Raw genomic sequence first — 144,179 nt, 5'->3', positions numbered from 1 at the left:
TCCATTTGGTAGTGCCACTATGGCTCCCTAACTCATCAGTTGCATCTGAAGGTCAGTCACCCTAACCAATGTGGAAGATGTAAACGACTGGGAAGCTCTTGAGTCAAATAAGGCACTTTTGAAAAACTGTGATACTCTAACTCTCAATGTGATGACTACCACTACTTACTACACGTAAAGGATTCCTAAGAAGGAAGTTCACTAAGAACACTCCCAATGGTTTATGTATCCTATCTTTTAAAATACATTATCAAAACCCTTTTTTTTTTTTTTACATACTAACTTTTACAATATATCATAAATCAGCTTATCTATTTTTTCTTCATATCATTTAAATATTATACTTTTTAATCTTTTTCTTCATTTCAAATATTTTCTCTAACTACCAATGATATCCTCATATCTTTTGATATTTGCAATATCTCCCATTTACAATGTCATATAATTATATTCTATTTTAAATTAATCTAAATTTATATACTGAACTAAAATATAGATTAATTCAAAAAATAAAAATAATAGATTATATAATGAAAATATTGTTAAAGTATATTAAAAGAACATCCATTCACGATAATTCTTGAAAATATTCTAAAAAATACCTGCCTTTATTATTAACAATATCAAAACTTTTACATGCATAAAAGTCGAAGGGACTATAAATAGAGTGCTAGAGATTAGATGAGAGATAAGAGGATGGGGATTGTGCAAAATTGATACAAGGGTTAAAATGAAAATAAGATAAAAAGGAAAGAGGTTGAAATAAGATAGAAATAATAATAATAAAATGTTTAGAGGAATGAACAGTAACCACTACACGTACAGGATTTACTGTAGCGAAATATAAAATAGAAATAGAATAGATGATCCAATGGAAGGGACTTTTGGCCATCTTTCTTTATATTTTACAGAAATTTGTATTTTACAAAATCCATTGTGAGTGCTCTATGGTGAGTTATCGCTCCATTCCTGGGATGACTCCTGTTTCCTATGTTTCTATGAAATCTTCGTCAACCTCTCCCTGGGTAAGTGCGTATACCCTTGCTTGCACTGGCTACCTTAGGCCTCCACATCCTCCTCCTGGCATTGTTTGATGCACTAGTAGTGCCTGGGGGCAATCTCGAGTGTAATGTCTCATCTGTCTACACTTGTTACACACATTTTGGGCTTATCAACAGTCCCCTTCATGAAATCTATGGCAAACATTACACACTAGCATTCTTCCACCCATTTGTGATCCTGAAATGATTAGCGGTTGCCCAGCAGTCCTTGACACAAATTTCTATAGGGCTCCCAAATTGATTCCTTTGTTTGCCACCATACAATTCTTTGGATTTGGGGATACAACTGACGAGTTTCACTTTTCTCATTCAATAATGGACAACTTATGGACTGATTTCTAGCAATCCATAATCTCTAGACATGCTACTTGTTTCTTAATATGGCTCACGATTTTTGTAGAGATAAGATTAGGGGTAAACCTATCCAATTCTATAAATTTGGCAGTATACTGCTCTAATGTCATATTCCCTTGGACCAAATTATCAAAGTCCTTTAAACCTCTCCCTTGAGATCCTCTGCAAGCCAACCAGTTCCATGGTAAGAAGTTGCCTCTGGGCATCCCACCATAGAGCTACCTCTCCCTAAAGTAGGTAGCTCGCGCCTAATGCCTTTTGGTCCTCAGTGCATCCACACACCTCAAAGGTCCTCTCAATGTTGGATATCCACCTTTCTTCTCATGCTAGTCCCTCGCTTCCAAAGAATTCCTTGTAGCATTAAGCAAAAGTTGCTTGTACATACATCCCCCTACTTCCTTTCTAGAGGATCTTAGTGACTAAACTTGCATGTGATGACAATAGATCTCGTATTGTTGTTCCAACACGTCCGATATCCTATCTACTACTCCTGTTAGTCCCTATCCAACACGTCTGAACGATCCTCCCTCATGACCACTAGGTGTTTGCTCTCATGTTGTTGACTTCACGAGCTCTTTAGTGAATAAAGTCTAAAAAGTCAGATCTCATGCCACATCTAGGTCTTTTAAATTGGGTGGGATTGTCAGATGTCCTTTTTGACTCCTTTCTTACTCTGGATTTGCGGTAAGGATTTTATTTGATCCTTCTCTATCACACTACAAGATGATCGAGATAGACTACCAAGCATGGTCCACATGCTTGGTCCTCTAACTTTCCTCGAAAGAGGGTTTGGTTGTGGCCTGAGTCATACTGTTACGTGTAGACAAACATTGCCCGTCGAGAATTTACCTTTCATTGCAGAACTACTCCAGATGTGATCTTTTGTATGGAGTGGGGTTTTTTTGTGTTAACTAGCACTTTTCTTAGCACTTCCATGTACTTCTAGAAAGTTTCCTCACTTACCCAATCTCTCCCAGGTAGCAACTCACCTTAGGGGGTAACTCTTTGTCTTGTCAGAGCTATTGACTTCCGTGGTTACTTGTTCTTGCCTTCTTGGTAAGGTATCCTTTTCATGCTCGCCTTTAGTGAAACAATACACTTCTCTCCACTTTGTTCTAGGATGTGTTTGTCAAGCATTTGCAAGGTGGTTGCTCAATCATGTGCCGAACTGGGTGCACTTTACAACATATGCTGCTAATTCCTTAGACCACTAAGTATTTTTCATCTTTTTCCTCCACTCAACTCCAAGAATGGTCTACCCTTTTTTGTATCATGCAGCTCCTCACAACTGGCTTGGTCTAAAGGCTACATCGGGCAAGTGTCAAAAACGAGGACTCGACTAGCTTCAGCAAGAGACGTTCTCGACCACTAGCTTTGCTTGGAGGCTGCATCGAGCGAGCGTTAGGAATGATCACTTAGCCAACTTTAGCGGGAGCCCTCTTGACTGCCGGTACAACTCTAAGGCCACATCCAGTGAGTGTCAACAATGAGCACTCAAATAGATTCAATAGGAGACATTCTCAGCTATTGGCTTGGCCAGGAGGCCAGAACATGCGAGTGTAGAAAATGAGCACTTGGCCTAATCTAGTGGGAACATTCTCAACCCCTGTCTAGGCACTAAGGTCACTTTGAATGCTAGCTTGGCCTAGAAGTAGCACCAGGTTAGTGTTAGCAACAAGCACTTGGAGGGCTTCAGCAGGAAACATTCTTGACTACTAGCTTAGCCTAGAGGACACATCGGGCGAGTTTAAGGAACGAGCACTCAGCTCACTTCAACGAGAGATGTTATCAAACATTGGCTTGGCCTAAAGGCTGCATCATGCGAGTGCTGCTCACTTTAGTAGGAGACAATCTCGATCGCTAGCTTGGACTATCGAGTTCGTGTCAGGACTAAGCACTCGACCTACTTCAGGGACAAACATTCTTGACCAAACACTCGGCCAGCTTGAGTGAGAGACATTCTCGACCACTGGATTGGCCCGAAGGTCATGTCAGGCGAGTTTCAGGAACAAGCACTCGACCGTTTTCAATGAGAGCATTCTCGAGTTCTGGCACTAAGAATTTTTCACCAAAATAATCCAAATCAATAGTCAGAGATTATATACTTGAGTCATGTTGCTAGGGTGTGGCAAGGGCTCAAGGTGCCAAGTGAGAATTGAGGGTGATATCTTGGTAATAATCAAGATATGTTACACCTAAGTAGGCACTCTAGGCCAACCTTTGTTGCTCAGAAGAGCCTTGTAACTCGGGAAGACCATTGTTCCTCTAGGAAGTTTTGTTGCTCAAAGAGTTCCCTTGTTGATAGGGATGAGCATTGTAGGTCCAGCTGGGTGTTGTATGTTTAGGGCAAGCATTGTTGCTTGATGGGTGCCTCAATCTAGTGAAGATAAGCAACTGAGGTGCTCGATTGGTGCTCGAGGGCATCCTCATAGCTGATGCTCTAGGTTAGGTGGATGGTTTTCAAGCTTTTTTTTTCTGGTGGGGGTTGAGCCCCATTTTCCATCCTCTTTGCTTCTTTTGTTCTTCTTGAGTCTCTTGTTTGGAATGTGGATTGTCTGGACTTAATTTTTGGTTTAGACTAGCAAGAAAATTATGTCCCTGCTTATTCATTTATTGGGATCTTCATGGGATTTTGAGGAGTTTTGTGGGGAAACCCCCCAAAACCAAATTTTTTAGTGAGAATTAAATCCAAATAACGAGTTCTAGAGAGACAAACCAGGGTCATTTGAATATTGCTTCCATTTTTTGCTTGATTAAGAGGGCTCATTCCTGAGTGATTTTTGCTTGATGGAGATTGTGGCACCTCGTTCCTCAGTAAAGCGTTTGGTTAGTATTTGTGGTGTCAAGGGTACTAGCTAGTAGGCAACACCCAAATTTCAGGTCGAAACTAGGCATGCAATGTTCATAAGGAAGTGCATGTGTGTGATGCCCCCAACCCCACTTGGGATTGGACTAAATCTAAAATGTTGGGACATGCAACACAAGATTACATACCCATCGTACATGACAATTAAGATGCAATGCACCAATATTCTAGCAATATGCAATAAATCACACCAAACTATGCTTACTTAAGGATGATGTGACTCACACCTAACTGTGCTTACTTCCCAAAGTGATTTTCAAAATTCTTAGCTTACTTAAGGATGATGGAAAAATGAATAAACATGCTACCAATGTTCAATCCCAAAAGATAGTACTTTCATAATAAGTTTCCAAAAGAGTTAATAGTTGAAACCTTTTTCCCCAAAACAAGGAACCATCCAAAATATCATCTTTATCAAAATACATTTAAGTTTCCATCACCAAAGGCATTACTCAAGCTCCAATTAGTAATAGAGGGGCCATAGGAACTTTCCCAAGTTCTCACTATGCAACTTCCCCAAAACCAAGGATCCATATGAGGATAAAATCCAATAGACTCCCTGCGATTTTTGTAACTTTGGGGATATAAGTCCAACATCATCAGCAAGCTTCTTTCCCTTAAGAGAGATCCAACTAGCTTCCTGGAGGACACAAGTCAAATGGCCCATATTCCAAGAAAACTTCAACACCCATAGGGGGTCCAAAACAGAGCATCAAACTTAATGTCGCTAAGTCCGTCTAACATTTCTTGAAAAAACAGGATAGTAGATTCCAAAACAACTGATACATAAAGTAGAGGAGCCTAGATATTGTACTCGTCCTCGATCATAGTGCCGTCTAGGTTCATAGTTCTACGAGGTCGGGAGTTCCTGTCGCAACTTCTACCATTCTGAGAAGGGAATGATAGTGGAATATACAATTGTGAGATTTTGAGAAATCCCAGCAAGTAAATAGTCAATATACAATAAATAACACATACATATATAAGCAAACCACAAACAAGTGTAGTTTATAACCAATGCATGAACATGAACTCTTACATAAAAACTTGACACATGTAACTTGACTTTACATAAACTTTCCTTTCTTCTTTTAATCTTCTTAACACGTGTTCATACAATTTGAGCTCTAAATCTTATACTTGGCACAACGTTCCTTGTCATAACATTTCATAACATATCATGTCTTATCATAGAGCTTAAATGCCTTGTTCTTTTAGTGCTTTATATGAATGTATACCTCATGGCTCCCCTAAGCACAGTGTGTTCTCTGCTAGTTACCGCATCATACATCAATCCCTTTGATTGAGAAGACTATGTCTTAATCATAACTTGGTCTTTATATACAGCAGTTCGCTTATTTCGCCTTCATTGTAACACTCACCCACTGGATTCAGGTAAAATCTCACTTCGGTATCCTTTCTTAGGAACCTTTCGAGGCCCATCAATTGTACTTCGTTGACCTAGGGGTCTCCACTCAACTTTAAACACTTATGAGTTGACAGGGAGTTCCGTTAGGGTATTTCCCCATCCTAGCATTAGGGTCGTGATAAAACATGCTTCGACTCTTTTCTATTCTGAAACATGGACCCCAATGAATGAAACATGACATAGCAACTTTTACACTCATGCAACCATGGACAATCCGAAACATAGATGAGCCAAATAACCCAATGTACGTTTCAAAATATGGCTTGAAAATATTAGAACTGCAGCAATCTTAGGATGAATATATGTAAACACATATGAATCACACTTCCACAACCCAAAACAGATTCGGTTTTCATTAAAATAGCTTTGGCCAAAATCTCCAAATCCTTTAAAAATGAGTTTCCCTCATCCCATTTCATATTCATATGCTTACACACATTCATGGATCAACAAGCATACATAGCAATGAAATAGGTTAAAGCCAAAACCCTAAATAGGTTGAGGCTGAAACCCTAAACATGGCATATTCAAGATATACAATGGCATATCATCATCCAACATGGCATTTGATTCTAATATCACAATCAAATAGGCAAGCTATCATACAACAAGATTTAATCCAAAGAAGTAACAAACAAAAGTTCACCATACATATACAAGAGTTATTCAATAATAAGTTGGAAGTTTACTTACAAAAAAATCCAATTCTAAAACTTAGCAAAAATCTGAAAAAGTACCTGCAATACATATTAGAAATCACTAGAGAAATCCTAATCTCAAAGCAAGGGTGGTGTACTCATATTTTCAGAAAAGCTTTGTAAACCAAACCCTAGCATCCAAAACCCTAGAGGATTGAACTCTAGCTTTTCCCTTGGTTTATGGTTGCGACCTTGCTCCCTCTTTCTCTTCCATGCATTTACAAGTTAAAACTTAAAACATCCATCTCGGGTTCTTCCTCTCAAGGAGTAAAACCCTTGTTTTTCTTTCTTAAATAAAACCAGAAACTTATCCGCTACAAATATCGGGTTTCTTTTTCTTAAAACATAAAAGGTATCTAGGGTTCGAAGAGGAAACCAAGTTACAAGACTGAAAATGTGTGGTTGTGAAGAAAAACTTAAAAACTGAATGGAAATGGTAGATTTCCTTCTTGGCCATGTGTGTGTGAAGAAAATGGTGGAATGGTTCTCACCTCCTTGAACTCTTTCCCACGCCGAATGGTGTAGAGTATCCTTCTTGTGATTCTCAACTTAGAAGAAAGTGCAAAGAACTTGAGAGAAATGGAGGGTGGTGAGATCCTTTGAAAGCAAGTGAAGAATGGAGCAAAAAGGCCTCCCTTATTTTTGGCTATCCCTCTATATAGGGAACCTTCTATTCCTCTAGAAAGAACCAAAGCCCTTTGCATGTATGCCACTTGGGAAAGCAACTTTTCCACTTTCCCTTAGATGGGATTGCATAGGAAACACAAAAGCCTCCTCTAAGGGTGGCGTGCAACACCAAAACGAAAACCCCCTCTTGCCTCACCTTCCCATTTTGCCCTTCTCTCCTTGTCTAGATATGTTGAACCTAATGGTTGAAAGGTAAAAATAAAATTCAAATCCTCCTTGGATTCCCTTATCGTGTGCATGGTTGTCATATGGCAAAGTAGAGTGTGGGTTGCTTGATTTGGCCTAAAACCTCTTGATCTCTCCTAGGTGATCCTTTGTCTTCCCAAGACAAAATCTCTTGGCCTTCCCCCATGCAAAACTGTCAGCCTCTCTCTCTCTCTCTCTCTCTCTCTCTCTCTCTGCTTTTTCCCAAATCCATCTAGAACATGTCCTTTCCTTTTCCCAACCAGATCTCTTGAAACCCTAAAATTTTTCCTCTTACTCCACACATGTGTGACAAGTGGCATAAACTAACATAACCTTACCAAGGGGCGTGTAAGCCCTAGCTAGCTAGAATGACATCACTCTCCACTCATTCCTTCTAGAAGCTTATGCATGCAAGACAAGTATCTCACTTTGCCTTCTCCCTAGGTTTCTTGCTATAAAAGACCAAATAGTCCCTTTTTGCCATCTGGCGCATTCCTATATCCTTAGAAAACATTTTGGGCCTTCTAATCCTAAGACTTCCCTTGATGGCTGAATCTCCTTATGGGCCTTAGTGGGCTTCCTTTCACTTTTCCTACATTAGAGCCTTCCAACTAAGGGTCCTTAAGATCCAAGAATAATGCCTACTAAAAGCTTTTATTCCCACACTTAGCTCTATTCATCTCTATCCCTAGAAGATTGATAGACCTTTTGATTACGCTCAAAAAATAATGCGGTAGTTGTAGCACAACTTTGGGGTGTCGATTCCACAGGGAGACAAATTAAAAGAATAGCAAGAGGAACAAAGAAACTAAAGAAAATATTAAATAAGTAATAGAGAACAAAGATTAATTTTAAATGTAAATTAAAGTGAATCAAAGTGATTAACGGAAAAAGTACTCAAATTTGACGAACAGTAGAGCGTTGGGAATCCCTCGACAAATCCGATATTTTAATTATTCTTAATTCATTGGATAACTCAATTAGGAACTCAATTTATAAAATTTCCAATCGGAAGGTATACATTTAAACCAAAATTAAATCAAATTTAACCCCTTGAAAAATCATTCACCACTTTTAAAATACGTAAATTACTACCCTTATTGAGAAAATCCAATGACAACAATATACTAAGGGAGTGATATTGCAACAAAAAACTAAATCAATATAAATCAATAATTGGTCCAAACATAATCAAAGAACTAATCCATTCATAGAAAAAGCATGATTGAATCCATAAACAGAATAAATTCTATGATTATTCGGAGGAGAAACATCAACGATGAATTGAGAATGATAAAACAAAAGAGTTTTAGCAATTGAAAATCAAATACATGAATTAAAAATAAATTAGAAATACCATCTAATGTGCAAGTTCATCCCTAACCCTACTTGAAAATTTAGTTACCCATAAATATACTGGATAACAAAAATCTCTAGAGAAAACTGAAGCGAACGGTATCCATGGAAGTGATTTTCTCCTCTCTTCAGATCTGCCTCTTGTGCCTCCTCATCCTCCTCTCTATTTCATGCTAATGATATGCTTATATAGGGTAGGAAAGAAATCCTAATGTCCTCTTAATTTCTGCATTAAAAAAAAATGCCTAAATTTTAGGACTTATCTTGGCAGCCATGTATGCCCTTCAGGATTTCTAATTTGGAAATCTTTATTAGATACAAAGTTATAGCCCTTTAAGATAGCTTTCTAATTCATCAAGAATCACATTAATCCGATATGTGAGTAAAGAGATACATTCAAAAGACTAAAGTATATCCAGACTGTCTCCTAGTGAATTTCAGACTTGGACTTCTTGTGGTTTCATTTTGTGATTTTTTTCTTTTTCTTTTCTTCCAAATTGCTCTCAAACCCCATGAATGTCCTCATTTGAATTTGACTGGGCTTGACTTGCTCTTTTATAAACTCTGAAATTAAACATAAAAAAAAAAAACTGCTTAGGAGTATCCCAACGTAAATAGAAATTCAATTTAAGAATACACATTAATTCCTATGATTTCTATTCACATTTTAGCATTTTAGTCCAATAATAGGGTATTTAGAGTGCACTTTCGCACACTCATCACACCCCCAACTTACTCATTGCTAGTCCCTAGCAATTTTCATGTCAAAACAACAAAAGAGACCAAAGAAAATCACACATAAAGGCCATCAAGTCAAACTTTCTAGATTCACATATCAAAACAATCTAAGGAATCCAATAACCCATCAAGATCAATCCACCTATAGCAATCCATAGGATGTGTGTGTGTTCTCCAAGCCACAACCACCAAGAAAGTACAACATCAAGAACGTCTCAAGCAAAAGGTTCAACTCCATAACTCACGGGTATAATAGTGTTTCCTGTAAGGGCTCTCTCTATGGAGTTGACAATGGGTGTATACACACTCTCATGGAAAATTAGGCATTTATGTACAAGCAACAAGCAAACATTGATATTATGATAGGAACACTAATAAATGAGACTTCCACCAGTCTTTCCAACAGCTTACTTAGGATCAGAACGGTCAACACAAAAGGTTGTAATGTGGCTTGGTTTCGGGGCTATATGAAAAAGAAAGGATGAAAGGGATTCAAAAACTTCCAAGTACATACAAAGGGAATTTTATTAAATATCTTAATAGACCACACTTCTCACTTGATGTACTCTCCAACTTTTCAGATCATCAAATAATAATGCTTCTCCTTCTTCTTCCTTTTCTTTTTTTTTTTTCAACAATTTGATGGACAAACACATGCCACTTTTGTATTCTTTCCATTTCTACCAACTTTTTTTTTTAGCTCACTCAATTTAACACTTTGCAACTTGTACTCTTCTCTTTTTTTATGTCGACTTCTTCTTCTTCTTCTTCCTTTTAATTGAAAATGATAAAATAAAAGAAAGAAAATACAAATTCCACACCTAGTATACACTTGAAGTAAAAAGGGTAAGAAAATCAATGTATAGGTTATACTCCAATATGAAGAGGCATGGCTGATATGGGCATATGAAAAGAAAAAAGCTACATGTGTTTATTGGCTCAAAGTTGGCTACTAGGGGTCTATGATGGAAAGGGATAGCTTGAAAGGCTCAAACGTTAATCCTAAGTTGACCTTCGTCATATCCCAAGTATATCCACCATCGTACCACAAACCATGTAATGATATTCTCAAAAGAAGTGCCCAATTCAATAGATCAATGAATGCTTATCACAATTTACTGCATTTGTATGCTCTCAATCCTCTCCAAACCCACATGAATACTTAAGCAAAAGAGTTCTCTAGCTACATGTGTCAAACCACCATCTTACCACAAAACTTGGATAAGTGCATTAAGGATTCTATGAATGCTTCAGCAAAAATGATTATGCTGGGTTTGGTGAATTCACGAAGATGGCTATGAATGAGAATGAGTACACATGTGATGCAAATTAAAAAAAAAATTGACACGTGAAAATATGCCACAGAGTTCCAACAAGCATTTTAAATACTGATTTGCACCACCACCCCCAACTTAAATAAAACATTGTCCTCAATGCTTAAGAATCAAAATTGAATGGGGAGTAACTGAAAATGGTAGAATACACCTGATGAGTGACGATGGTAGCTCGCTAAGCACCAAAGATGGTAACCTGAAATGACGAAATGAAATTATCATGCAATCAAAAATAAAGAAAACAACAACAAACAAAAAGGAAAAGAAAGAAAATAAGAGAAAACAAAAATAAAAAAAAGAAAAATAAAACAAATAAAGAAAAACATACCTAGGTGGTGTGGTCAAGGTTGATAGACTGGATCCACAAGTGGAATGTCTTCCACTTCCGGAACTTGCCTATCAATTAATACTTTAAGGCGTTGACCATTTACTTTAAAGATCCGACCATCCTTAGGATCCTCCATTTCTACTGCCCCATTCTCAAAAATATTTTTCACTACAAAAGGGTCAATCCACCTAAACCGAAGTTTTCCTTTGTGCTTGTAAAATCTAAAATCATATAAGTATATTCAGTGATTAGGTTTAAACATTTCCCTAAGAATATTTTTATCGTGAAACGTTTTCATTTAAACTTTATAGACTTTAGACTTAGGAAAAGGTTTTAATTTAACTTTTGGTGCTTTTATACTTACAAGAATCTGTTTTCCACCTTTCTTAGGCAACTCCTCAAATTTCTGTTGCCAAGCCTATGTGCCATAATCCTGAATTTCATAAAAAATAGCACAAATATCAATAACATCAAATGAATCACTAATAGTATCAAACTCAGAAGTTACAAGGGAATATTCAAGGGGATCAAAATCATGAGTTGTGTGAACTCTCTTGTCTATGAGTGCGTCAATCATGTACATTTGGTGGCACTCGTTATCTGTTGATTGTTTCTCAATATGGAAAATGTTTACCTCCATGGTCATGTTTCCAAAAGATAGCTTCACCAACCCATTTCTGCAATTTATAAGTGCATTAGTCGTAGCTAGGAAAGGTCTACCTAATATGAAAGGAACTTTAGAGTTAGACTCAATAATTGATTGAGTGTCCAAAATTAAGAAATCAATAGGATAATAAAACTTGTCAATTTGGACCAAAACATTCCAACTATCCCTCTCGGTTTCTTAACTGAACGATCAGCCAACTGAAGCACAATAGAAGTAGGCTTAATTTCACCCAAACCAAGCTGCAAATAAATGGAATAAGGCATGAAATTAACACTAGCTCCTAGATCTAGCAAGGTTTGCCCAAACTCATGATTCCCAATATTACATGCAATGGTTGGACAACCAGGATCCTTGTACTTAGGAGGAATTCACTGCTCAATTAGAGCACTAACTTGCTCTGTCAGAAATGTTGTCTTCTTAATATGGTGCTTCCTCTTAACTGTACACAAATCTTTAAGAACTTTTACATAAGTGAGAACTTGTTTAATAACATGCAAAAAAGGAAGGTTAATCTTTACCTACCTGAGGTTCTTCAAGATTTCATTACTTGGATCCAAAGTTCGCATACTAGATTTTAAAGCTTGAGGAAATGGTACATTAACTGGACTCTTGATTACCTCGGCATCCTTGGAGAACTCGGTACTATCATTGCTTTGTTCCTCTTCAACATCCTCTGGCTTATCAGTTGTTGGGATGTGTAGGGACTTACCACTTCTTGTCATAATGGCATTGACTTCTTTCAAATTTTTTTGTGCCATATGATGACCTTGGGGTGCAGATTGAGCTTGAGAAGGAAACTTGCCACGCTTATTCACACTCAAGGACCTCATCATCTTGGATATATGACTCTTTATCTCTTTGTTTTTTTCAACAACCTGCATAATCAAATATTCAAACTTTTGATTAGTTTTATTCTGCGCCTCAATAAAAATATGCAAAGTGTCTTCTAAAGGACTCCTAGAAGATGAAGGTGCATGATATGATCTAGAGGGTTGTGTAGGCTGTTGTGTTTCAGATTTCCAACTAAAATTGGGGTGATTACGCCACCCAGGATTGTAGGTATTAGAGAAAGGTGCAACAGGCTTCATGTACATACTTAAGGCATTACATTGTTCCTCATACATCCCTCTCATCTCAGCAAATGTGGGACACTCTTTGGCAAGATGATCTACTCCGCCACACACAAAACATGGTCCAAAAGACTCTACATGATTAGCCACGTGTGTTGGCTTTAAATTCTTAGTCTTCAACACCTCTAGTTCCCTAGTGAGAATCTCAACCTTAGCCTTTAGGTTATCCTCTTCCCTGAGATGGTAAATTCAACCATCATTTAGGTTTCCTGCAGGTCGTGACCTATTTGTGCTCTCAGTAGTACTAGGTCCAGTCCAAGTGTGAGCTTTTTCAACAAGCTCATTGAGGTATTCTATAGCCGCATCAGGATCTTTCTGTAAGAACTCACCATTACATATCATCTCCACAAATTGACGCTCTCTAGGTGTAATTCCCTCATAAAAACATCTCACTAAGTGCCAATTCTCATACCCATGGTGAGGACACATACTCAATAGCTTCTTAAATCTCACATACTCAATAGCTTCTTAAATCTCTCCCAAGATTGATACAAAGTCTCACTGTCCTTTTGTACAAAGGTGGAGATTTGCCTTTTTAAAGCATTGGTCTTAGGTTGGGGAAAGTATTTATTAAAGAAGACCTGAGTCATTTCATTCCATGACCCAATAGATCGTGGTCTCAATGAGTATAGCCAACTCTTAGCTCTATCCTTCAAAGAGAAAGGAAAGAACTTAAGTCTCACAATGCCATCAGTTGCATTTTGACTATGAAAATTCATAACTACTTCCTCAAAGTCCCTAATGTGCACATATGGATTTTCATTTTCCAAGCCATGAAAAGTAGGAAGTAACTGTATCATCCATGTTTTAAAATCCAATTGGCAAATATTAGCTGGAAACATAATGTATGATGGTGTGGCTGTGCGTGTAGGGTGGAGGTAATCCTGAAGGGTCCTAGTGGGTTGATCTTCGTGTTCACTCATTTTCTCAAAATTAGAAGAATTATCAAACAAATGATCAGAAAAATTAAACTCTAACTCTAACATAGGTCTACAAGCAAACCGACCCAACGCGTCTCTATACTTGTGCATGCAAGGTAGAGAAAAACGTAACACTAAAAAAACTACAAAAAGAAAAATAAAATAAAATGAAGATGCAGCAAGCTAAAAGAGGGAACGAAGTTACCACCTTTACAAACTGTTGAAAAGAAAAACTATCTCACAATTCTTCTACAATCTCCCCGACAACGGCCCCAAAATTTGATTACGCCCAAAGAATAACGTGGTAATTATAGCACAACTTTGGGGTGTCGATTCCATAGCGAGACAAATTAAAAAAATAGCAAGAGGAACAAAGAAACTAAAGAAAAAATTAAATAAGTAACGGAGAACAAAGATTAATTTTAAATGGAAATTAAAGTGAAGCAAAGTGATTAACGAAAAAAGTACTCAAATTTAACGAACAGTAGAGCGTCGGGAATCCCTTGTACAAATCCGGTATTTTAATTATTCTTAATTCATTAGATAACTCAATTAGGAACTCAATTTATGAAATTTCCAATCGGAAGGTATAGATTTATAAACCAAAATTAAATCAAATTTAACCCTTTGAAAAATCATTCACCACTTTTAAAATACGTAAATTACTACCCCTATTGAGAAAATCCAATGACGGCAATATACTCAGATAGCGATATTGTAGCAAAAAACTAAATCAATATAGATAAATAATTGATCCAAATGTAATCAAAGAACTAATCCATTCAATAGAAAAAGCATTACTAAATCCATAAACAGAATAACTTCTATGATTATTTGGAGAAAAAAACATTAACAATGAATTGAGAATGATAAAAGAAAAGAATTTTAGCAATTGAAAATTAAATACATGAATTAAAAATAAATTAGAAATACCATCTAATGTGCAAGTTCATCCCTAACCCTACTTGAGAATTTAGTTACCCATAAATATACTGGACAACAAAAATCTCTAGAGAAAACTGAAGCGAACGGTATCCATGAAAGTGATTTTCTCATCTCTTCAGATCTGCCTCTTGTGCCTCCTCCTCTTCCTCTCTATTTCGTGCTAATGATATGCTTATATAGGGTAGGAAAGAAACCCTAATGTCCTCTTAATTTCTGCATTAAAAAAAAATGCCTAAATTTTAGGACTTATCTTGGTAGCCACGTACGCCCTTCAAGAGTTCTAATTTGGAAATCCTTAGCGACAAAGTTATAAACCTTTAAGATAGATTTCTAATGCATCAAGAATCGTATTAATCTAATATGTGAGTAAAAAGATACAGTCAAAAGACTAAAGTATATCCAGACTGTCTCCAAGCGAATTTCAGACTTGGACTTCTTGTGTTTTCATTTTGTGATTTTTTTTCTTTTTCTTTTCTTCCAAATTGCTCTCAAACCCCATGAATGTCCTCCTTTGAATTTTGACTAGGCTTGACTTGCTCTTTTATAAACTCTGGAATTAAACATAAATAGAAATTCAATTTAAGAATACACATTAATTCCTATGATTTATATTCATATTTTAGCATTTTAGTCCAATAATAGGGTATCTAGAGTGCACTTTCGCACACTCATCACCCTTTTAATGATAAGATAAATAATAAAAGAAACAGGGACTTGGCAAAGTCTGGGTTCTCACAACGTGTAAGCAAATGGTTGTTAAATTACAGTAGAATAAATAAAGGTTTAAGTTTTATTTGCACCAAAGTTTAAATCATAAATAACTTCATTCAGATTTACTCTAAATATCTATATATAACTTCATCTCCCAATATAATACACAAAATCCTGTTGTTTGTTTCCTAAATTCAAAATACAGAAAACCAAACATAATTGGCCACCGGACCAAATAGTACAAATCCAAAGGAACAACAAAATCTCTATTCATGAGGACGTGCCTCTACTTTTATTGCTAGGGTGGGTTTGGTCCTTCTTCCTCGGGTATCTCCTCTAGATCTACCTCTGCATCAAAGTCTATGGTTCTAATAAATGAAACTATAAATAGGTTAAACTTATATGAAAAGACTACTAATGAGAAACAATGTACATGGTAATGTAATGAACAGTTTCATATAAAAACAACTATGATCACGTGCATGGTGCATGGCAAGGAATCATCCTTTAAGTAAAACATTGTATATAAGTAGGCGAGGAATCACCCTCTGAGGAGTTACCCTCTGTGTAAAACTCAAGTGTACATAAATTGGAATATCAACAAGGTGAGGAATCACCCTCTCATTTTCTCCAAGTGAAAAAAACTCGATCTAGGTGATTGTGAACCGATTAACTAAGAGTGCTCATTTTCTCCCTATTACTAACACAGATTCCATGGAGAGGTTGACTTGATTGTATGTAAAAGAGATAGCCAGATTGATTTGTTTACCTAAGACCACTATGACAGATCAGGACTTGAGGTTAACCTCCCATATTTCTGGAAGAGTTTGCAAACTGCAATGGACATAAGATTGAAGTTTAGTAGTGCATATCACCCACAAACAAATGGTCAATCCAAGAGGACCATACAAACTTTGGAAGACATGTCGAGGGTGTTTGTTTTGGAGTTTAGAGGAAGCTAGGAGAATCACTTACACTTATCAAGTTCACCTACAATAACAATTATCAAGCAACCATCCAAATGATACCTTTGGAAGCCCTTTACAAAAGAAGACGTGGATCACCCTTGTATTGGGATGAAGTTGGGGAAAGTAAACTGATTGATCTAAATTTAATTGAATAATTGACGGGTAAGGTTTGAATCATACTACATAAGATGGCAACAGCACAAAGTCGACAAAAGAGACACACAAAGAATAGATTTGACCTTTGAAGAATGAGACTGGGTGTACATCAAGGTGTCACCCATGAAGGTAGCAAACCACTTCAGGAAGAGATATGTTAGGCCCTTTGAAGTGATGGAAATGATGGGCCCAGTGGCCTATAGTGTAGCGATACCATTGTAATTTGGGGACATGCATGATGTGTTACATGTCCCACCTTGAGGAAGAGTTTCAAGGACTAGGAACCCCGGATAGTCGGCCCTAGAGATATCCAACTCTAGCCCAATTTGAGATATGAAGAGATCCCAATGCAAATACTGGATTGGAAGGAGCAAGTGCTAAGGTCAAAGAGAATGCCCCCAGTGAAGGTGTTATGGAGAAACCTAGAAGCTCAAGAAGCCTCCTGGGAAAGTGAAGAAGACATGAGAGAGAACTAACCTTATTTGTTTACGATTTTTTAAACTCAACAATTGTGTGAAATAACTTTGGGTCTTCTTTATTACAACTTCTAATTGTTTGATTGATGGATAAAAATGTTGTGATGTTTGGTCTGCTTTGATTACCTATGGTTTATATGTTTGTGCTTTCTTCCTTGTATTAGCATTCTTGAGAACTTATTAAACATGGTTAGAACTAGACATATTGTGTGCAAATCCATTCTACTGCCAGCGGTTGTTAACCAAATTATTCAAGAGAGGCATGAAATAGCCAATCAACAAGAAGAACTACGATAGGCTGAAGAAGAGCGCCAAAGAATTATGGCTTGGTTCACAAGATATTGCAAGGAGGTTCTAGACTATCATGACCAAGTCATATTTGCTCAACCAGCCATGCCACACAAGGAGAAGCTCAATGCGTGAGAGCGGAAGCTCATAAAGGAAAGGTTGATGACATGCATGCAAGACTCTAAGAGGGAGGCAGAATCCAGGAGAGCAGCTAAGGCCAAGGAAGGCACCTGAGAAGGAGGAACCAATCGCCGAAATCATCATCAACTTTAGCTTAGAGAGAGGGAGAACATTGGTAGAGAGGCCTCCAAACCCCCAGAAGAAGCAAGTAGATTTAGATATGGATAAGTTGGTAAGTGCCTACTATGACTGATGATGAGAAGTTTCACTATTACCTGTAGAGTACCACGTCCAAGGAGTCAAAGGTTCCCCCGCTATCTTCCTTGAAGTAAGCTACCAATTGTGACGAATTGGACTTAGCCAAGTCCTCACCTATCTTTTTTCACCATGTTATGTTTAATCTTTAGGCCAAGTAAGAGGAGTAGAATATTTAGAAGTATTGGGCTTCATCCATTTGATTATTTTGTTTTGGAGCATTGGGTATCCAAGCCCACAAGGAGGACCAAAAAGGCCCATAGAATTTGGCCACCACATTAGATTAGGGTTTGACTAGTTGAGAATGGGGCACACGCCCTCGTCACCAAATAGTTGCCACATGTGATACATGCTTATGTCACACACTAGACACATGGATCTAGACTAGATAATGGGTGGAGGGGGTGAGAGACTTTAGGGTTTCAGTAACCCAAAAGTCTCACATGCCTCCCACAAGATTTTGCCAATTATCAAAGTTTTGTGCAATGATTAGAGAAAGGGAAATGTCTTCTAGAGGCATGAAACCCTAAAAGTCCCTTAGGGTTTCGACCATGAGAGTTACACGCCAACCATGACAAGCTCACCTATCTCCTTGCCATTTGTCATGAATGTAGAAGAGTAGGCAGATTTCTAGAAGAACCTAATCATAAGAATGGGAAGAGGTGCCTAGGGCAAGACAAAAACCAATTTCCTAGGAGTCTTGGCCAACACCACCACCACTTTATCCCATGCCACTTGTCAAGCTTTGAGAGTTTCTAGAATATGACATGGGAACGTGGTGCATGGGGAATGCAAAAGGGTTAAGCACACATTTCCAAGAAGCTCCTAAGGTTCAACCAAGGGTGCTTCATGCCTACCTAAGGAAGAAAATTGCTCCCTATATTACTTAAATTTATTTCCACTACGATTTATTGTATACTGCTAGAAATACTTTAGGTGGGTTGCATCATAAATATTATGTACGGGGGTATGTAACCGTGAGTTAGATGTCCCGACGTTTCAGTCACTATCCAATCCCAAGCAGAGGCTAGGGGTGGCACAGAAACTCCTAAGCCTGAGACATAAGCGTCATCAATGTCATTGACTCATCGAGGACAATTACTCATTCAGAGTCACATACCTAACAACAATAATAAGGAGGTTGAGCCATTTTGGTAACATGGTTTATGATTATTCCAAGGACGACATGCTACTATCTGCCTTAGCATACCACATTTGTGGATGTCAACTCATCCCTGACTGCACCAACTAATGACGATACGTCCAGTGATGGACAATAAGCTTGATGAGTAGCATTTTCTCCTTTATCGGTTTGGTTGTTTTAGTTCTTGTGTCAATTTTCAATACGAATTTATTTAGACTTTAGGAATCTCGTGAAAATCTAAAAGTTTTCACAAATTGACTCAATCGAATAGGTTTTAACCTGTCAGCATAGTCAATATAGTCACTCACTATGGTGCCAGAAATGTGATTTTATTTATTTGAGGTAGTTAGAAGTGTCAGAATGAGATATGGTCTACCCCATTGGACTCAAAGGGAATGTGTCCTATGAAATCTGAGGTGTTAGATTTTGTAGATTTTAAGAATTGATTTCATGTCATTTGAGGTTATGGATTCAACATAAGAGATTATCCTTTCCAAATTTAAGGTTATTGATTGCAACTAAGAATGAAAGAGAGTATTTAAGAGTATAAGTGAGTATGCATGGATTTGGTAGGTGAGAAGTCAAGTCGCCATCAAAGTGTGGTATGAGTCATCTTGGTATATACTGAAATGGATTAGACTCCTAGTTTTAAACGTTTTGGCTAAGTTGTCAGAGTGTGCAACAAAAGTATGGTTTTCGGTAATATGACCATTTGAGGGTAAAACTTTGTGGGGGTTCAGAAATTAGTGACTTGAGATCACTTAGTACTTAACTTTAGAGAGTTTTATTTTACTATTCATATGAGGTTAATATTTATGTTGAGAGTTTTATTTACTATTTCATATGGGGTTAAGTTTAGAATTTGGGTGAAATTATTATTAAGTTTTTAATCGAGTCTGTTGTGGAGGATTTCATTTTTTTATATTGGATTGGACTCTTAAGTGTATGACGATCGACACTAGGTGCCTGAATGTGTATGCCAAAAGGACTAGGAGGTATTTCAGGCAATAGACAAAAAAAATAGATTATTACGTTTGACTTAATGATCGAGGATTAAAATAGCCATGGAATGGGTATGAAGGATTGGATTTAGTATTTTAGACTTTGCTTTAGATGCAACAAATGTAGAGGGCAAAATTTTTATAACGGGGGAGAATATAACACCCAGGCCCAGCACCAAGCCCAGACCAAGCTGGGTTCTATATATTTTTTTAAGGTTAATTTTTGTGGGAAGCTCACTTATTTTTTTATGAGAATTTTTGAAATAGGGTAGGGTCCCAAAATTTATTTTGGTGGAATTTGAATTTTCATTGAGCTTGATAATTAGGTTAAAATCATTTAATGGACCAAGTGAGAACTATTTATTTGGAAATTGACCAAAAAAATTTACGGGACGAGTTGGGCTATTTTAGCAGTTGAGTCGAGGCCCATATGTATTTATTAAATGCTCAACCCATAAAAATAAGGACAAACCAAAGAGATTATTTTAGACTACTCTAATCAACCCAACCCATTTGTCAGATTCATATGCTACCCAAGACATGGGTTCAAATATTTGAAATGAACCCTACCCGATCACCCCAAAGCCCACACCAGTTTGCTCTAAACCAGATCGAAAACCCAACATGCAGTTTTTTTTTTTTTTAATAAACTCCCCACCATGCACATCTGCTTCTGCTAGGGTTCATAGCAGCACTATATATATGTGTATGTGTGTGTGTGTGTGTTCGTGTTCATGGACACTTCCATTCCTATCAGACACAAGATCATATGGCAAGTTTCTTTCTCTGCCCTAGGGTACTACTTATATATTCATGGCATATATGTGTGGTTGCACAAGGAGTTCCTCCATTAAGCCCCTAAACTAACGCCATAGTAGCCCATTCTTTTTCCTCAACCCCACATTCACCACCCCAGTTGTGCCCAACCACCCTCTCCCAACACCAATGGAAACCATTGTACACGGCCCCAACTGATGCATGGAAGCCTTGTTTCCCTTCACCAAAAACAGAACACACAATGCACCAAGCACCACTGCTGGCTTTGTGTCACCCTTACAAAATGCTACCTCTAACTCTCCCGGTCCCTTCCTCCTTCTCGACGTAAACTCTCTCTCTCTCTCTCTCTCTCTCTCTCTCTCTCTCTCTCTCTCTCTCTCTCTCTCTCTCTCTCTCCAGAAGCTAAATCATGTTATCTCTCTCCCTGTTACCATATATGCTATGAATTATATTTGTAATGTTAATGGGTTATGGGTTTTGACTTATTTAGTGTTGGGAGTATGGGTTGCACCTATGAAACATATTTGGGTTCATGTTTTTGTTTTAGGAATTAATCGTGAAATTATTTGGAGAAGTTGTATGAAAATTTAAAGTACTTTGGGAGAGTCAAGGGTTTCGGGGATTTTTAGATATTAAGGAAAATATATTTTTTCATGTAACAGCCCACTAAAAATTCAATGGTGGAATTTCTTTAGGCTTTAGGAATCTCGTGAAAATTTCGTAAGTTTTCATGAATCGACTAATCGCATAGGTTTTAGTCTGTCAGCATAATCAGTGTTATCACTTGTTATGGTGCTAGAATTACGATTTTAATTATTTGAGGTAGTTAGAAGTGTCAGAATATGTTATGGTCTGCACCACTAGATTTAGTTGAATATTTTGGATTTTATGGAGCAATAACTCATTTTTATAATTTCGTACGAAGTGGCTGTTCGAAACTATGAATTTATTTTTAGGGGCACTTCGCGGTTGAGTTTTGGTAAATGGTTTTCAATGTAGGTTAATATGAATATTTAGGATTTTTTAATACTAACTTTATTATGCATTTTTGTGGAGTAAATAGTAACCTCGATGAGTGTACTAAGTGCAGTGTTTTCAAAATCACAGTGTGGAATGTCCAAATTAGGTTAGAGAAGTTTTATTTGGACACTTGTCAAGATCTTAACCACATATAGTGAATAGTATTAGACACTTGGCACAAAGAGGAACCATTAGAAGGATTTGTGAAGGAAATCAAGGTGTGAGATCATGCTATCTAAGCAAGACGTTTTTCATATGATCATCTAATTTAAGCCAGATCAAAGAGGGTTTCAACCCTAGTGAAACCCTAAATGGTTGGAATCCAATTGAAACCCCAAAAATGGTTGAAACCGAAACCCTAAACAGTTTCCCCAAACCCTAAAGATGGCCTTCAAACCCTTTTTCATCCAATTTTTAGCATTGTGTTTAATGACTTAATTAAATCACTTCCAGATGCTATTAATTTCTCAAATTCTTTTTATGAAATCATTATCCAACCTTTTAAACCTAGGTAATTTGATTGGGTTAAGAAAAATTATATTTGGGCTTGATAGCATCTCAAAATCTAACCAAACACCCATTAAACCCCAAATTGAAGCCCACTTGGTTGAGGCCCACGAATTTGGCCACCTTGGCAAATCTTCTTGAAGAATTTTCCTCCCTCACATGGCATGCCATCCACTGCCCTTGGATGCACCCAATAGTATCTTGATGGGAAGGAGAATCCACCTTATCAACATCCATACCTCATAGCTTCTGCAGGCAATGCCTTACCCCTCACTATTCTCCATTTTATGTCACTTATCTACCTCAAATCAAGGTTCATTCAACTGCATATGTCCTCCCTTCAGAATTCTTGAGTCTTGCAAGACACACTTCCTTCCCTTTCATCACTTCTTCACCCCGTTCTTAGAGAGAAACCCAAAAGAGCTCTCTCGGGCAGATTTCTGAGTTTTTTTATATGGAGATTCTCGACCCTTTGTAAGTATTTTAACATGATTACTCCTTCATAAAAAGTGTTCTTCTTTTAGTCTAGTTTTCGTAGATATATTATTATTATCATTACATCGTCATTTGGTTGGAAAATAGTATTTTTAACCATGGAAATGTCATTTTGGGCGTGAAACTGGAGAGTATGCTATGTTTTGGAATTTTTGACCAAGCTAATGGACATATCTTGGTCCGAAAATTTTATGGAGTGTTGTTAGATTATTTTTATGAGTTTAAATTGAGGTTTTGTTGAATAAATAAAGTTTTTGATGATAGCTTTTCTTAGATCTAGAAACTTCAAAAATGGAAGTGGAAAAACAGTTTTTGTTTAGAGAAAATTTGAATATTTCGTGGTTTGATCTTACTCAAAAGGCTTTGATATTTTTATATGATGATCATAAGTCTCTTATTTTCATGTTAGGATATTATTTTAAAGATATTTAGTATTAGTTTCAAAGATATGATTTTTCTATGCAAGAGGATTTTGGTTATGCCTAAGATTTGATGTTTTTGGATTAGATCCATGTTTTATTGATTTTTAGCCATGTGATTTTAAGTTTGATGGTTGGATATTCTTTAGGACACATTTTTAAACCATGTGATGCTTTATTTTGAAGATCTCACATTCTTAAGCTATTGATCAAGAGATTTATCAAAGCTAGTTGAGGAAAAAGTTTCTGTTTTTGGGCTAAGTGTAAAACCAAAAACTCCAAGTGTTATTTTTTGATTTTTGTTCTTTAGTTTGATGATTTAAAACATGGTTGATCTTAGGATGATGTTATGAATATGTTAGAAGTAAGATTTGACTTTTTGGGAATTCTTAGAGATGTTTTGATTTAGGGTCAAAGCTTGTGATTCAAGTGTTTGGATCTTTTCACAAAACGTTTGGTGTTGATTATTAGCTTTTTATAAATGGATGTTTTAAGTATGGTTTTAAACTTAGGATAGGAAGATATTTGTTTCAAAATTTTGGTTTAAGCATAAGTTTTGAAATTGGAAGGAATTGCAACAAAAATAAGAGAAATGGCCTATGGATGTTTCAATCATAGTGTGTTTTCCATAGTTGTAATTTGTTTTAAATTTTTCTGAATTGATATTTGAGTTTAGGACAAAATTGACATGAGGAATGTAAATTTTGAAAATTTTTAGAATTAAGATGTGAAATCTTTAAATTAGGGGTAAAATGGTCATTTTTCTACATGTAGAGAGTAAATGGTAATTTTACTCTAAGTTAGCTTTTTTTCACGTTTCTAATTGTTAATAATTAAATTTCTAACTTTTACTCTTACAGTTTCTCGTGTTTCGCATTTTATTTTGGTAGAATGCAACAATCGAGGTAAGTTAGCTTCGAACTTACTATTAGTTTACTGTGTATGTATGCCACGTCATTACATGTTTATCTGTTATACATAATTTATTCTGTCATAAATATTTATCTGTTACACAATCTATTCTGTCATGTAGTGCGATATGTTATAAGTATGTCATGTTAAGTATGCCACATGTTACATGTATGTCATATCATGTAATATTCACCATTACAAGTATGTCATGTTAAGTAAAGAAGTCAGATCAAGTTTATATTAAGTCAAGTTTCAGATCACGTTTATGTTAAGTTATTCATGTCAATCACGACCCTAAGTGCTAGGATGAGGTAATATCCTAGTGGAACTCCTTTGTTCAAGCTGGAGTGTCTAAATAGGTGTGAAATTCCCTGAGTTGACGAAATACAATCAACAGGTTGCGAATAAGGCCTAATTAGCTGGTCACCGGAGTGCGCCAGGCACTAACGCCGATGCTGCCATATTTTATTTTACGTGTGTTCACAACAAGTGTGGCACAAATAATTCATGGGGCCACAACAATTGTGGAGCATACACTACGTGAGATAAATCAATTGTGACATGTAGAATACGTGGGGCCACAACAACTGTGGAGTACGTATTAACACACTCACAGCTGGTGTAGATACCTGTGTTATCATGCGGTAATCGGCAGGGACACATGTCTCAAGAAGACCCTTGTAGCACCCATATGATCACGTTATTAATTAATTCTATTGAACAAGATTCCAAATTATGTCAAGAAGTTAAGAATAAGTAATATGTTACGGTCAAGGATGATATGCGCTACCTGGTACTGTTGTCAAGGCTATGCGCTGCAGAGTACTACAGTGAAGGAGTATAATCTATTGTCATGTTTTGTTCAAGTTCACGTTCATGTTATGTTATATCCATGTTCACGTTAAGTTTCAAGTTCATGGTCATATCATGTTATATTTATGTTTATGTTATGTTCAAGCTCACGTTCATGTTATGTTATGTTCATGTTCACGTTAAGTTTCAAGTTCATGGTCATATCATGTTATATTCATGTTTATGTTATGTTCAAGCTCACGTTCATATTATGTTATCTTCATGTTCACGTTAAGTTTCAAGTTCATGTTCATATCATGTTATGTTCACATTTATGTTATGTTCAAGTTTATGTTCATGTTCCTATTATGTTCATGTTCACGTTATGTTTTAAGTTCACGTTCATGCTATGCTTCAAGTCCATGTTATGTTTCAAGTTTACGTTTTTGTTATGTTACTAGCCCATGTTATATTATAAGTTCAAGTTCATGTCATGTCAAGTCAAGTTCAGTTCACGTTTCAGTTCAGGTTATGTCAGTTATGCCATGTTATATGTCAAGTTATGCTATGCTTACTTACGACTTTAATTATGCATTTATGCTTTTATTGCCATGCATGCATCATTAACCTGTGTGGGAGTTTCCTGTTAACTTACTGAGATTTGTAATCAAATCTCACTGTGGTAGTCCCAACTACCATTCCCCTCGAATGGTAGGCGATGTGTCAGGATTAGAGCAGGGAGCAAACACTGGTAGACTGGAGGAGGTTGACTAGACGCCGCAGACACGACGTGGAGCTTATAGCTTCCATAGGTAGTTTTTAGATAGTATTTTGGCCTCATTAGTCGAGTTACTCGACAAACTTCCTCAATAGTGTATTTTTGGTAATGTAAATATGGAGTCTGATCTCTCATGTTTTTGATATTATAGTATTCTAAGATTCGTACAGAAATTGTGGATGTTTATTTCGTTAAGTATGCTTAGATTACAATTAGACTATTTGGAATACTATAAGTTTGGTGCATAGTATTGCTCAAAAAAAATAATCTGCTACAAATATTACATAATGTTATATGCATGTTAGAAACATTATATCTTATATGTCATGAACAGGGGCAGGTAACCTTGTGTTGCATGTCCCGACACTTTGGTTGTCCGTCCGATCCCAAACGGAATCTGGGGGCATCACATTTCATATCTAGGTTTAAATTACAAAATATGTGTTCAATTGAAATCTTACAGAAGTTACGTGACTATTTTATAGGTGACAATTAATATTCGTTCAAAACTATTGTGGAAAAGTTTTGAAAAGCTAAAAAGTCCATATAAGCAGGTTCCTATGCTTGACTTTGAATAAAACAATTGGACTGAGGTTATTTTATGAAAAATATGCATATTTTGTTTTGAAGAGAAATTTGAAACAACCTCATTACTCATTAAATCTGTATAAAAGAGAAAATATTTTTTGTCATGACTGGTGTATACATGAGTTATTTTTGGCATTCTTTTTTTAACTATGCAAAAATAAGCAAATATGAAAATTTGTGCATGATTTGATTCTGTTGTATTTTGAATATGTTTTGTACTCTGATATAATATGATGTGACCACTGAAAATCTCTGGCATGACATTCTTTTTTTGTTCCATTCTGACCTTGCCACAAGTGTAAAATTGTGACCTCCATTTGGGTTGGTACCAATTTTCCGGTTTCCGGTGCACCCACTTTGGAAGTAAAGTGCTTTTCTGCATAGTCTTTCCTGTTTGTACACTTAGGGCTTCATGAATAATAAGGGAAATATTTCACATTATGTTTTTACTCTGTTGGCTGTCAGGTTTTGCACAACCCTACAACTGGGTTTAAACATGAAATTATGTTTTAATGTGATGTTTCAGTTATGATGTGCCAAATGAGTCTTGAATAAGGAATATTTCTAAACTTTCACTCTGATATTTTTGATAACATGTTTTTTATTTTGCATAATGAAAATAAAAATGTTTTGTTTTGCATTCTAAACTCTCTAAATGCTCATATTTACATACTAATATATGTTCTTTACTTACTGAGTTATTGATAACTCATCCCTTATCTCTATAATATTTTTTAGATAATTTGAATTATTTAGCTGATGATCAAGAATGGGGAGTATGGGTGAGATGATTTAAGCATGGTGGATTAAGCATAGAAGGGTTATATGATTATTGGAGAATTTTATTAGGTAATTTTTTTGTCGTGTTCTGTTAAATTGATATTTTGGGAGATTGATTATATTGAGGTAGTTGGTTTGTAACCATAAAATTTTTATGTGTAATTGAGAAATTGGAGTTTATATCTGTAGAATGAAATACGATTTTAAGTGACAAGAAGTAACTCTCAGACCCATCTAAGACCGGGCGTTACACATACAACATAAAGTCATGCATCTATAGCTCGAGATTCTTACGTCTTATACTTGTGTAACAACTATCAAGTATTCATATGACCTATAGGGACGAAATTGTAGACTTTATTGCAGACTTAGGTTATGCGTGTACCTATAAGCAGGACGACTCGAGGCAGCCCAAGGAGTGAGAAGGTCATGTACCCATTTTGGCCATCAATTTATTTGTTTTATCTTTGTATTGTTTTACCCTGGCCTTTCAAACGAGGGAGTGCCTTGGTAAACTATTTGGAACAATCTATGGCTTGGAACCATTTTTGGTTACTGTGGACATCGTACATTGGTGACTTATGGATGGCACTTGATGCCGTGTTTGGAGTTTAAATTTTTCTTTGGAATTGATAACTTGTTAGATCAAATACATATCTTTATTTCCTTTCCGCTGCGAATTCATACACCTGTTTGCATTCCACTCTCTGAAAATCCTTGCAATAATTTTATTTCACTTGTACGTTATAGCTTAAATATTGCAGTACTTCACGTAAATGACCATGAATATTAATATTAATTTTCACCAAGTAGATAGCACCTAGAAAGCATTATATTTTATGATGATGATTGGAAAATATATATATATATATTAAATTACCTAAAAAGGTTTTATGAGCCAAGTGTTGCCTTCAACAAAGTGAGTCCCAATAAAATATTTTTAGCAGGTCTACTCCAAATACCAAACAAAATATAATCCGGATTGCAGGGATCAAGTTCACTAGCTGCTATGAAAAGTACTTGGGTTTACCTGCTATGGTTGGTAGATAAAAACCTTAGCATTCCACTCTCTGGTTGATAAGGTTTGGGCTTGAGTTACTAACTGGAAGACAAAGTTCTTATCTTCAGATGGCAAAGAGATTCTGTTGAAATCAGTGCTTCAAGCAATCTCAACTTACACTATGGAGATTTTTCTTTTGCCTCTTACTATATTACTAAGAAGATTAACAGGATATTCAAGAAATTTTGATGGGGATACATTGAGGATCATTCAAAAACTCAATGGGTGAAATGAAGTCAATTGGGGCTTTCTAAGGAAATGGGAGGATTAGACTTCAGAGATATCATAAGTTTTAACCTGGCAATGCTTGCAAAACAAAGCTGGAGAATTCTTCAGAATCCTGATTCTCTTCCAGCACAGGTTTTTAAGCAAAACTATTTCTCATCTACTGATTTTTAAGTGCTAAAACAGGATGCAACCCTTTACTAGCATGGAGAAGTATAATAGCATGATAGAAACTTATGAAAGAGGGATTGATTTGGAGGATTGGCAATGGTGAAATTGTTAAAGAATGGAAAGACAGATGGATCCCAAGACCTTCTACATTTAAGATCCAGTCCCCAATTGCTGTGTTCGATGCTAATGCATAGTAGCTGAGTTGATTGATGCTGATCTTAAATGGTGGAAGGAAAATCAACTAAGTAGCTTGTTCTCTTCAGAAGAAGTAGACCTTATTAAAAGTATCCCAATCAACTTAGGTGGCGATAAGGAGGATAAACTGGTTTGGCACTTTTCAAAAAATGGATTATTTTCAATTAAGAGTGCCTACTATTTGCATAAGGAGATTTCTGCTAAATTTGAGGGAGGTTCTTCTGCTGGGCAGTACCTAAATGTGGTTTGGAAAGAAATTAATTTGGAAATTAAAGACTCCAAAGCAGTGAAGCTATTTATGTGGAGAGCTTGCAAGAATGCATTACCTACTCTAGAAAATTTCTGCAAGAGAAAAATACTTGAATATGATGCGTGCCCCATATTCAAATGTTTTTCTGAATCTGCGGGCCATCCTTTATGGAGTTGTGGTGCTTTAGTGAATGAATGTTTGGAGTAGCAGTTGCAATAAACTTCAGAAAATTAATGAATATACAATCTGAGTCATTTCTGGAGATATGGGCACTCTAAGTTCAAAAACTGACTACTGATGAGCTGGATGAGGTAGCTGTTACTGCAAGGTTGATTTGGTTGGGAAGGAATTCAATAATCCACGACAGGGTTTTCACCCATCCTAGTATTCTCACCAAAAAGGCAAGGGAGGAGGTTCAAGCTTTTAGGAATACCCAAGTCTCTTAGACAACCTCAACGCCAGTTTCCCCTCAAGTGGTTCAAGTATGGAATAAACCTCCCACAAGAGTTTACAAACTAAATTGGGGGATGCTGCAGTTGATAAGCCACAGAGCAAGATTGGCATAGGGCTATAGTCAGAGATTCTGAAGGTCAAGTTATTGGCACCTTACGAGCATTTAGAGAGATGCAAGCATCTGCTATGTTGGCTGAAACTTATGCACTGATGATGTCTACTAAATTTTATCAAGATTTTGGCTTAAGAAATCTCATTGTGGAAGGTGATGCACTCCAAATGGTCAATGCACTAAATAAGGGGCACGAGGCACTGGAGCCAATCTGGTTTTCTGCTAGAAGACATCAGAGTTTTGTTGGAATGCTTCTCAAGCTGGTCGATTCAACATGTTGGACGTGATGAAAACTATGATGCTCAAAATCTTACTAAAGATGCTTTTAAGCTTTTTGAAGATGTCATGGATGTTAAGGATATTCCATACCGTATTCATGATATTGTGTTAGGTGAGACGATGTAACCCATTTATGAGCAATAAAGGTTTTCCTTCGAAAAAAAATTATTGCCATGCCTTTTTTTTTTTTTTGTGAGATCATTTATTGGCATGCTTTTGTTAGAAGAAAAGTGGGTCACTTGAGTGCAGCTTTATGCCATATAAATGAAAACTACATCATGTATGGTCTCGAACCAAATGAAATTTAATGCCATAAAAAGAAACAGAAAGAAAGAAGGAAAAAAGAAAAAAAAGGCTATTTACCAACAAACTATGACAGCAATGCAAAAGGCAAAAGAAATAGCTATAATAATTCTATATTGTTTTTGTATGGGATGAGAATAATGAGAATCATGAGAAATCATGTTGTTTCTTTTTTTTCCCCTCAATCAGCACAACTTTTGAATGTCATTAAAGGTGGCTTGGCCAACATTAATATAATAATGCAGAAGGCATGGGCCCATGCATGCATGATTGCCGACTGAAATAGATGGGATGGTTGGTGGGGAGCTTGTTAAACTTTAAATCGATGATAGAACATCTTCAAACAAGTAGAAATGATTAAGGAAAGGCGACAAATCCTTTTCCTCTCTCACCCTTTTCTTCTTTTGGCATTTTATGAGGATGCCATCTTCAAACAATACTGTTAACTACATTAACAACGTGTCTTAAAATAGTTAAATGTTTGAACAAAAGCTTACCGACCATAAAATTCTACGTAGAGTTATTGACGTGCAATTTACTTGTCCCGACAGACAGAAGATTTCCTATCTATAGCATTTAATATTAGTATTTAAAAAGTATCATTTAATATTCCTTCCATCGCTAAAATTATGATTTCCTTAATAAAATTTTGAGAAGTAGTACTTAAACTGTGACCGGAATCGTATATCAAAACTTGCCATCAATGAATATATATATTCTACTCAGTAGTCATAAACAACATATCTACAGAGGGAAAAAGATATAAAGATAAAAATTAAAAACAAATGTATAGTATACGACTGTTAAGTAGAGTTTATATATATATATATATATATATAATGCACATCAGAATTAACTTGCCCTTGTGGGCTATTGTATGAGTGCGCCCTGTCGTGTTTGGCTAATCATTTAGCTCAATGGGTGGGCATGAACGCGTGCATTATAACTGGGGTCCGTTATCCGTATGTATGCGCCAACTAAAAAAAATGGGTGTTGCATCCAGTGATATAAATGAAGAGTAATGTTATATACAGTCACTTTTGCGTACTCCCTGCGTACTCCGCTAATATAATTGGCTGGATTAATATTTTTTTAATACACAATCAATCATATCACTGGAGTGCACAAAAGAGTACACAAAAGTGACTGCACATAGAATTTTCGATAAATGAATGATGTAGATTATGATATATCAATGACCTTCTAGTTATTGTTATTATGGATGAGCTTTTTTTTTTTTTCTTTTTCCTTTTCTCATTTTTCTTTTAGGTCTTTCCCATGCAAACCAATTGCGGGAAGTCAATTTCGAAGCATCCCTTCATGGGTGGATGCAAATACCATTCTAGGCGAAGTAGTAGTGGCTAACATTGATGAGCTTGTTAGAACATCATGTGTAAATTAATGTGACGCCCCGAGTCTTTTTTAGGTCTTTGGCTCCATACATCCATGACTGATGAGCAACTTCATAAAGCATGAGTAGTAGACTCTTTTTCCCTATAACAAATAGGACACAAAGAAAAATCTATTATCTGCTTCTTATACAGATTCAATCTTGTAGGAAGTGACTCAAGACATGCTCTCCACACGAAAATTTTAGTAACATTTCGAATCTAATAATTCCAACAGCAAGTCCAATCCTTAAGCCTTTGGCCTCGAGAGGAAGCCTGACCCTTATGCAATTCCAACAGCTCCTACTTGTGGTAAGCACTTTTCACTATGAACTGATGATTAGTCCTTAGCCAAATAAGTCTGTCACTAGCCCTAGAAACACTGATGGGAATTTTATGAACAATTTCAGCAACCTCATTTCCAAGAACAAATACAACTAGGCCTCTGTTCCATTGCTTAGTCTCCTCATTAATAAGCTCAGCAACTTGAGCTTCTTTATTCAAAATCTAGACAAGAGTTTGGACCTTATAACTTGAGGGTCGAGGCAGCTACCTGCAATTCCATATTTTTGCATCCTGCCCATTCCCTATCCTCCATAGAGAACCCTTCTCAAGTAGTCCTCTAGCAGCACAAAGATTCCTCCAAATAAAAGAAGGCCTAACACCCACTTTTGTTTGAAAGAAATCAGTGTTGGGAAAGTATTTCAGCTTAAGGACCTTGGATACCAGTGAATCAGGAAATTGGATGAGTCTCCATCATTGTTTTGCTAACAATGCCATATTAAAGCTCTCAAAGTCCCTAAATCCCAAGCCTCCTGCTCCCTTTGCTTTTCCCATATGCCCGCAAGAAACCGAATCCACCTTCTTTTCATTGTTCATATGGCCCCACCAAAACTGATGCATCACTCTATTTATTTCATTTAGCAAGGACTTAGGCAATCTGAACACCCCCATGCAGTAAGTAGGAAGGGATTGAATCATGACTTTCAATAAGATTTCCTTTCCTACCTGTGATAGGAATTTTTTTTTTTTCAATTGCTAATTCTACTCCTCATCCTATCTAAGGTTCCCTTCAAAGCAACATGCATTGATCTACCTATTAGAGCAGGTAAACCAAGATAGTTTTCATAGCAAGAGGTTGGTCAAGTTCCAGGAATGCTTAGAATGTACTCCTTGGTAGCTTTCCTTGTATTTGCACTAAAAAAGATTGAGGTCTTAGACTTGTTAAGTTGCTGTCTTGAGGCATCTTCATAGAAGACAAGTAACCTTTGAATGGAAGCCCACTCTCTAGTATTAGCTCTACAAAATAGCAAACTATCATCTGCTAAAAATATATGGTTAATACTTAGTTTGCCTCTACAAATAGGAAAGGCATGGATATCCTTGACAGCTTCAGCATGATTCAACAAAGTACTTAACACCTCAGCAACAATTATAAACAAATAGGGGGAGAGAGGATCCCCCTGTCTAATGCCTCTAGATGGAACAAAGCTTGCTTGAGGAGCCCCATTGATAAGGATTGAGTATGAAATTGAAGAGATACAATTCATGATCAGAGAAATCCACCTCGCATTAAAGCCCATCTTCTCCATAACCTTCGTTAAAAAAAACTCATTCCACTATCGTATGCCTTGCTCATATCCAACTTGATAACCATATAACCTTGTTGCCCTCTCCCATTGTCATTGAGTGCAAGGCCTCAAAAGCAACAATTACATTGTTAAGAATCATTCTCCCATAAACAAAGGCACTTTGGGTAGATCAAATAATCTGTAGAAGGATATTCTTGAGCCTATTGGATAGCACTTTTGAGACAATTTTATAGAGTACATTACAAAGGGAAATGGGCCTAAAATCTAGCACTATTTGGGGATTTTTCAGTTTGGTAATTAACACAATAAAAGTGTCATTAATGGAACTTATATCACCTCCATGATTCAAAACTTCCAACACAGCCTTTGTGACATCACCTCCTACCACTCCTTGGTGATTTTGATAGAAAACAGCTGAAAAATAGGTTCATTTGAAATAGTGCATTCTTGACTTCGTCAACTATGAATGGACTTGAGAGGTTGCTATTCATGTCCTCGGTTACTCTAGGCTGAATCTGGTTTAAACATGCTTTAGTTCGAAATGAAGAGAAAATGGCCTAGTAATGATGACAAAAAACCTCAGCAATACCATACATATCATTAATCATCATGCCATCATCGAGTACCAATTTTGTAATCTCATTTGTCTTCCTTCTTTGATTAGTAGACCTATGGAAATTTTTAGAATTCCTATCTCCATCTTTTAGCCATGTCTGTTTTGCCCTTTGCTACTATTTGATATTTTCTTCGTCAAGTAATCTATCAATATCCTTATGAAGAGCCTTGATTGCCACTGTGTTTGAGCCGTTATTAGAGTTTTGCAAATTAGATAGCTGGTGCAGCTTAGTCTGAGTATCCTTGCGTTGTTTTCGAAGAGAATGTTTGCTCCACTGAACTAGAGAAGCCCTACACTTGCCGAGGTTTCTCTTAAATGAGTTCAAGAAAAGAGCCTACTGAGAAGATTGAGTAGACCAACTAGATTGGATGAGACTGCAACATTCCTCTTTTAAGTTCCAACTAGCTTCAAATCTGAAAAGCTTCTCCCTGCCCATTTCCTCATGAGACAAACTCCTCCTCCCACTTCTCAAAGACATCACAATTGGGCTATGATCTGAAGTTTGAGCTGCAAGTGCCAGGATGCTACAATTATCAAACAATTTAGTACATAGTAGATTGCCAAAGACATGATTAAGTGTCTCCTTGGTGAACTGATCTCCCTCTCTATTATTACACTAGGTGAACTTAGGACCTTCAAAACCTAAGTCACTCAAGCCACAGAAATCCATGGTTGGTCTAAACAATTCCATTCGTTGGTAAGGGAAACTGATAAACATGAGGTTGGCATCACCGATGTTGGTTGCCTAACTTCATTCCTGCAATTAGTTACTTAGGTCTCGTTCGAAGCCTGTTGATGGTTTTTTGTCAACTCATGGAATTTCAAACTAGTTTAAACACTCCATCATGAACAATAGAGTTCCACTAGGATAATACATCATCCTGGCACTTAGGGTATGAATAAAGATAAAAGACTCTATTGATTTGAAAATACTATTTTTTGTGACATGACATGACATATTACATGGCATAACATGGCATGTAACAAATAAGCTTGTACTCGAAATATTTTACATGGCATGGCATATTAGAACATGTATAATAATTGTAAATTACAATAGTATGACAAATATGGCTTACTATCGTACATATAAAAATACACCAGAAAATAAGTTATGGGCTAACTTTCAGTGATGACAAGTGACGTAAAAGTAGCAAAAAATAGCGTGAGCTAAAATGAGATAATTCTAGGGGTTCAAATATCCCACAAAACATTTAAAACATAAAATTCACTAATGTATGGAAAAATTATCATTTTACCCATCTACTTGCAGAAAATGACTATTTTGCTCCTAAATTAAGGACTCTACATACAAACTCCAAATTCTACCAAAATTTACATTCCTTATGTAAACTATGTCCTAAACCCAATATTTCAATTAGAATAATTTAAATTAAAAAAAAAAAACATACAAACTATGCATTAGCCGATTTACATTAAGAAAGTCTTAGTTTTTGTTGCAATTCCTTCAAAATTCAAAACATATACTTAAACCGATTCATGCAACACTAAAAATCATATCCTATGTTCTAAATGTCATCCTAAGACATCAAAATAATCATTTTATGAAAACCAAGAATCCTCATATGAATAAAAATGCCTAAACACTTAATTTTTGTCAAATAGAACAAACCATTGATGTTCTTGATCTAATACTTTTCAAATCAACTCCAAGGACTCCAAAAGTTCATAAATACACTCTTAACATGTTCATAGATCAAACCCAAGTGATAATCATGCTGGAAAAACAACCAAAATGACAAAACTCATTTTCAAACCATTCGGCATGCATACTAAGTCTAAACCGTGTACCACACATGTTTTGTCTTAGAACAAACACACTAAATCTGAAACTTCCATGTAGTAAGCCTTCAAGAAATAAAATCATATACATCGTATTCAAGTTACAAACTTTAAGTTGAGCATTTAATATAGGATCACATGTCAAAATTCCATTAAAGCTCCAAGTAAACCTGAGAGCCTGGTGTTTGTGGCTTAACTGAACATTTTCATGCATAACCTGCTTCCAGTAAATATTTAAATCAACTTCTATTCAAAAAAAGCTTCTTAACACATAAATGAAGGTTTTAAGAAAATCATATATAATAATTTCATAGCCATTGGACAAAGTTTCAAGAACCAACTAATATCACAACCTCAAAACATAAGTTGTTCTGTGTTTTCCAGTTTCAACCTCAAAGAAAAATTGTATAACTCTTTAATAAAAATGATAACATGCTTTTATTAAACTCATAATATGTATAATAATGTGTTAGTATTTCATTATATCAATATATACCCCTAAAATTAACAAAAACTAAATCAAAACATCAAGATTTCACACCATCATCCAAATTATCACCCAATATGACCTTTACATTCTCAAACCCACTTTTCACCAATCAATACTCCATGAAAAATGACACAAAATATATCATTGGAAACTAGAATAAAACAGGAACAAATCCTATCAAGGAACTTTTGTGAGAAGCAACTTACAAAGGCTATTAAAAAATGGGTCAAGAACAGCAAAAAAAAAAAACTACTAGAAACCTCCCCTCAAGTTTTCTTCAAGTAAGTGACCAAATGGTAAATGGGCTAAAATGGACGTTCTATATAGGAGGAGAGGGATGATGGGGGATGGGTGAATAACCACTTGATGGAGGTTTTGCAGCCAATACAAAGGGCAAAACCATGGGCAACTAAGCCCATGGTATTCAGTTGTTTCTAACGAGAGGGGTGGTGGTTTGGCCTCCCATCCATGTACTGTTTGGGCTGACATGGCAACCATAGGACAGCCTAGGGAGGTGGACGAAACTTCCTCAAGAATTTTTGCATTGGTGGTGCTTTTTTATGGGCCTTAATGAACCTTAACCAATTAGGCCTCACTTTAGGGTTTAAAGAGAGTTTGTTTGGGATTTCGGTTTCTATGAAGTCCAATTCTAATTTTTCTTGACCCAATGAAATTACCAGGATATCAAAAAATAAATAAGGGTGTAAATAGCATGTACTTGAGTGGTTAATAGCATGTGAAAGTGATTTAAGCAAGTGATCAATGACTTAAGCTAAAATTGGCCATTTAGGGTTTGGGCTTCCACCATAGTTTTGGGGTTTAAATTGGATCTTAATCGTTTGAAGTTTCACTAAGATTGAAACCCTCATTTGATTGGCCACAAAGTGTTTGGTTGGATGGTATAGTGTTTGGCTTAGGTGGCATGATCAAAATGCTTGATTTTCCTTCCATTCCTAAACATTTCTATCTCATGATTCATCTTAGTTCCAAGGTTCCTACACTATTAACTAAATGTGACTAAGATCTTGCCAAGTATCCACTAAAAACTTCTCAAGATTGATTTGGATAAAATCACATAGCGATTTGACAATCATTTGAATTTGATGTCACATGTTGCTATCTTGGGTGTTACTATTCACTAGAAAAATGACGAAAACAAGCATTGCATCATAAAATTCTAAATAATCATACAAGTTTAGTGATGCAATTTGTTTAGTAAAATTCAACTCCTAAGTGCCCCGAATAATTAAAAAGGTATTTTCGAGCACTTTTCTTCCAAAAAATAAAAAAGGTATTATTGCACCGTAAAATTTTAAATATTCATTTAACTCTAAATATCTTAAACAATTAAAACCGCACTTCCGTCGCCATAGCTGATAGGAAACTAATTATGCTAATAGAGTAAAATCTAGAGTAAAATTTATGTAAAATTCTTTCATAATTTTACGATATTCATAGAGTCTAAATAAATTCATTCACTGAATTTCTAGTGGGTTATTATATAAAATATAGAATGTGATAAACTCAGCCCAACGGTGTATTAGAAGCCCATTGCAAAGAAAGAAAGTAAAGACAAAAGCAAGTGACCTGGCATGCTAGGCTTGAGGGGACATAAAGTGGCCTTGCAAATACAAAACTGAAAGGACCTAAAGAAATTGGATTGATAAAATGGAAAACGTTACTTAAGAATGACCTAGTTACCTTAACTATTTTATTTCATTTCATTTCATATAATTATTATAATTTTTTTAAATTTCTATATAAAATATAATAAATAGTTCAACTTTTTTAAATTTTAAATAAAAAATAATTAAAAAAATTATATTTTAATAATATTTTACTCAACTTTATAACTTTTATCTCCTCTTATCTTATCTATGTAATCAAATGAGATCTTAAAGTAGAAGTCTTGGCTCAAAGGGAATGAAAGAGATAGAGAAAAGGCATGACAAGGTATAGACTTCTTCAAAACTCTCTTACTTCCACACATCAGAGACGCCTTCTTCATTTCTAATATTTTCTCATTTCAATTTTCTCCACTATAACTGAGACTAAAATGAGTCAAGAGAGCCTGTAAAATTATCAAATATAGTAGATTTTACCTTCAAAATACTTGTGGACGTAGACCTTTCTGCCGAGCTACGTAAATCTCATTGTCTCTTGCTATTTACACTTTATTTAATATTTAAACCATGGATGAGTGCGTCCAACCATCACACCATTGTGGACATTCAACCATATATTTTGGCTTCTTGCCTAGATGGAAAAACGCATCCACATCATGTTTGTCGAATAGAAGTTGGTATATTTCACGACTACAATTGAGTCGTTTCAAAGAAACTTCACTCAAACGAGAAATTAAAATGAGATTTTCCATATTGCAATAAACATATTACATTATGTTGAAAGCATAATCTCTTCCTTTAAAAAAGCTTTACGTGTGAATAAATTAATTTGGGTTTAGATTTAAATTTAGTTTTGGATTCAAGGCAACCATGACTTTAAGGTCTCATTTGGATTGAGAAGTCATCTCTACTCATCCCATTTCATCTTATCATTACAACTTTTCTAAATTTTCATATAAAATATAATAAATAATTCAACATTTTCAAAATCAAAGACAATAATAATATGAAAAATTAATATTCTAAGAATATTTTATTTAACTTTCATCTCAACTCACTATCCAAACAGAGTCTATCTAAGATTTTGAAAAAGTTAAATTTTGTACGACTTTGGTGCAAACCCAAATCCAAGTTTTAAATATGATTCAAACAATAAACTTTTTTGAAACAAAGACTATATTGACAATGCTTAAATCAAGTCTTTAATACAGTGGGGAATGAAATCAAAAGATGTGGTGTAACTATTGATGCTTAACGCATCCTTACTTAAGGCATGAGCAACAGAATTATTTGCTCTCACAGTGTGCCTTGCTGACCAAGTGGAAAAAGAATTAAGGGTTGATCTTGTGTCTGCAATGAGCTGGCCTGTGTAGGTTTGGACTTCAGTTGATGAGTTGAGGCCTGACACAACCTGTAGTGAATCCCCTTCTATGATGATGTCTCTATAACCAATTGCCTTGCAAAATAAGGAGGCTTGGAATCCTGCATATGCTTCTACCATGAGGGGATCAGGGAATAGATCATGCTGCATTCTGAGTGGCCAAAACTTTTCCCTCCCAATCCCTTATGATTAGTCCCTTATGACTACTCCCACTCCCACTTTGCAGGTGGATTTAGAGAGTAATGCATCCCAATTCAGTTTAATTTTACCTTGGGGTGGTGCTTCCCAAAGTGTATGATGCTAACTGGAGGTTATCTGAGTCTTTCCTTACTAAGGTATCTACTGAAATTCCTCAATTAGATAAGATGATTGCTGGGACACCTTAGAAGGGTGTTGGAAGATTTCCTTAAACACCATATCATTTCTCCTCTTCCATATGAACCACGAGGTAACAGCAAATAGTTTCAGTTCCTCTGGGGCCAAATTCTCTATGAAGCCTTCTACTAGTTCTTGGAAGTGATGGAAAAGAGGGCTAGCTTTCTGAAGCTTCCTTGTGCTTAGTACCCACATGTCCCTAGCTGAAGGGCAGTTCCATAGGATGTGCCCTACAGTCTCTGGTTGTAGACTACAGATTGGACAGGCAGGATCCTCTATGCCATTTCTTTTCAGTAGGTTGTCTCGGGTAGGAAATCCATTAAGGCAGGCCCTCCAGATGAAGGTTTTGGTGGCATTTGGGATGTTCAGGTTCCAAACTTTGGTCCAAAGGGGCTGAGATGAACTTGAGGTTGTGCATCTCAGTTAGTGGATGGTAGGCACTTTTGACACTGAAATCTCCAGAGGTGGTGCATCTCCAAATTCTTCTGTCTGGTTTGGGGTATGAACTAAGGGGTATGGCATTGATACAATCAGCTTCTTCCTTTGAGAACATGGCATAGACCAGGTCTCTCTTCTATTGTTTAGTAGTTTCATTAATGAGATAAGAGACTTTGGTGTCAACCTGCAAGAACCTAATTGAGTTGGGGGATTTGAAGATCGATTGCCTTGGGAGCCATCTGTCATTCCAAATCTCAGTAGAAGCTCCATCTCCAATTCTCCAGATCAAACCTTCTTTGAGCAGAGATCTCACTGCTAGGAAGCTTTGCCAAAGATAAGAAGAATTCTGGCCTAACTTAGTGGAGACGAAGGAACTGTTATTGAAGTATTTTTCCTTAAGAACCTATGCAACAAGGGAGTCTGGGTTGATGACAATTCTCCAGCCTGGTTTGGCTAGAAGAGCTAAGTTGAAGTTGGAAAAAGCCCTTAGTCCCAGGCCTCTTTGGCTCTTTACTTTTTTCAGTTGATTCCAATGGATCTAGTGTATTTTGTGTTCCTGTGATTAATGGCCCCACCAGAAGCTCCTCACCAGCTTGTTAAGAACTCCTCATGCTCAAATCCATGAATGCATCCAAACGCACCATAAACTAACAAGAGATTCAAAGGTATAAAAACTTAGTCTAAGTCTTGGCATCCACTTTTGCTTACTCTTTGCAAATTCTAATGATGTAATTGGTCAAATCAATTATTTTATAATAAAAAGATGATGCAACCAATCACATTAATAGTATACAAAAAGTACATAAAAATGACTGGATACAAAATTTGTGTAATATAAAACAACCCTTTCTTCACCCTTACACCACACGATTCTCCTTCAACCTTGTAACCTTTTCTTTAGTTGGTGCTAAACCTTAAGCCTTAATTGAACAAGAAAGCTTTGAATCACTTGGCTGTGAAAGATTAGCAAGCATGGGTAAGCCAGGCCATCCGTGGGTTAAGGCCATTTTGGCAATTGTCTAAGGCTCCACCTTATTCAATGTTCTCAAAATTAAAAGTGAGATGTGTTTAATTTTTTTTTAAATATATATATATATATATAAACAATTTCATTAAATAAAAAATTAAATAAAATTTATGTTTTTTAATGTTCGCAATGCTCCGTCATACTAAATTTTATTTTTAATACAACGAATAACTTATATTTTTAAATAATTTGCTCTAAGGTTTTGCTAAATTGAGACACAAAAGTTACAATGAGGCCTTATTTAAAATTTTTGCATTAAATATAAAATTCCAAAAATTTATTTGAAAAGTTCAAATAAAGCCGCATTTTATAGTTTTAAAATTTGGAAAATGTTTAATATAATGATTGATATCTCCTTATATTATAACAAAAATGGACTAATTTAAATTTTGCTCTACATCTCGATTGGTATTAGGCCGTCCCTAGATATAGCCTAGACCAACAAAATAAATGACTGGTGGATTCTGACCAACATCACTAGGCATTAGACATTACATAACAAGTAACTTTACAGAGCGCAACCAGATCGCCTAAGCAGCTACCTAAAACCTTCATTTGAACCTTGACCATCTAATTTTCATGAGACAAAACAATTTCAATATAAGTTAACCTCACAAAGCGTTCTGGTAAAAGTGGCTTGGCATGCACCTAAATTACACCTTTTCTAATATTACTATTAGCAAAGAAGTTCAATCCTCACCTCTTAACAAGTTCAGAAAGGAAGTTCGAAAACCTGCAAAAGTCAAGTGAGGAGAACAAAGATTAACACAAATTATGCAAAAAACCAACCACATCACCACCTGCAGTGAACCTGAACCCAAGCAAGTGGAAAAGTTCTTATCTTTTTAGTTTGTACTTTTTGTAGCCAAGTGCATTCAAGGAGGTTTGGTAGGGAAGAATTCCATTATTGTTTTTAAAACTAACAAAAAAACAAAAAAGGCTACTTCTAATGGAACAAAAAGGGCAGTACAAAATGATTACTTTTTGAAATTCCATGACCAAGAAAGCAACCGACGGACACAGATTGTTGTGAAAAAATTATACAATCAATTTGCAACGTTAATTATACTAATGCAGCAACAGGATCAGTTTCCAAAATAATTAAAAAGAACAAAAAAGAACTCATTTTACAAATAAAAACAAAAGGCCACAGTGCCTATTTGATAGTAGTGAGTGTTAAACTGGATGTTTCACATAGAAAACTTCTTTTTTCTTTTTCTTTTTTTCTTTTTTTTAATTGAAAGGAAATTATATTACCAAGAATAATCACAACCCAAGTACACAGGATGTATACAAAGGCTAATACATCATCATCATTATTACCTACTACACTCTAGAAAGCAGGAAAAAGGCTAATACAAATTCAATACATTATCATCATTCCTTACAAAGAATTTAGCCCACAAAGTAGAAAAGAAAAAATTCCAAAGTTCACCCAAAGAACGCTCTCTCTTCAAAAACATCTACCATTCCTTTCCAGTTAAAGACACCATCTTAAACACAAAGAGATCATTTTCCATCTTGCAGCTATGCCTTCCCTCAAAACCTCACCAACATGCAAGAAGATGCACAACTTCCTTAGGCATCACCCAATATATACCAGTCCGACCAAAAACCTCATTCCACAAAGTTTGCCACCTCACAATGAAGAAAGAGATCATTTAGAGATTCACATCCCTTCTTGCACATGACACACTAGTCAGCTATATACAAACCAAGTTTTCTAAGGTTATCTGTAGTCAATACTTGTGATACCCCATATGATAAAGATAATGGTAGGTAGTGTATGGGATCCCACATTGCTTAGGAATAAGAAGTTCTTGCTCTTTATAAGGTTCCAATTGAGCTCCAAATTGTATCATTGACTAGTCCTTTTGGAGTATACGCTATGTGATTTAGGCCTTCCATTAGGGCGTTACAAATGGTATTAGAGCATATCTCAATCAGAAATGTGGGACTTGAGTCATGCCACCTACAACAGACAGGCCTGACGAGGGTGTCGGGAATTTAAAGGAGAGATTGTGATATCCCATATGATAAGGATAAGGGTAGGTGGTGAATGAGATTCCACATTGCTTAGGAATAAGGAGTTTTTGCTCTTTATAAGGTTCCAATGAGGCTCCAATTGTATCATTGACTGATTCTTTTGGAGTATAGGTCATGTGATTTGAGCCTTCTATTTGAGCGTTACAATACTCTTCCTAGAGCCACCACCCAGCTAAAGAACGCCACCTTAGTAGGTACTTTCACTCTCCAAATGCTTTTCCAAGGGAATGCACAGACAGACTGACATGTAAGCGCCTTATAAAAAGAACTAACTGAAAACCTAGAATTTCCAACATGGTCCCACATTATACTGTCCTCTCTTCCCTGCATCACTTTTAAACTATAAATTCATCCCAAAAAATCAGAAACAACATTCACTTCCCAATCATTTGCACCTCTAATAAAATCAAAATTCCACAAAATATTAAGAGCTGATTCCCCATACCAAATGTCATGCCAAAAAAGAATCTTCTTCCCTTCCCCCACCTTAAATGTCATATGATTCGAAAACTCCCCCCAACCATTCCTAATGAACCTCCATAAACTCACCTCATACACTCCTCTTAACTTCATTAGAACATTCCCCCCCCCCCCCCCCCCCAAAAAAAAAAAAACACCCAAAAACTCCGCCTAACCATTCCTAATGAATCTCCATAAACTCACCTCATACGCTCCTCTAACTTCATTAGAACATCCATCCCCCCCCCCCCCCCCCCCCCCCCCCCCGCCCCCCAAAAAAAAACAAAAACCCAAAAACTCCCATATTTCGCCCCAACAACATTCTTCCATAAAGCATCTCTCTCTACATGATATCTCCAAAGCCATTTTCCAAAAAGTGCTTTCTTAAACATCACTCCCAATCCCCCACAAGAGATCGGTTGACAAACCATGTTCCAACTCACCAAATGAAACCTTTTTTCCTCTCCTATACCTCCCCATAAGAAACTACGATAGAGTTTCTCAATTCTTTTTGCTATCCCTGCCGGCAAAGGGAAAAGTGAAAGCAAATACGTAGGGAGATCACACAATGTACTCTTTATCAAAGTAATTTGTCCCCCTTTAGACAAGTATAACTTTATAAGAAGCGCCCAATGGAAAACCAAGATACTTTCAGGGCAACGAAGATATCTTACACTTCAAAATATTAGCCAAATCTAAAATATTGGCTACTGCACCCACCGGAACAACTTCAAACTCGTTAAGGTTAATCCTGAGACCCGATACAGCTTCAAAACTTATAACAACAAGGCCCTCAAAGACTGAAGATGTTCGTTCTTGGTTGGGCTCACTAAAAATTAAAATGTCATCAGCAAAAAGAAGATGATATTTAATGTTATTCCGATCCTCATCACCCACCTCAAAACCCGGCAAGAACCTTCCTTCTATGGCTAATTCAATCATTCTACTCAACGCAACCATGACAAGAACAAAAAGAAAAGGAGATAGCAAATCTCCTTGTCTCAAACCATGTGAACTAATAAAAAATCCAACCAGGGTACCATTCACCATTATGGAAAATCTCAACGTTTAAATGCAGTGCTTGATCCACATACACCATTTCTCCCCAAAACCATATCTCCCAAGTAAGTACAAGAGGAAATCCCAACTCACCTAGTCATATGCCTTTTCCATGTCCAATTTTATCAAAATTCCAGATTCATTTAATTTAATTCTGCCATCCACAAATCATTAGCAATTAAAACCGAATCAAGAATTTGTCTCCCCCTTACAAAGGCATTTTGAGATTTCGATATAATTTTTCCCAACACCATACTCATACGATTAGCTAACACCTTAGAGATGATCTTGTATACCCCATTTACCAAACTAATCTGACGAGAATCACGCATCTCCACAGCCCCAACCTTTTTGGGAATAAGTGCGATAAATGTAGCATTGAAACTTTTCTCAAATTTCATAGATGTATAAAATTCAAGAAAAACCTTCATAATATCATCCTGCACTGTCCCAACAAACTTGAAAGAAAGCCATTGAGAAACCATCTAACCCCAGAGCCTTATCCCTTGCCATTCCTCTAGCCACATCAAGAACTTCATCCTCTTCGAAAGCTCACTCTAACCATTCTGCACTTACCTGGTCAATGGAGTCAAAAAACAGCCCATCAAGCTTTGGCCTCCACGAGTATTCTTCCCTAAACAACTTCTCATAAAAATTGACCATGTAATCCTTAATGACCTTGATCTGAAATGATGTATTCACCATCATGAAGAGCCTCAATAGCATTATTTCTTCGATGAAAGTTTGCCATACGGTGAAAAAATTTCGTACACTTATCACCTTCCTTCAGCCAAAGGACCCAAAATTTTTCCCTCCAAGAGATTTCCTACATTAAAGAGATCTCTAATTCATCCACCACTTTTTTTCTCTCCAATTCCTCACCTGAAATGTCCCCCAACAACTCCCTTTCCTCCAAACTCTGCAGCGGCTGCATCAAAAGTTTCCTTTTATTTTCCCTGTTCCCAAACACCTTCACATTCCATTTCTTCAGATCTAATTTTAATGCTTTAAGTTTACCAGCCAGTAGAGAGCTCAGGGTACCAAAAAAAGAGTATGAAGACCACCACACCCTCACCCTATCCACAAAACCCTCATCCTCCAACCACATATTTTCAAATTTAAAATGCCTATGCCCTCTGATAATGCTCCCACACTCCAACATAATAGGATAATGGTCAGAACACATTCTCGGTAACCTTTTCTGGCTCAAATCAGGAAAACAAACTTCCCAAGAAGCCAAAACCAGAAACCTGTCCAGCCTAGACCATGCCCTTCCATTGGACCACATAAAATCCCCACCAACCCATTGGTAAATCAATCAAATCAAGCTCAACAATCAGATCTGAAAAAGCATTCATGGCATTAGAGAAATAATTATCTCCCACTCGCTCAATAGGAAACCGAGTAATGTTGAAATCCTCTCTAAAACACCAAGGAACATTCCAACAGCAGCTAACAGCCGCCATTTCATCCCATAAAATTCTCCAACTAATATCCACATTAGGACCATATACCCCAGTGACAGCCCATTCAACTCCATCATCCATACTCTTGAATCAACAAGCCACCATAAATTTTCCCACATAATAATATACCATCTCCACCACCCTATTATCCCACATAACTGTAATACCACCCAAAGCCCCTTTCAAAACTAATTCAACCCATCCCACACATTGACAGCACCATTAACTGTTAACAATTGTTTGATTAACCAATTTCAGCTTGGATTCTTGGAAACAGAAAACATCAGCCCTCCATTTTCAAATCAAATTCTTCGCCCAAAGACATTTTCTATAGTCGTTCAGCCCCCTCACATTCCAAGAGATGATCATTGGTTTCATTGATGACCATAAACAACCCTCTCCTTGCCTTTATCTCTAAAGGCACATCCTCCCTTTGTATTATAATTTATTGGACATGATACTCCCTTCAATTCCCTCTCCTTCTTTGAGGCAGATCTAGCCAAAAAAGATTGACCAGCCTCAATAGCTATTAAAAGTGCTCTAAATTGCTCCTCAAAAACCAACACAAGAGATACCCACACATTCCTTAATTTCATCCACTTTCCTCAACACCCAATCAGATGAATTATTGGGTCAATCAATTTCAGGATGGAAAGAGTTCAACGGATCAAGATCCAATTCATCATCAGACTCACTCAAGCTAGATGTGTAACGGGTCTAGTTCAGTCAAGTTTTAGACATATATTAGAACTGAACCAGTATTCACTGGTTTTGAGATATGAAAAACTGATTCTGCATAGATTACACCCTTAAACCAATACTTCTGGTTTTACTGGTTCCGGTCTGGTTCGGTCCAGTTTTTCCGGTATATATATTATAGTATATAATAATATAGTGATATATTATAGTATATATTATAATTGTATTATAGACTATAGTGTTAATATATAGTTATTTATATACAGTCGATTACTAATAGTATACTTAGTATTAATTATAAAATTTAGGTTAATTCAGTTAGAAATTATTTAGTTATGTTATGATTATATTTATTCTTTTTATTAATTACTTATTTATTAAATTATCCCTATGGTAAGATTTTAAGTAATTAGGTTGCTACGACACGTTTTCTAGAAAGATTAGTAACGTCTAGTGCCTCGTATAGGTCACGAGCTACGACGTGAGATTTCGAAAGCAGCGCTAAGAGGTAAATAGTATGATCATATAAATGTACGCGCAATGTAAATATTATAATTGGGTATGATAATATGATATGGTTTTGATGGTTATCTACGTTGCGCTAAGAGCCAAGTCAAGGTTAGATCGCTTTCATGAACTTCTATGAATTACGATGATTTACATGAAAGTAAGCCTATATATATGTTATGCTTTTATGAATTGTTGATTGATGGATTGAATGTTACTAAAATCACATGGAAGTCATGATACGATCATATAATAATTTAAGATAGGTATTCTATGAATTAAAATAGCCAGATCATGCATGCTTCATTCATGTAGTACTTAGACCATATATGCCATGTATTGTTCATGCAATAACTTAAGTCAAGCATGCCATGTAATAAATAGCCAGATCATGTATGACATGTTCATTAGTTCTCAGATCATGCATGCCATGAAATGTCATAAAATGATTAAATCATGTTAGGCCATGTCATGCTATACTATACCATGTACAAGAATATATCATGTTATGCCATGCCATGTACAAGAATATGCCATGCTAGAAAAGTCTAAGAAGTCCAAGAAAATTATCATGCATCAAGAAAGATAAACATTTTAAGGTAACACGGACCCAAGCGTGTTTACCACAGTTATGCTAAGACGGTACCACAGACTCAAGCGTGGTTACCACAAGTTAAGTGAAACATGGACTTAAGCGTGTTTCACTCCATGTCATGCAAGTTAAGTGAACATGGACCCAAGCATGTTTCACTTCATGTCAAGCAAGCATGTTTCACTTCATGTCAAGCAAGATAAGTGAAACACGGACCCAAGCATGTTTCACTCCATGTCAAGCAAGATAAGTGAAACACGGACCCAAGCGTGTTTCACTCCACGTCAAGCAGGATAAGTGAAATACAGACTCAAGCATATTTCACTTCATGTTATGCAAGTTAAGTGAAACACGAACTCAAACGTGTTTCACTACATGACAAGTTATGTAGTGCCATGGACTCAAGTGTGGTTCACCATGAAATAAGTACAATTCAAGATAGACAAGTTACTCATGCATTCACGCTTCATGTTTGCCATGATTATGAATGTTTCCGCTCTTGTTAATCCATGAATGTTATATGAAAGTTATGATAAGGTTTTAAAAACCAAATTTATGTTAAGCTAGATAGTATTTTACGATATGATGTATTATTTACTGAGTATTCGACTCATTTTTGTTGTTTTTTTTTTGTTTTCTTCTATGTTGATTGCCACAGATGGTGATTATGATGATGCAGAGCTGGATGACCAGGAGTAGATTTAGTATAAGGATTTAGAGATGAATAAGTGTCATTTACACAAGGATTAAGTTTCTTTTTCAATAAATGAGATATTTCAGAGTAATGAGTCTCTTTACCAGGCATTTTATCATGTTTGTTAGTAACGTCTCTATCCTACGGGAACGGGGTGTTACATACTAATATTAGTATTAATACTAATATATACTATTAATATGCTAGTGATAATATGTTAGCGTCTAAATTATTTATATATTTGATTACATATGTTGGTGATAATATGCTCGGTTACATATATGTTAGTGATAATATGATGGTTACATACACTTTTTATATGAGCGCATATGATCAAATGTATAGAAATATGTTTATCAAAAAGAATATATATTATAATTTATTATGCTATGAAATGTATTTATCCTTAATATATATAGTTTATATTAATAACATATGATCAAATGTTAATGTTTAATATTAAAGTTTTATGTTATATTAATTTTATGTCAAAAATTAAAGTTTTTAATGATAATGTTATATCTAATGTTATATTGAGATTTATAAAATTAATTTTATGTTATATTCAATGTTTATGTTATTAGATTATTATTATACATTAATAATAGGATTATAAAATTTAATATTATATTAATTAACAATTTAGCATATAATATAAAATAATTTTATATATAATTATATATAAAAATTATATAGAATATATAAAATATTTTTTATATTATAAAATTAAAATATATATGAACCGGTCCGGTCTAATTCGGTCCAATGTTAGAAAAAGAAAAACCGAAATCGGACCGGCTTCGACCTGTTTTGAGAAAAATAAAACTGGTACCAGACGAAACCCACTGGTTCAGTCAGATCTTTTTTCACACCTACCCTAAGCTCCCTTAACTCACTAGCCTTAGCATCCTCCTCCGCACCAAGAACCATTTGCAGCTATAAATTATACATTTCGATGCAAGGGACCCCAAAAAACATACTTCTCAATAGACCCAAAGCCATTACCTCTCAATTCCCACATCTCCCGTTACATCCTCCACTTCCACCCCCTCTAACACCTACACAGAACCTTCAAAACCTTCAAAAAATGACTCCATAGGTGTCAATAATTGCTGAGATGAGAATTTCCCAACACCGACATAAGAATCTCCCCTCAAGACCTTGGCCTCAGAGGAAATCAACAAACCCCCCTTCGCTGGAGTTAAACTCGCCACATGAGAACCCCCAAAGGATTCGACAACCACCATCGTCTCTTTCTGTGATGAACACGCAACCATCTAAGCCATTGAGGATTTGTTCTGAGCCTCCTCAATTTTCCAATTCTCATATCCGTGTAAAAGGAGGTTCATCGTTGGATAAGCCACCGTCAAAGAGCCTCTCAAAGACTCGCTTGCCACCGAAGACTTTGTCTGTGATGTCAAAGGACCTATCGGAGCCACCGAGACCTTGGCCTGGGCCTCCACTCCACTCAAGACTTTTAGAGCCCTATTTCTCACGTAGGGGCTTAGCCCTCCATTGCCCAGGCCCAATTACTAGGCCTCGATCCAGCCCACACTTCATCCCATCAACTTTATTATTTTTAAGACGCTTAGGTCCACTCCTCAATTCCACCATCCCTTTTCCCTCTACCTTATCCACTACAGATAGGCCCAAGCCCATAAACACACCCAACCCTTCATCTACCTCCTTCAAAGATGACTCCAACCTCTCCTTCCAACCAATTAATTTTATTTCTGCCCTTACATGCCATAGTCCCTTCAACCTCTCCAACTTTTTGCAGCAACTCTGAAGGCCAGCCAATCTTCCTTCCATGAAACTGCTCCCTCCACAAAACGTCATTCCTTATGTTACCATCCAGCACAGACTCGTCCTTCCTGAAGTTACCATTGCCATAAATCTGTTGAGGACAAGAAACCTCCTGCCTAGAATTCATTAAGGCCAACAGGTAAGATGCTTCACAATGTAGATTAACAGCTTTTAAAGATGTCTCCGAAATCACCTTCTTACCTCAGGTATCCTTTTCACCACCACCATCCAAAGAAACAACACTGTTTTCAGGAACTAAAACAGAGTTTCTATAATCAACCATCTCTCTTATTATTCTTACAAAACCTGCCCACCCACCCCCTTTCCTCCCTTCTGGAATCACAATAATTCCATTTCCCATACCAGCGCCATACTCAACCAGCTTCACAAACCTCCCAAATGCAGTTTGACACTTTTGAACCACAAAAACTCTATTACCCTCACTTTTTGTCTGAAAAGATTTCTTATTGCCCGATAACCTCATACAATCCTCTATCACCTTTGCCATCCAAACAGCCATGCCTCCACTGAGATGAAGGACTTAGACAACATCCTGCTCCTCTCAGTAATACAGAAAGAATTTCTGCCTTTCCTACTAACCACAAACCTCTTAGCTTCAATCCAAAACTACGATCCATCTTCATTAACTAATGAAAAAACTAAAAAAAGAAAGAGGGAAACAAAGAAAGATTAAGGATCATCCCCGGCTAGAAGCGCCAGGTTTGAAAGATGAAAGAACATTCACATAGAAAACTTCTGTTAGGATCAACTGACCCCAGTCAAATTACACAAATATTCTAGATGTTTAATCAAACTTAAGTCAGACAAACAATTGCATAAACGAGATTACCTTTCTCATGAGAGCTTCATGCAGAAAATTTGCAATCTATCCTCGTCTAAACAACTGAGTAGACCTTGACCCAGGGCATGTGTGTATTTCACATCACAAATATGCTGCTTTTGTATTTTAAGATGCTGAAATACTGCAAACGATGGCAACTCTTGCAAGATCAACTCACATGTTACTTCATCCCCAGATGCAAACAACCGGTTTTGGCTTTCCATATCTATAATCACAGATTTTTTTGGTAGTCGAATGTCATTTACATTGGCAGATGCAGAACCCAACTTTTGAAAGCAGTTGCTTCCCACTCGGTTATAGAAAATGTGGGAGCCTTGTATTCCTTGACCAATAACTTGGGAAGGAGTTAGCGAAGGTTGAGTAAAAGCCATATTTGACATCTCAACTTTGGGACGATACGAAGCAACAATGTCATCGCTGCTGGGAGAATAAGCAAGGGATATACAAACTCCTTGATTGTCCGTTTGAGGAACCAAAAATGGCCTACACAGAAATCAAAGGAAAAATGTTAGAATGGCTATACAATAATATATGGCCTTCATCAGCCCTGAAGAAGTAAATAATAGACTAACATTAGGATTAGTTAAGGGGAAGACTGTACATATAATGCAATGATGCACTTACACCTCCTTTACTACTATTTTACTACTCAATTATTTTTTTCCCTTTTGCTCTTTGAATTTGGATTAAAAATCTCAGAACATAATATTCTTGCATAATCTAGAAGAAAATAAATTCAATTAACCAACATAATCGTGTAATTCAATTAAAAATAAATTCAATTTTATAAAAATTGACATTCTTTTGCTCTTTGATTCAATTTGTATAAAATTGAATTTATTTTTAATTGAATTACACGATTACGTTGGTTGATTGAATTTACTTTCTTCTAGATTATGCAAAAAGGTCATGTTCTGGAATTTTTAGTCTAGATTCAAATAGCAAAAGGGGGAAAAAAATTCCTAGGTAGTAAAGTAGTAGTAAAGTAAGGGTATCATTACCCATTTTTTATTACAAAGGCACTCAACCATAGATGAATTAAAAAAAATGCCAGAGGTGGTGATGACCATAAATTAAAGATTTATGGATGCTGCTGGGTTTTGGATGCATTTAGTCAAGGTTCAAAGTTGCTCAGTGAGTTCTGATCAAGCAAACAATTAAATATTTAAAACATGAATAATAAATAACCTGGAACTTAAGAAAAGAAATCTAAATTGATAGATAAAAACACTTCAAAATAAAAGAAAAAAATTATTATTGTATTAATGTAAGAAGAATACATTATGTATATTGAAAGTCTGACTGCCACTCACAAGGTTGAACGACAGCATGAAACCAAAGACAAAGTGCCCATATGAACCAACAAACATGGAAACACTGAAAGATATTTTGGAATTCGAAGAAACATTAACTACATGTACCATATGAGTAGAAATATAATGCCAATATAGACACCCATATTTTTCCAGGATCTATCTGAATTTGAACATAATCACTGATATGCAAAATACAACGTACAATAAACTTCATCACATCTACACTTAAATCTAAAGAATTTCGAACTAAACTATTGTATATGCTCAATTTATAGGTAGGATATATAAGCAAGACAGAACATTTAAGTTTCAAACTAAATAGAACTTCAATCATCACTACCTTCTCCAATATTGTCTCATAAAAGCTTTTAGATTCTTTTATATAGTCTCATAATATTGATCACCAATACCAGTTGGCAGCTCTAGATATTTCATTGATAAAAAGACTTTAAACCTGGGAATTCAAAAGGTAATCAGAGCTATTGGTGATCGATATTATAATAGATTCATTTAGAATTATAGCCACTCCTACCTAGGGAATTAAAGAAATTTAAGGGTGGATGAAAGTGCTTCCTAAATAAAGACGAAAAAAGCCAAAAAGATCATGAATAAACCATTATTGGATCTCAACACCTTTAAGACATTAAAAGTCATTAGAAGTATGACACAACAGACTGCATACAGAAAAACAGGGAAGAACAAAATTCTCAAGTGCATTGAAGAATCAAATACAGATGAAAGAAAGAACAAAATGATAATTAAGAAACAATCATTCTCGGATCTCTACAAATTTAAAACACGGAAAGTCATTGGAAGCGTGACAACAGACTGCTTTCAGAAAACATGGGAAGAAAAAATAGTTCTAGATTGCATCACGAGTAATCAGTTTGAACTAAACAAAGGTGAAATGTGAAATTTTCAATAAATTCAATGAATATCAGTTTATCCGTATGACTATATAACTGATCTAGAAAGATGAGAAAGCTCAAACATGCATACAATGATTACAACATACCCTTCTTCGGCACCGCCAAAGTTCCAGTGACACAGGCCAATTGCCGAAGCAGATAGGACAGATCTAACACCTGGCAGATGAGTTGAACTGTGTAAAAGTGAATGAATGGTATGCACAGGATTGCATGTCAGCCCCTTCAGGGAATTAACAGGCCGAACAGTTTGGCGCACATCAAACACCAAAAGGGAGCCATTCTACAATAAAGGAAGTAACAGATCAGCATAAAATACAAAGGTCCACAAGATACGAAAATACTAGTCATACCTGCAGTCCAGCATATATATAATTCGAGTTCTGGAGATCCCATGAACATGACCAAGCAGCAGCCTGGAAGTACATATTCTTCTGTTTAGTTAATGAAAATATAGAAAGCCAGCAGTACACATGTTTAGACATGCGTAGAGAAAGTAACTAAGAGAAAATGGTGTTACATAAAGGACATTAATAATTGACACATTCAACCAGCTACAAAAAATAACTAAATTAAAAACCAAACCTCACATCATCAATGCAGCACTACAAACTCCTTATCAAATATTAAACCTAGAACTACAAACTATACCTTTTAAGCACTTGAATGAGACACCCCGACCAGTGCTGAGCTGGCACAATCTATGTGATAACCTATACTAACTGAGTATAGGTGGTGAATGGGATCCCATGTTACTTGGAAGGGAGAAAATCTTAATCTTTATAATAATTTCAAATGGCTCCAATCGTACCATTGACCAGTCATTTTGAAGTAGGACATTAAATGTACCTTGGGTTTTGTAACGACCCGATCCAGTGTTATTAGAGATGCAATATGAATAATTTTATTGGGCCTAGATTAGGTTTAATGAGCGATTTGGATTTAAGCCCATTTAATATTTTATGGACCAATTGAGCCCTATTTAACATGTAATCGGCTTAAGAAATTCTCTAAAAGCCCAATAGTAATTATTGGATGAGTTTAGACTCATTTTAGAATTTAATATCAGCCATTAGAAGTTTTTTTATTTTAGAATCATCACTCATAGAAGTCCCTTGCACAATCTCTATTACTCCTAGTTCTATGTTAAATATGCTTTCAAATTTCAAACTCTTTTATCCATTGATCTAACTGAGTTCCCTTGAAATGTACTATTCATTTTCATACAAAACTCCTCCGTTTCTTAGCATCCCAAACCACTGACCAAGTCAATTTTACACGTTTAATCCAACCCACTACTGTATTATCAAAAATAAAATCAGTCAGCCAAATGGTTTCACCAAATTACAGTGTAAACAATTAATCATGACCGAGATTTTTGCTCATGCCGGTCATCATTTGACTTCAATTCAAACTCGTCCAACAATTTCTCCCGTCTATATATATATATATATATCTTCTTCCCCTGGAAAACTCTACAAAACACAACCCACGATCAGAACATTGCTCACACCCAAACTAGCCCGAAGCACCTTCCAGCCAAGCCCATCTCGCCAGTAATCGCTAGAAGTCACCCAGAAACAACCGGCCAAAAGTTTCTATCCTCCTTGCACTATTCCAATAAGCCATGCCCAATCTTCCCCCATCCTCCTCCTCATGGCACAGAGGAGGTCGAATAGTCACCACCGTAGTCCTTGGCCAACCACCAGGCACCCAACTCCACCGCACCCCTTTCTCTGATTCGGTTAGTCTTGAATCTCTCTGTCACATGCCCCTATTCTTTTCTCTCAATTAAACACTTTATTATTTCCAAGTTTGAAGTTCATTCTGTAAAGCATGTACAAACTTCATGTTATTTACGAAAGGATGCCCTTCAAACCCTTGTCATGTAGCTCCATCCGTAAGGCTTCTTGAAGAGTCTTTCTTGTGCAAGTACATTACGACCCTTTCATCCTCCCCAGAGAATGTTTGTTCATTCAAGTATTATTTTCCTTTTCTTTTTTATTTATTTTTTTGGCTTTTTGCCCTTTCAGTAAAAGCATGTTCAGACTTCCCTTTATATATTACTATAGTTCCATTTATTCCACCGTGTAGTGTTTTTTCCAAAAAGCATCATGAAGTCTTTTTAAATGTTATTACCCATTTCTTTAAATTGTAAACAAGTCAATGTGCCTTAAGCTTTTAATTTTGGCTTGTGGTATTTGGGATCAGGTTTATGGGGATGATATCTGGTTCAGAAATTTACACCTTCACAAAAAATATTTATGAAGATTTTATACTTAGGAAATATAGGTTATTCTAGAATTTCTGGATTAATTACACAATATGCGCTTAATTAGAAATTTACATAGGTTGCCTATTTTATAGGTAATCAGTTGCACCTTGAAAATATTGGATTAGCATTATGAAGTAAGTAGTTTGATCATAAATTAGGATTTAGAATACGTGAGCTAGTTATATATATTATTATTAAAGCCAGTTCTTTCGAAGCCAATATTTATGTACCACGGATGTCATGATATCTGCAAGCATGTCATTCATCATAGTTCACAATCATGTTTCATTTCGCATATTATAGTTATGTATGTATTATGCATCTCATGTTGCATAAGACACGTAAGCTTTCATAAGATCAAGTGTAAAATAAGCTCAGAACAGTTAATAAGATAATCATTTAGATGCATTGTACTAATTCAATTTATGAATGGATGTACAAGCCATGAACTTAAGTGTGGTCTACCATAGTATGCTACAATACTAATAGCTGTTCCCCTTGTGACCACAGGATGCGGGGCCGATTCACAACTTTGCACACAGGATTAAGTGTGTTGGCTAGTAAAATAAGTATGATAAATCAAATAATTCAAGATAAATCATGCATGTCATAAACATATGTATGAATGATCATAATTTTAAATTCTCAACACGAAATATTTTATGAAAAACCTTATGTTTAGTATGTTTACGTTATGATGGGTTTTTACTAAGTTTTTGACTAATTTTAGTTTTATTTCATATTTTTAACCACCCAGGTGAGAATGATGAGTACGAGCATGCGGGCCAAGCCTAAATAGAGCATTTGATTTAGGCCTCATTTGTTTTCCCAGATGAGATGAGATGAGTTGATATTAAAGTTGAAAATTGAATAAAATATTATTAGAATATTTTTTTTTAATATTATTTTTATTTTGGAACATGAAAAAGTTGAATTTTTAATCTATTTTGTGTGGAAATTTGGGAAAGTTGTAATGATTAGATGAGATGAGATGAGTTGAGTTGAGTTGAAATGAGTTGTGAAAACATACCAGGCCTTAGTTATAGACTTCTGGGATTAATTTATTTTTATGATAACTTTTATTTAAAGACTTCGATTTAATCTTTGGAGGCATATTTTATTCAATAATTCTTTTTATGGAATAAATGTTTATTTTATTAAATTAGGAAATCTCGTCTCGCTATATTTATGAAAACACGTGACATCTCTAGCCTATGGGAAGTGGATGTTACAAGCTTCCCTTAGGGATTTCACATGGTATCAAAGTTAATCTCAACCAAAAGTGTGGGACTTGAACCATACCATCTATGATAGAATGGCCCAACGAGGAAGTCAAGAAATTAGGGAAGATTGTGTACCCTGTATTGAGAATAGTTGGTGAATGAGATCTTATATTGCTAGGGAGGGAGAAGTTCTTACCCTTTATAAAAATTTCAATGGGCTCCAATTATACCTGTGCCTAGTCCCTTTGGAGTGCAGGCCCAGATGTGGCTTTGACCCCACCTCCCCCCCACGCATTACAATCTAAAATGGAGCATGAGATTTCAATTAGAGAAGCCACTCCAAACTTGGATTAAGCTAAACTAAAGTTAAAACTTTCATGCTATAATCCCCATTCTAACCTCAAAGGCAATGACGGTTAACTAAAGTTATTAATTGTATTTCAAAACATTAGTATTACATATTCAAACGAAATAGCTCAATTGCCAAGGTTTCATGCTGTCAAAATGTAAGGACTAACATCCTCGGCTTTTTTTGGCCCATTCGAGGAACATAACCCAAGCCTTGGTTTAGGTTTTACAAAGGCGCTACTGAATATGGTGAGGGGCAGTTTCCAGTTTTCTTAGAACTTGCTAAACTGATTGCACTAATTGTTTTTAAATCCATCTCAGGTCTTTTTTCACTTCTTGCCTAAAAAACTTTGATCCGGCTTTACCAGATTTACCTGACCAGACCTAACTTTTAATCCTGACTCCAGACTCTGCAAACAATAGGGTATGGCATGCAGTTCAACGTGTCCAAATTATTCAATGCACCAAATTACTTATCAAAACAAAATTAGTTCTTGATCAAACTGCTGAGTGCTTCACAACATTTTATTATGAGCGCATGGTGGCACAACCCAAATACATCAAATGTATACAAGATAATTCACCCTTTAGGAGAGATGGAAAATAAATAAGGGAAGCCAGAGAGACTTTGAGCTACATCCAGTCACACATCATGCTAAAAAACTAAAGAAATCAGCTCTCCCGTAGTCTTCTTGCAATCTTTGAGATGTCACACATTTCATTCCTTCCATAAGTGCTACATCAGATGTTAAAGAGGCTTTCTCCAAGCTTCCACACTGCAGCTGCCCACATTTTGAATTCTCCAAACAACTAACCATTCTGCAACTCTTTAAGGTATCACCCAAGTAATGCCAAAAAGCTTGAATACCAAGGCCCAAACTGATCTAGCTACCTCGCGATGCAGCAACAAATGGTCAACTGTTTCCCCACTCTTCTCACACATGCAACACCAATACTAATATTCTCATCCATCCCAGATCATGCATAGTAAATATTATCCCTAATGCAGTCGACCAAACAAAGAACGCCTCCTGCAATAGGGCTTTGTTCCTACAAACTCCTTTCAAAGGAAAGGTAGTACATGCAGGGCGTAAAGTATGGTAGAAAGATCTGACCTCAAACGTCTTTGTTTTGGAAGGAATCCAATGTATCTTATCCACTCCACCACCTCCCATCTCCCGTCTTGGTATAATACAAGAGATTGATGAATGTCAAACAAGACTCGAATTCCCAATCACGTGTTAATTAGGTAAAAGTCAAATTCCATTATCTAGAGCCATTACAGCTTTGTCAAGTGTTAGCCACCAAGGTAACCATGTCACAAGCAATCCTGAACAACAAGAAGAAAATATCCCTCAAAGGCCTATCACCACAATCTGATCCTAGCCACCATTGCCTACCTCGAATCTATTAAAATTGATACTATTTCTTCCTAGTATATTTGCAATGACAAACACCATTTACTTCATTGGAGTCACCCAACCCCCCCCCCCCCCCCCGGCGGCCCCCGCCCAGAAAAAAAAAAAAAAACAATGTGCAACCATACTTAACATCCACCATTGATCACCATAATGCTTCACTCTCTCAGTTGTTCAGTGGTTTTCACGCGCTTCTTCTCTCTCTCTCTCTCCCCTATAGTTCCCATATTGGCTTTTTTGTGAATTCGTGATTGGAGCTATTGTTGATGAAATCTAGGGTTTATGGCTGAGAGTAGACTATACGTTAATCAACCATTGGACCTTGACAAGATACCGATAAAAGCGCAATACAACGGGCTTCGGCCAAGTGAAATTTGTGAAATACTTCGCAATCATCACAGGTTTCAATTAAAACCGGATCCACCTGTCCAGCCTCCAGGTTCACGAGTTAGTAGTAGAGTCCAAGTTGATTATCCTCACAAAGGAAGGAACTAATCTGCGTATTTTAGAGCAAGGCTGGAAGGAGAGGCATGAGCTGCTAGTAGGTTGAAACACAACACTGTGGATAGTGAATGTGTTGAAGGAGTGCTTAAAGGGGGGAAATGAGGAGTTGTATTCGGTAATCAAGGAGGGTTACTGTAGCTTTGTTGCTCAACATTGCTCGAATTGACGTGGGCGTTATCTCTCGATTGCAGAATACGGTTAGGCGGGAAGAACCCGTTTGCTTTGCATTCCAGAAGGTGAAGTTGGGTGGGGATGGAGAAAATTGAAGAATCTGGTTATGGAGATGGCTCAGCCTTAAGGAAATGGGTCTGGAACAGTCAGAGGAGCGCCGAGTAACAGAGTGGAAAGGGGATCAGACACCTCGGCTAGATCCTTCAAGGAGGTTCTCACGACAGGACCAAGGTACGTGCAGAGGAGGGCCGATGGAGGTGCACATTACGTCGTTGGGGAGAAACATTGAGCCACACGCCATGTACGAAATGCAAAGGTTGGCAGGCTAGTAGGACAGGAGACATGGGTGTCCAGTAGGCGTCTGTTGGAGTTGTAGGGTCAGTTGAGGTAATTGCAGAAAGAAATGGATGAAGTACAAAGGCACGTTGGGTTGTTTAAGGAAAGAGGATGGAGATGGGAGGAAACCAAGGAAAGGAATGAAACAGGGGCGTTTGAGAGTGTTGGGCCTGATTGGAGTAATAAGGCCGGGCCCATTTTAGGGCTGGAGACCGAGTTCTTAACGGAACCAAGGCTCCCTCAAGTGGAGGGCCTGGAGATGGGCTTGGGCTCCCATGGCCCAGGTTCTTTTCAAAGGACCCATCCCTCCTCAACTAACGGTAATAAGGCCTCCACGAGGGGAGGGCCTGGAGTCGGGCCTGGGCCTCCACAGGCCAGGTCCATTTCTAAAGACCCAGAACCCTTACTGGGTTCTCTCAACCCGGGTTTTCCCAACCTGGTCCTATGCGACTTCATAGAAGACCCAGAGCAAACATCATGGCAGCCGTAGGTGGAGAAGGTAACGGCGACATCATAGAACTCGCCGACGGTGGTAGTGGAGACCGCCAGCTCTGAGCGAGAAGATTATGATTTCAAAGCTTGCAACGGGTCTTGAGGTTGTATTGGGAAGGGTGTTCTCCGATGCAAGGAGGACAGAGGGTGCCCATATGCTCAAAACCTATGTTTTTGGGCCCGTTGGAAGCTCCTATCAAACCATTTCTAGATCTCGAGGTTGTGGACGAAGAGGGGGAAGATTCTGAGGATGTAATGCACTCAGTGGATGATGATATTGAAGATCTCAGTTTCCCTGATGTTTGTGGACAGCTAGGGTTGGATGATATACCAACAGAAGGAGAATCTCTTGGTTTTCATATCAGTAGGGTGGAGGAACCGGTTCCACTGAATTTTTGCTTACCGGGGCAACCAAATGTTTCAGATTGGGTCTTTCATAAGGTGAGGGAGATTCAAAAACTTGTTGGGATTGAGTGTGATGGATATAAGGAGCAATTTATGGCTCTGTTCACAACAATTGAAGCGGGACATAAACAAAAAACTAAAGGCGAATCGAAAAAGCATCGGGAACTCAAAAGATTGAACTGGTCGATAAATATGAAGAGTAGTGCCAGTAGGGGAAGGGTGAAAGGGAAGGGGCTGTTTGTTCCTCAATGAAGCCTAAAATTCGTGGAACGTCCGTGGGCTTAATGAGATTAATAAGCGTCTACAGATTAGGAACCTACTTCAAGAATGGAAGGCGGATATTGTATGCCTGCAAGAGACGAAGTTGAAGATGATTGATAGGAGAATTGTGCAGAGTCTATAGAGTGGAAGTCATGTGGATTGGTCATTCTTGGCCTCAAATGGGGCATCAGGAGGGGTTGTGGTAATGTGGGATAGACGGGTGGTCGAGAAGGTGGGGGATTGTATTGGGCAATACTCGGTAGCATGCTCGTTTAAGTGTGTCTCTGATAACTTCTTATGGGCTTTTACAAGTGTTTACGGTCCCAACCTAGACCCGGCAAGAAAAATTTTGTGAGAAGAATTAGCAAGAATTCACTACTAGTGGGGACTCCCATGGTGTATAGGGGGAGACTTTAACGTTGTAAGATTCCCAAGTGAAGTCTCGGGTACTAGAAGACTGAGACCAGCTATGGAGGAGTTATCGGAGTTTATTTTTGACATGAACTTGGTGGATTTGCCACTTGCCGGGGGCAATGTGACTTGGTCTAACAATCAGTCTTGGTCTAGACTGGATCGTTTCTTAATTTCACCCTAATGGGAAAGCCATTTCCCGGATGTATGGCAAAAATGTATGTCCCGTATTGGTTCAGACCATTGGCCTATTCTGATTGGCTGCGGAGGAGTTCATAATGGTCATCATCAGCTGTTTAAATTTGAGAATATGTGGTTAAAATCGGAAGGGTTTGTGGAGAGGGTCAAATAGTGGTGGTCTTCCTATCACTTCCAAGGTACTCCTAGCTTCATTTTGCAAGTAAATTGAAAGCTCTAAAGAGAGACCTAAAAGTGTGGAACTTGGAGCCTTTTGGCAATGTAGGGGCAAACAGGAAAGTAAAGTTGCTGGAACTTCAAGAGATTGAGAGGCTGCAAGAGGTACAACCACTTACTCAGGAAGAACAAGATAGGAGATCAGAGCTGGTCACAGAGATCAAGAGGTTGATACTACTAGAAGAGATGTCTTGGCGGCAAAAGTTCAGGGCATTGTGGTTGTGGGAAGGAGATCGAAGTACGAATTTCTTCCATAGAATTGCAAATTCTCATAGGAGAAATAATAACATTGAGAAGCTGATAGTTAACGGTGTGGAGTGTAGTGATGAGCAAGTACTTCACAACCATGTAGCTGATTTCTATGAGAACTTACTAACAGAGCAAGTGGGTTGGCGGCCTCTCCTGAATGAGATGGAATTTGATACCATTGGGTCAAGCGATGTCTCTTGGTTGGAAAGGGATTTTGAGGAGTTAGAGGTTTTTGAAGTAGTGAGGAAAATGGCCAAGGATAAGGCTCCACGACCAGATGGATTCTCTATGGGCTTTTTTTAAGATTGTTGGGAAGTGTTAAAGGAGGACCTTATGAAGGTTTTTCAAGAGTTTTTCTTGGCTGGAAAATTTGAGAAAAGTCTAAATACTACTTTCCTTACTCTAATACCCAAGAAGGTGGGGGCTATGGATTTAAAGGAGTTGTGGCCTATTAGTCTAGTGAATGGGGTGTATAAGATAATCTTGAAAGTACTTGCAAACAGATTGAGTGAGGTGATGGGGAAGCTTATTATGAAACCCCAAAATGCCTTTGTAAAAGGCAAACAGATACTGGATGCTGTGTTAATTGCCAATGAATGCCTCAATAATAGACTGAAGGCCGGAAACTCAGGGATCATGTGCAAACTAGACATGGAAACGGCTTATGACCATGTTAAATGGGACTTCTTTCTACATTTGCTAAGGAGATGTGGTTTTGGGGAACAATGGACAGCGTGGATACACTGATGTATATCTACGGTAAAGTATTTTGTGTTGATAAATGGAGTTTTAGTTGGTTTTTCCAAAGTTCCCATGGATTGCGACAAGGGGACCCATTGTCACCTTTATTGTTCGTCATAGTTATGGAGGCCCTAAGTAGGATGCTCTCGGCTTTGATTGAAAATGAACTCCTAAAAGGGTTCCTGATCGGTACCCCGGATAGGGGCACTATTATTATTTCTCATCTACTATTTGCAGATAACATACTTATTATGTGTGAAACTGAGCAAAATCAGATGCAAGTGTTGAAGACCCTACCCTTCTGCTTCGAGGCTATTTCTGGGTTGAATGTGAATTTGGAAAAATTAGAGTTTGTACCAATTGGGGAAGTTTCTAACATTTGCCACCTAGCGAGAACGATGGGGTGTAAGATAACCTCATTCCCTATGACTTACTAGGGACTTCCTTTAGAGAGTGCCTCGAGGGTGCCCAAAAAAATAGAGCGAAGATTGGCAGGGTAGAAGAGAATTATTTGTCGATAGGTGGAAGGATTACATTGATAAAGAGTACACTTTCTAACCTACCTACCTATTTCTTATCCCTATTCCCAATACCAGCAAGTGTGGCGGCTAGTATCGAGAAGCTCCAACGTGATTTGTTGTGGGGGGGCTTGGGGGAGGAGTTCAAGTTTCACTTAGTTAAGTGGGAGTAGGTTTGTTGTCTTATTTCAGGGGGAGGCTTGGGGGTTAGAAACCTAAGGCCATCAACCGTGCGCTATTAGGCAAATGGCTGTGGAGATTTGCCAAGGAACATGACTCTATGGAAGTTGGTGATTGAGAAGAAATATGATGGTTTATGGGGGGGGAGTGGTGTACTCGAGAAGTTAGGGGGGCTTATGGAGTGGAGTTATGGAAACATATAAGAAGAGGATGGGGGTTTTTAACCGTCATGTCAAGCTTTGTGTGGTTACAGGATCAAGGATTAAATTCTAGAGAGGTGTTTGGTATGCTAGTAGGGCATTGAAAGACTTGTATCCTCTTCTTTTCCAGTTGGCTAGTGATAAGGATGCTTCAGTGGCAGACGTTATGGAGTTAGCGGGGGGTCAAATTCTTTGGAATATTAATTTTAGTAGGGCAGCACAAAATTGGGAAATAAGCAATTTCGCAGACTTCTACAACCTCATATATTCCATAAGACCAAATATGCAGCATGAGGATGTTCTATGGTGAACTCTAGCAGGCAAAGGTAATTTTTCAGTTCGATCCTTCTATAAGGCCCTCACCCAAGAGCCCAATTCTCTGTGTCCTTAGAGAAAAATCTGGAGACATAAGGCTCCTCCTAAAGTTTCATTCTTTGTATGGAGTGCTTTCCTGAGAAAGATACTTAACCACAAATAATTGAGGAAAATGAGGATCATTATTGCAAACTGGTGTTGCATGTGCAGAAGAGGGAGAGAGTAGGTAGACCACCTCCTTTTGCACTGTGATATGGCAAGAGCTCTCTAGAATGAGGTATTCTCATGACGAGATATGGCTTGGGTGATGCCTAAAATAATGGAGGCGGCGTTGGCCAGCTGGTCAAACATATGGGGCAGAAAACCAATTAAAGCTATCTAGAAAATGATTCCCCTATGCATTATGTGGTGTGTGTGGCAGGAGCGAAATAAGAGGACCTTCGAAGACCAGGAAAGATCAGTGGAGGAGCTTAAACTTTTATTTTTTAGAAAACTTTGTAATTGGGCTATTGTTGTGGATTTTAATGGCTTGGCCCTGCATGATTTTTTTTGTCTCTAATGTGCCTACCTAGTTAGGAGAGTTGTAATACTGGCTTTGCCATTAATCAACAATTTAGTTGTAATACTGGCTTTGCCATTGATCAATATAAATTGTTTATTTATCAAAAATAATAATAATAATAATGCTTCACTCTCAGTGGCAAAACACTATAGCCATTTTCCACGCATGGCATGATTGAAAACCAATAAATTTCTAACACCCAACCCCCCACCCGAGACTAGAGTACCAATCTTTGGCAAGCTGACTAGATAATATTTGGACTCCTACACAAGTCCCTCCCATAACAAATCTCTCTGCAGCTTCTCAATCTAATGTGCCACTCCAACTAGTATAGAGCAGATAATAAGTAGGCAAGTTAGATAAAGTTCTTTTTATATAAGTAATTATGAATTTTATTAATAAAACAATAGGAATGGTCAAAGGATACAAGATGTACACGAGAAATGCCTAACTAGAATTTACATTCTATACAAAAAACTCATGGGCACTAATCCATTAAAATCTATAGCAACTACCCAAAGGAACAAAGTGTTGGAAAAGAAAACTTTAAGCTCGTCCATTGTCCTCTCCCAGTCTTCAAAATTGATGTCATTTCTCACCATCCAAATGTACCACAACAAAGATATGGGAGTTATATTCCATATTGCTTTGGGTTACCGTATAGACACCTCATGTTAAGAAGTCCACTTCTTGGCATGACCCATGCTAGACCCACTCTAATTAGCACCTAACCTCTGCCGATTTGGCAGATCATGCTCCACCCCCGTGAACTCATGTGGTTCCAACGTGCCCAAAGGCCAGAGGCTTGCCTGCATTTATTATGGTTTGGGTGTTGTTGCCCAAGAGAAAGTGGGTTCAGGCTTTTTGACTTCACTTCTTTTTCTGGTCATTCTGCTCAATCGATCGATCGATCAATGGTGGTATACGATATCTATAACCCCTACCGTTCACTCACTCTTCCATCTTCAGCAGGTCTATGTATTCATCCCACCATGCTATTGCCGTTAATAGAGATAATTTAGGATACTGTAATATTTGATTTGTAATATTTTAGGATGCTTTCCTTTATAGCTAGCTTGTATATATGGCAGATAATTAGGCTGTAAACACGTTGAGATACTTACCTTGCATAGCAGCACTTAGGCGTTGGAAATATGGCAACACTGATGTAAAATCTCTTCTATATAATGAAAGAAAACCCTATGGAAAGGGCATTCAGACCAATTTTGACATGGTAACAGAGCCCCATCTCTGCTTCCCGAGTTTCTGTTGGTCTTGATCCTTCAGGTTTTTTTTTTTTTTTTTTTTTGAGTTGCAACAGGAGGATTTTTTTTTCCTCTCTATTCCCACAAGGTTTCTTCTTGATTTCGGTAGTTTTGTAGGAGTCGGAGCTATCTGGGTTGTCCCAGCTTGTGGGCTCCATCATTTGGAGGTTTTCGGCGTTATTTTGGGTGTTACGATTTGTGTACACTATTCTTCGTGGCTGTTGGCGTTCTTTTGGCTGTCAGGCCCTCCTTCTTTGGTGGTTTCTCGCAGTGGTTGGTCTACTGTGGAGCAATCGACCAGTTCTTGGCAGTTGGCTTCGTGTGTGGTGGTTGGATTCTCTATCGATACTTTGGACTATCGGCACTTTTGTTTGCCGATTGTTGTTTCTGGGCAAGTATCCTCACTTGGGATCTTCTGTTGTGTTACTTGGGCTTCTTCATTGTGGGCTGTTTATTTTTGGTGTTCAACGGGCTTATTAATGTTGTTTAAACTCGGGCCATCTGTTTGTTCTCTTTGTCGTGCTTGCCTTGGTTTATTTGATTGGATTTGTTGCTATTTTCTACATGCCTTTCATCATGTCTATTGAGAATACTATTGTTCGCTTTACTAGGAAGAACTTTCCTACTTGGGAATTTCAGTTTAAGATGTCTTTGAAAGGAAACAAATTATCAAATCATATTGATAGTTCTGCTAAAGTTCCCACTGATGAAAAGGAATTTGCACAATAGGAGGTCAAGGATGCTAAGGTGATCTCCTAGCTACTGGGAACGATTGAGCCCCATCTTGGCACCAATCTTCGTTGTTTTACTGCAGCTCAGGCTATGTGGAACTACCTGCATCGTATTTATCACCAAGACCACAGCGCTCTGAAATTCCAATTGGAGTTGGAAATTAGTAATTCCAATCAAGGTAATTTGACCATTGAGCAATTTTATTCTGATTTTATTAATCTTTGGAGCGATATTCTGCTATTATTCATGCTAAGGTTCCTCCTATGACCCCCATGGCTCTTCAAGCGGTTCATGCTAAGATTCAACACAATCAGTTTTTGATGAAGCTTCGACCTAAAGTTGAGCCTGTTCGAGCCGGTTTATTGAACCGTAATCCGGTTCCTTCTTTGGATACTTGTTTGGGAGATTTATTGCGTGAAAAACAACGGTTATCCACTCAGATGGGTATGACTTCTGAAAATGTCTTTTCTGAGGCTGTGAATGTAGTCTATGCCACACAAGGATGCAAGAAGAACAAGTTGCAGTGTTTCAGTTGCAAGGAGTTCGGTCATATTGCTCGCAACTGTCCTAAGAAAGTTTGTAACTACTACAAGAAAAAGGGTCATATCATCAAAGACTGTCGAGTGAAGCCTTGAAATCGCAAATCCCAAGCCTTTCAAGCTTCTGTTTAGTCCTCATCTTCTTTTGTGCCCCCCATTGTAAGCTCTTATTCATCTTTTCTCACACCTGCCATGGTCCAACAGATGATTGTGTCTGCCTTTACAGCTTTATGCCTGCAAGGTACGGGTCCTAACTCCACTTCTTCTTGGATTGTTGATTCGGGTGCTTCTAATCATATGACTGGTAGTACAACGGTTTGTAAGTATGGAGGCACGCAAACTATTCATATTGTTGTTGGCAATACTCTTCCTATTACTACTGTTGGTGCTTTGGGCTCTTCATTTCGAAATGTTTTTGTCTCTCCTGGATTATCTACAAATTTGATTTCTATTGGACAATTGGTGAATAATAACTGTGATGTTCATTTCTCTCGTGGTGGTTGTCTTGTGCAGGATCAGGTGTCGGGGACGGTGATCGCGAAGGCGCCTAAAGTGGGAGGGACGTCTTTTTCCTTTACAATTTTTAATTCCTAATGTTGTTTCTCTTGCTTGTACGGCTACTAATAATTCCTAATGCAAACAAAGTCCGGATCTCCCAGAATGTGGTTTTCTTCAAAAATCAATATTTCTTTCAGTCTTAGGTTATTTCTAATCCTCCTATTACTCTTCTTTCCACTTTTGATGATGTGTCTTCTTCTATTGAGGGATTTAAACCAGGTATGGTGTATCATTGACGTCTTCCCCCTTCTTCAACGCCCCTTCCAGACACTGATCCGTCATCTGATTCTATGGTTATTATGACTCGGCACTCCACCCGGGTTACACATCCACCGGATAGGTATGACTTTCCTCATACCTTACTTATTGCCACTCTCGACATTGTTTCTGTTCCTCACTCTTATACCCAAGCAGCCACCCAAGCATGTTGGCAACAAGCCATGCAAGAAGAAATCCAAGCTCTTCAAGACGATCACACTTAGAATCCTGTGACTTGTCCCTCTGGTGTCAAACCTATTGGATGTAAATGGGTGTACTCAGTCAAGTTTCGATCTGATGGCTCATTGGACCGATATAAGGCCCGTCTCGTGGCTCTTGGGAACCAGCTGAAGTATGATATTGATTATGAAGAGACATTTGCATCTATTGCCAAAATGACTACTATGCGGACTATCTTGGCACTTGTTGCGTCGCAAGAGTGGTCTCTCTAGTAGATGGATGTGAATAATGCTTTTCTACATGAGGATGTGAAGGAAGAATACTTTTAACCTCGTCCAGATGGGGATTTGAAGGAAGAACGCCTTTCGATGCCTTCCTCGCCCAGATTGGGGTCTCTGGGGAGCCTTTTAACCTCCTACTCAGGAGGTGACACAATAATACTTTTTAAAATATGCTTAAAATCCTTTAAAAAAATAAGAAGGTCCAAGGCTCAATTAAAGAAAATAGTCCACTTAAAACACTCAAAAAAGCTTCTGAAATATAGAAAATCAAGCCCAATTTAAAATAAGAGGTGGCTGACTTAAATAAAATTAAAACAAGCCCATGCTAGTCAGCCCATCCCAAAAGATTTAGGGTCATTTTTGGTGAAAAGAAAATACTAAAAGTTTAAGGCTCTTCCAGGAGGTTACATGGCTAGCTTTTTAGTGGTAATTTCTGTAAATACTAAAAAGATATGTATAACTGATAGGGCTAAGGACTTAAAAGCAATTTTGTATTTTGAAAAAGTAATGATGTGATTTAACCTTTCAGATGGCCGATACTGTAAATACCAAAACTACCCATGCTAATAAGTTATAACTGACTGCTGCTTTTTATTTTGCAAAGGAACCGAGAGAAAGCTTTGAGAGAAAACTGTGAGTCATAGAGAGAGAAAAGCTTTCAAACCGAAAACAGTGAAGGGGAGGAAAGATTCCGGCGTGGGCTTACCGGAAATCTATGGGTTCGCCAGGGTTGGGCTGGTTGGCACTTTCTGAGTTGCCTAGAAGGTGGTCCGACATCCCCTGATGTGATAGACGATGGCTGGGAAAACGCAAGACTATTTTATTCTTGGTGGGTTTTTCTCTGGTTGCTGTGTCTGCTATGGTAGGTAGTGTGTAAAAGTTTCCTAGTTTTTGCTGAGGGTCTCGTGGGTTTTATAGAGAGGGAAAAAGGAAAGTATGTGAGTGATCAGGAGACTAGGCTAGAGTTTGAAGTTGTATAGACTTTAGTTTTTTTTTTTTTTTTTTTTGAAAGTTGAGTTGGAGTTAATTTCAAATTAGGAATAGAAACCAAACAGAAAGATGAAGAAGGCATACTGCTTAAACAGTAGAGAAATCCTATCCCAAACAAATTACTTCCTCAAAACATATTTAATAATAATAATAATAAATCACACTTTTGAGATCGGATGTTACAAGTACATTGGATGTATACAAGAGAAAACACCTAGTTGGAGTGCAAAAAAAAAAAAAAAAAAAAAAAAAGGTATAAACCCATCTAGGAAAATGGACCTAACAAAGCCCTAGCCCTAGCCCTAGCCCAAAGACGCACCTTCCCCAAACCACCACCAGTGCACCAATGCTTATCCCACCAAACCAGATTTTGCCCTTACACCAAACCACTGTAAATTAACTCCAAACGGGCCTACTAAAAATAGACAATTGGTTCTGTCTTCCCTCTTATCCTCCCTCAACTTGAACTACCTCCCTTATCGTCATAGTTGATTGCCCAAGTAAGACGCTTCAACTCTATGCTCTTCTTAGATCTTAATTTTCCACCAAGTACACGGCCCACCTTTATTGCAGTGAGCAGTACTGTGAATTGGTCCTCGAATCCTTTCATGTAATCTTCACACACTGTCGTATCTCATTTACCTGTCCAAAACCCAATCCGATGATGAATCAGCTATATTGTTAATCGGTGTGAGAGATAAAGGACAACATCTTTTGCAGTCTCCACTCCAAACTATGGACCAGGCCCTAAAGATTCACCCTCGCAAGCCACCAATGACAACCCCGTCCCTTCCGCCAAACTAGTTCCTAAAACTCGCATCTCCTCCACAGCGCTATTGAAGCTGTCACCACGTTGGCCAAAGTTGTGTCGACCCACAAGATGCCTGAAGAGGTACACCGGTTACCTCCGACATGAGTGGTGGAACCATGGTCGCCTTTTGAATTTGGGGGTTAGCGGAAACTCCCCCAAAACTCGGCGATACCTCAGATTTCGTTGCGGGTGCCATCGATTCGATGAAAAGAGCATTAACTACGCAACTCGTCAGCGATTTCCGAGTCACCTTTAGTGAGGGGCAGTCCATTTCAGTTGTCTCCACGCCAATACCAAACATAGAACCCACTTCAAATGTAGATGACCCACCTTTCCTTTTGACCCTCCACACTCGCCTGGGTATAGATTGTGTATCTACCAATTGAAATTCTCATAAACATCAAAGATAACTATAGATTTGAATGAAGCAATTTTCTAAAATCTTATGAACATGTGAGCTGATGAACTAGATACTTTCATTCTCTTTGGTTTTTGGCTGGGGGGAGCACCAAAGGGATGTTGAAAAAGGATAATGGGGATCAACTACAAGATATTCGTGTGAAACATAATAGAGATTATTGCATAATGGATCTTCATCATCCACAAGGAAATAAATTTACAAGGGAGCTCGCCACCATGCATTGTGTATCCGTTTCCATATAGAATATAATGTGCATCCTACATAGAAGTAACCACAATCTACCAACCACAGGATTATAATCTCAACACATAAATAATCTTGTTCACCCTAACTTGGAAATATGAAGAGATACAATTCTTGAAGCAGCATAAGACAAGATGGAACCTTAACATGATGATATCAGATCTTTGGTTCCTTAGTGCCCATTTGATTTTGAGTTTAAGAGCTCGAAACTATTTTTAACAATTTACTATTTTAAAGAAAAAATGGTATGTTTGGTAAATTTATAAAAAGTGCTTTAAGCACCTAAAAAGGTGAGAAAGCTGGAAATCCACTTTGTTTAAGCCTTTGTTGAGATAAGCACCTCCAAAGAACACTGAAAACCACCGTAACAATTTTAAAGCTGCTTTAGCCATATGTTTACCAAACAATAAACAGCTTTTCAAGAGTGGAACTTTTAACAAAGCTCTACAATTTAAAGCTCTATCACCTACAACAATCCCAAGCATGCACTTAACAAAAAGAATATATATACACATATATATGGATTGATCTTTTACCGGTAGATCGTAGGCTAGGATGATGTTGTTGCTTTCCAGACTGTAGCAAATGGTATCAACAGGTCAACAGGGTTGAAGGGAAAAGATGAAAAAAATAAAAATGAAACAACAGTTTATATAAACAGTGTCAAACCTGAGAACAGATAATTTCTGCCCTAATGAAGCAAAAAGTACAAGGCTACCATTAGAAGGAGAAATGCATAGGTCCTTAATAACTTTCATATTTGAAGGAAGAAAAATATCTTCTTTTTCATGTGGAGGCATCAAGCTCATCTGCAAAAACATGTTCACAAAAAACATAGTTACAATAACTTTTGGAGAAGTTCCACCAAGTCCAAATTATGCATATGATGTTAATGAAGCCATAATTGTCAAGAAACATTACTTTTGTAAGCACAGAGGTTGCACCCATCTCAGACCGCCTTCGCACAATTAATAGAATTTCGCTAGAAGCATCTACATCAATTAAGCGTGCACCATCTAGCCAGAACTCTTTCTAAAGAAATAAAAATAAATAAATAAAGGTTAAATTCTGTGGGCAGCAAAATTACTCAATGAATCAATTCAGCGCAGAAGTAATGAACAAGAAGAGGATACAAGAGATGAAACAAGAAACAATAAATCTCAATCTGAATAAATGTATACAAATATTTACAAGCTTGAACTAGAAGATCAAACAAGAAAGGCCCTAACTCCATGTTTTCATCATAGTAGTCCATCTATCAAGTTGTTGTTGATGGAAGTGAAGAGTAACAAATGAAACATTTCTCATGGAAAAACTTGGAAAAGCAAGATTTTTCAATGCTGTACAATGAAAGTTCACAACCCAGAGCCTACTTGTGTTAAATCCTTTTGCATTGTTAATTTCTTTCTTTCCCATATTTGAATTTGGTTGTAATCGGATGTTGATTCATCTTCTTGGTAGGATATACTGTAGATTTTCCTCTAATAACCAAAAAGATAGCTCCTAAATTGCAGAGAAAGCTAATTTGGTATCGAAAAATATAAATTTAACAAGTTTCAACCATTTCACTAAATGACAACTGTGCAGACAGACTACAAATGCTAAGGAAACTTATAGACAATATAAATACAATTGTCCCCCGTACATCAAGATCTAATGGCTGTATTCGAAAAGTAAGTTTCAGGTGTGCAAGAGAGAGAGAGAGGGAGGTGTGAAGAAACATTTCAATACACTAATTCATTTGCCCCCTCAAATAAAGTTGCTCAATCACTTTGCTTCTAACAAATTTCTTCCATCATCCAGCATCATTCCTTCACCTACATGATTCCTTAAAAGCCATCTATAATCTAGGGTGCATTCTGAACTTTCATTAATCACAAAGACCACTCAAGAACATGAAAACTGATTGATAGTTCAGTTTCCATACACCAGTTATATCATATCATATACCTGTGGATAACCTCATCAAACGGAATGTGATCCACTGATTAATGTGTAAGCTTACTGGAGATCAGTTGGTCATATATTGCTTTGTTATGGTGCTGCAAGAGAGTTCATTGGGTGATCCACGAAAGGTAACTCCAGTGAATTTTGGCTGGAAGGGTTTGTTTCCAAGATAAACTTTGAAGTTTGGTATGGAATGATATTCCACTATGAATAATGAGCATGATTTATTGGGAGAGGAATAACATAGATTTTCAATGGTGTTGAGCTTTCCATTCTCCAGCTTAAGACATTCTCTTTTTGAGATCACTGTATGAGGAGGGGATGTCTTTTTGTGGTTGTATTTCCATTTCTTTGTTTTCTTTTTATATTTTATATGTAAGATAATTTTATCCTGTAATCTTTGGGAAAGAAACAACATGAGGGAGCAATATCTCTTCCCTTCACTTCCTTTCCCGCATGTATAGCATGACAAGTCAAGCTCTGAGTTGTCCTGCCCATTCCTTTCAAACAATTAGGTGTAATTCGGTGTGTCGCGGTCTCTAGACCTAACCATCTTCCCCGCTATTTATTTATGAAAAAAATGTTTTGAGAAGAAGAAATGTCTCCTTCATTAACTTACCTTTTGCATACACGTTATGTTCTGAAGGTTTTATCTTCTTTTTAATAAAATTTTTGTTATGGAACAAAAAAATGTAGTAGCGATAGGTGCAGATTTAAAAAGGGTAGGGAACAGAGCATAGAGGAAAGCAAGAAATGGCAGACCTGTAATATGAAACTTCTAGAAGATTCTTGCCCGCAGAAAGCTGAGCCAAAGTTTTGTCCTGCAAAGTATCATTGAAGGTACAAATGTTTTTACACAAGTCAATGCAAGGGAAGAGAAAAGATGCATTTTGGTACTCCAGCATAAAAAGAAGGGAAAATGCATCTAAAACCATAAAAGCATTAAGTAAAAGAAATCTAGAAGGTGGACATAAATGGCCTAACCACAGAATTGCATTAGAGAATATGAAATATAAGTTTTCCCCTTGAATTACCTAGGGGTGTCGATATGTGACACGACCCATAAACTAAACATAAATAAGATACGAAATTAACTCGTTCCGGTCAATAACAGATTTATATACAGGTCAATAACGGATCAAACCACTTAACCTGAAATCAAACCGTTTGCCCGTTTTGATTTTATTTTAAAATTACAATTTTAATGTTGTTGAGTTGTAATATTGATATTTTTTAGTATGCTTATCTTCTTATTATTAGAATTGTAATTTTAGACCTATGCTCATATTTGTTATTGTAGGTTTGTAATATTAGTTTTTACTATATGTTAAAATTTGAAAAATATTGATATTTTTTATTAGTAGGTAGTCTTATTTTTTTAAAGATATTGTGGCTACTAATAAAGATAGATTTTAACTTTTATGTTTGTAAACGAAAATGGAGAGAAAAGTGGGGAGAAAAATATTAATCACTTTCTTATATCCACAGTGTACACACAAGCATATATATATACCCTAAAACCAAGAGACACATATACCCCTATACAAACACATTATAGACAATATATTCTAACACTCCCCCTCAAACTGGGGCATATACATTATATAAACCCAGTTTGAAACAAATAGGTTTTAAACGACTCCAACACAAAGATTTAGTAAACACATCTGCGAGTTGATCTGCGGACTTCACAAAAGGCGTAGCAATGTCACCACTTAGTATCTTATCTCGAATGAAGTGACAATCAATCTCTATATGTTTAGTCCTCTCATGAAATACCGGGTTAGAGGCAATATGCAGTGCAGCTTGATTATCACAAAATAGCTGGAGAGGGATAGGAGCTGGAAACCCAATCTCTTGAAGAAAGTGTTGTAACCATGTCAGCTCACTAGTAGTATGTGCCATTGCCCTGTATTCCGCTTCCGCACTAGAACGAGCTACTACTGTTTGTTTCTTACTCTTCCATGTAACCAAGTTACCTCCTACAAAGGTACAATATCCAGTAGTAGATCTTCTATCTGAAGGAGATCCTGCCCAATCAGCATCTGAAAATGCTTCAACTCTAAGATGTCCATTTGGTCGATATAATATTCCAAGACCAGGTGCTCGCTTGAGATAACGAAGAATATGAACCACAGCATCCCAATGTGAGATCCTAGGCGTTTGTAAAAACTGACTCAGTACACTCACTGCATAAGAGATGTCTGGTCTAGTGATGGTAAGATAGTTCAATTTCCCAACAAGTCTTTGATACATACCTGGATCTCTAAACAGCTCCCCTTCTTCTTTCAAGAATTTACGATTGGGATCCATAGGGGTGTCAATAGGTCGTGCACCCAACATGCCGGTTTCTTCTAACAGATCGAGTACATATTTCCTCTGAGATAGGTTGATGCCCTCTTTAGATCTACTGACTTCAATTCCAAGGAAATACCTAAGTTTGCCCAAGTCTTTCGTCTGAAATTGATCATGTAAAAATTGCTTTAGTCTAATAATTCCAGCAGAGTCACTCCCAGTGATTACAATATCATCCACGTATACAACCAACAAAATGTGACCTGCATCACTATGCAAGTGAAATACCGAGTGGTCTGTTTGGCATCTGTGAAGACCAAAGTTCAATACAGCATCAGAGAACCTTCCAAACCATGCTCGAGGAGATTGTTTCAAGCCGTATAATGCCTTTTTCAACCTGCATACAGTACCTCGATACTCCCCCTGAGCAACAAACCCAGGTGGTTGCTCCATATAAACTTCCTCATGCAAGTCGCCATGGAGGAATGCATTTTTTACATCCAGCTGAAATAAGGGCCAGTCTAAATTAGCAGCAAGAGAGATTAGCACTCGGACAGAAGATATTTTGGCAACTGGAGAGAATGTCTCTTCGTAGTCAATGCCATAGGTTTGAGTATAGCCCTTTGCAACCAGGCGGGCTTTCAGACGTTCCACAGAACCATTAGGATGAAATTTGATAGTGTATACCCATTTACAGCCAACAGGTTGTTTACTAGGTGGTAGTGGAACAAGATCCCATGTGCCATTATGATGAAGAGCATCCATTTCACTTTCCATAGCTGTCCTCCATCCCGGATCAGATAATGCATCCTGAAGTGTCTTAGGAATAGAGAGTTTTGAAACTTGAGATGTAAAACATGAGAATGAAGGAGATAAGGCATGATATGAGACAAATTGACTAATAGGATGTTGAGTAACACAAGAACGACTACCTTTGCGAAGAGCAATAGGTAGAGAGTCTGAAGTACTGGGTAACTCAAGATCTGAAGATGGAGGCACGACTGGTTGGGGCAACTCAAGATCTGAAGATGGAGGCACGATTGGTTGAGACAACTCAAGATCTGAAGATGGAGGCACGACTGGTTGAGGCATGGGAGCCGGCGGCCGCGAGCGACGTGAGTAAACCTGCGGTTGTGAGGGAGATTGTGAGGGAGATAATGTAAGGGTAGGTAATGGTAGAGGGTCACACTCAACACTTGAAGATGTATTTGAAAAAAAAGGTATGGACTCAAAGAAGGTAACATCAGCACTTGTGAAATAGCGTCTAAGAGTAGGACTATAGCAGCGATATCCTTTTTGAGTCCGAGAATAACCAACAAAGAGACACTTGGTAGAACGGGGGTCAAGTTTATCAAAGCCTGGACCAAGGTTATGAACAAAGCAAACACATCCAAAGATTTTTGGTGGAAGAGAAAAAGGTGAAGATGACGGAAACAAGACGGAGAAGGGAGATGAACCATTAAGAATAGATGAAGGCATACGATTAATAAGATGACAAGCAGTAAGAACACCATCACTCCAAAACCGTTTAGGAACATGCATATGTAGCAATAGTGCTCGGGTTACATCTAACAAATGCCGATTTTTGCGTTCTGCCACCCCATTCTGTTGGGGTGTATATGAACATGATGTTTGATGAACAATTCCTTTGTCACTTAGGTAAGTAGCAAAGGCACCAGATAGATATTCCCTACCATTATCAGAACGCAAAATCTGAACTTTTTTATTAAACTGAGTTTTAATTTGTTTCCAAAACATTTGAAATATGGAAAGAAGTTCAGATCTGGCCTTTATCAAAAACAACCATGTCACACGAGAGTAGTCATCAACAAATGTAACAAAATATTGAAACTTGTTTGATTCAATGTTGATTGGTCCCCATATATCAGAGTGAACCAATTCAAAAGGACTCGATGCACGTTTATCAATACGAGGAACAAAAGACACACGATGGTGTTTACTAAGTTGACACGCTTCACAAGAAAAGGGGGACACACTCCCCAAGTTCTTAATTTGACACTTCAAAAGAGAAAGTGAGGGATGACCCAGGCGACAGTGCCATTCAAAAGCAGATGATGAGGGGGTTGTAAGAGCTCGAGTGGGTGACTGTTGAACATCAAGATAATACAGACCACCAGCTTCATGCCCCGTACCAATCTTGTTCCCCGTCTTGAGATCCTGAAAAACACATGAAGAGGGATAAAAGGTCACTGAACATTGTAAACTTTGAGTAATCCTACTAATAGACAACAAACTAAAAGGAAAACTCGGAGCATGTAGGACAGATGACAAGGATATGGAATCAGTGAGTTTAGTGGATCCAATGCCTGTAACTTTAGCAAGAGAACCATTAGCAAGAGTGACACTTTTTACAGATGGTACAGTATTTAATTTAGACAGGACAGAAGACAAACCGGTCAAATGTTCGTTAGCTCCTGAATCAATGATCCATGGACCCTGAGTGGGTGAAACAAGACATGCAGATGCTATACCTGAGTGGGTAAGAGTAGCTGTGGAAGATGAAGCCCCTGTGTGACCCAAAAACCGCTCATACTCCTCCTTTGATATACTGATCATATCTGAAGATCTGTTGGAGCTCGTTGGCTGTGAATCATCTTGAACAGTGGCTTGATTAGCAGACCCAGATGGTCTACCATGCAGATTCCGATTAGCAGACCCAGATGGTCTACCATGTAGATCCCAACAATAATCCACTGAGTGATTAGTGCGACCACAATGGGTGCACTTACGAAATTCACGACCTCGAGTGCGATTATCTCTTCCCCCACGTGCACCCCCACGTGCACCTCTTCCACTCTGACCTCCACGTCCAGCAGGAGCAACATAGGAAGCAGTTAAAGCAGATCTCTCGTTACTCTGATCAGAAGATAATGTAGCTCGTTGAAGTCGAGAGAATACATCAGGAAATGACGGAAGCTGTGGACTTGCCAAAATCTGAGACCGCACTGACTCATATTCCGGTTTTAAGCCAACCAGGAAGCGAACAATATTAAAATCTTCTCGTTGTTTCAGCATACTTGGAACATCAGAAGTGACGGGTTGATACACTTTGAGTTCTTCACATATGCCCATCACTTGAGAATAATATTCTTCCAGGCCCAAAGCATTCTGTTCCAACACGAAGAATTGTTTACACAACTCATAAATACGAGTTATGTTTCCAGCACCTGAATACATCTGTTTAAGATGCCCCCACACCTCTTGAGCAGTGTCAAAATGTATTAAACTCGAGCAGATACTAGGTTCAATACTAGTCAACATCAGAGATAATATTTGAGCATCTTCCTGCTCCCATTGAGCAAATGTAGGACTAGTCGAAGCAGGAATAGGATCAATCAGATGAGTACGGCGAAGACCCTTGCCTTTCAAAAACATTTCAACGGATCTCGACCACAGCATGTAATTCTTTCCATTTAACTTCACTGAAGTCATAGGCATATTGATATTTGGTGCAAGTGACATCGACTCAAATTTATTTGCCATGGGAAATATACCAATATATCACAACAGTCCACTTAGAAACAAAGATTTCACGTAAAAATCATGAAACGTGGACCAAAACTGGAAAAAACAATCTGGAAACGTAGAAATCCAGATTAAAAACCCAAATCCCGAGCCTGTATTGAGTGAAATAAGTCTGAACCGGTCAAAAAAGCGTTGTACCGGTTCGGAACCGGACTGTATCGGTCTGAAAGTCGCCGGAATCGGACTGTATCGGCCGAAATCGGCTCTGTTTCGGCCGGTATCGGCCTGTTTCGGCCGGTATCGGCCTGTTTCGGCTCTGTATCGGCCGAAATCGGCCTGTTTCGGATCGGATCCGGTTCGAGGCCGGTATGCACTGTCTCGGATCGGGTCGGACTCGGATCGGGTCCGGGTTGGCCTCGGGTCGGGTCTGGCTTGTTTGGGCTGCGCCGGATAAGCCTATCCTAACCGAGGATAGGTTTAATCTATCCGTGTTACCAAACACGTTTTATTCCAACCTGGAATAAAACCCTATACAGGTTCAGGAGTACTCCTACTCCAGAACTAGAATACGAGTTTACCTGCAACCAAACGAAGCTGGATCGACGGACGGCAACCTCTTCCGGCGGCTGGAGACGACGGCAACCAAGCTTGGAGACAACAGAATCGGCCGGCGAGCTCACCCCTAGTGTCCAGTACCCGAGATGATGCCGGAACCTGGCCGGAAAACACTTCAACCACCACACGGCGCCGGCAACCACAAAAACCACACGGAAAGCACACGGAAACACTCCGGCGAGCACAAACACCACACGAGCTACACTTGAAAAATATTCTCAACCCACACAGAGCTCGGATTCGTGAGAATCGGCTCTGATACCATGTAAACGAAAATGGAGAGAAAAGTGGGGAGAAAAATATTAATCACTTTCTTATATCCACAGTGTACACACAAGCATATATATATACCCTAAAACCAAGAGACACATATACCCCTATACAAACACATTATAGACAATATATTCTAACAATGTTAAATTATGTTAATAAAGTCAAATGGGCTATATGTGTTAGTTCAACCTATTTACATTAAATGGGTTTAAATGACTCATGTTATGTTGACCTATTTCTAATTAATTATTAACAGGTTAAAACGGGTGACACGATACGACCCATTATCTAAATGAGTTGAATTAGGGTTTGAAAATTTGATACGTTTAGCTTGACGGGTTTGGGTTCGGGTTGATCTATATAATCGAATATTCATGAATTGACATGACAAGAACACGATCCGAATACACGATTTGCCACCCTTAGAATTACCCAATGTGCACTTGTGGGAAACTCTTTGCCGAGGGCCTGTGCACCCCTGAAATTAGTCAAGACGTTATTCCTGGATACCCAGTGCCAATAAAAAAATAAAAAATAAAATAAAATAAAAAAGAAATATAAATATATATATTCATGATGAAATATTCACATATAAATGCAAATATATGATTCTAGACACAAACACTCATGTATACATGTATGTGCCAAACACACATGAAATTCAATTTTCATAAGGCAAAGATTTTCCATTTCAAAAGATGATTACCAAACACAGATCTTCCTTGGTGATTCCCACCAGCTTTTACTGCTCCAGATGGCCTGCTCTGCATATCTTTTAATAAATTCTCCAAATATATTTTCCTCTACAAAGCAAAATTTTCAAACAAAACATTACAAGTAAGGCAAAACATATTCAAAAGAAAAAGATCAACTTTCTTCAAACTAAACCTTCTAGTGAGAAATTTGCAACTACATTGATTAAAATAGTAAAAAATACCGGATGCAGTTCTTAAATTCAGTTCTTTCTATGTGAACATGGCAATAAAACTAATGATTCTTAAAATGAAGTATGCACAAAAATCAAGGCTGAATAAACAAATGCCTAAAGCAGATGACCACAGTGCCTAATTGGAAGAGACATATGAAAGGCAATACGGCCAAGTTGGCAAAATTGAAATTGAGGTATGAGGCAAGCAATAATTAAATAATAACAATAATAATTTAATAATACTTGCTTAAACAAACTAGAGACAGAAGTATGAAAAGAGACGGAAAGCTTAGGCATACATACAAGATTATAATCAAACTGAGTAACCAAGAACAAAATAGTAGAAGCTCAGAAACAATGACTGCAGGTATTTGCTACAGAAGACAAACCAAAGCATAATGAGCACAAACCAGTAAGAGCTTTCAGTAACAACTTGCTCTAAAATGGATACAAGCAACACACTTGTATAGTTAACAATCAAGCATACCTCTGACAGTTGGCAAACCTTCACATGCAACTCGGCTTCTCTTTTTTTCCATTCAGCTTCTTTCTTACACCAATCAGCACCCTACAGATAGAATATAAAACTAAATAACTGCAGCACATGAAAACCAAGGACCACCGAGAAATAGCTCCTTTCACCATTATCCCTTCTTCATAGGTTTAGTTTACCAAACTAATCGTTGGTTTGCCAAACCTCCACTCATGTGGCAACCACCGCCATCAATTAAGGGAACAGTTTAGAAATACAAAACCATATTAATGACCATCTTTCTTTTTTCTTTTCCCAATAAAATTCCCACCTTCTTCTCGAGAGAAGCACACCTAGCCTCGAGTGACCGAATGTGCTGCAAACAAAATCAGCACATTTAGCATCCATGATTAAGCTTAAGATGCTAGCAAGTTTCTTTCCAAATTGTAATTCCCAACAAGATTTAAAGACACCTTTTGGGATTCTTCATCAACAGCAACAACCCGTGATGCAAAAAGCTTAGTTACATCCTTCAATGTGCATTTCCTATTGCATTGAGGACACTAAGAAGTGGGGAACTATGAATATTAATCCAATAAACAAATAGTTCTTTCGAAATTATAATGAAAAGCATGTCATGACCATGTAACTGATCACCTTGCCTGAGTTTTTTCGTTGTTTCAGCCATTTGTTGATGCAAGACATGCCATATATGTGCCCACAAGGAAGACAACTGCATTCCTCAAACAAAATAAATAATCAGATAATGAATATACCACATAGAAAAATTCTACTCATCATCCCTACACTACACACTACATACAATTTTTTTATTTTTCACTTACCAAATGTGTGGTGTATGGATGATGAGTAGAAGAATTCCTTTAATTTAGCAAGGATAAAACCAAAAAAACAAATCAAGTGTGGCTTTTGGTGTGGGGACAATGAGTAGAAGGGCTCACTATGTAATGAATCCAATATAATTAGTGAATAACAGAAAATTGGTACTTCAAGGGACCAAACCTCCACACTGCAATTTACTTTGAATTTTCTGGATGCCATTACTTGAAAAACGGAGCAAATAAATACAATCAGTTCCTAAAGAACACGATCTACATGACTCCACCTTTAAGCAACATGCTTAGGAGAACTGTACTACTTAAGGACTCGGGCAACAAGCCCATTACTCTACTGGACTACACAACATGGCCAACTATCAACAACTCCTAAAATACAAATAACATACGAAAATGAAAATAAACACATGTAATAATGTAAACCATCCGATTCCTTTTAAGGGCAAAGATTTGCTGGAGCCTTTTAGAGACATGACAGAGACCCTCATCCTTCGAGAACCTTGTCTACAAGGTGTCTGAACTTCCCTCTGAAATTCCAAATTTCTTCCCACGTTGCCTCTTCTTCGGCCATCCCGTGCCATTTCACTAGGAGCTCTATTGTCGCCTTTCTACCCTATCTCTTGAGGCGTCACTACAGTATCTTTTTTGGCTCGAGAAGGAGGGAGCCATCATTGTTGATTGGAGGCAGCGTTTGTTGTGGAATGGCAGTGGAGCCCAAGTGCTTCTTCAAACAAGAAACATAGAAGATCGGGTGGAGCCTCACTTCAGGTGGCAGCTGAAGACAGTATGCAACTGTTCCTAGCTTCTCATGAATTTTGATAGGCCTGTAAAATCTAGGAACCGTTCTGTCGAGCACTAGCTGAGAGTTGTCGATAGGGTTTATATCGAAGATAAACCCACTCACCTACTTCAAAACTCTGCTCTGTTCTATTCAGATCAGTGAATTTTTTCATCCTTTCTTGTGATTCCTGCATGTGACCTTTCAATACTCTCAAAATTTCATCTCGTTCTTTAAGGGTTTCTTCCACTACTTGGACCTTGGTCGTACCGGGAGTGAGCTGAAGGATTCTGACGATGGACTTGGGGTTGCCATGAAGCTTGAAGATGTTGTCAGAAAAGTCACCATGAAGCTTGAAGATGTTTTAATGACTTTTACGTTACTTTTCGTAGCACGTAGTTTGTAATTAGGCTCTCTTTTTTATACTCCCTATGTTCTCGAACTTTGCCTAATTACATGGATCAATAAAATCTTTCCTACTTATCAAAAAAAAAAAAGATGTGGTCAGCAAAGTGCCTTGCCTCAGTGCTAGCAATGTAAGGGTGGCTTAAAGGGATGAAGTGTGCGTACTTTGTCAACCAATCAACCATGACCATGATGAAATTGTTACCATGGGATGGGGGAAGCCCTTCGATAAAATCCATACTGAGATCTGTCCATGGCTAGTCTGGTATTGGAAGTGGTTGGAGGAGGCCTATTGGGTGCTAATGCTCAATCTTGTCTCGCCAACAAATTTCACACTCTCGAATAAATTGCTTCACCATAGCCTTCATGACAGGCCACCAAAAAAATTTTCTTACTCTAGCTAGTGTTTTGAGTGTCCTGCTAATGGGTTATCATGCATTTGTCGTAGGGCCAGTTGATGGAGCTATGTGTAAGCAGCTAGATGAATCCGGCCTTTATACAGTACAATATCGTGCCATAATGTATGTTTCCCATCTGTGAGTGTTCCCTCTTGTAGTTTACAATGGATTGTACCAAGTTGTGGGTCATCTAAGTGAGTTGACTTCATCTTGGTGAGCCATAGTGTCTCGGGTTGGGACCGGGAGATAGCATAGCTTGATTCCTACAAGGGACTTACTCTAGATAAGGCATATGTTGCCTTGTTTTCTCGACTTGCCTTGCATTCCGCTATGAACTCATACCCAATTAGCTTACATATATCCACTTTTGTTGTGTTGGGGTTCCAATTATTTGTTCCACCAGATATTTGAGAGCCTATTGATCAGTGTGTACCTTGAATTTCTATCCCAGCATTCAATTTATCCTCTCATCTCCCTCACCTGTAAAAAGTGTCCAAAAGAGATAATATTTCCCTTTGAAGCGAGAGAAACCCTAAGAGTGAACAATGTGCGAGAGAAAACCCTACGGTTTCCATCCCGTAGCCACCCATCTTCGACCAGCGAGTGGCACTCTACTATCACAGAAGAGGCTGACAGGCCTCGGCGCCCTTGTTGAGGGCCGTCCGGCATCAATCATCCCTCTAGCAAGTGTTTTTTTTTCTTTTTTTTTTCTTTTCTCGTAGGCGTCAACGACCATCGCCTAGGCCTTTGCCTTTGCCAACACCACAAACCTAACCGATGAACTCCAGCGACTTCTTTGAGGAGCCTCCGACATCGGTCCTCCTCCAGCGACTGGGAGTATTTCCGTTAAAGCAGTTTTGTGGGTACTGCGATCTGAGTCTCTAACTCTGGATAAGCCACAGACTTGACCGAAGGACGCCGGTGACTCCACTAAGGGACCTTCGACATCGGTCATCCTACAACGACCAGGAATTTTTTGTTTTTTCCGTAAGGGGTTCCTCTAATTTTTCATGGGCAGATCTGGTCATCGTGGGTATTTTTCCTTAAGATGGCGAAGCAGGAGTAGTAGGGTACCTAGATATCTTAGCATACAGCTGGTGAGTGTGTAGAATACCCGGAACAATTTTTAGATGGGAAATATGATCATTCATGCACTTGCTATACACTAGAATGTCATAAAAATAAATAAATAAATAACACGAATTTTCGCAAGTATGGCCAGAAAATGTCGCTCATTAGGCTTTGAAAGGTGGCTGGTGCATTAGTGAGCCCAGAGGGCATCACTAAAAACTCATAGTGGCCTTGGTGTGTTTAAAAAGCTGTTTTGGGAATATCATTTGGAAAAACCCTAATTTGGTGGTACCCCGACCTTAGGTCTAGTTTAAAAAAAATGATAGCCCCACATAATTCATCTAAAAGCTCATCAATGAGAGGGACAGGATACTTATCTTTGATTGTGACTGGATTGAGCGCCCTATAGTCAACACACATTTGCCAACTTCCATCCATCTTGCAAAAGAGGAGGACCGGAGATGAGTAAGGGCTTTGACTTGGGCAAATAATTCCATTGTTCAGCATTTCCTTCCCCAATCCTTCAATCTCTTCTTTTTGGTAGTAGGGATAGTGGCATGTTCGAACGCTAATAGGGCCTACACCTTCCCTTATTGTATTTTGTGATCTTGACTCCAGTGAGGGGGTAGCCCCTTAGGCTCTTGAAAAATAGAGTTAAATTGCTTTGAGGAATTGTAGTAGAAGAAGGTTCCCCTATTACCTCCACCAATTGAACCACCAAGCCCTTGACATTATTTTTTGTTTTGCATAGAATTCCTCCATTCTTGCTACTGTTGGGTTAGAAGGGATGAGTCCCCTTAATTGAATGGTTCGACGACTCCAACTGAAACTCATGGTAAGCATTGAAAAATCCCACAAGATAGGTCCCAATGTAGATAGCCAATTTACTCCTAAACAAGATCACAACCTCCAAGAGTTAGTAAATGAAGAGTGGTAGAAAAAACATGACCTTGTATGGCGAATTGCGTTGTCTCCATTTGCTACCATAATAGTCAATCTTCTACCTTCAAATGGGGACAGCTTAGCACGTTTCGCGACATCCGGATCAACAAAACCGTGAGTGCTCCCTATGTCTATTAACACTGTAGCTTACTAATTTCCTATCATTCCATACAGTCTCATGGTTTTTGGTGGATGTGTACCCGAGATGGCATGCAGTGAAATTTCCAGCACTTCCCCTTCCTATGTCTCCTCCACAACCTCCTCCTTAAGATTTTCATCGAGCACTTCCTCATCCTCATCTTTGTCTAATCCTTCCAGCAAGAACACCTTGGGGGCACGACACCTATGGCCAGGCGACCACTTATTGTCACAATAGAAACAGAGGTCACGATCTCCTCTCCTTCATTTGGGTTGAGGTAATTCCTTGGATGCTTAAAGTTAATTTAAGTTTGGGTGGAGGTCAGTTAGGTGTGTTGTGGATTGGTGGGCCAAAGAGCTTGGGGGTTGTGGTTTGATTAGGACCAGGTAATTCCTTGGATGCTTAAAGTTAATTTAAGTTTGGGTGGAGATCAGTTAGGTGTGTTGTGGATTGGTGGGCCAAAGAGCTTGGGGGTTGTGGTTTGATTAGGACCAGGTAATCTTGGGAAATTGTTTCATGATTGTTGTGAATAATTAGGTCCCAATGGGGTTTGGCTGGAGGGTCTGTGTGACTGCATCCAACGCCATATCTCTTCCTCATATAGGCGGGCCAAACCAAAAGTTGTGGGTAAGTTTGTGGGTCGAAACATGGTAACAATGATGCGTATGTCATCACAGAGACCAATAAGAAAGGTGCTAGACCCTAAAGTCCTCAGTGAGGTCAGGGATGTGATTAGAGAGTAACTCAAACTTTGTTTGTTACTCCTCAACTATAGTATTCCTTTGCTGAAGCTTAGTAAACTCCGCCACCGGGTTATCAAATGGTGTTGAGCCAAACCAAACACGCATAGCTTGGACAAACTCATTCCAAGTGTGGACTAGTTGAGATTCCAATAGCCATTGATACCATGTGAGAGCCTTTCCTTCCATGTGGAAGGAAGCAAGATGATTTTTTTTAGGGTTTGGGGTATTGTGATAAGCAAAGAACTGTTGAGCTCAGAAGACCCACCCCGTTGGGTCTTTGCCATCAAATTGTGGGAAATCAAGAAACATGGTGCGACTTTGAATTCCTCCTTGAGACTCAAAGAGGGGGTTTGGGTGAACGGTGTCAGTTTGTGGGATAATTAAGTCCAATGTTTTGGTTACTGCTGCTGCCGGGTTCATAGGTAGAGTTGAAGGGGTGGTGGGCAAGTTAGTGTTTGAGACAGATGGGTGTAGCTATTTGCCAGGTTGCCTACTTGCTGAATCAATTCCTCCAACTCCAACAACCCTTGTTGTCTCGACTGTGCTCCCATCAGCTGTGATTGCCCCTCTTTAATTTCTTTTTTTTCTATTTTTAGCTAAGCAATGGTCTCAACCAATTGTGCAAGGTGTGTGCCTTCCGCCATGGGACCAAACCTAGCTCTGATACCACTGTAATGACTGATATAATTAGTGAATAACAGAAGATTGGTACCTTGAGGGACCAAACCTCCACACTGCAATTTACTTTGAATTTTCTAGATGTCATTACTTGAAAAACAAAGCAAATAAATACAATCAATTCCTAACAGATTTCAGAACACGATCTACATGACTCCACCCTTAAGCAACATGCTTAAGATAACTGTACTACCTAAGGACTCCGGCAACAAGCCCATTACTCTACTGGACTACCCACAACCAACATGGCCCGCTACCAACAACTCCTAAAATACAAATAACACATAACCATGACCGAAAAATAACATACGAAAATGCAAATAAACACATGTAATAATGTAAACCATCCGATTCCTTAAAGGGCAGAGATTTGTTGGAGCCTTTTAGAGACATGACACTCTACCGCATAACCATATCATATGAAGATTCTGTGTTAATTATCGAATAAAACAAAACCTCAGTACACACTCATGCAATGTCAACCCTCATAATACATACTTTTAATGCTTTCACACTCCTTCAAATCCAAAATTCCAGATTACCCAGTTTATCAGTACAAAACCCAAACGAGAATTCCATTACCATTCTGCCCTATTACCTCCATATCAACCCTAAAAAGTTAGAACTTAATCTATCGAGTGTACGAATAGAACAAACTTGGCAGTAACTGAAGTGTGAGGAGTCAAAATTAGACTAAAATTGGAGAATTTTAGTCACTGAAACCTCATAGACGTATAAAATAAAGGGCGGCAAGTTTAAGATTTGGCACCAGATATGATGGCCACCGTCGGCGGTCCAAGCCTCCATGCAAATAGGGCAAAATAGGCCGTCGATTTCACTCCGACTCCACTCGTTGTCCTGCGAAGTCGACGAACACGCTTCTCCTCCTCCGGTTCTCCTCCGCTTGTACCCCGCTTCTTCGACCCCATATTCCAATGCCTCGTGAATTATGGGACCGTTGCGCGAAACTCCATGCAATTCTACCGCCGGAACGTATTCTTCGTCTTCCCCGTGGTCTTCATCTTCTTCTTCCTCATCTTCCTCTTCTTCTTCCTCCTCTTCTTCTTCTTCGGCTCGTTCTTGGTCTTCGAGGTCTAATGCCCCGTGTTGGGCGTATTGCTCATAGTTTTGGAGAATCTGAATATATTCAGGGTCAGCATTGTCGTCGTCGCCGTCTGGCATTAGCGGACTAGGGTGCGCGAAGTAAGTTTCTTTCTGGTTCTGTTGCGTGACGAGACACTGAAACTGAGAAGAAAGGATGCGCGAAGCGAGTTTCTTTCTGGTTCTGTGGCGTGACCAGACACCAGACACTGAAACTTAGAAGAGAGAAATGAGTAAAAAGAAGGTGATACCCGTTCGACGGGTTGTACGTTTTCTTTTTTAACGACCTGCTGATTTCCATGTCATTTTGGTTGCTTTTATTTTACAAGACAGCTTTATAAGGCCCCACACTGGTTAAAAATCAGGGAAATGCTTAGTAGCTTCCGCTCGGGCTGCCGCTGGCTTGCTCTCTTTTTTTTTATTTTTTAAGTTTTTGCTTAATGATTAAGTAAGAATTTTTTAATAATATTGTGATTTTTTTAAAAAAATATTTAAAAATATTAGAAAAATACATGTAAAAAAAGACCAAAAATAAAAATACACATTATAACTAACGGGAGTTATCAGCGGTAGTCATGATGGAGATGAAAAAAAAACCAACCACTTGTCACCTAAAAGTTAATTGAATTGTTGACAAAATCCTTAATTTTTGAGATGACACTTGTTGGCAAATTCTTTGATTTTAAAGGATAAGTCAAATTCCTTGATTGTAGGGAATGAAGCAAATCCCTTGATTTTAGAGATTAGATGGATTGGATGAAATGACCGAGTTGTTGCTTATAAAAATTAAGAATTTTACCAATTTGTTAATTAGTAGATTTATTTAATTAATTTTAAATATTGTTTCCCTTAGATTTAGGAGTTTAAATTATTTTGGATTGAGATCTAGATTGATGGAGGGCTAGCCAAATACTAACTCTATTTATTTCGGTTTTGCATGGTATTTTCTTTATTCTTTTTTTTTTTAATAAAAGTTTAATTCTTTTATTTTTGAGAATTGAGTGCTAACCTGAGTTAGTCTTGATTTTCATGTTCCAACCAATTCAAATCTTGGTATTACCCCGAGGTAACTCTTGATTCATCCACGACCGTAAACACCAAGCGCAAGCAAAGCTTCCATCATTAGTGTTTTGTTGAGAGGCGTTCAACCCGTAGAGAGGAAGCCAATGAGGAAGATCATAGCCAATCGACAACCGACGCATAGAGAGCAGATTGAAAACCTTGAAACCACTTTGGACGTACAACAAACCGCCATCAATAAACGGCTTGGAATGATAGAGAACATGCTCTACCAATTGGTGAACCAAACGAGTGTACCTGAGAATGGAGGTGGAAGGCGCCATAGAATAAGGGATGTGAACCCGTGGAATTGGAATTCCTTGAACCCACAACCAATTTGAAGAATCATCCAAAAAAGTCAAAATTAAGTTAATAGATAGAAGAATCTAGACCTATTGAAAAACTCGTTTCAAGAACTTAGATTATATTAAAATCTAAACCCGTTGAAGAACCTATCTCAAGAACCCAGATTACAAAATAGGAACGCCACAATAGTTGTGATTTACATTTGATAAGTTCAAAAATTTAATGAAGAATAACATGAGATAAAACTCAACTCACAATGAAATAAAATTCATCACATTTCATAAACTTCATGAACTTCTTAAAATGAGGCAACAAATAGTATTTAAATCAAAACCTAATTAAAACTCTAACCAAAATAAATTTCCATCTTCCAAAAATGCCCGAGTAAATAGTGCCATAGCGACAGTAACTTCTTGAAACCCTAGTTCAATAAAATAATAACTTTCCAAACGTACTCTTAAGTCTTTCTCATAATAACCTCAATTATTTTAAACTAATCAAATAAGTCCTTTAAATTAATTAAACAAGTTGAAAGCCTTCAAGTGCTCAAAACCTTTAAGTCATGTTGTTACCCTCTTCCATAACTTGTATCAAATAAATCAAAATTATATCTACATCCTTCAAGCCCATCTTGAATGTTGGGATGTTGCCAGAAACGTCCCAAGTATATTGCATCAATCTTTGCATTACTTTATTGCTCTTCTTAACTCTTGATCTTGTGATTACCCCATCTAGAACTTGCAAAGGCTCGGTCCACCTTAAGGCCCATCATTCCCCCTCTCCTCAAAAAGATTCGACCTCAAATCTCCTCCACCTGCATCAAAGGAAAAAGATCAGTAACTTTAAAAATAGCATAAACATGATACTTACCTTGAAGATCTACTTGATATGAATTATCATTAATTTTCTCAAGAATTTGGAAAAGTCTATCCAAGCTATTTCTATCATCAACAAGCAAAAGCATCAAAGTTAAAGGAGTAAGTAAATTAAAACCATAAATAATTTCAAAAAAAAAATAGTAATATGCATGGTCCTATTATATGTAAACTCTAATAATGGCAAATGATACTCTCGCAAGTGTGAATGCAACACGTCAAAAATCTTCTTTATACCAAGCTAACCACTCCAATTATATGCAAACTCAATGAATGCCAAATAATACTCCCACCAATGGTCATGCAACCCGTTTAAAATCTTCTTTACAAGGAAATGTTCCAACAAACCACATCTATGCATGTGATATCCACTCCTTATTTCTTCTTCTTTAATTATGAGCCTCGTTCTACGTGTCGAATTTCGATCTACATACTTATCCTCATCCTACGTGTCATACCTCGATGGCTTGTTTTCAAAGTTATCAAGTGGATTTCAAAGCTAGATAGATATTTTAAAGCTTATGGATATTTTAAATATATTCTGGAAATATTTATATGTGATATTTCTAGTATTATTAGATAAGTTTGTTTTTAAAGTAACACAATTATAATATTTTAATGAGCTCTAAAAATATTATAATTGTGGATAATTACTTTAAATTAAATATTTTAGTTATTTTAAAATATTAATAGATTTAACTTTATGTTAAAAACTCTAACTTAAATTTAAATAATTTTATTCTCTTTGAATAATTAACGAAACTTCATCATTTTAAATAATGATGGAGAAATATTATTTTATATATTTTAGTTTATAAAATAATATTATATCTTAATTCCTCTTAGTATTTTATTTTAAACTTTAGCTTAAATATAACACTTACACTTTTTCAAATCAGTGTTTAAACTCATCGTTCGATCATTTTGAAAATCTCAAAACGAAGAACTTGGATTAAATACCCAAGCCCCTCTCTTTTCCTTCTCACTTTTCTCTTTTCCTCTCTCTCTTCTCTCTCCTCTCTTTCTTCTTCATGCCCTACGTACATGTTGCTCCCTCCCTCCACCGTTCGGTTCTTGCCTCCTAGCTGGCGCCACCTCTAGCCACCGTGCCTCACCTCCGTCATCGGCATGTTCCTCTCCCACCGGCGAGCTCTACCCCACTGGTGGTGAGCTACATCGGCAACTCTCTCTCTCCCTTTCTCCCTCCAACCGAATGGGCCTTAGAGCCTATTCCTCCTCCTAGCGTCAACATACACGACCAAAACGGCCACCGAGTGTAACAGCCCGCCAGAAATTCAATGGTGATATTTCTATTAGATTTAGAAAAATCATAAAAATCCCATAAGTGTTCACGAATCGATCGATCGCATAAATTTTAGTCTAACCACATAGTTAGTGTCACACTCACTATGATATCAGAAGTCTATTTTTAATTATTGGAGATAGTTAGAAGTGTCAAAATGTGTTATGGTTTGTGTCATTAGACTCGGTGGATTATTTAAGATTTTATGGCACAATAAATCATTTTCATATTTTCGGACGAAACACATGTTCGAGACTGTGAATTTATTTTTATGGGCACTTCGGGGTTAAATTCCAATAAAAAATTTTCACTGTAGTTTCATATGAATATTTTAGATTTTTTGATACCAAGTTTATCATACACTTTTTCAGAGTGAATAGTAACATCGATAAGCGCACCAAGTGTAATAGTTTCAAAATCACAGTGTGGAATGTCCAAATTAAATTAGAAAAGTTTTAATTGGATACATAGAAAGATCTTAGCCACACATGATGCATAGTTTTAGATACTTGGATCAAGAGATATTAGATTTGGGGTTAATAGCAACCCAAACCCTCTTAAAACCCCAAATTGAGGCCCATTCGGTTTAGGCCCTTTAAGGCCCACGAAATTGGGCACCTTAGCATTAATTTTGGCCAAGTTATTTCTTTCTCCACATGGCTGATCAGATGTCTTCAAGAGGGCCTAGAAGGTTCTAGCAGGGAAAAGTCAAAGAACCACCCCACTCTTCCAAGTCTACACTCCACCCTTAGAAAATATCTTTGGCTGATTTTTGTGTATTTTATTGGGTAAGAAAGGCCAACACTCAAGCCTCACTTCAGCTTCATCCTCTTCCATATCTTGTGCAAAAAATATCTTCAACCCACTCCCTACGAAATCATCTTCCTTTATACTTTTCATTGAAAGAACACCAAACACTCTTTCGGACAGCTTTTAGGTATTCTTTTGCACGCCCATTTCGAAGCTTTTGTAAGTATTTTATGATAAAGTTTCCTTCATACAAGATGTACCTTTTTTAGTCTATTTTACGTGGATATATTATTTGTTCCATTTAAATATTATTTAAACTCTAAAAACTGGAGAAATATTATTTAAACTCTAAAAAGGTCATTCTGGGCGATAAACTGGAGAATATGTTATATTTTGGAGTTTTTGACCAAGCTAATGGATAGATATTGGTCCAAAAGTTTTATGAAATATTTTTAACATGGGTATATGATTATTGGTTGAGGATTTTTTGCATGATTAAAGATTTTGATGAAAGATTTTCTTAGATCTAGAAACTTAGAAACTAGAAGAGGAAAAACAGTTTCTGTTTTGAGAAAATTTAAATCTTTGGTGGTTTAAACCTATTCCAATGGTTTTGATAATTTTATTGGAGGATCCTAGGCCTCTTATATATATGTTAGAATATTATTTTGAAGATACTTGATGTTAGTTTCAAATATATGAAATTTTATGCAAATAGATATTCGGATAGGCCAAAATGTGGATGTTCTTGGCTAAATTTATGTTTTGGTTGATTTTTAATCATGTGATCTTGAATTAGAAACTTATATATGTTTTAGGAAATCTTTTTACATCATGTGATAGTTTGGTTTGAAGATCACATCTTTATAAGTTATAGATCAAAAGGTTGATCAAGACAAGTTAGAAATAAAAATCAATGGAAATAACATATGGGAATTTCGGCCCTATGGAGTTTTAATAATTGTGATTAGTTTTAAATTTTTATAAATTAATATTTGAGTTTAGGATAAAATTTACATGAGGCATGTAAATTTTGGTGACTTTTGGAGTTAGCATGCAAAATCCTTAAGTTATGGGTAAAATTATCATTTTTCCACATGTAGAGGGTAAAATAAAAATTTTATTCTTAAGTTAGTTTTTTTTTAATATTTCAAATTATTAGTGATTTAGTTCTAACTTTTAGAATCACTAATTACAGTTCCTCGTGATCGTGCTTGAGTTTTCATAAGAAACGCGGAGATCGAGGTAAGTTAGCTTTTAACTTACTAGCAGTTTACAGTGTATGTGTGCTAAGTAAAGGAACTACAGTGTATGTATGTGTTTTATCATATATGTCATGTCATGTCAAGTAATCACATATTTGTCTGTTACACAGAATTTATTCTGTCATGATTTATTTATTAGTTACACAAGATATTATGTCACGTATTGCTATACAGTGCAAGTATATCATCTTAAGTATGGTATTTGTTACATGTAAGTCATGTCACGTAAAGTACAGTATTGCAAGTATGCTATGTTACAAAATGTTGTCTGTTGCATGCCATGTCAAGTTATGAAATGTTTCTATCCCTTGTATGTCCTTGTGTAGTTAAATTATTATTCAGTTTATGGTGACTACACATCATGGTAACCTCATGAGATAAGAGTAAGCAATTATGATAACCCCATGAAATAAAAATAAGCAATCATTGTAACCTCATGAGATAAGAATACACCATCATGGTAACTCCATGAGATAAGAGTAGGCAATCATGGTAACCCCATGAGATAAGAATAAGTAATCATGGTAATTCCATGAGATAAGAATACACCATCATGGTAACCTCATGAGATAAGAGTAAGCAATCATGGTAACCCAATGAGATAAGAATACACAATCATGGTAACCCCATGAGATAAGAGCAAGCAATCATGGTGACCCTATGAGATAAGAATAAGTTTCAGATCAAGTTCATGTTAAGTCAAGTTTCTGATCAAGTACATGTTAAGTCAAGTTTCTGATCAAGTTCATGTCAAGCAATTCAAGTTTAGTTCATGGTTCAATTTAAATTATGTCAGTTATGCTATGTCATATGTGAAGTTATGCTATGTCAGATGTGAAGTGATACTATTTCATATGTGAAGTTATGTTATGCTTTAAGTCAAGTTTTATTATGTTATGCTATGTCAGATGTGAAGTTATGCTATGTCAGATGTGAAGTGATACTATGTCATATGTGAAGTTATGTTATACTTTATGTCAAGTTATGCGATGCTTACTTATGAATTTGATTATGCAATCATACTTTTACTGTCAAGCATGCATCATTAGCCTGTGTAGATGTTTTTTATTACCTTGTTGAGATTTGTAATCAAATCTCACTGTAGTAGTCCCAACTACCATTTCCCTCGAATGGTAGATCTTGTTACAAGATCTGAAGAAGAATCGGGAGCTGACTAACTAGATACAATTGACTGAGCGACGGTGCGATGTCAATGTTAATATGGTAGTTAACTTAAATTACTACTTGTACTATAGAGTTGCATCTCCAATACTCTTTTGGATCATAGCCATTTTGGACTAGTGTTGTGATCTTAGTTGTTCAATGGGTCTTTATGTATGAATAATATTTTAAGCATTTGGGATATTTTCAGTTTGGTGCATAGTATTGCTAAAGAAAAAAATTTATCCGCTGCGAATATTGTATAATGTTAGATGCATGTTAGGAACATTGCATCTTATGTGTCATGAACAGGGGCAGATAACCTTGTGTTGCATGTCTCGACGCTTCAAATATCCGTCCGATTCCAAACGAAGTTTGGAGGCGTCACACTGAGCACCACCAATGGCTTCACCACATCATGGGCTTCCTTCCCATGTCCTCATTTTCCCCTACCTCTCTCTCTTTCTTTAATGGGTCTCCACAGCCATAGGTTCGGTTGCACCACCATGCACCGTCGTGCATGGCTAGCCATGGCATCTCACCACCACCATCTTGTTCCTCTCATCATCACGACCTTCCCCAACCATTTTCACGCCCAACGGAGCTTTGTACAACTCTCACTCTCTAAGGTACGAGTTGCATCATTATTGGCTGATCCATAGCTGTGAGCCACTGCCCAGCCACCACCTTGCCACCATAGCTCCACCATATCTTTCTCTACCTCTCCCTAGCTTCCCATGAAGTTCCATAGTTTTCCTCCACCTCAAGCAGCCTTCCTCTCTTTCGGATGCACTATTCACGGTGTGATGCTGCCGTGCTCCACCACCTTTGACGACCACGAGGCCACCTTGAACCCTCCCAAGACCACGCCTAGCTATTCTCAAGCCCAAACCGCCACTTTAAGTGGTGGACAACCACCATACATGATGTTATCGCCACGTACAACTCTTCCGATGCCTTGATTGTGACAGGTAGAGAGCGATGCATGGGTTATCCCATCGATGATATAACCCTCTATCTTTCATTATTTATGTTTATATTAGTTGGTTGGTTAGATTGTAGACTGTGTAGTTAGTAATTGTAGAGTTCGCTGTGTAATTGTGAAGTGAAATGTAGTTGTGAAGTGTTGGGCTTGACTGTGTAGTATTGTGGACTATGTTGTGAGTATGGGCGTGAGATGGATGCCATAGTTATGATGCGGTATGAAGTGTGAAAGGAGTACGCGTGGAGCATACTCGGTGTAGTACAGCAATGCATCGTGTGACGTGCACTATAGTGACGTGTGGCGTAGAGTGAATAGAGTACACGTGGAGTGTGCTCTGTGTTGTATGGTGATGCATCGTGTGATGTGCGTCGTGATAATAAGTGATGTAGCGAAGGGAGTACGCGTGGTGTGTACTCATGTTGTGTAGTGATGCACCGTGAGGCATACATCGTAGTGATGTGTGTCGTAGTGTGGATGGAAGAGAGTTCACAGTATACTTTGTGCTATGTTGTGATATACCGGACGGCGTGTCACGAAGGGTTGAATGGCGTAGCGGAGAAGTGTGGAGTATATAATGTAGCGTTGGGAACTGTATAACAGTGTCCCTAAGCAGTGGTGATGTGGCTTGTAGTCCGAGGTAACGGGTGTCACCTTGTGGTTGACTTGTGGTTAAGAGTATATGGAAGTGGTGGAAAAGTATCATAAAGTGTAGCAGAAGCATGATGGGCGTCGTGTTGTAACTCGAGAATTTGTCTCGAGCTACGTGATGTGACAGAGGCACATCTGTGGATGCAGTCCTCTTGTTAAGTGGCAGAAAGTATGTAACAGTGTCCCCAAGCAGTGGTGATATGGCCTGTAGTCTGAGGTGACGGGTATCACCTTGTGGTTGACTATGACTAAGAGTATATGGAAGTGGTAGAAAAGTATCAGAGAGTGTAGCGGAAGCATGATAAGCGTCATGCTATAACTCGAGAATTTGTCTCGAGCTACGTGATGTGACAGAGGCGCATTTGTGGATGCAATCCTCTTGTTAAGTGGTGGGAACTGTATAACAGTGTCCTGAAGCAATGGTGATGTGGCCTGTAGTCCAAGGTGATAAGTGTCACTTTGTGGTTGATTTGTGACTGAAAGTAGGTATGAAGTGGTGAAAAAGTATCAGAGAGTGCAGTGGAAGCATGATGAGCGTCGTGACGTGACTCGGGATTAATCTCGAGTTACGTGACGTGACAGAGGTGCATTTGTGGATGCAGTCCTCTCCTATTAAATGTTGGGATGAACTTGTACAGGACCAAGAAGTAGGAAGAGTCCTATCGATCGGGTCTGAGGAAATTGGTATCGGAGTATGGAGTTTGTTTATATAAGCGGACATTTATTGGAATTATAAGTTGTTCTTAAGTGATAAAATGGGATAAGATACAGGTGTCTCTAGCGAGCACGTGTACCAGACAAGTTTACCATATGTAATGGGTAATCTATACTTAGTATGGTTACATGGTGTTTTAGCCCCAGAGTTGGCTTGAATTCATGTAGCCTGACTGGTTGGGAATGAGGATTTAGTATGGGCTAGGATGCATAAAGGTAGTGACGAGTATATCGTCTAAGGTTGGAACGAGTGACTCTATTGATCGGAATCATGCGTCAGAATGTGGTAATAGAAGAATAAGATGAAGGTCTTAGTGTCTTAACTCTAAGGTGAATCACGGAGGTTCACTTTAAAGAATAAAACCCCGAAGGTTTTAGTATAGTAAATGGCACGTAAAAGCCCAGGGATGGATGGAGAGTGTTCCAAGTGAGGCATAGTTCTATTTTTAGAATAGTTATTTATGCATTAGATAGATGATGATGTAAAGTTACGTGTATGCATGTAGGTTGTCATCTAACATGCACATGAATGGACTGCATTGATTAAGTATAGCATGAAGTCCAGGTAAATATTACGTTCATACTCTTCTAGAGTTTTTCCTAAATAAATGAAGAAGAAAATGAAATCTTTTCTCTAAAAAGAAAATGAAACTTTTTCTCAACAGAGATACGCTTTACAAAAAAGAAAACGAAGTTTAAACTTTCAAGTATAAGTATGTAGCGGTCCTCCTTGGCAGCCCCTTTTTAAGCACCCAAAGTATGTACATGTATGCATATGAATGGATGCTATAAGTGGTACGTATTGTATGTATGTTCATGAAAGGAAAAGAAAAGTAGCTTTAAAAGGCACGTAAGAACTGTAAAAGCTGTAATGGACTATTTTTAAAACAACTTTTAATAAAAGAAAGAAAACTATTTTTTTTTTAAAAATGACTTTTGATTGAGCTGAAATATTACGTATTTTAGCTATTTAAAACCAATGTATTTTAAATTTTTCGTGACACTATTATTGGTTTTAGATGGAAAAATAGTTAATAAGTATAAATACGAGTTGTGATTTTTAATTGATTGATATCATGTTTATGCTTAATTTTATAACTATGATTTAATTGGACAATATTTCCTCACAAATATAATATATTTTTGATAATCTATTTTTCATTTTAATTTATTTTTTAGTGCTATTTTTATCTACTTATTTTTAGCTTAAATAAAATTCACATGGGATCCGGTTAAAACATTTGACCAAAAACACATGCTAATTGAGAGGAAATACAAAGAAACATGTAGAAGATAAGACAAAGAGAATGAAGGAGGCGGTGTACTTGGGTAGCTGAAAAAATAAACACAAAGATGACTTTGAACGTAAAATAATTTTCGGCAAGAATGAATCATGGAGGCAAGTTGAAAGTGTAAGAAGAAAATGGTTTTCGGTGGACAGCACATGCAATGTTAAAGTCATAAAAGGGGGTTGAATTATGGCGAAGGTTTGAAAAAGAAAAGAAAAGAAGCTGCATCTAAGGAAAGCGGACGAAAAGGAAGAAAAGTGAGGCTGGTTTTTGGCTGATTTTGACGTTTATAGGGAGAAATGAATTCAGACGTGAAAAAGAAAAAGAGACCGGAGTCGGTGTATGCTTTTCCAGGGGAGCTCACGTCTGGCATCTAAGACTTGAGGAGGCTATATATATATATATATATTGTTTGCTTTATTCTGGGACCGCGGCCCGGGGGGGGGGGGGAGGAGTTGAGGGAGTGTCAATCATTTGGATTTTCTGGAGTGTGAACGTAAGGCCAGGAGGCGGCTAGCTGGGAGTTTTTCTAGTTGATAAAGGGAAAAAGGTGGGAGTCGGCTGGAATAAATTGATTTTGCTGAGTGAATTTTCAGTGTGGGGTTTCGTCCAGATTTTTTTGGAGTAGAGAGGGACGTAGAGGGACGTTGGAGTTGAGGGAGTGTCGGCTGGAATTAAAGAATAAATTTACGGACAGGAGAGGGAACGTGGGGCGTTCTGCTTCATCCAGATTTTTGGTGGATTTATTTTCTTTTTCTGCAGTTCAGTTTTAAGGGAGAAGTGCAAGGGACGCAGGGGGCTGGATGAAAAGGAGTTTATTTTCATTTGAGGAAGCTGGACGTGAGCTACTTGTTGGATAGAACATGCAACGGAAGGTCCTGGGTTGAGAAAAAACCAGAGGGCTACAGAAGTTTAAGGGAGTCTTTCGGGCTTCATTTTCTTTATATTTTTACTTGCCTATAGTTATTTTCTAGTATTAAAGTTTGTGTTTTATTTTAGTTATTTAATAGAGGATATTTATGTGATTTCTATAGCACTTATTATGAACATGGTTAGCTAAATTTTCATACTAAGGTTAGAGGTGAAATTGATGACTTAAATATTGTTTTCAAATCAACATAAAATTTATTTGTGAGTTTGATCGATTAAAGGATTTTATTATTGGATATTTTGATTATCTATATATTTATCTTGATTCATTGTGATTTTCGAATACAGTGAATGCTTGAGGAATCTCTGTGATATTCAAATAGATTTGTGAATGTTTTAATCATCAATCGTTTATGCTCAATCATTAGCGATTTTTTTTCTTGATCTTAAATGCTAAACCTTCCAATTAAACGGAATCATTATTCTAGTTTAATTGAAATAAATTGATCGGACACAATATTATAAATTATTAGACGGATCATCGAAACCTTAGTCTTTCTCCATATCAATTCATTTTCTCATTTTAGTTTGATTCAGTTATTTTACATATCTTCATCTCAGTAATTTTATTTTATATTCAATTGCACGTTTCTTTTAGTAATTTCTTTTCATTGTTTGAATTTATTTATTTTATTAAAAAGTCAATCCCTGTGGATTCGACCATGTTAGGTACTACAACACCTGTATACTTGCAGATAAAACTGCACTAAATTTTTGGTTCATTAGTTTGAGTCAAAGTTTAGGCGCAACAACTTTCATAAAAAATAAGAAAGAAACCCATTTTCTTTTAAAAATGACGTTTATGAATGAAACGAACTAAAGAGCCGTAAGAACTGTAAGGATTGAAAAGGAACGAATGGACTGTAAAGGGAAAGGAAAGGAAAGGACTGAAAAAGAATGAATGGACTGAATGCATGATGTATGAAAATATGTAATGGCCACATGAATGGAATGGAAAAAGTACCGAATGAACTGGACTAGATAGATTGCAATGTCGGGTAAGTAGTATTGGTAGTGCACCCAGTGTTGCACCCTGACGGAATATTTTCCCAACATGTGGCCATGGGTAGAATCAGGTCCAAAAGACCTCTAACCCCAGAACACTGGGGCGTAACAGTGTCCTACATAGTCAATAAAATTGATAAGAAAGAAAGAATGCATGTATGTATGAAAAGACGTATGCATGAATGTATGTAAAAGATGTATGCATGAAAAGACTCTTAAAGAAATGAAGGTAATGATGCGTGGGGAGCTTTTTTAAGAAAAGAAAGCACGCTTTTAAAGAAAAACTCCACCTCGCAACATTTTAAAACGAACTGAATGGTCATGAATGATAAGTACAATATGTATGTATTGAGTGATAACTGCATGACTGAAAACCTATGTTATTATATTTTAACTGTATGAAGTAATGCTTATGAGTCATTGATCAGCTTAAAATTTTGTCTTCCAAGCGTAGAAGCTGTCAAAGTAATACAAGGATAAGTCCAGGATCGTATTCCACAGGGACAGAGTTAGCAAAGCATTTGTGAGATTTTCTTTGTGTAAAAAGATGTATCGATTATGAAAGATGAAAATGGATGTGAATCTATGATTCTAAAATTACCAAAACTAAAAAAACTTAGAGAAAGTGTGTAGTAAATGAATTAAACTTGTAAGAAACAAAAGAACAAACACTTGGGATGCAATTTTCACCCACTGATTTGGAGATTGATTTACTTCTCTTTTCATCTTCTCTCAACCATGCTCCCATTCTTAGAAATCATGATCGGATAATATAGCAATGAATCTCAATTCTTAGCCTAATAAAACTACTTGACATATTATATAACAATTGTAAAAAAGTGGAAGAAAGCCATCAAAGTCTTATTACTTGTTCAAGTATTAATTGTGTCTTTACGTCTACAACTAATCTAAATCAAGAACAAAGAACTTCAATCCTTTCTATATGTAAATTGAAATATTATCCAACAAGTTAATTACTGAAATCAAATAGCATTGAAAAAAATCCACTCCAAAACAGTCATAGGTTACTCATTGAATCCCAAGTCCAAAAATCTAGTCTATCATTTCTAAATAAGTAAAATGCTCAAAAATGATGAATCCTAATATTTCAAGTTACTGTATGAAAATAAATACAGAAGAATAAATAAAACAAGCTGAATGAACAACTAAGAAATAAAGCTGGAAAAACAACAAAAGGTAAAATAAACTAAAACGAGAGAGAGACAGAGAGTTCCGGAGGTTCGTCCGTCTCCCCCTCAAATGAAAACTGAAAGCAAGTATAATAAGAGTGAAAATGAACCTGCCCAAGTCTCCATCTCTACCAGCCAAAGAAAATAAAAATATCAAAATAAATCCAAAGAGAGTGAAGGAGAGCTACGTCTACTCAAAACTAAAAAAAAAAAAACAAAAGAAACTCCAAAAGCATTGGAAACCTACTCCTTCCCCTAGGTCTGGAACGTCCAGCCTCCCACCAATAAAAACCAAAAACGTAGAAGAAACTCCAAGGCCAGCTACCGCCTTAGTCCAAACCAAAAAGAAGAATGAAAAGAAAAAAAAATTAAATTCGAACTACTCTAGCACTAGCTCTAGAACCGTAAGGAAAATAGAATTCTAAAAAGGCTACTGAAAATTAAATCTGTGTCTGGAACGAAAAATGAAATAAAGTAAAACTAAGAACTCTTTTGCCTCTGTCTTAACGAAAAGAAAAGAAAATAAAAACTAAAAGACTACTCTACTACTGCGCCGAACGAAAACCAAAAGAAGCAGAGAAATAATAAATAAAAACTAGCTGCCCAGCGTCTTCAACGAAAATAAATGTTAAGAACTAAAAGCAACGAAAAATAAAACAAATCTCAATCTGAAGATGAGAGCTTCCACCCAATGTCTTCAATGAAAGAAAGAAATAAAACTAAAACTCCTCAACTACCACGCTGCTACCCGTCTAAACGAAAAGCCAAGTTGAATCCTTCCAAAAACAGCTGCCTGCCTCCTTAAAGAAAAGAAAGGAAATCAAAACTAAAGACTACTCTACTCCTAGTGCTAGGTCTGGAACCAAAAAGAAATTCACATGCTAAAAGTACTGAAAAGCCAAACTGTCTGGAACGAAAAGATAAAATAAGTAAAGCTGAGAAAAAAAAATGATGAAGCCGCCCTCTCTCTTGCAACGTGCTGCGTCCAGCATGATATGTTCTGCATGCTCCTGCTTTCCAATGAAATCCAGCGTGATCTCTTCTTTGAGTGAAGTCCAGCGTGATTGTCTTGAGCTACACTGCTCTGCTGTAGCTTGCAACTTGTAGCTCCTTTTGCATTTGTTTATGACTTGTCGAAATGTCCTGTAGCGTATAAACATCATATGGAAAGAGTAAAATTAAAATATTTATTTTGATGTGAAACAATTGTGTTATAAATCTTTTTAAGCACAAAAAAATATTAAAATTTATCAAAGGTCTCAAGTATCATGATCTACTATATAATTAAGTACTTAAATCATTTTTTGTTAAACAATTTATTCACTTAAGTAGCTTAATTATGTAGTTTTATCACTTCATCAGTCATTAACTTATTTTAATTTTTATGTGTGCCCTCCCAGGGACAAGATGAGCATGACAAATCAGAATGGGCACAACCTAAGGGGAAGAGCACGAAGACCTAGGCAAGATATTTCATACGAGAAATTTTAATTATAAAATTTAATGTTTTTCGCTGTAATCTTTTAATTAAGAAAAATGAATTTTATTTATAAACATGGAGTCTTTTGTATATTGACATGAAAGGAAAAGAAATTTTGAAAGGAATCGTAATTCCCATCGATTTTTATTAAAATCATTATGAAAATGACCAACCGCAAGGACGGGCGTTACAATGCGCAAGCAACCACGCATAAGGCTAGTAGGCCCACAAAGTCTGTTCTCTCTAAACAAATACCAATCTAGTCTATATCACTTACTAAATGATGCTTTCTCACGTACTCCATACACACTAGCAAAGTTATCACTATTAGCATGCAATTCCTTATCATATTCAAATCTTAATAACTTTGCATCTAAAATGAAGACAGAGACATACCTTCTTGATAATGCATCAGCCACAAGGTTTTCCTTACCATGTGTGTATCTGATTTCATGAGTCTCAATACATTCCTCCCATTTAGCATGATTCTAGTAAACAACTTACCTTGTCCTTTCAAGTGTGTCAAGGACTCAAGTTCTTCAAAGAAAAGTCGGGTAGAGATTGTCGCACCTGACACAAAGTCAATGTAATGCTATATCTCCATAATATGTGGCAATCCACTAAACAAATCACTAGGAATCATGAACTCATATCTCTGCAATAAAGAAACAACAACACTGGGCCACGAGTCGTTAAATTCGTTATTATAAAACCTTGCCTTAGCATAAAAACTTACTTTTGTTGTTCCTTTTCTCTCTACATTCTCTCTTTCTTTTTTCTCTTATGGATCTACTCTTTTTTCTGGATTCTCAGCCACCTCTATATTTTCTTTTTCACTCTTTCTTTCTATTGATGTTTCGGCATCATTCTCTTTTTTCCTCTCACTCTCTTTTTCCTTTTCACTCTTCTCTTTTTTTGAACTCTCGGCCTCACAATTTTTTTTTCAATTCATTCTCTCTTTTCTTTGAGATTTCAATCTCACTCTCATCTTTTTCTCTCTCTCTCTCTCTGCTTTTCGACTTAACTATTTCTTTTTTTCTTAATTTCACTTTTCAGTTTCGGTTGGTCTTCATGGACCTTTGTTAGAGTTAAAGGAGCAAGTTTGATTTTTTTCCATTATTTTCAAAACTGTACATGTTCCTTAACCCATCATGGATCACTCTCCTATCACACTGCCACGACCTCCCTAACAAAATATGGCTAGCATGCATAGGTACTACATCACAAAGTACCTCATTCTTGTACTTTCTGATTGAAAAAGAAACTAATACTTGCTTATTTACCCTAACCTCCCCACAATCATTCAACCACTGCAACTTGTATGGTTTAGGGTATTTCAAGGTAAGTAAATTCAATTTCTCAACTAAAGTAGTGCTAGCCAAATTAGTACAACTTCTCTCATCAATGAGCATACTACATCCCTTGTTGTTGATGTGGCATATAAGATGAAAAGTATTCTCTTTGCTGCTCTAAGTCATCCATCTTAATTTGTGTATTGAGAACACGCATGGCAATAAGAGACTCACCATGCTCTTCATTTTCATACTCATGTTTAATACTAGGCTCACACATCCTCCTATCTCTCCCACCTTGTAGATTTCTAATTACTGCACCTCGTTGATCTATCTTATCCCTCACTTCCCCCAACACCAAACTCAATAGTTCAAACTTGTGTTACATGGATTGCAACACAAAGAATGAATTATCTGCCATCCTTTTTGGTGATGAGTCACTCTTGTGAGACATCGCAATGTGCTGAACAAAAAGAATGTTACTAGAAAATCCCATGCACTCCTTTACGTGTTTACACTCGAATAATGACACTCCATTTGTGTTTTACTCTTAATTGACTTTTTTCAGATAATAGTCTCACACTTTCTTGCCTTTTACCTCAAGAGTTTTCCTGCTTAAGCTCTATGAGAACTAGTTAAACTAAATCAAGACAATACAATCTTGTTTTATTCTAACTAGTAATTAGGTTTAAAAAACAAGAATAAGAGAAATATGGAAAGAATAAAATGACACGAAACTCAAGGAAATTAGACGATGGAAAGAGTAATTATAAAACACGTTACCAACTATAACGATATTCAGCCCCTTTGACGAAGGCTCAATAAAAAAAATGATTTTCTTTTCTTTTCTCACTAATTCAATCACGATTAGCAATATTCAATTATGTAAATCAAACAATTGAATTCAAACACATGAAATTAACAAGTAAAAGAGAATCAATGAAACGACATTCCAAGCAATTGATAAACTTGGAGATGTAAGAAACTCTAGAATTTTGAAATCCTAGATGATGCAATTTTTGACCACTAATCAATATGGCAGCCCAAGACCAAAACACAAAGAACCTAATGATAGAGTAATTTGATAGCCCTAAGAACAAGGAAATTTCTGCACCATTTTTTTTTTTGCAACCCTAGAACAATGAAACCCTATAATTAAATTTAAGTATGCAAGAATTAGAAGATAGAATCAGACATGATTAAAAACCTTGTTTTGAATACCAAATGATATGAACCCGCGAGAATGAAATCCCTTGAACCCATAATTAATTTGAAGATTCACTCAAGAAAGTCAAAATCAAGTCAATGGATGGCAAATGATATTCCCACAAACGGTCATGCAACATGTCAAAAATGTTCTTTACACCAAATTGACTACTCCAATTATATGGCACAAAAACTCTATTCTTTCTAAACAAGTACCAATCTAATTTATAAAACTTACTAAACGATGCTTTCTCACATATTCCATACACACTATCAAAACTTTTTTTAATTCTAGCTAAAGATTTTTATAAAACATCATACATCAACTTATATATCATTTAATTTTTTTTTATATTTTTTAATTACCATTAAATTTATAAGAATCTCATATATTTGAATATTTTTCATATATTAATGTGGTTATAGTATCTCTTTATCTCCAAAATGATATTAATATCCTAGTAAAAAAATTAGAAAAATGAATTCATATTGTTTTTTGTGAACTTTTATCCTTTTTTCATGTTTTGCAAAATTTTTTTTGTGAACAATTTCCATTTTATAAAAATAAAGTATTCTAAGAATATTGAAATTTTTCATGTTTTATAAATAAAATTAAAATGTGAGAAATTTAAAGAAATATAAAAAAAGAAGGAAATAATGAAAAATTTGTAGCTTTTTCATGTTTTATAAATAAAAGCGAAATGTGAGAAATTTAAAAGAATTAGGAAAAAAGAAGAAATAATAAAAAAAAATGTGTATTTTTTTTGTGTTTTGTAAATAAAAGCGAAATGTGAGAAATTTAAAAAAAAGAAAAAAAGGAAAAAAATAATAAAAAATATCACAAAGATGAAAAGAAAATATATATATATATATATATTTTGAAAAGAAACACTTCATTTCCTTAATAAGACATTACAGACATTTCACTTCTTACAATCTGTTGAATACAAAATGGCGTAAGTTCAAGTTCTAACAAATCATCAGAAAGTGTGAGAGCATTTTTGGCCAAAGTATGGGCTGCCTTGTTGCCTTCCCTCCTCGTGTGAACTGCTGACCAGTTAGCAAAGGTGTTCAGCTCCCTCTTGGCATCTTCCACTACCAATCCACCGTAACTACAGTCAAGGGAATTGCCACTAAGAAGCCTGATGACTTGTACAGCATCTCCCTCGACTACCAGATTAGAAACACCAATATCCCTACAAAAAACCACACTCATCATTAAGGCATAAGCTTCCCACTAAAAGGATTCAAATTCAGCTCCCTCCTGGCCTGAAGAGTACCGATGCTTCTTCCCATGTGATCTCTCAAAATGGCACCAATCCCCACTAGTCCCCGAGTAGTGTTAATGGCTACATCCCAGTTCAACTTGTAGTAGCCTGCAGGGGGTTGGATCCAGACACTAGTTGACCCCTCACCATGACTGGTTGGACAGGAGCCTTGGTGGTTCTGGCTAGACTTGTAAGCCTCTATTTCCTCAAAGGCTTTACTTAGAACCTGGTTTGGGTGCATGAAACCCTTCCCATGAATGAATCCATTTCTTATGGTCCATAGAGAACGACATATTACTGCCACTTCCATTAGCTCCTCCCCTTGTAGTTGTTGACTAAGAAGGCCCCAGGTTTCCTTAAAGGAAGCACAGTTTAGGCTCAGCTTTTGGATCTTTTTCCTGCCCTGACTCCACACATCCCTAGCAGCCTCACAACTCCAAAGGGCATGCTCAGTTGTTTCACATTCTAGCTTGCATACTGGCAGTAACTTTCTGTGACAATGTGTCTTCTCATCAAGTTTGCCATGGTGGGTAAGGCCTCACTACATGCCTTCCACACGAACATTCTAACTGCTGGAGTAGTTGTAGCTTCCACAGGGTTTTCCAAACACTAGAAAGAGGATCAAGGTATGAGGACCCCCCCTTTAGTCTGGACTCCATCTCTCTCTGAAGGTGGTAGGCACTGCTGACAGAGAACTTACTGTTTTTAGTGCCATTCCACACTAATTGATCATCTCTCCCACCAATGCTAATTGGAATAGACTTGATGGCATCCACCTCATTTGTAGAGAACAGGTTGTTTATGACTGGTTCTTTCCATTGCTTCAAATCCGGGTCAATAAGGTCTGCTACTAATGAAAAGGTTGTTTCCTCAGGCTTGATGGATTGTATCTTGTATGTATGAGGTTGAGGGATCCACTTGTCTTTCCATATGCTTACCCGTGTCCCGTTACCAATTCTCCACACCAGTCCATCCTTTAAGAGTTGTAGGCCACTTTGGATGCTCTTCCATGCATAGGATGACCTGCTGCCCAGCATTGAGTCCAAGAGTGCCCCATTGGGAAAATACTTTTGTTTGAGAATCTGAGCTGGCAGTGAGCTTGGAACTTGAAGTAGGCGCCAGCTTTGTTTTGCCAACATGGCAAGATTAAAGCTCTTGATATCCTTGAAGCCGAGACCACCCTTCTCCTTTCTCAGGCTCAACCAATCCCATTTTACCCACTGAACCTTATAATGGTCCTCCTCAAAACCCCACCAAAACTTCCTTAACAGTTGGTTAATTCTCTTGGATATTGACACTGGGAGCATGAAGATGCCCATAGTGTAGGTTGGGATGGCTTGTAGGACAGCCTTCATAAGTATTTCTTTCCCTACCGCTAACAGAAACTTAGTCTTCCAGTTTGTAATCCTTTGCCATGTCCTATCAATAAGAGAATGGAAGGCTGCCCCTTTGGATTTGCCCAGAATAGCAGGTAGGCCGAGGTATTTCTCAAAAGAGCCAGATGCTTTAACTCCTGATATGTTCAAGATATTGGTTTGGATCTCAGTAGGAGTGTTGCTACTAAAGAAGATGCTGGTTTTATCCTTGTTTATCACCTGCCCCGAGGCCTTCTCATAAACTTCTAGTATGTACAACATCCTGCTCCACTCCAGGGAGTTGGCCTTACAGAAAAGCAAACTGTCATCTGCAAAGAACAGATGGTTAACACGAATGGGCCCAGTTCCAATTGGTATACTTGAGATGCTGCCCTTCAATTCAGCTTGATTCAAGAGGCATGAAAAGGCTTCTGCTACCATGATAAAAAGATAAGGAGAGAGGGGGTCTCCTTGTCTAATTCCTCTTGATGGATTAAAAGAAAAGGTGGCCTCTCCATTAACTAGAATAGAGTATGAAACTGAGGTGATGCAGGCCATGACCAAACCAACCAATCTTTGATCAAAACCCATCCTTACCATAACAGCTTTAAGGAAGTCTCACTCTACTCGATCATAGGCTTTACTCATGTCTAGCTTGAGTGCCAGATAACCAGCTCTACCCCTCATTCTTGTTTGCATGGAATGGAGTGTCTCGTATGCAACTAGTACATTATCAGTGATGAGTCTACCGGGAACAAATGCACTCTGGTTCATTGATATTATCTCAGGAAGAACAGGCTTAATTCTGTTTGCTAACACCTTGGCAACTATTTTGTAGTTGACATTGCACAGATTGATTGGTCTGAAATCTGTGACTCTCTTTGGGTTCTTGACCTTTGGTATCAGTGAAATGAAGGTATCATTCACACTAGATAAGGTGCCACCTTGGTTTAGGATGGCAAGAGCAAACTGGCAGGTCTCTTTGCTTATGTTATCCCATTGAGTTTGGTAAAAATGGGCTGGAAACCCATCAGGACCTGGGGATCCAAGTGGGTTCATCTGGAACACAGCCTCTTTAACTTCTTGCTCTGTGAACTTAGCCAGCAACTGGGTGTTCATGCTGTTGGTAACTGTTGGATTCATCCCTTGGAGGCATTCCTGGTATTCAGATGGACTTGATGAGGAGAAAATGTTAGTGAAATACTCATGAAAAACCGATGCTATCTCCTTCTTGCCTTCAACTATCTGCCCATTTTGGTCCAGAATCTGTGTAATGGAGTTTGTTTTCCTTCTTTGATTGACTTGATGGTGATAGAATTGAGTATTTCTATCACCATGCTTTAACCAATATTGTTTAGCCCTCTGTTTCCATTTTTGTTCTTCTTCAGTCAGAGCCTGTTTTACTTCTTCCTGCAGCTGTTTGATTGTTGGGCCATGGTTGCCTATGTCATCATCTTGTAGGTCAGCAATTCTCTTCATCTTCTGCCTGAGTGAGCCTTGCTCTTCTTTCCTTCGGGTTGAATTCCAATGCTGCAGTGCCTTGGAGCAGTTGGCCAGTTTGCCATTGATTACTGAACTAGCACCACTGCCCCCTGTTGCCTTTGACCAGGCAGCTTGAATAATAGTAGTGCATTCTGTCTTTAAGGTCCAGGCAGCTTCAAACCTGAATCTTGAGAAATTCCTGCCACTATCCAAAGACCTACTAACTAATGATACTACTAGTGGAGAGTGATCTGATTTTATTGCAGGGAGTACCATACATGTTGCATTATGAAACCTCATATTCCATTCTTCATTAGCAAGCCCCCTATCGAGTCTTTCCTTTGTGAATCCCCTTCCACTTCTCGTGTTTGACCATGTAAATTTCAGACCCCTTGTATTGAGTCCAGTTAGATCACAAAATTCAATGGCCTCATGAAAGGCCTCTAATTGCTTGTAGGGTCTAGTTAAAGCACCCATTTTCTCACTTTGACTAGTGATTTCATTGAAATCACCTATACACATCCATGCTATGGGGGCTGTTGGTTTCAGAACTCTTAGAAGGGCCCAGCTCTGTGCCCTCTTAGATGTCATTGGATGACCATAAAAGCTAGTTAGCATCCATGGGGTTTCATTAGCATTAGTTTTAACATACACACTGATATGCCATCTAGAAAAGTTGAAAAGTTGAACCTCAATATCATCCTTCCATAGCATTGCCAATCCTCCACTACTCCCTTTACTGTCAACAACTAAGCAACTATCAAATTTGATGCACCTTTTAACAGTCTCAATTCTGGCCTTGGAACATTTGGTTTCCATAAGAAAGACCAAATTGGGGCACTTATCCTTAACCAACCTGTTAAGGATCCTAACTGTCCGAGGGTTCCCAAGCCCTCGGCAGTTCCAGCTTATGATGCTCATCTGAATTGGCAGGGCTGAAAGTCAGCCTCTGCCGTGTCTTTGGTACCTCTCCCTTCATGTTGCAGTGTAACTTTCCCTATTTTCCTAGCTGATTCCTTAATAATCCCCTTTCTTTTAGTTCTGCCTCTAGTCTGGGTGCCAATTGTGTCCAGTTCATTTGTATCCTCTCCTATGTCCAGTAAAGTATCATGGTCCATTAGACTTATGTCTCGGGCCCTCCTCTTCCATTTCCTAGATTGTTCTTTTAGGGGTACATTGATGTCAATCTCCTCGAGAATATGTTCTTGGTTCCTTACTTCCTCTCTATTTTGTTCACCAATGCCATTACCAGCCCCTTTTGCTTGCTCAAGCCCTTGACTCTAATACCCCTCAGGTTATGAGATGTTTGTTCCCCTTGGTCAAAAGGTAGGTCCTCTGGACCGAGGGTCTGTGGTGAGTTGGCATCTAAGGGTCCCCCTTCACTAAGTCTAGTAATGTTCCATTCCCTAGAAACGGCCTCTAATAAAGTAATTGGGGCCATACCTGGCCTTTCCACTCGTTTGTCCTTCCTGCAGCCAGACTTGATAGAAGCATGGTCTGTCCTTGGAAGAGTGGTTCCTTCCTGTGATTCTGCACCAGCTACAGGCGTGTCAGGTTGCTTTCCTGTGTGGTTGGTCGATGTTTCCACATCATCATCATCAACCTTTCTTGCTGGGTAGCGGTCTTGGTTATGGCCATGTACCTCCTTGTCAATCGATTTTAGTTTGGTGCCTTCTTTCTGGTTGGTTGCACGAAGCCAGGCACCATATTGAGCTTCATTTTTGCCATGTAATGACCTGGTTGCTGCAGGTTCAGGGCACCCAGCCGTGCCATGCTTAATTATACCACAGCCAAAGCAGAAATTTGGGAGCCTTTCATATTGGAATGCTACCCAGACCTTGCTCCCATTGAAGGAGCTGATAATACCTCGCATGAGAGGTTGTGTAATGTTAATATTAACCTGAACACGCAAATAAGGGCCCCAACCTATCCCTTCCTCATCCACATCCACACTTACTACCTCTCCCATACTACTTCCTATGCTCAAGCCAACCTGCCTAGTCATTCCACCCAGTGGGATATTGTGGAGCTGGATCCACATTGTTTCTGAATCAAAGGCTATATCTTTAGGTGCCATCATCCCATCATACTCCTTGAGGCAGACTAAGTTACGGTCAAATGTCCATGGCTTTCCTTGTTTGACCTTGTTCATGTCATGAGCATTACTGAATTCTATTAAGAACAGGTTGTCCCCGACAGTTTTGAAGAGAACCACCCCTCGTGGCTTCCATATTTCTCACCATTGTACCCTGGAAGGCCTCTTTGTTTATTTGCTTATCCACCACGATCAGTCCCAGAAGGCACATTCTGCCTCTTTTTGAAATCATTTCCTCTATTGTGAAATCAACTTGTATCCCCACCTGTTCAGCCTCAGTAAGTCAAAGCTTGCCTCATTGTTTAAGGAGTGCTGAAGTCATCTCCTTCCCTCTCAATCTGAGCAGAACACAGACTAGATGACAATCTTACCTAAAGTAAGACAGAGCTTCTCAACTCAGGTTAAAGAGAAGCTAGAGTTTCTCTCACTAAGTTAGAAGACCGATGAATAGCAAATATTAAATACACATACTTTAACACGCGTATTTTACATTATCTTACTTCTTTATTTCTTTTTTCTTTCTTTCTTTCTTTTTTTTTTTTTTTTTTTTTGGTACATTGATCTTACTTATAACACAATCCAATTGACAAGCGTTTCTGTTTTCGGACAAAACGGTGGAGGAAAAGAAAGGAAGAGCCCAAGTTAAGAAATGGCTCGGAGTATCTCCTACGTGACTGGCTCTCAGCTACTCTCTCTCAAACGCCGTCCTAATATGGCCATCATCGATGTCAGGTTTATTCACCATCACACTCTCCTTTCTGATTTTGATTTATATCTTGGGGCCGGAATTTGCTACGGAAACGTATATTGAGCTAATTTTGATGGGTTTCTAGGGATGACGAGAGAAGTTACGACGGCCATATTGCTGGGTCTCTGCACTACGCGAGTGACACTTTTTCTGACAAGATACCCAACCTTATTCAAGAGGTGAAGGGGAAAGATACCCTTGTTTTCCACTGCGCTCTCAGCCAGGTTTTGTTGTAGCTTTCAAACCCTGTTACGACCTTATCTTTGATTTTTGTGATTTCTCCCTATTGGGTATCTCGTATAGTATATAATGGTTTTGTGGGGGTGGGAAGGTGTTCTATGCAATGGCTTCCAAAATTCAATATAACCTGTAATTTCTTAGCTGCGGGGAAGATATTATTGTTAATACCACTAATCAATTAGCTCTTTCATGATTTTTCTCATCCAGTCACATAAAAAAATCTAAGTAAAATGCAGTCAAAGACCTGAATTGCGTTTACTTCCTTTTCCGCTGGTGCTCCTTACGGTTATTCTGGATCTTTCAATACGGCATTGGGATGTGCCAAAAACTCTATGTTTTGGTGGGAAATAACTGAATTTTTTCACCAAATCTCTGGTCCTACTATAATACTGGTTGATTGCAAATTTCTGAATGAAGTAGTGCAGATGATTATAATTATTTCCAGTCATCTAGTTTTATTTGGCTATTAACATCTTACGTATCCTGTTTAGGAATTCTTCCAGCTCAGTTGGATATGAATGTCCAAGACAATATCATGTCATTTAGGATTCAGTCTGGAAGGGGACGTGAGTGTATATGCTGTCTTTATCCACTAATCTGTTTTTCAGGCAGAACGTTTGGGAAATTCAAGTTGGTTAGTGAATTGTTTGAGTAACACACTTAAACTTGTCTTGACTTAGTTAGGATGGATTATCATATTTTCCTTGACGGTTTCTGATGGTGCGCCAAAGTTGGAATTTCATAAATGATTATCTATATAATCACTTATGAAGTAAACATGATGGATGCTTGGGAAGTATGTATATCACGACTGAGCATTGCTGAAAAAAACAAAGGGCAAATCAATAGCAAAACACTTATTTCGAGTTGGAGAGACCACATGGTCTGTAAAAAAATTCCTGAATGAATGGTTCTTTATTATTCATCGTTCCTTCAATAAGCAAACAATTATAATCATAATAGCAAAATAAAGCTTAGTTTTAAACAAAACCTATTGCAACTCCTCAAGCAATTGCACCACCTCAAGTAGTTGCACTGCTATTCTTGTCCTGTAGCATATCTCTTCACCAGCCAAAGACTTTGTGCTCTTAGCACCCTAGCCTTATAGAGTAAAATATTTATGTTGTGTGAGGGCTGTCTACGACTTCTTCTACTTCCATCATTAGATTCTTATGTTACTATTGGCTTTGATGAATTTGTTAGCCTCCATGTTCAGGCCTTTTTAATCAAGTTGTCTCTCCATAGAGTTGGAAGAAAGGGCATCCTAGGAACATTTGGAGGTCACTAATAGGAAGTTTTTGGACAGGTGCTCACATCCAGAATTATCCTTCTCTTTTAGTTAAAGGTTTGAGTCTTGTGGTTGAGTGAAGCATGATATATGCATTAATGAGATAAAAGTTACAAAGCAAGTGGAGGTGGGGCAAGATGATCTATTAGGAAAGAACTATTTAGAAGTCAGGGTGCTATGTAAAGACATATGAAGTGGCTGCTTATTTGAATGTTTTATACATTCATATACTATGAGTATCCCTTTTCTTTGAGATCACTGTTGAAAATGACTTTTTCTTCAACTTTTGCACATTTCGCTATTTCAGAAACTTATGAGCCCCAGAACCTCTAAGGAAAATATGATATGAGAAATTATTCATCAAATATCAACTTGCTCCCTTTCCTTCTTACTCAAATGACCCTACATGGCTGCTATGAGAGATCAGTGAGATCTTGTCCTAGAATTTGATGCTGCTGAATGTAGGTACATTGGACAATATATGATATACATATGTGGATGGGTAACTGCTCTCTTAAATGCATCCTTGGAGAAAATTTTTCGGTAGTCTTCAAGATACTTCCTACTCTATTATGTGATGCCCAAACTTATCAATATATATAAACACACACACACACACACACACACACACACACATACTGTGACTCCCCCATATTCTACATCTGCACATCATTTAATAACAAATTTTCGTACAACAATTGTTATGATTTCTTTTCTTAGCAATTATTATACCGAACTTCATTCATAAATTCTATTCCAGTCTGACTGAAACTCTTTTGTAAAATTTTTTCTATAAGATAAATGTTATTAATAATTAAATAGGGTGTAACCCTGATATACAGGAAGTATACAAAAAAAAAAAAAAAACACTACCTAATAGCTTAAGGAAAAAATATTTTTTCTTTCTAAATTTTTCTTCTAGTCATCACTCCTTATGTACGAGCTGGGGGGGTTTCCTGAAATATCTACCCATTGTTATGGTTCTCTAGGTTCGTGGACCAACTTGTGCACGAAAGATTGTCAATTATCTTGAGGAGATGAAGGAAGATTCAGGAATAAAGAATATTTGGGTCCTGGAACGCGGCTTCAATGGCTGGGAAGCTGCTGGTCGACCTGTTTGTCGCTGCACAGATATCCCCTGTAAGGACGAGAGTGCATAGTTATCAATGGAAAGAACTCCTGGACAGGAAAGAACGATGGTATGTTGTTGGGGTCATCTACTTACAATCAGTTTACAGGGTGCATGTCCAAACAATATATTCACTTCGTAATATAGAATTATGTAATTTGATGATGTTCCAGTTTCTACTCAGTACGTTTTATCCTTTTTCTACTTAGTGAGTTATTACGGGGAGAAGCCCACAAATTCTATTATTGGAAGAAAAACAGTTTGCTGTTAACTACAGTGTAATTTTCCTTCTGTTTCCAGGATGTTAAAGGAGGAATTTGCATGTTTGGATACCTTCTAAATGGAGAACAGGATACTCTAAATTTCTTGGATAGCATCAATTTAATATGTACAATATGGAATATCTTGATTATTTCAAATTATGTTGATGGGTGAAATGACTAAAATATCCTGTATTTTGTACCAAATAAATCTTCTTCATTTAAAGACCCTACGCAACACCTAGCATCTTTGCAATTTAGATGGTCATGGTAGGCATTATGGTCGGAACTCTTAGCATTTAGAATGAGAGTGATGGATACATAAAGTCGGTTTCATAATATTTATTTGATATTTAATGTTCGATAAATTCATTTAAACAACTATAAATGCTGTGAGATATGTTGGAGTATTCACAGATTGAGCAAATGGAATTAAAGTTCAAAGTAGCACGTGTTAAAGTAGAAAAAGATGCAGAAAGTTAGTTATTTTCTGTTATTGCCTTTTATGTGTATAAATACATTTAGTACTTGTAATTATGTAACATTCCATTCCTGTAGGATAGAGATGTTAATAACATATATAATATAATACCCGGTAAAGAGACTCGACATTCTGAAATACCTCATTTATTGAAAATATTAATTGAAAAAAACATAAATAGTCTCTGGAACTTGAAACTGAAAATAAAGTAAAACATAAACTAGTCTTAAATAAGACTAGTTATTGAAATGACATAAAAGAAAGCTAATTATTGTGTAATTGACACTTATTCCTCTCTAAGTCTTTATACTAGAACTACACCTGGCCATCCAGCTCTACGTCATCATAATCACCATTTGTGGCAATAAAACATAGAAGAAAAATAGAAAGACAAACAACAACAAAATGAGTAAAATACTTGGTAAATAGAACATCACATAGTAAAATATTATTTAACTTAGCATAGACTTAACTCTTCAAACAAACATATATCATCACAGATTCTCATAGCATGTCTATACACCATTTACATGAGCAGAAAAATATATAAGCATGGCAAACATGTAGCGTGAATGCATGAATAACTTGTTTATCTTGTGTTTAATATATCATATGGTGAATCACGTTTGAGTTTGGGGCACCCCATAACTTATCATGAAGTGAAACACGCTTGAGTCCGTACTTCATTTAACTTGCATGGCATGGAGTGAAACACGCTTGAGTCTGTGTTTCACTTATCTTGCATAACATGGAATGAAACAAGATTGGATCCGTGTTTCACTTAACTTGCATAACATGGAGTGAAACATGCTTGGGTTCATGTTTCACTTAACTTGCATAACATGGAGTGAAACATGCTTGGGTTCGTGTTTCACTTAACTTGTGGTAACCACGCTTGAGTCTGTGGTACCATCTTAGCATAACTTATGATAAACACGTTTAGGTCTGTGTTATCTTAAAATATTTATCTTTCTTAATGCATGAGAACTTTCTTAGACTTCATGGACTTTTCTAACATGTCACATTCTTGTATATGGCATATTTATGTACATGACATGGCATAACATGATATATTCTTATACATGGCATTTCTTGTACATGGCATAGCATAGCATGACGTGATCTAACATGATTTAAACATTATGACATTTCATGGCATACATGATCTACGTACTACATGAACATAGAATACATGATCTACTTACATGGACGTGGCATACATGATCTGGTTATTTTATTACATGGCATACTTGACTTAATTTACAACATGGACATTTCATGGCATATGCGACTTGAATACCACGTGAACATTACATGGCATACCGCATACATGACATGTTAATAATATTCAATCTATCAAGTAATAAATCCTTATATATACAAGCATCATGCTAAAATTCATCCAAGATCGTGAAAGGAATCTAACCTTAACTTGACTCTTGGCATAACGTAAATAGCCATCATAAGCACATCATATTTTCATTTATAACAATAATATTTACAGTACACATGCATTTATATGATCATACTATTTACCTTTTAGTGTTGTTTCCTAATTTTCAACTTGTAGCACGTTACCTATACGAGATGCTAATCGTCACTAATATTTCTAGGAAAATATATCATAGCATTCTAAGTACTAAGAATCATGCCATAAATTAATTCAGCAATTATTCAGCTATACTAAATTAATATATATAATATTATTTAAAACTCATAAAATATTCTTTGGTTTTATATTTAAAAATATAACATAATAAATTTACATAATCCGATTTGACAAGCCAATAAGAATATTGACTAAAAGAACCGGTTCCAAAATATTCACTAAAATATAATTTAAGACATACTTTAAATCCCGTAAATATACTCTAATAAAAGCAAGTCGTAAGACTTGGTCTGATTTGAATTTCAGCCCAACCTCAAATAAAGAAAATACTCATCCAAGGTTACTAAAACAGTTTCAGTACTCAAAGAATAAGCCCACTTAAAATACTATTAGTTTCTAAAAGAAAAGTTGAGTCCAACACATGGTACGACCCTCTGGGCATTCTTGTAAAATAAAAGGCTCTAGGCCGAATGGGCCTAAGGCTCAAAGGCCTGTTTTAGTTTCAAAAAAGTGAAGCCCTATGTGTGGAAAACACACAGGCTGAAAATTGAAAAAAACAGAGACTCCTTTGTGTGACAAAAGGGGCAACTCACCGAGGGAAGGGACCGGCTGCGATGAAGACACTGGTGGCTGGGTGTGACCGGCGACATAATGGGGCTTCTTTGGGTAGAGTGATGCAACACAACAGAAGAAAGAAATGATTTAGAGTGAGATGGCTGAAACATAAAAGAAACAGAGAGAGAGGAGACTGAGTGCGGCAACAGTGACTTACCAGAGGAAGTGGGTTCGACGAGGTTGGGCTGGTCGGCAATTTCTGGCACCATGGGTGGTGCTTCGAAGTCCTAAGGTGGTTGGCGGTGGCTGGCGGAAAACCAAGCCTATGCGTATGAGTTCTTCCTCTCCTTGTAAACTAGATTTTTTTTTTTTTTGTTCTTTTTGTGTGATGAATCTGAGTATATCGTGTGATTTTATAGATGAGGGAAGGAGTTTCTTTTTCTTTTTTGTTTTACTGGGTCTTCAAGAGAGTAGGCTAATTCTGGTTTGAGTGTTGGTTCTAATCTAAGAATCCTTTTAAATTGAAACTCATCTGATAACAACAGAGGAACCAAGATAAGGGGAACTACCTTATGAGCTAAAAACTCTATTTAATCTGGTCTACTATCTCACATGAAAAATAATAAGAACCAGATAAAATAGAAGTAAATAATAAAATAAAATAAATAAAATAATAAACATAATAATTATATATAAAAAAAGATTAATAAATAAATAAATACTAACTAAATTAATCTTAAGTCCTATTCTAGGTTTGTATGTTATAAATTAATTCATTCAATCCATTCATGAAAGGTTTTCATTTCATTTTTCCTCTGCTTCTACTATGTGTTCACCGAGTTTCATTCAAGTGTTCATTAGAAAATTGACATGGTATCAGATTGAAAATCATTCTTGCTTCTGCAAATTCATCTTCTCATCTCTAAGTCTTTGAATTCATGAAATTTGCATTACAAAATTCTGCTCAAGAATCTTTGTAGTGATCTTCTTCTTCTTCTTTCATTTATTGTACTTTCTTGGATAGATTCCCGAAATGGATTCTACCAATTCTATCACTTCTCCTCGCTCTGTCATAAATCCCACAGATGATTCCTTTAGTCTTTATTATCTCCATCCAAGGTGACAATCCTAGTGCCCTCCTCGTATCAGAAATTTTTGCTGGAGATAATTACATTGTATGGAGTCGATTAATGACCATAACATTGACTGTCAAGAACAAGGTGGCATTCATTCAAGGTTCAATTGCTGCTCCTCCTATTGATCAACTTGTTCTTCATACTGCTTGGCTGCATGCTAACAATTTGGTACTTTCTTGTTTAATGAATTCCATTTCTAAATAAATAAGGAATAGTTTGCTTTATGTTGCCTCGGCTGTTGATTTTTGAAATGAATTAAAAACTAGATACTTGAAAAAGTGATGGTCCAAGAGTTTCTCACCTTGAAAAATCTCCAAGTTGTATAACTCAGGGTTTTTTTTATCAATCACTGAATGCTTCAGTGCTTTCAAAACCCTATGGGATGAATATGTTAGCTACAAAGCATTCCCAACTTGCACATGTGGAAAGATGGTATCATGCACATGTAATGTCACAACCCCACCCTACCATGAGCAAGAATCGTGATCCCGTACCTATTCTATCCCTATTATATATGTATATCATTTTATGTCTATATATATATATATATATTATAAAGTTAATAATACATGACGAGTTCGAACACATCATGCATGTACTCTGAATTTTTAAGCTAATAAAAGGGGAACACCTGATAGGCATTCAATTCAGCATTGATTCATAAAGGACTCTCAGAGTCCATCATTCATTCATCTAGCATAACCAGTCTTAAACAAAAAGGGACTCAGTCCCTACAGTTCATACAAAATGAAGTTAAGTCAAAGTATGAGGGTTACCATCACCCCATCATAGAAGTTACACTATACCCCATCATAAAATTTACTTTGTACCCGAAGGTACCTTGTTTAAAGGTTAACCCAAATAAACATCCCCACATGGGGCCCATCCTCAAAACATATAAACTAGGAACTATCACCAAAAGAACCAACCTAACAAGGGACTACGAAACATCAGCCCCTTCCTCCTCGGTAGTGCCCAGCTCCTCAGCCTCTCCATCAATACCTGAACATTTAAAACATAAACACAAAGTGATTCTAATACTCAGTAAGCAGTACACCATGCTGTTTAACTTACTAAGCATCTAATATTTTCTTTTTAAAACATGCATACATAAAAATTGTTGCTTTTGATGATGCTTTCATGCATAAACAGTCTAAGAAATAAGTCATACTTTCATGCATAACTTTAACAATTAAGAAGAACCTTCATGCATAACGTTTAAACAATACTTTCTTACATAACATCTACTTTTGTATTTCACTTTCTTTTGGCTGGCACACTATTACACTTCATGTATTGGGGTTAGCGGTCCTTTGGACCTGGCTTTCACCTGTGGTCACAAGTTAGGAATCCTTTTTAGTCAAGGGGCAGCACTGAGTGCACTACTAGTACTACTTATCCGGTATTGCAATCTGCCTAGTCCTTAGGTACCCTTTCCGTTCATATTGCCATCACGTATTTTCATACATTAACCTTCATTTCGTTTCTTTTCTTTCTTTACAATCAACCATTTTCATTATCTTTTCTTAGTTTGATGAATAGCGGCCTATTTTGGAAAAAGAGTATTTCATGTTTTACTTACATATAAATGAGGCATTAGTAATTTGAGAGAGCATGAATAAAAAACCTTATAACTTAGAACCTACGTGCATGCATTACTACACATACACACAATTATAATCGATATGATGCTTAACAGAGATACTAAGAAAGGCTTGTACATAATATAGATTTATTTAACCTTTCTTTAGAAGAACATTTACAATAAGAGAGAGATATATTATTTCATGAGAGAACTTTGTGTAAGAGCATGGTCATAGCTACTTACCTCGATATGCTTCGGTACCTCCAACGTCAGTAGGTCCTATTCCAATTAAATAATAAGCGTGTTAATACTCATCCAACATCTTTTAGGCCTCCCTTTAAATGAGAAAGCTACAATATTATAAATCTAACATCCCTTTCTACCCTTAGCATTACCTTAAGTAACTAACCTCTCGTCTAACCCATACAAGAGTAACATAATCAATACTAAAGCATGCTAGCTGTCCATAAAAGGACCATTTGGGTAATTTACATGGAAAGGTAGTTGAAGACTCATGGGCTTAACAAGGTTTATTTGGTTTAGGCTTACTTTGGAATTAATGGCAGTAAAGGTTCAAAATCTAGAATTTCTCAAAAATGGCTAAAAATAGATTTAGGCATCTCAAATAGGCTAGATAATTTCCAAGAATCATGCTCCTTTTAAAATAGTTAATTGTGTCCCTTATTAGAAGGGCTACATTGCACATATATGGCTTTTGGGGTTGGTAGAAAATAAAATGAGAAAGGACAAAAGCCAAGGACGGCTTTAGGCATCAACATAGGGCATTTATAAAAAAATTTCTACTTATTAGACAGCTCACACACTTTAGCACTTTATACAATTAACATTTTACTTCTAATACTAACTTAGGTTGAAAATCTAGTAACATAAGCATAATAAATAGCCTAGTTAACATAATAAATTAATTAAGCCTAACATAGAAAATAGCAAGAATAACTCTTTAAGTAACTTAAAATCCTTAGCATCAAAGTTTATAATCTAATCATTTAACACCCCTTTTAAAAGCAGTTTATAGGATTACAAACAACCATAGTAAATTTGAACACTTCTAGCATCCTAGGATAGAAAACATAATACCACCTCCAAAATAAAACCCATGGCACCAACACTCATACCAAGAATTATTCCGAGAGTCATATAAAATTTAAAACAAATTTATTTGTTAAAAACCCTCTTTATTTCGAAATATATAGAATCACAACACCGAAACAGCCCCCATGCATATTCGGCTAATAAAAACAGGGCATAAATATGTGAAAATCACAGCATGAAAAAATACAAACAAAAACTGAAACACAAGTGTTTTACATGATTCGGTTAACCTTGAACAACATCCCAATCAACGAAACTTCAAGTTAGGGTTTATACCTTTAGTAACTCCTTCCCAAAACACAAGAATCATGAAGAGGAGAGTTGATTTCGGCTTAATGTACTAGAGAAAACACCAATTCTTGGCTGGAAACCCAAAATCGAAATATATATGAGATAAGCTATGAAATTCGAAACCCACATATAAACCATACTAAGGAATAAATCAAGAGCCTCTTACCTTCAATTTTTCACCTCTTAGAAGATGAAAACAAGCTTTGAAATCCCAAACTATGAACAACTCGAAAATGGGTATGAAATGAGTGTATGGCACGGTTTGGGAAAGGGCAAAACAATTTATTTCTTTCCCTTGGAAGTCGCACGACTTGAATAATTGAGAGAAATTTTGGTTTTTCTTGAGTTAGAAGATGAAAGAAGAAGAAGAGAGGAAGAAGGAGAAGACGTCGGCTTTGGAGGAGAAGAGAAGAAGACTTGTGTTCTTTGGCTTATGGTGACCGACGGTTCAAAAGAGGGACAAAGACTTAACACTTTGGTCAAAGCTTACATTAAAAGCTTAAGGAAATGGACAGCTAGGATCAATAACTTTGGTCAAAGCTTACATTAAAAGCTTAAGGAAATGGACGGCTAGGATCAATTGTAGAAAGATATTTACTCCACCTACCAAATCCAATGGTGGAAATTGATTGGGCCATTTCATAAATAATTAAAGTTAAGGGCTTAAGAGAAAATATATTGTGGGGTATTAAAAATCATGCCCTTAATTTATTTTGATAACTCACATAAAATCAAAACACACCCATCTTAAAATAAAATAATAAAAATATTTAACTTAAAGAATAAAGTGAAATAACGTAAGGACCTACGTAGTAAGACTTAGGCATTACATGTAATCTTTTTTATTTCTTACTACTTTGACATCAATCGGATTATGTGTTAAAATTCTTGGTTGGTTTAAATGATTCCTATGCTTAAGTAAGAAGTGTGACGCCCCCAAATCCCCACGCACGAACATGGGGAAATCGAGACGTCCGGATGATGACATCACTGGTCATCGTGTGCCAAGTGTGTGTATATAAGCGACGAATGTGCACGAGAAATATGCAGCGAAAAGCAAGTCAATAACTAAGTACCAGAATTTTTCTTGTTTAATACAAAACTGTTCAACACATACATAAATAAATATTACAAGATACAAACATAATTTTAAACTAAATACAAAGCATAAACTTCAGCACCCCGGCGGAGCCGCATCCTCGGGCTCAACCTCCTCCTCCTCATCCTCGATCTCTGCACCAAAATCTAGGGTACCAAAAATGGTGCCGCAGGTAAGTAAAACCCAAACACCACCAGATAAAAACATATAGAACTCAAACAATATGCATGAAGTGATGCCAATGCACAAAACCTATAAAATCATATTTTTCCATACACGCCAAAAATCCCATTTGGCCCAAAAACAAATCCTTTCCAAATATCAGGCCAAAATTCACATCTGGCCCATATCAAACTCAAACCGTTTACCAATTAAACTGTATGCACCATGGCATCCACACACCGTGGCTCCAGTGCCACACCGCAAGTAACGACCACGCATGTGACACCTAAACGAGCGATGCCCAGTTCCGCGCCCCGCGTGTTCGTAGCCAAGCATTCTCTAGCCCTTGCCAGCGAAGGGCCACGGAGTCGGTGCGTAGAGCGATGCCCGGTTCCGCGCCCGGCGCGTTCGTAGCCAAGCATCCTCTAGCCCCCGCTCTCGTCGTCGTCCAGCGACAACTCAGGGGACATCACTCCGTTTATTATGCTCTCGAATGACCAGAAGAGCTCCACCGGGATAATACCCATCCCGGCTTGGGGTCGTGATACACACGCACCCGAAAATCCACTTACGCCAATAAAACAGGATTTTCTCAATTTAAATAAAATGCACGCGCATGCACTATGTAAATGCGATATCAATGCACAAAAAGATCAACCAACCATAAATAAATAAAACAAGCAACTCCGTCCTCCATGCATCCGACCCCCAACTCCTCGGACTCAGTCTGGAATCAGCGAACCAACAAAAATTAATTATTAAATGAGCAAAATATATTTAAATCTAAAAGTAGGGTTTGAAAAATACTTACAGCGCTATATGGTATTTTTAGAAAGCTCGCGTCGTTGCAAACGGCGGAAGGAAAGCAACGTAACAGTGAAATTTCACTGTGGCCGTGGGTTGTAAAATACCCACTTTTGAACGGGGACAAACCAAGGCTCGAGATTGATAGGGAATGGCCTTGAGATATTTATGAAGTTAAGGGAAATGAGTTTTGGTCGTGGGTGGTGGTGGAAATGGCGGTCGAAGGCCAAAAAGGGGCTGAACGGAGTTGGGCTCGTGGGAGCTGCTCCGGCAACAGATCGAGGCTGGAAATGGGTGGTTTAGGTCGGCAAGAGGTAGGGGAAGAAGCTGTGAAGAGATGGTGGCCAGAGGTGGTGCGACGGTGCCGGAATCGGTGAAAAACCGTATGGCTTGGAGGAGCTCGTGGTGGCTAACGGTGTCTCGGATGGAGGTGAAACTTGGTGGGGATGTTCACCGGTGAGAGGGGAAGAAAACTAGGTGGGTGGTGTAGGCCACGCCGCCGGCGAGCGGCGGTTCTGGGCTGCGAAAGCAACCGGCGACAGGGGCAAAAACAGAGCAGGTGCAGTGACTTTCGGGGGCTCGCGGTGGCTAACGGCTGGTCCGATGGCTCTGAAAATTGGTGGAGATGATCTATGGTGGAAGGGGAAGAGAATGGTGGTGGTGGTGCACTAAACGGTGGCCGGACGGCGGAGAACTGGGCGGTCAAAGGGGCGGCGACGGGAAGGAGAAAAAGAAGCTGTTCGGCGTACGCGGGAGAGAAAGGAGAAGAAAGAAGAAGAAAAGAAAGAAAAAGAAAGAAAAAGAAGGAAAAAGGAAAAAGAAAAAGGAAAAAAAGAAAAGAAAAAGAAAAGATGAGGGAAAAATCAATGAGATCCAGTCTGACTCACTCAAAAATGAGTAGCACTAAAGCTATCTCAAATGCAGGAGGATGTCGTGTAATAATTAGGAATAAATTCCTAGATCGTCTCCTCAGGGAAAGTTACTTAAAAATCAAACTCGTTGAAAAAAGTGAAACAAAGAGAAAATAAAATGATGGTATGTGCAATGGATAGAAAAGGATACTAGTCATGGACTAGATTCATGTTTTTGGATTTTTATTGTCAGATTGGAATATAAAGGACTAATAGATTAAACTCAAAAATTAATAAAACTAGATTAAGAATCAAACTAAATTAGGAAGTAATTGATAAAACATGCACTGAAAATTGAAAAGCCCCAAATTCAATGTTCTAGGGTTCATCATTATATTCAAATCACAAATTCTCAAATTAAACCACCGTAATTGTAATCACTACTAAAATGAAAGCTTAACGAAACGATAAAAATAAATAACACGAATTAAATGAAGAACAAATAAATTACTCAAACGTCTAAATCAAAATTCTCTAAAATAATTCAGAAACTCAAAACTGAAATGAAATAGCAAGCAGGGAATTGAAAAGATCAAGCCAGTTGAATGGAGATGAAAATTCGAAGCGGTGGAGGAAGCTGAGCTGCAGTGGCAATTGGACCCCTCAAGGAGTTCTTCAATCTGCTGTAGTGTGAGTGAATGATCAATTGTATGAATCCTCCTCTCTGAATCTGAATGAAAATCAATAGAAAAAATGAATTCTAAGTGTTTTTCTACCCAAAACCGAGTTTTTCCACCCAAAAGTCGTCCTAAGATGTAAAGAAAACATATATATACTCTGACGGCGGAATAAACCCTGATCTGTAAAAATGCGATATTCGCTCGAGCGGAGTGTCGAGCGAACATCGAGCGATCTATTTTCCCGCAACTAGCTCGAGCCCACTGTCGAGCGGAAGTCGAGCGTTTGAATCTGCCTGACTTCGCTCGAGCGGCGGCTTCTGGCCGCTCGAGCGAATTATACCTTAATCCATATTAATCAACAGTTGATAAAATTAGAGCAGAAATTCATGCTTTTAATCAATTAAAATCACAACTTTGATTTATTCATTTTTCCATATAAAATCAATGATAAAGTAATGAAAGAATTAATATATATTAGTTCCAAAAGCATTAAAAATGCAATAATTCAGCTCAATCACACCCCCCAACTAGCATTTTGCTAATCCTTGAGCAAAATAGTGAAAATTAATTGAGATGAATATTGCATAAAGATCGGAATTCAAACAAAAACAATCAAACACTATTATGAATTCTCACAAAAGTGACACGTTACTACTCAACCCCCAAGGGTTATACCCACCAAGACTATCTCAACAATCTTTCACATAGAATTAAGGCAAATGTCTCAGAACTCAAATGTGTGTGTGGAGCTAGACCGGTTGTGTGTTCCTCATTACTAACCATGATTTGCCATAAGATTTTTCAACCTTAAGATTAATCATTGCTGATTCTAACTACCTCAAAGCCCAAGGGTATAGTAGTTTTCACGCCAGCTCTGTTTTTAAAGTTGGACACTCAACCCCCAAAGTCTTGGGTAACTGTTTCTAGCCCTTTTTACTTAGGAAAGTTCACTAAGTTGCCTTTATTCATTTTCTCTCTGTTTTTTTTTCTCTTTTCTTTTTGTTTTTCTTTTCTTTTCAAATCCTTTTTTTTTTTTTGGAATGGCTCGGTAGTCCTGCAGTTTACTTCTCCAGTGTTAAATCAATGAATGGTAAATAAGGAACATTACAAGCGTAAGCATGTGCAAAATGTCCTTCAAAATTTGCCTTTCGTTCTACAAAAATTTTATCAAGTTTCATCTCAATAAGCATAACATCCCAGTGTTTCAAGCCACATATCAACAAAATATGATGCATCAAAAATCATGCTCTATGTTTAAGCTTGAAAATAAATCTTCACAAATGATCCCGCTCAACTACTCCACCCGGATGCTCAAATTTCACAAATCTTATTTATTTATTTATTTATTTATATATATATATATTTTTAAACTGTGCACACATGCTACCCCCCAACTAGTGAGAGACATAGTCCTCAATGAGTCAAACGAAAGAAAAGAAAGTGCACAGAACTAAGCAAGCAAAACAAACAATCAACATGAAATATAAAATCAAAGCAAAAAAAAAAAAAAAAAACAAATAAAAACAAAGCAAATAAAGAAAACTGTAAAGAAAGAGAAACAAATCAAAACACTTCCCTGGGGTCTTGCACAAGCAAGATCTCTTCATGTGGATCAAAGACCTTTAGAAATGACTTTAGACGTTGTCTGTTGACAGTGAAGCTATTACCATTCTTCGGATTGACAATATCTACCGCACCATGAGGATGAATGGTCTTTACAATGTACGGCCCACTCCATCGGGATTTCAACTTTCCAGGAAAAATGTGCAAGCGTGAGTTGTAAAGAAGAACTTCCTGGCCAAGTGTGAAATGCTTTGGATGAATTTTTTGATCATGTAGAATTTTCATGCGTTCCTTTGCAATCTGAGCGTTGTCATAAGCATTCTGACGAGCTTCATCCAATTCATTGATCTGCAATTTTCTCAACCCTGAAGCTTCATCAAGTGACATGTTAACATATTTTATGGCCCAAAGAGCTCGATGCTGAATATCAACAGGTAAATGACAAGCTTTACCATAAACTAATCGATAAGGAGACATCGCTAGATTTGTTTTAAAAGTTGTCCTATAAGCCCACAAAGTATCAAGAAGTTTAACCGACCAATCTTTCCTATTAGGCTTGATGGTTTTCTCTAAAATAATTTTTATCTCTCTGTTTGCCAATTCAACTTGCCCATTTGTTTGAGGGTGATAAGGGGTAGAAACTCTGTGTGTAATACCATATTTCTTCACAAGTATAGAAAATGGTTTGTTGCAAAAATGAGAACCCCCATCACTTATAATAACTTTTGGCATGCCAAAACGAGCAAACAAAGATTGTAAAAATTTCAGGACAACATGATGGTCATTTGTTTTGCAAGCAATGGTCTCCACCCATTTTGAAACATAATCCACAGCTAAAAGAATATATGTGTTTCCAAAAGAAACCGGAAAAGGTCCCATGAAATCTATTCCCCAACAATCAAAAATTTCTAAAGTCAGAATAGAGGAAAGAGGCATCATGTCTCTTTTGCTAATGGATCCCAATTTTTGATAGGGCTCACAAGCCTTGCAAAAATTATAAGCATCTTTAAACATGGAAGGCCAGTAAAAACCGTTTTGCAAAATTTTTGAAACTATTTTCTTTGATGAAAAATGACCACCACATGCACCCATATGACAAAATCTCAAAACCGAAGAAAACTCATCATCAGGAATGCATCTTCGAATCAATTGGTCCGAACAATACTTAAAAAGATATGGATCATCAAAATAAAAGTATCGTACCTCAGAGAGAAACCGACGCTTATCTTGGGTGGACCATTCAGAAGGCATTCGCTCAGTCACCAGATAATTGACTATGTCAGCATACCAGGGAGCTCTATCAACCACAAACAGCTGCTCATCCGGGAAACTATCATCAAGAGGAAGGCTGACATTTGAAGAACGAGATGATGACAATCTAGAGAGGTGGTCAGCTACCACGTTTTCAACTCCTTTCTTGTCCTTAATGTTGATGTTGAACTCTTGAAGTAATAGAATCCAGCGAATCAAGCGTGGCTTTGCATCTTTCTTAGCCAACAAATACTTAAGAGCAGAGTGGTCAGTGAAAATAGTAACAGGAGAACCAAGAATATAAGTCCGAAATTTATCAAGTGCAAAAACCACTGCAAGCAATTCTTTTTCAGTAGTGGTATAATTTTTCTGGGCATCATTCAAGGTTCTACTAGCATAATAAATCACAAATGGCCTATTATCCACCCGCTGCCCCAAAACAGCTCCTAAGGCATAGTCACTAGGATCTGTCATAATCTCAAAGGGAAGGTCCCACTGCGGAGGTTGCACAATAGGTGCAGTGGTAAGCGATTTCTTAAGGGTATCAAAAGATTTTTGGCACTCATCAGTCCAAACAAATTCAATATCATTTTGTAAAAGAGTGCACAAAGGTTTTGCAATAGAACTAAACTCTTGAATAAACCGCTTATAAAAGCCAGCATGACCAAGAAAAGAACGAATATCCCTAACCGTCCTAGGAATAGGAAGTTTAGATATTAATTCAATCTTTGCCTTGTCAACCTTTATACCCTCAGAAGAAACAATATGCCCCAATACAATGCCCTGAGTGACCATAAATTGGCGTTTCTCCCAATTAAGTAAAATATTTTTTTCCTCACATCTCTAGAGAATATGTGCCAAATTACGCAAATAACTCTCAAAGGATTTTTCAAAAATAGAGAAATCATCCATGAATATTTCACAAATGTCATCAATCATATCAGAAAAAATACTCATCATGCATCTCTGAAAAGTAGCTGAAGTATTACACAAACCAAAAGGCATTCTAGTAAAAGAAAAAGTGCCAAAAGGACAGGTGAAAGTGGTTTTCTGCTGATCCTCATGTGCTACAGCAATTTGATAATAACCAGAATAGCCATCCAAGAAACAATAATATGCATTACCAGCTACTCTTTCCAAAATTTGATCCAAGAATGGTAAAGGAAAATGATCCTTCCTACTGGCTGAATTAAGTTTTCTATAGTCAATGCACATTCTCCAACCAGTAACCATTCTAGTTGGAATCAACTCATTTTTATCATTTTTTATGACAGTCAAACCAGATTTTTTTGGTACTGCTTGAGTTGGACTTACCCACTTACTGTCCGAGATAGGGTAAATGATACCTACTGCGAGTAGCCTAAGCACTTCCTCTTTCACAACTTCCTTCATGGTAGGATTGAGCCTACGTTGAGCATCACGAACTGGTCTTGCATCGTCTTCAAGATGGATTCTGTGGGTACATACAGCGGCATCAATGCCTTTGATGTCAGCTATTGTCCAACCAATTGCGCCTCGATGCTTCCTTAATACTTCAATCAACTGGGCTTCATCCTTCTGATTTAGCTTTGAGGAAATCACCACCGGAAAAGTGCCTTCTTCAGGACCAAGGAACACATACTTTAAATCTTGAGGAAGTGGTTTCAATTCCAACTGGGGAACTTCTTCCTCTGAAGATTTAAGCATGTCTGGTGGTGGTAGAGCTTCAAACTGGGGTTTCCATCTTGCTCCCGCAAATTGTACTTCAAGTGGTAACGAAGCATCTGCAAAACAATCAAAAAAATCAAAGTCATCTTCATTGATATGATCAACTTTCTCATCAAGTAAAAATTCAGGTGTTTGAAAAATATAATCATCATCAGACAAGAGAGAAGTTGAGCAAATAAAATCTGTTGGTGTCAAACTCTCCACAGCATTCAAATCACTTGTATCATCAAAATGTGCTGGCATCTTGCAAGCGTTGAAAACGTTCAACTCAAGTGCCATGTTCCCAAAGGTAAGCTTCAAAACTCCACTTCTGCAATTGGTCAATGCATTTGATGTAGCTAGAAATGGTCTTCCTAGGATGACAGGAGCTTGATAAATAGTGGAGACCGGCTGTTGCATGTCAAGAACCACAAAATCTACTGGGTAGTAGAATTTGTCCACCTGGACCAACACGTCCTCTACAATACCCCTTGGTACCTTAACTGATCTGTCAGCCAGCTGTAGCATGATGGGGGTCTTTTTCAGCTCACCCAATGCCAACTGCTCATATACTGAGAACGGTAGCAAGTTCACACTACTCTCCAAATCAAGTAAAGCTCTCCCAATGCGTGACTCACCAATCATAATGAAAATGTTGGGAGAGCCAGGATCTCCAAACTTCTGAGGAGTCTCACTCAATATCAATGCACTAACTTGCTCCGTTAGGAAAGCTTTCTTCTTCACATTCAGCTTCCTCTTCACTATGCACAAGTCCTTCAAAAATTTTGCATATGAAGGCACTTCTTGTATGGCATCCAAGAGTAGAATATTGATCTTCACTTGCTTGAAAATCTCTTGAATCTCCGTGTGATACTTGTTCTTTTGGCCAGCTGCCAATCTCTGAGGATAGGGAACCACAGGTTGGTATCCCTTACTAGTCTCAACATCTGCACTCACAGGCTTCTTCAGCTCTGGTCTTACTACCTCTGGTTCTTTCTCAACTTCATCATTTTCTGTTACATCTTCAGGTGTAGGACCAACTACCTGTGTGTCTATAGGCATCTCTGGTTGGGGAACTTCCTTCCCACTTCTCAAAGTAAGAACTGCCTTTGCTGTCTCAATAACATCCCCTGAGACATTATGCACTTTCTGTTGTTGCTGCCAGTACACTTGAGGATTAGGGTGAGGCTGTGCTGGAAATTTCCCTTTCTCTAGGGTGCTCAAGGTTATGCTCATCTTATTAATAGTGCCTCGCAACTCATTTATGGCCTGAGTGTTCTGATTATTTGTGGTGGCCTAAATCTGCATGAATTGCTGAAGTGTATTGGCCATCTGAGCCATACTGTTATCTAGAGTCTTCTTTGCAGATGATGAAGGCTGAGAACTCTGTGCAGCTACATGAGGCTGAAATCCAGAAGGAGCTACATAAGGATAGCTCTGAAGATTCTGATATGGTGGATACTGGTGCTAAGGAGCACCCTGATTAAATGGCTACTGCTGAGGTGGTGCGGACCGACCAGGCTGATCATTTCTCCATGAGAAATTTGGGTGATTCCTCCACCCCGGATTATATGTATTGGAGAAGGGCTGATTCTGTGCTCTATTAACCCAGTTAGCTGATTGCATCTGCTCAGACCCACCTTCTTGAAATACTGGCATAATCGGGCAGTCTTGGGTCTTATGGTTTGAATCAGCACATATAGAACATGCCTCTACTACTTTCACAGACTTCACTTTTTCCATTTCCATGACCTCTAGTCTTTTAGTCAATGCAGCTATTCGGGCTTGAACATCGGTGTCTTCTTTAAACTCATATCTACCCTCTCCAGAAATAGCCCTCAGTGGCTGTGCTGCTAATGGAACTCGATCAGTACGAGTGTTCCACTGTTGTGCGCTCTCAGCAAGGTAGTCAAAAAATGATAGAGCTTCATCAGGTTCCTTGCTGAAGAACTCCCCATTACACATTGTCTGAACAAACTGCTTGCATTCTGGAGTAAGACCAGTGTAAAAGTAGCTCACCAACCTCCAAGATTCAAAACCATGATGTGGACAGATGTTCACCAAATCTTTAAATTTTTCCCAACTGGCCTAAAAGGTCTCATTAGGTCTCTAATTGAACTGACTAATTTGCTCTTGCAAAAACTGAGTTTTCTGAAAAGGAAAAATTTTTTGTAAGAATTCAAGCTGCATATCAGACCAACTAGAAATAGAATTAGGCCTCAAAGAATTAAACCAAATTTTCGCTTTATCCTTTAAACAGAAAGGAAATAAACGAACTCTAATGAATTCATCAGTAACAGCCCTAGTGGTAAAAGTAGTGCAAGCCAACTCAAAATCTGTCAAGTGCTGGTAAGGACTCTCAGAATCCATCCCGTGGAACTGAGGTATCACTGACATCATGCCATGCTTAATAGAGAAATTAGATGCATTTTCAGGTAAAACAATGCATGAAGTTGTAGTGGTGCGAGTGGGTTGCAAATAATCCTTAAGAGTGCGTGGTGCAGGTGCAGCCATGTTTTCTGGTTCAATTTCAATTTCCTCACCTGACTCACTAATAGAAAAGACAGAAGAGCTATCTATCTCCAAACTGTGTATACTACTCTCAACACTCGATGTGACTCTATGCAACTTATTTGAACTGTCCCTCATCCATGACATGAAACATTAGTTTAAAGAGCATAACAAAAATAACGAGTTTAAATTTAAGTTAAAATACTTTCCCCGGCAACGGCGCCAAAAACTTGACTCACTAAAAAATGAGTAGCACTAAAGCTATCCCAAGTGCAGGAGGATGCCGTGTAATAAGTAGGAATAAATTCCTAGATCGTCTCCTCAGGAAAAGTTACTTAAAAATCAAACTCGTTGAAAAAGGTGAAACAAAGAGAAAATAAAATGATGGTATGTGCAATGGATGGAAAAGGGTACTAGTCATGGACTAGATTCATGTTTTTGGATTTTTATTGTCGGATTGGAATATAAAGGACTAATAGATTAAACTCAAAAATTAATAAAACTAGATTAAGAATCAAACTAAATTAGGAAGTAATTGATAAAATATGCACTGAAAATTGAAAAGCCCCAAATTCAATGTTCTAGGGTTCATCATTATATTCAAGTCACAAATTCTCAAATTAAACCACCGTAATTGTAATCACTACTAAAATGAAAGCTTAACGAAACGATAAAAATAAATAACAGGAATTAAATGAATAACAAATAAATTACTCAAACGTCTAAATCAAAATTCTCTAAAATAATTCAGAAACTCAAAACTGAAATAAAATAGCAAGTAGGGAATTGAAAAAATCAAGCCAGTTGAATGGAGATGAAAATTCGAAGCGGTGGAGGAAGCTGAGCTGCAGTGGCAATTGGACCCCTCAAGGAGTTCTTCAATCTGCTGCAGTGTGAGTGAATGATTAATTGTATGAATCCTCCTCTCCGAATCTGAATGAAAATCAATGAAAAAAAATGAATTCTAAGTGTTTCTCTACCCAAAACCGAGTTTTCCCAGCCAAAAGTCGTCCTAAGATGTAAAGAAAACATATATATACTCTGACGGTGGAATAAATCCTGATTTGTAAAAATGCGATATTCGCTCGAGCGGAGTGTCGAGCGAACATCGAGCGTTCGACTCTACCTAAGTTCGCTCGAGCGGCCTGTCGAGCGAACATCGAGAGTTCGACTCTGCCTGAATTCGCTCGAGCAGAGGCATTTGGCTCCGCTCGAGCGATCTCTTTTCCCGCAACTCGCTCGAGCCCACTGTCGAGCGAAAGTCGAGTGTTTGAATCTGCCTGACTTCGCTCGAGCGGCGGCTTCTGGCCGCTCAAGCGAATTATACCTTAATCCATATTAATCAACAGCTGATAAAATTAGAGCAGAAATTCGTGCTTTTAATCAATTAAAATCACAACTTTGATTTATTCATTTTTCCATATAAAACCAATGATAAAGTAATAAAAGAATTAATATATATTGGTTCCAAAAGCATTAAAAATGCAATAATTCAGCTCAATCATAGTCCTCACTCTGGAAACCAAAACTAATCTGCCGAAAACGATTTTAAAAACCGTAAAACGACTAAATAAATTAAACACGACATCAAATAAATAAAAACCAATTAAAATAAATTAATTTAAAATAAATAAACCAATATATTAATTAAAATAAAATCAACACTTCAGTGAAAATACACGTAAGAGCGGGTCATCACATCCTCCCCCTTAAAACAAATTTCGTCCTCGAAATTTGCAAGCTCGACTACCAACTTAAAACAAGCCACATAAAATCACATAAACCATCTGTGACCAAGATTAAGATACGTACCTTCATTACTTAAACAAGTATGGGTATTGTTCCCTCATGTCCGCTACTCGCTCCCAATAGAAGTCTTGAGCTAACGGATCTCCCCATGCCACTTTAACCAAAGGTATCGCCTTGGACCTCAACTGTTACTCCTTCCAATCCATGATCTGTGACGGAACAACCTCATAAGTGAGATCCGGTTGCAACTGAATACTCTCTGGGTTGACAAAGTGTGGCTCTTGTTGTCCAAAGCTCTTCTTCAAGGACAATACGTGGAAGACATCATGAATATCTCTAAAATACTCTGGCAAAACAACTCTATAGGCGACGGACCCTACCTTCTTCAGAATCTGAAAAGGGCCGACATACCTCAGATCTAGTTTCCTCTTCTTACCAAAACGCTTAACACCTCTCATGGGAGAGACTTTGAGATAAACCCAATCACCTTCTTCAAAAGATAACTCTCTATTCCTGGTATCAGCCTAGGTTTTCTGGCGACTCTGAGCTGCTGCCATTTTATCCCTGATGATCCAAACTTGGCTTTACATCTCTTGAATTATTTCGGGTCCAATTATCCTACTCTCCCTGACTTCATCCCAACACAAGGGCGATCTGCACTTCCTCCCGTAAAGAGCTTCATAGGGAGCCATCTGAATGGTCGCATGGAAGCTATTATTATATGCAAACTCTATGAGCGGCAAATGGTTTTCCCAACTCCCTTGAAATTCCATGACACATGCTCGCAACATGTCTTCAAGGGTCTGAATAGTGCGCTCCGATTGGCCGTCTATCTGCGGGTGATATGCAGTACTGAACTTTAACTTAGTACCCAATGCTGCCTGCAAACTCTTCCAGAACTGAGACGTGAACCTTGGGTCTCGATCAGACACTATACTCTTTGGTATGCCGTGCAGCCGCACTATCTCTTTCACATACAAGCGTGTCAACTTACCCAAGGAATCGGTGTTATTAACAGGCAAGAAATGAGCACTCTTCGTTAACCGATCAACAATCACCCAAAAAGAATTTTTCCCACTAGGCGTTCTCGGCAAACCCACTACAAAGTCCATCGTGATGTCATCCCATTTCCACTCAGGAATAGGGAGGGGTTGGAGCATACCTGTGGGTCTTTGATGCTTTGCCTTGACTTGACGGCATGTGTGGCATTTCTCAACATACAAGGCAATATCCCTCTTCATTCCATCCCACCAATAATTTTTCTTCAAGTCCCGGTACATCTTCGTACTGCCGGGATGAACTGAATAAGGGGCCGCATGAGCTTCTGCCATGTGATTGAGTTGAATTATTGCATTTTTAATGCTTTTGGAACCAATATATATTAATTCTTTCATTACTTTATCATTGGTTTTATATGGAAAAATGAATAAATCAAAGTTGTGATTTTAATTGATTAAAAGCATGAATTTCTGCTCTAATTTTATCAACTGCCAATTAATATAGACTATGGTACATTTCGCTCGAGCTGCGGCTTCTGGCATTTGGCCGCTCGAGCAAATTCAGGCAGAGTCGAAAGCTCGATGTGGCTCGACAGGCCGCTCGAGAGAACTTAGGCAGAGTCGAATGCTCGATGTTCGCTCGATACTCCGCTCGAGCGAATATCGCATTTTTACAGATCAGGGTTCATTCCGCCGTCAGAGTATATATATGTTTTTTTTTACATCTTAGGACGACTCTTGGGCTGGAAAACTCGATTTTTGAGTAGAGAAACACTTAGAATTCATTTTTCCTTTGATTTTCGTTCAGATTTGAAGAGGAGGATTCATTCAATCGATCATTCACGCAGCTACACAATTTCCACTGGATCATTCACTCACACTGCAGCAGATTGAAGAACTCCTTGAGGGGTCCAATTGCCACTGCAGCTCAGCCTCCTCCACCGCTTCGAATCTTCATCTCCATTCAACTGGCTTGATCTTTTCAATTCCATACTTGCTATTTCATTTCAGTTTTGAGTTTCTGAATTATTTTAGAGAATTTTGATTTAGACGTTTGAGAAGTTTATTTGTTATTTATTCAATTCATGTTATTTATTTTTATCGTTTCGTTAAACTTTCATTTTAGTAGTGATTACAATTACAGTGGTTTAATTTGAGAATTTGTGATTTGAACATAATGATGAACCCTAGAACATTGATTTTGGGGCTTTTCAATTTCAGTGCATATTTTGTCAATTACTTCTTAATTTAGTTTAATTCTTAATTTAGTTTTATCAATTTCTGAGTTTAATCTATTAGTCCTTTACATTTCGATCCGACAATCAAAATCCAAAAATCTGAATCTAGTCCAAGACTAGTGTCCTCTCCCATCCATTGCACATACCATCATTTTATTTTCTCTTTGTGAAGTTTTTCACCTTTTTCAACGAGTTTGATTTCTAAGTAACTTTTCCTGAGGAGACGATCTAGGAATTTATTCCTAATTATTACACGACATTCTCCTGCACTTGGGATAGCTTTAGTGCTACTCATTTTTGAGTGAGTCACCATGATCCGCTCCTTGAATTCTGAATCTTTGGGGACTACTCTGCGATCTCGGAACCGAAGTATTCCATCTTTATCCATACTATAGAGCAACGACCCTCGAGATTTTCTGACTCTTTTTCTGATATTCAGCAGCTTCGGATCCTTCCTTTGAAGAGTCTTCAATTCCTCAAAATCAGTTACTCGAATATCAAGGACTAAAGATAAAATCTCTTCTTGCTGTGAACTTTCAATAAGGAGCCTTCTCATCCCACAAAACAAAGAATCCAATTTTGACGGCTCGGCTTCATCTTCCAAGTGTGATTTTCGGCTCAAAGCATTAGCAACTATATTTGCCTTCCCTGGATGATACTTGATCTTACACTGGTAGTCACTGATTAACTCCAGCCATCGCCTCTGCCTCATGTTTAGATTTTTCTGAGAAAATAAGTGCTTCAGGCTCTTGTGATCGGTGTATACTTCACAAGCTTCCCCGTACAAAAAGTGCCGCCAGATCTTGAAAGCAAAAACAATCGCAGCCAATTCCAAATCGTGCGTCAGATAATTCTTCTCATGGTCCTTTAGCTGACGAGACGCATAGGCAACAACCCATCTTTCCTGCATAAGGACACAACCCAATCCAAATTTAGACGCATCGCTGAAGACTACGAATGGCTTATGCGGTTCTGGAAGCGCTAACACTGGTGCTGTCGTCAACCTGCGCTTCAATTCTTGGAAGCTTCTCTCACACTTATCTGACCAAACAAATTCTGCATTCTTCCGAGTCAAAGCTGTGAGAGGTCCGGATAGGTGAGCAAATCCCTCCACAAATCTTCGGTAATATCCGACAAGTCCCAAGAAACTCCGGATCTCGCGCACTGTAGTCGGACGCGGCCATGACAAAATGACTTCCACCTTACTAGGATCAACAGCCACTCCGTCTCGGGAAATCACATGCCCAAGAAATTTGACTTCCTCCAGCCAGAATTCACACTTGCTGAGCTTGGCATATAACTGGTGTTCTCTCAATTTCCCAAGTACCAGACAAAGATGATACACATGCTCTTCAACATCTCGGGAATAAATCAGAATATCATCAATAAATACCACCACAAAGGAATCTAGATAAGGTCGAAATACTCGATTCATTAAATCCATAAAAGCAGCAGGGGCATTAGCTAACCCAAACGACATCACCTTAAATTCATAATGCCCATATCTCGACCTTAAAGCAGTTTTGAGCACATCCTTGTCTCTGATCCTCAGCTGGTAGTATCCCGACCTCAAATCAATCTTCGAGAACACAGCTGCTCCTTGAAGCTGATCAAATAAATCATCTATCCGCGGGAGAGGATATTTATTTTTGATGGTCACCTTATTTAATTCCCGATAATCGATGCACATACGGAGGGTTCCATCTTTCTTTTTAACGAACAACACTGGTGCACCCCACGGCGAAGTACTAGGCTGAATAAATCCCTTATCTACCAGCTCTTGCAACTGAGTCTTCAACTCTTTTAATTCAGCCAGTGCCATGCGATAAGGAGCTTTATGTACAGGAGCCGCTTCAGGTTCTAAGTCTATAACAAACTCCATTTCTCGGACAGGGGGTAGTTCAGGCAAGTCATCCACAAACACATCGGGGAATTCTTCCACAACTGGAATGTCCACCAAAGACTTCTTCTCAGACGGCGTGGACACCATCTGGATCAAGAATGCATCCGCTCCCCATGCAATCTCTTTTCTTGCTTGAATTGCCGATATAATTACCGGCTTTTCTTTTAACTTACTCCCCGCAAATTCCAGACAATCACCATCTGGAAGCTGAAAGGTAATTACCCGACTTCTGCAATTAATACTCGCAGAATAACGGTATAGCCAATCCATCCTGAGAATGATATCAAAACCCAACAGCTTAAACACTACCAAATCAGCATCCAAGAACCTTCCATCAAAATTTAACGGGCATCCCAAAGCAACCTTGGAACACCACACCATTTCACCATCGGGTAAAGCCACTACCAATGACTTTGGTAAAGGTTTCGTGACCAAATTACACATCCGCGCAAACGTGGAAGATACAAACGACTGTGAAGCACCGGAATCAAACAAAGTGCAAGCATAAAGCTCATACAAATGGACTCTCCCTGAACCAAACACATTAACCCATGAAATCCAAAAACAAAGGAGAAACCAAATACACCAAAAATTAAATCCAACATAAAATTAAATTAAATCCATACCTGTAATTACTCCAGCATCATGGGTCACTGGCGCTTCATCATCCACATCTCCGGGTGTGACAACATAAACTCGGGCTTGCACTGCTTGTCTTGGATTTGTTCTTCCTCCGTGTCTACCTCCACGGCTTCCTTGAACTCTGACGGGGCACTCACGAGAAATATGTCCCACTTGGCCGCATCGGTAACATTGGGGTCCACCACTCAACCGACACTCGCCCTCATGAGCTCTATTACATGCTCTACAAATTGTCACCCGTCCTCCCATACGAACACCTGAGGACGCTTGAGGTCGAGTTCCGGTTCGCTGAATAAATTTCTGAGGCGAACCTGAGCTGCTTCCTTCACCAGAAAAACTCCGCCTCTTATGACCCGGAGGGGAGCCCATACTCAGATTATTCTCTCGCTTCACAAGGGTGGCCACATCCACTAAGTCCTGAAAAGTGGATATCCGGTGGCTGACCACCATACGGCGTATATCAGGGCGTAGTCCCTCCTGGAAACACTCAGCTCGCATCTCCTCTGTGGCGATGAGGTGGGGAGCAAACTGCCCAAGTTCTATAAATCTTTGGGCGTACTGTTCCACTGTCGTGCTCCCTTGAACCAAATTTGAGAACTCTCTTGCCTTTTGCTTCCTTACAGAAGCGGGAAAGAAGCGGTCGTTAAATTCTTTCTTGAAACGCTGCCAGGTCACAGCGGCGAAGGATCCCAATTCTGATTCCAGCATCACCCTCTTAGTATCCCACCAATCAGAAGTGGTGCCTTGCAACAGATAGCTGGCGTAGAGTACTTGTTGTGCCCGGTGCAACCACACACCTCAAAAGTTTTTTCCAAGTCCTTGATCCACTTTCCAGCCTGAAGTGGATCCTCTTCTCCAATGAAGTGTGGAGTCCTATGCGCCAGAAAGCGCTCATAGGTGCATCCGGCTTGCACCATGCTACTCGATCCTCCTGGGTATAGCCAAGGCCCTCCCTGATGTGGCCAAGGACCTCCTGGTTGCGGCCAAAGTCTTCCTTGTTGCGGACAAGGCCCTCCTTGTAGCGGCCAGGGACCCCCTTGTTGTGGCTAAGGTCCTCCTGGTTGTGGCCAAGGCCCTATCTGCTGGGGCCTAAAATTCTGCTGCATAAACTCCGTCATCTGTGGTATTGCTTGGGCTATGGAGTCATCTCTTGATGCATTGTCCCGTGGCTCCTGAGTGGATTTCCTTGGTCTCACCATTTTTCCTGCCACCACAACCTTTGGCCCCCTTTAAGAAAACAAAAACAAATAAAACCAACAACAAACAAAAACAAAAAGCAAAGACCAACACCACATAACAAGAAACAAAAAGAAACCAGCTTGCAAAAACATAACTAAATAAGTAAAAACATGCAAACAAGCTCAAACAAATAAAATAAATCAAATAACAACTTTACTTAACATAATTTTTAAAACACAACCTTAAAAATATTCTGGTACTACCTACGGGACGTGTGGTTTTATCCAGAGCCAAACTGCTCTGATACCACCTGTGACGCCCCCAAATCCCCACGCATGAACATGGGAAAATCGAGACGTCTGGATGATGACATCACAGGTCATCGTCCTATCGATGTGTGCCAAGTGTGTGTATATAAGCGACGAATGTGCACGAGAAATACGCAGCGAAAAGCAAGTCAATAACTAAGTACCAGAATTTTTCTTGTTTAATATAAAGCTGTTCAACACATACATAAATAAATATTACAAGACACAAACATAATTTTAAACTAAATACAAAGCATAAACTTCAGCACCCCTGCGGAGCCGCATCCTCGGGCTCAGCCTCCTCCTCCTCATCCTCGATCTCTGCACCAAAATCTAGGGTACCAAAAATGGTGCCGCAGGTAAGTAAAACCCAAACACCACCAGATAAAAACATATAGAACTCAAACAATATGCATGAAGTGATGCCAATGCACAAAACCTATAAAATCATATTTTTCCACACGCCAAAAATCCCATGTGGCCCAAAAAAAATCCTTTCCAAATATCACACCAAAAGTCACATTTGACCCATATTAAACTCAAACCGTTTACTAATTAAAATGTATGGACCATGACCTCCGCTAGGGGTGCACACCTTGGCTCCAGTGCCACACCGCAGGTAACGACCACGCATGTGACAACTAAACGAGCGATGCCCAGTTCTGCGCCCCGCGCGTTCGTAGCCAAGCATCCTCTAGCCCTTGCCAGCGAAGGGCCACAGAGTCGATGCGTAGAGCGATGCCTGGTTCCGCGCCCGGCGCGTTCATAGCCAAGCATCCTCTAGCCCCCGCTCCCGTCGTCGTCTAGCGACAACTCAAGGGACGTCACTCAGTTTATTAAGCTCCCGAGTGACCAAAGGAGCTCCACCAGGATAATACCCCATCCCGGCTTGGGGTCGTGATACACACGCACCTGAAAATCCACTTACGCCAATAAAACAGGATTTTCTCAATTTAAATAAAACGCACGTGCATGCACCATGTAAATGTGATATCAATGCACAAAAAGATCAACCAACCATAAATCAATAAAACAAGTAACTCCGTCCTCCATCCATGCAACCCCCGAACTCCTCGGACTCAGTTCGAAATCAGCCAACTAACAACAATTAATTATTGAATGAACAAAATATATTTAAATCTAAAAGTAGGGTTTGGAAAATACTTACAGTACTATATGGTATTTTTAGAAAGCTCGCGGCTTTGCAAAAGGCGGAAGGAAAGCAACGTAACAGTGAAATTTCACTGTGGCCGTGGATTGTAAAATACTCACTTTTGAACGGGGACAAACCAAGGCTCGGGAATGATAGGGAATGGTCTTGAGATATTTATGAAGCTAAGGGAAATGAGTTTTGGCCGTGGATGGTGGTGGAAATGGCGGTCGAAGGCCAAAAAGGGGCTGAACGGAGTTGAGCTCGTGGGAGCTGCTCAGGCAACGGATCGAGGCTGGAAATGGGTGGTTTAGGTCGGCAAGAGGTAGGGGAAGAAGCTGTGAAGAGATGGTGGCCGGAGGTGGTGCGACGGCTCCGAAATCGGTGAAAAACCGTATGGCTTGGAGGAGCTCGTGGTGGCTAACGGTGACTCGGATGGAGGTGAAACTTGGTGGGGATGTTCACCGGTGAGAGGGGAAGAAAACTGGGTGGGTGGTGTAGGCCATGCCACCGGAGAGCAGCGGTTCTGGGCTGCGAAAGCAACCGGCGATAGGGGCAAAAACAGAGCAGGTGCAGTGACTTCCGGGGGCTCGCGGTGGCTAACAGCTGGTCCGATGGCTCTGAAAATTGGTGGGGATGATCTCTGGTGGAAGGGGAAGAGAATGGTGGTGGTGGTGCACTAAATGGTGGCCGGACGACGGAGAACTGGGTGGTCAAAGGGGCGGCGACGGGAAGGAGAAAAAGAAGCTGTTTGGCGTACGCGGGAGAGAAAGGAGAAGAAAAAGAAAGAAAAAGAAAGAAAAAGAAGGAAAAAGAAAAAGGTAAAAAAGAAAAGAAAAAGAAAAGATGAGGGAAAAGAAATGAGGTCCAGTTCTCACTCCGGAAACCAAAACTGATCCGCCGAAAATGATTTTAAAAACCGTAAAACGACTAAATAAATTAAACACCGCATCAAATAAATAAAAACCAATTAAAATACATTAATTTAAAATAAATAAACCAATATATTAATTAAAATAAAAACAACACTTCAGTAAAAATACACGTAAAAGCGGGTCATCACAAGAAGTCAATTACTTCTTGTTTCCCATTGCCATGCATAGCTGAAGTCTATTCTTTGTTTCTTCAAGAGAAAAGTCAGAGACAACTAAACAATTCTATATGCCATGAAAGCCATGCCTTGTTAGCCAAGCAGAATAATCAGCCATTTCTTCAGGCAAAGGTCTCAAAAAACAAGCAAAAGAAGTTTTCTTTGTACTGCACTCACTGTGGATATAATGGACATATAGTGGAGAAATGTTTCCAACTTCATGGTTATCCTCCTGGTTGGACAAGACCTAAAGGAAAGTGAAATCTCCCCATTGCACATGCTGTCATTTTAATTGGAGAGGTCTACATTAAAAATAGTAATGAGAATAAAAGGTTTTCTTTAACTGCTGAGGAATTTAATGAACTTCTAGCACTTGCAAATTCAAATTCATCTCCTACACCAGCAGCTATGAATCTTGTTACTTATCAGTTCCTTGGTAAACTTATAAATTCTTGATACTCTGTTTCTTCAACTTCATAGCATTCTTTTTCATGGATTTTGGATACTGGTGCAATAGATCACATGATCTGTTCACCTCTCTTATATTCTTCCACACTTAAGTCAATTAATACTTCTATTCATCTACCTAGTGGCAACTCTGTCCCGGCCACTATAATTGGTACTATTTTCCTCTCAAACACCTTATTTTTGCATAATGTGTTGTGTGTCCCTAGCTTTTCTTTCAACTTGCTATTTGTTTCCAAACTAACAAAAGAATCTAATCTTTCTATATCCTTTTTTGTTACTGCCTTTTACAAGACCAATCAGAAAAAGGATGATTGGGATTGCATTTGAGAAACATGGACTTTACCACTTATCTCAAGCTACTTCGAAAGCTACTACTTGTAATCAACCTCAGTTTACTTCTTCATCTTTTGTTTTAGCCATTACTCAAAGTCACTTAGATCTTTGGCATTACATATTAAGTCATGTTTCTAGCTCAATATTACCTTTTATTAGACAATTAGAATTATCGATATCTCTTGATTCCACAAATGTTTGTGATATATGTCATTAAGCGAAGAAAAGAAAGCTTTCATTCCCTGTATCTTAAACTACTTCTAATAAACTGTTTGAGTTAATCCATTGTGATATATGGGATCCTTTTGGTATTGATTCCTATTCCAATTTTAGATTCTTCCTCACTATTGTTGATGATTTCACACGTTGCACTTAGTTTTATATGCTCAAAGCAAAGTCTGAAGCACCTTCCATACCCAAAAATTTCTATAAAATGGTAGAAACACAATTAAGTGTTCTCATCAAAACAATAAGGTCAGGCAATGGACCAGAATTCTTTCTAACCCAATTCTATAATGACAATGGCATTATACATCAAAGAAGTTGTGTGTAAACTCCAAAACAAAATAGAGTTGTGGAGAGTAAGCATCAACAGTTATTAAATACTGCCAGAGCCTTAATGTTTCAAGCAAATATACCTTTAACCTTTTGGAGTGATTGTGTGTTGACTGCTGCATATATCATAAACAGAATTCCCACCCCTCTTCTAAAAAATAAAACACCATTTGAAATGCTTTTTAACATCTCATCTCAAAGTATTTGGCTGTCTCTGCTTTGCCTCAACTTTTAAAAACAATTTGATTCAAGAGCTATAAAAAGTCTTTTCTTAGGTTACCCCTATGATATAAAGGGTTATAAGTTGATGGATCTTAACATCAACAAGATACTCAT

The 144,179-nt window shown here is 37.8% G+C and overlaps 2 protein-coding genes and 1 long non-coding RNA gene across 6 annotated transcripts; 1 reads left to right on the top strand and 2 right to left on the bottom strand.

The window, feature by feature from the left end:
- Window positions 1-34,624: 34,624 nt before the first annotated feature.
- Window positions 34,625-87,824, bottom strand: LOC122277280 (E3 ubiquitin-protein ligase RFWD3). Of its 3 annotated transcripts, none has more exons than XM_043087228.1 (15): window positions 87,199-87,824; window positions 81,076-81,151; window positions 80,892-80,981; window positions 80,750-80,794; window positions 80,434-80,514; window positions 79,725-79,821; window positions 73,112-73,170; window positions 71,324-71,434; window positions 71,072-71,211; window positions 70,939-70,978; window positions 53,455-53,517; window positions 53,191-53,384; window positions 50,848-51,342; window positions 41,370-41,402; window positions 34,625-35,550 (listed from the first exon to the last, which is right to left on the bottom strand). In XM_043087228.1, the coding sequence occupies exons 1-13, from the start codon at window positions 87,609-87,611 to the stop codon at window positions 50,853-50,855; spliced, it is 1,899 nt and encodes a 632-aa protein (XP_042943162.1). In that variant the 5' UTR covers window positions 87,612-87,824; the 3' UTR covers window positions 34,625-35,550; window positions 41,370-41,402; window positions 50,848-50,852. The 3 variants fall into 3 exon arrangements, with proteins under 3 accessions (XP_042943162.1, XP_042943161.1, XP_042943160.1); XM_043087227.1 differs by lacking the exon at window positions 34,625-35,550 and adding an exon at window positions 38,507-40,289; XM_043087226.1 differs by lacking the exon at window positions 34,625-35,550 and having other exon boundaries at window positions 41,132-41,402.
- Window positions 87,825-111,757: 23,933 nt separating this feature from the next.
- LOC122277702 (dual specificity phosphatase Cdc25) lies at window positions 111,758-114,973 on the top strand. 2 transcript variants are annotated; one of them, XM_043087793.1, is made up of 4 exons: window positions 111,758-111,920; window positions 112,022-112,160; window positions 114,454-114,663; window positions 114,894-114,973. In XM_043087793.1, exons 1-3 carry the CDS (start codon window positions 111,838-111,840, stop codon window positions 114,622-114,624), a joined length of 393 nt encoding a protein of 130 aa, XP_042943727.1. In that variant the 5' UTR covers window positions 111,758-111,837; the 3' UTR covers window positions 114,625-114,663; window positions 114,894-114,973. The 2 variants fall into 2 exon arrangements, with proteins under 2 accessions (XP_042943727.1, XP_042943726.1); XM_043087792.1 differs by having other exon boundaries at window positions 114,454-114,973.
- Window positions 114,974-119,356: 4,383 nt separating this feature from the next.
- Window positions 119,357-122,009, bottom strand: LOC122275439. Its single transcript, XR_006228551.1, has 4 exons — window positions 121,790-122,009; window positions 121,609-121,695; window positions 120,463-120,498; window positions 119,357-119,636 (listed from the first exon to the last, which is right to left on the bottom strand). It is a non-coding gene; the product is annotated as an uncharacterized LOC122275439 (long non-coding RNA).
- Window positions 122,010-144,179: the final 22,170 nt, after the last annotated feature.

This window comes from Carya illinoinensis, chromosome 9, assembly GCF_018687715.1.
Source record: "Carya illinoinensis cultivar Pawnee chromosome 9, C.illinoinensisPawnee_v1, whole genome shotgun sequence".
Classification (NCBI taxonomy): Eukaryota; Viridiplantae; Streptophyta; class Magnoliopsida; order Fagales; family Juglandaceae; genus Carya; species Carya illinoinensis.
Note: the sequence above shows the minus strand (reverse complement) of the source record. Positions and strands in the feature narration are given on the sequence as shown.

Bases quoted from the DNA above. Each gene is read 5' to 3' on its own strand.
- LOC122277280 (XM_043087228.1), bottom strand. From the start codon at position 87,611: ATGCCAGACGGCGACGACGACAATGCTGACCCTGAATATATTCAGATT. The intron at 79,822-80,433 runs GTATGCTTGATT...TTTGCTTTGTAG, and splicing joins AGGTTTGCCAACTGTCAGAG to AGGAAAATATATTTGGAGAA. The intron at 51,343-53,190 runs GTATGTTGTAAT...ATTTCTGTGTAG, and splicing joins TTTGGCGGTGCCGAAGAAGG to GCCATTTTTGGTTCCTCAAA.
- LOC122277702 (XM_043087793.1), top strand. From the start codon at position 111,838: ATGGCTCGGAGTATCTCCTACGTGACTGGCTCTCAGCTACTCTCTCTC. The intron at 111,921-112,021 runs GTTTATTCACCA...ATGGGTTTCTAG, and splicing joins ATGGCCATCATCGATGTCAG to GGATGACGAGAGAAGTTACG. The intron at 112,161-114,453 runs GTTTTGTTGTAG...ATGGTTCTCTAG, and splicing joins TCCACTGCGCTCTCAGCCAG to GTTCGTGGACCAACTTGTGC.